This window comes from Dufourea novaeangliae, unplaced genomic scaffold (assembly GCF_001272555.1).
Source record: "Dufourea novaeangliae isolate 0120121106 unplaced genomic scaffold, ASM127255v1 scaffold205, whole genome shotgun sequence".
NCBI lineage: Eukaryota > Metazoa > Arthropoda > Insecta > Hymenoptera > Halictidae > Dufourea > Dufourea novaeangliae.
Window position 1 is genome coordinate 1 of NW_015374106.1, and position 126,432 is coordinate 126,432.

The 126,432-nt window shown below is 33.8% G+C and overlaps 9 protein-coding genes across 10 annotated transcripts; 5 read left to right on the forward strand and 4 right to left on the reverse strand.

Moving 5' to 3' along the window:
- Window positions 1-3,573: 3,573 nt before the first annotated feature.
- LOC107190844 (ATP-dependent RNA helicase dbp2-like) lies at window positions 3,574-8,697 on the reverse strand. The gene is made up of 6 exons (XM_015579730.1): window positions 8,577-8,697; window positions 6,877-8,081; window positions 6,709-6,768; window positions 4,715-4,945; window positions 4,458-4,628; window positions 3,574-4,372 (listed from the first exon to the last, which is right to left on the reverse strand). Coding segments are annotated over exons 1-6 (1,851 nt in total). The 5' UTR covers window positions 8,579-8,697; the 3' UTR covers window positions 3,574-4,190.
- Window positions 8,698-9,731: 1,034 nt separating this feature from the next.
- Window positions 9,732-14,260, reverse strand: LOC107190845 (ATP-dependent RNA helicase dbp2-like). The gene is made up of 7 exons (XM_015579731.1): window positions 14,214-14,260; window positions 13,650-13,907; window positions 13,343-13,580; window positions 12,891-13,171; window positions 12,336-12,829; window positions 10,122-10,364; window positions 9,732-10,051 (listed from the first exon to the last, which is right to left on the reverse strand). Exons 1-7 carry the CDS (start codon window positions 14,237-14,239, stop codon window positions 9,732-9,734), a joined length of 1,860 nt encoding a protein of 619 aa, XP_015435217.1. The 5' UTR covers window positions 14,240-14,260.
- Window positions 14,261-15,133: 873 nt separating this feature from the next.
- LOC107190837 (RNA-binding protein 40) lies at window positions 15,134-17,157 on the forward strand. Its single transcript, XM_015579722.1, has 6 exons — window positions 15,134-15,223; window positions 15,405-15,884; window positions 15,947-16,094; window positions 16,172-16,618; window positions 16,766-16,916; window positions 16,998-17,157. Exons 1-6 carry the CDS (start codon window positions 15,203-15,205, stop codon window positions 17,155-17,157), a joined length of 1,407 nt encoding a protein of 468 aa, XP_015435208.1. The 5' UTR covers window positions 15,134-15,202.
- Window positions 17,158-18,445: 1,288 nt separating this feature from the next.
- On the forward strand, window positions 18,446-20,750 carry LOC107190857 (DNA ligase 1-like). Its single transcript, XM_015579743.1, is given in 5 exon segments — window positions 18,446-18,849; window positions 19,291-19,566; window positions 19,568-19,873; window positions 19,964-20,207; window positions 20,292-20,750. Coding segments are annotated over 5 exon segments (1,077 nt in total). The 5' UTR covers window positions 18,446-18,660; the 3' UTR covers window positions 20,354-20,750.
- Window positions 20,751-23,708: 2,958 nt separating this feature from the next.
- On the reverse strand, window positions 23,709-27,183 carry LOC107190862. The gene is made up of 3 exons (XM_015579749.1): window positions 27,037-27,183; window positions 24,978-25,199; window positions 23,709-24,191 (listed from the first exon to the last, which is right to left on the reverse strand). The coding sequence occupies exons 1-3, from the start codon at window positions 27,181-27,183 to the stop codon at window positions 23,709-23,711; spliced, it is 852 nt and encodes a 283-aa protein (XP_015435235.1).
- Window positions 27,184-27,348: 165 nt separating this feature from the next.
- LOC107190838 lies at window positions 27,349-45,377 on the reverse strand. The gene is made up of 11 exons (XM_015579723.1): window positions 45,285-45,377; window positions 44,862-44,931; window positions 41,858-42,131; window positions 37,881-38,076; window positions 36,663-36,889; window positions 34,737-35,026; window positions 31,528-32,313; window positions 29,901-30,005; window positions 29,465-29,566; window positions 28,596-28,905; window positions 27,349-27,423 (listed from the first exon to the last, which is right to left on the reverse strand). Exons 1-11 carry the CDS (start codon window positions 45,340-45,342, stop codon window positions 27,349-27,351), a joined length of 2,493 nt encoding a protein of 830 aa, XP_015435209.1. The 5' UTR covers window positions 45,343-45,377.
- An 8,467-nt stretch (window positions 45,378-53,844) lies between these two features.
- LOC107190846 (UHRF1-binding protein 1) lies at window positions 53,845-76,786 on the forward strand. The gene is made up of 17 exons (XM_015579732.1): window positions 53,845-54,013; window positions 54,375-54,576; window positions 56,208-56,399; window positions 57,276-57,501; window positions 57,590-57,756; window positions 57,828-57,987; window positions 59,437-59,694; window positions 59,783-60,022; window positions 63,204-63,296; window positions 63,417-63,604; window positions 63,680-63,917; window positions 64,004-65,202; window positions 65,546-65,680; window positions 70,909-70,920; window positions 74,649-75,014; window positions 75,106-75,253; window positions 76,425-76,786. Exons 1-17 carry the CDS (start codon window positions 53,970-53,972, stop codon window positions 76,784-76,786), a joined length of 4,230 nt encoding a protein of 1,409 aa, XP_015435218.1. The 5' UTR covers window positions 53,845-53,969.
- Window positions 76,787-82,516: 5,730 nt separating this feature from the next.
- Window positions 82,517-95,671, forward strand: LOC107190865 (zinc finger CCCH domain-containing protein 11A-like). Of its 2 annotated transcripts, none has more exons than XM_015579753.1 (6): window positions 82,517-82,643; window positions 82,897-82,996; window positions 83,577-83,696; window positions 83,784-83,958; window positions 85,960-86,076; window positions 94,715-95,671. In XM_015579753.1, exons 2-6 carry the CDS (start codon window positions 82,937-82,939, stop codon window positions 95,650-95,652), a joined length of 1,410 nt encoding a protein of 469 aa, XP_015435239.1. In that variant the 5' UTR covers window positions 82,517-82,643; window positions 82,897-82,936; the 3' UTR covers window positions 95,653-95,671. The 2 variants fall into 2 exon arrangements, with proteins under 2 accessions (XP_015435239.1, XP_015435238.1); XM_015579752.1 differs by lacking the exon at window positions 82,517-82,643 and adding an exon at window positions 82,667-82,807.
- Window positions 95,672-105,149: 9,478 nt separating this feature from the next.
- On the forward strand, window positions 105,150-119,420 carry LOC107190843 (phenoloxidase 2-like). Its single transcript, XM_015579729.1, has 9 exons — window positions 105,150-105,260; window positions 106,888-107,080; window positions 109,323-109,546; window positions 111,892-112,094; window positions 112,717-113,134; window positions 114,502-114,630; window positions 115,801-116,125; window positions 118,197-118,429; window positions 119,175-119,420. The coding sequence occupies exons 1-9, from the start codon at window positions 105,150-105,152 to the stop codon at window positions 119,418-119,420; spliced, it is 2,082 nt and encodes a 693-aa protein (XP_015435215.1).
- The last annotated feature ends 7,012 nt before the right edge of the window (window positions 119,421-126,432 follow it).

A 126,432-nucleotide genomic window follows, 5' to 3' on the forward strand; every position in this document is an offset into this window, starting at 1 on the left:
ATAAAAAAAACATAGCATTCCATTAAAAAAAATAGAGATGACCTTGAAATCTTCTCTATGCCTTCATCCATGCAGAAAATGTTTGTGTCATAATAACATTACATCTGATTTAAGTATGGTAAGTTGCAGTACAATGTGTACAGATGAGACTGAAGACGTTTATGAAAAGAATATTAATATCAATAAATGTAAAGCTATAAGTAGTAATGAAATTAATTATTTTACAGCTGCACTCAGAACCTCTGCAATTTCTCTTATTATACTAAGGTTCTAAGAGTCCAGAAATGGTTTTTGACCACTTATAAGATGTAACATTGGCTACAGCCATAACAGTTTTACTATTAACTGTTGAATTTTTCCACCCATCAATTAGTAATACTTCAGCCTGTGTTTCATTTTACCTTGTAGAATTAACAAGCTCATCATATTGTGCATCCAAAATTCTTGTTGACAGTGCCTTCCTTGTAAAATAAAATGCTTTAAAATGTTCTGAATTAATTACACTAAAAGGGATATTACATAAAGAAAAAGAAATTTTCTAGTAACTTTTATTAACATAATTTTCAATCTATGTAAACAAATTATATTTACTATTCTATACTCATTTTTTGGAACCTTTCAATATCCGTTTTTCATCAATGTAACTGAATTTAGTTTAGTTGTTTTTAATCAGAATTATAATTGTTAATAAATTGACACTTCGTTATAAACTATTATACGAAAAATGTTTTATAAGTTAGAAACACATTATAGACAGTTTCATTCCAGATATACGATATTTACGACACATTTACGACATTTAAGACACGTGCCACGCATAAAGTAAAAAATTCTGCGTACTTACCCACCTCTGATCACCACAGACGAAATTCTCGCTGTGCTACCCACACATATGTACGTTCATACATATGTATCCTACATGTATGCTGCAGTGCGAAATAGTGCGAATGTGTTTCATACTCTTATGGTAAGATAGAGCAAACGGCGCTCGTTCTCGAGGCACAGATTCACGCCTGATTCATACTAGCGGTCAAAGGCTCGGTTAGATCACGATCGGTTTGAATTTACGCTATATTTCTCGCATTGGATTACGTGTGAATGATAAAGACGATAAAGACCGCTACCTGATTTGACGTGATCTGACCGTACCGTGACTGTAGTGTGAATCTGCTTCATAACCCCTTGACAACAATGGCATCCTTAGTCTTATTATATGTATCTGTAGTCACTGGTAATAGTTTCTAAAACTTCATAGAAGAAAATCAATCTTATACTTGAAAAAAACTCTTGCCGGCAAGATTTTTGAAAGAATTGTATCGAGTAAAGTTCGCATTCGTTACTAGCTTACGATACCAAAAATTTGATACAAACATCTGTAGTACTCAATGATATATGTTAGGATTAAAAAAAGGTACTAGAAGAAAATACCACGAACACGATTGGATTTGTATACTAATCAAACTTATCATTGTAACAATTGTATGCATTGATTTGTACATAGAAACGTGTCATACACCGACACTAATTATTTGCATTATATTGTCAAAAAATCACATAGTCATCCAATAATTTCGAAAAATAAGCATACGAAAATTAGAGTGTAGTATAATAAATAGAACTAATTTAATAGAAACTTACCATCCGTCACACCATACTCGTACTTCCTTGCGATTTTCTGTCATAATGAAGAAATCAGTGATATTTTACGACAGAAAAACGAACTTTTTCTTTTAGCAAATAATAACGGATAACCAATGAACACACTACACCTACCAGAGCTCGGAACGAACTGCGCGCGTCGTCGATTCGCGTGTCATATGATCATAATCAACCCATCCCCACTTTCACATCCTCACTTGCAAATACATATATGTAGTATATACAGTATACATACATACATATATACATGCATATATTATATATACATACTTGCTCTCAAACGATTTTTTAGAACATTCGAATGTTCTGTTTTAAAGTAATGTACAAAATTTATCACTCAATCTGCAAGGTCAAATAAACTGACGTGTAAATAAGAATTCCTTAACTTCCTATGATGTGTTTACTGTGATAGAATCTATGAGTTTCGTAATATCGCTTTTTAAGTAAGATGACAAACATAATAAAAGATGGAATATGGGGTATTTTTGTCACATATCGCAGCAAACGTGTTGCTTGCATTAATTGAATAATTCATTTGTATTTATCAAATGCAATTTTAATCGATTATACAATACACATTTATTTAATTTCACAAATGCATACTAATTACAAAACAATAATGCGTGATAGTACAATGTGATATTAGCACAATGAATATGGAATACTTCATGATTTATTGAACATTGTACAATATAAAAATATTCGGAGAATTTCAAATCTACAATGTTTACTGTATCAATGAGACATTAATATTTTGTTTCTATAATTTCTGTTTAATAATTTTGATTTATTCGACTGATATCGATAAATCTATTCACGCGATGTCATAGACACTGAAATATACATATACAGGGTATTCCACTTAAAACAGGCCACCTAAATATCTTCTCTATCTATGATCATACGAGAAATATTTTTTACGTAATTTAAATGGTTTCAAGAGACAAATTGGATGACGACAAAATCTTTTTATAAGTGTCATTTTTTAATGTTTCCTTCAAGGTCACCCATATTTTTTTACGTATATGCACATCATTTTTCCTGTTCTATGTCATAGCCAACATTATTATGCATTTATCCATGTATAATAGTATAACTTTGAAATGACCTTGAACTCTAAAAATTTATTTATTTATAAAAAATTTACTCTAAAATTTTTAAATTCACTTAAATAATTTCTTCCACCATATGATTTACCTCTTGAAACCATTTAAATTATGTAAAAAATATTTTTTGTATGATCACAGATAAAGAAGATATTTAGGTGGTCTGTTTTAAGCGGAACACCTTGTATATTAACATGTTACACATTGGACATCGTAATGAATGACAAATGACTTTATAATGGGAATTCAACTATCGAAAAAAACAACTGAACAGGCACACATGATTGGCAGTTATGAGAAGTCTAATAATATCGCAGAAATATAGCTATAAAGGAGGATGTTACATTGGAATGAATCAATAAACACTGACCTAATCGCACGATTTCTGATGAAAGCTACACAGAGAATGCATAAGATACTTTTGTGTGAGATACAATACTGATTATTTATATCAGTATGTGTATCAAATTATTTATGTTATTTATATATTATCGCATTACATCAGCGATATTAACAGAAGCGTAATGTTCAAACTAATTGCATGACAAAAATATTTTCTTAAGTTTCCTACTAGATATCTCCCATTCTTGCTTAAATATATTGCTTTTGACGAAAGTTAGATATAAAAAATTATTGGTTTTGTAAGTTATGTAATATTAAAGCATATCCCTAGATAAATGAGAAATTTAATAAATAAAGCATGTACTTTCCATAGAAGAAAAGTAAAATATGGTAATGAAATTTAATATAAAATTGTTTAGATTTCGTACTCATATTATTTTATTAAATTTCTAATACTACAGTGCGCTAAGATTTCACGCGCGTTTAAATTAAATACAGTGCAATGCATTGTACGCTTTCAAGTAATACAATTGATCCGTGCATTTACGACATAATTAATTCGAGAAGTGTAGTCATAAGGCAAGTTACTCTGAGTCATGTACTTATTTTTTTCATGGGTTCAATTTCCTCACTCCTATAAAATGTTGACATTCTGGAAATAAATACTACTGCATCTTGTACTTAGACTTTACGAATTCCTCTTTTGTTTCAATACACATTGAAATTCCTAGAGAACTGGTAAATATGAAGTTGTGTTAAAAAGGAGTAAGTGGTCGTAACTGCAGGAGTCACAAGTCAAAAGTTATCAAGTTTTTTACCTACTATTACACTTACATTTATTTTTACTAAAAAAGAGAATGCCTAGGTGTCCTTGACTCGACATAACCTGAACGATCTAATACCTTATGTCTTGTTTCAAACGGTGATAATACCGCGTGCGTTTTACTTTTCTTTCGTGTCCAGTCACAATAAGAAGCACGTTGTACGGAAAACATGTTCTATTTCAGATAGGACCATTCTCCCGTCTCTTTTTCCTTTTACTATATTACATAATATATTCTTTTAGAATTAATTATTCTGATATTAATAACCATTTTGTTGCCTATAATTACTTCCACCACCACCACCACCTCCACCACCACCTCCACCTCCATTTCCTCCGTATCCACCGCCGTTTTGATAACCGCCGGAGCCGCCACCAGAAGCTCCACCATAACTGTTTTGAGAGAATGTTTTACTACTGTAACTACCTCCTCCCATACCACCTAAAATAAGAACCAAAAATAATTAAAAAAACAAATTCTGAATAATTTGTAAAAAAAACATTACAATTCTTATTCGAAAACATACTGCTATTATTTCCATTCCATTTTCCTCTATCTCCTCCACCACTGGAACGATCAAATCTGCCACCCCTATTATCTCCTCCATCACGACCACCACGAGATCCTCGAGGGCCACCACCACGGCCTCCTGAACCACGGCCACTGCCACCTCCACTACGTCCTGCGTAACGACCTCCTGTGAAACGAGTATTACGTTATTAACAGTAACAATATTTAAATTAAAAAATTAATTGGTTAATTTGAATTAAATTAAGAATATACTTTTATAAATGCCTGGATTCCTTGACAACTCATAGAGTTTAGGGTTTACGACTTGCTTCGCTTCTTCTAAAACTTGAATTAAGTCACTAGCTTTGTGCGCGTTACCAGGTGTGAAAAATGCGTACGCGGTTCCCGTACGCTGCGACCGTCCTGTACGTCCAATACGGTGTACATAGTCTTCAGAATTGGATGGGTAGTCCAAATTTATCACAAACTTAACATCTTCCACATCTGTACAATATTAAAAGTTATAATCATCGAAAGTAGAAACTATTTGTGTCTTTGTGGTTCCAATAACTTACAAAGCGAATTAGTTAAAGCGTTAGTGATTATTCTAACATGTGTAATATAGATGGAATTAAAAGATATAATTTGTTTATAGCTAGAAAAAAATCAAACAAAATAATTTTAATATATAATACATCACGTGTTTGCTAAACTTTTGATTCCATCTATTGCGTTCACACAAAGTATGCAAACAAATTGACCACAAAGAGCAAGTTTTTATATTATTTACCTGTTGTTGTCAAAAGCTGGAAACGTAAATACATTTTTGGAAATGTAGAGGAATCAGAGCTCAGATGGTTCTCATGGAATTCTCGCATTATGTGTTAGCGAGCTGTATATTTACTCTTAGCAACTTCACACCCTTCTCTCCCGCACCAAAGTATGGATCTGTGCTGGTCTTTCAAAATTTGGTCCTTGCGTATTGTTTCAGTGAGGTTGGAACATTGGATGAGCACTATGTGCACTTTCCGATCAACCCCACATGCATTCCATTGCACGAGTAACATTAACGTTTGTTTTGCAATGTTGAGAGTTTACAAACTCATTTTTATATGAAATGGTTATGTTCAATTACTAAAAAAATGATCGTAAATGTTACTAAAATTAATACTAGAGGGCTTGTACAGCTGTATGTAGTTTCTTGTGTAAGACTGTTGCCGCACAATGTATTTTCACACCATTGCAAAACAATGTAATGTCATTCCCTATTCTTTTATTATAAGAAAGTGGTAAAATATCTATCCTGTTCTATAGTCCTTGTACGCTAGATACCCTAACACTATGACTTCCATACTTTGGACCGTCGCAGGTACAGAGTGAGAGTGTGTTTTTTCAAGTGGCACGGTGAGCCGAGGCACAGCGTTAGGTTAGCTTGTTGCGCGGGGACAGAGACCAGCAGTCACGCCCCATTCAATTATATATTCCAAAGCAAGCTCTCCAGAGTTCTTATCATTGATAAAACTCCGTCGCATGTGCCTCTGAAAACACATAGAACAGCACGTTAATACCAGACTGACAAGACTTTTTTTCAATCAGAGCAAAATTTAAAAAGATGAGTCCCTACTATCTTACCTGTTTACCTAATCTAATTACACTGCTGAAATATCTTGACTTACTTTTGACTTTCACATTAATACAAACTTAATAAGCTAGTCTTACTGGCAAAGTAGTAATCAACATCTCCTCAATTTACAAATGTGTATTTTAAATGAGTATAGTGTTAGATCACCACAATTAATGTTGCTTTATTGAGAAGATATTACATTACAAGTTTATGTAATCCTATTAAAACTCAAAAGTATGTCAAAATCCACCTAAACTATACTGGAATCGAACAACTGATAAGATAGCCTTTCAATATTAATGCGCTGAAAAGTTGAGAATAATAATATTAACTTCTTTGTATGCTTTGAACGGTATATTATTAAATTCCCTGAATAATGAACTAGTGAGATTAAAATGAGATAATATTATATACAATATATGAACTTAGTTTGGATTGCTGATTGTGTTAATTAATCGTTTTGAGACCTCTATATGTTTTTTCAAATAATTTCCATTCACACCAAGTGAAGACTAGTGTCAATCAGTCTGGCACATGCCGTTATCCGTTGCCACATCACTACAATACAACTCTCACAAACGTGAAATAACCATCGCAGCCTGACCCTTACATCGTACCCACTCATGTGTAAATAGATTCTTACCTAATCCTCTTGCTGCAACATCTGTAGCTACTAGTATGGCAGATCTGCTACTCCGGAATTCTGAAGTAAATTATTTAATGTTGGGCAAAGTATGTTTCTGAAGTAAATTATTTAATGTTGGGCAAAGTATGTTTCTGAAGATAAAAATATAGCTTAATTAGTACTTACGATTTAATACGTAATCTCTTTCTTGTTGACTTTTATCTCCATGTATGCCAATTGCTTGCCATCCATACCTATTAATTGCACGTGTTATATCGTCCACTTTCCTCTTAGTTTCAACAAAGATAATTGTTTTATTTTCTGGCTCGTTTGAAATTTCTTCTAACAGTTTCATAAGTTTACCCTCTTTTTCATATTCTTCACATACATCAACGATCTGAAGGATGTTGTGATTAGCTGCCAATTGCAGGGAACCAATATTAATTTGTATATAATCAGTCAGAAATTCTTCTGCGAGATTGCGAACCTCCTTTGGCCATGTTGCAGACCACATTAAGGTTTGTCGATCAGGTCGGATTTGTTCAACAATTTTTCTAATTTGTGGCTCAAAGCCCATATCAAGCATTCTGTCAGCTTCATCCAGTACTAAATATGTACATCTACGTAAATTTGTTGTACCACGTTCTAAGAAATCAATGAGGCGACCAGGAGTGGCTATACAAATTTCAACACCACGTTCAAGGTCACGAGCTTGAGGACCTTTTGGAGCTCCACCAAAAATACAAGTATTTCTTACTTGCGATGAGACTCCAAAATCTGATGCAACTTGTTGAATCTGCTGTGCAAGCTCCCTTGTTGGTGCTAGAATAAGGGCTATAGGTCCATCATTTCGGTTCAACCTAGGTTGATGATTAATATGTACAATTGCTGGTAAAATGTATGCTAATGTTTTTCCAGACCCTGTTTGCGCAATCCCAACCATATCACGTCCAGACAAAGCAATGGGCCAGCCCTGTGCTTGAATTGCTGTTGGTTCCCCAAATCCTTGTCTACGGATTTCATTTAAAACATAATCTGGGAATCCACCTTCTTCAAAAAATATGTTTGGTCCTGGTATATCTGTACCTTTTACAGTAATTTCTTTATCTGAACGATAAGCCTCAACTACATGTGGGTTTCTAGTTGTAACATTAGGATGAGGTTGATAAAAATCTTTTCTAAATGGTTGCAGTGTGCTCATGTCCCATCTTGGTTTACGAAGACGCTCGCCGGGTTGCCGATTTTTGAAGTTGTTGCCAAAATTACCACCATCTCTATTAGAACTGCTACCAAATCTGCTACCCCCACTACTTCCATCTCGACTACCAAAACGTCCCCCTCCACGTGCTCCACCTCCTCTTCTGTCACCACGATCACGATCACGATAAGCCCTGCAATACAATTTTTTATAATTAAACATTAAATTTAAATATCATTAACTGATTCTAAGTAACAGGTAAAATAATAATTAATTAAAAGAAAACATGTAATGATCAAATAAAGTGCTTTATGTACAACACAATTATTTTTCAATGTTTATTACCATTTAAAACTCAAATACTTTCAGTATTAGTTAAACTATACAAGTTAATTATATACTATATAAAAATATATATTAAACACATGTAAATTATTCTTAATGTTATACTTAAAGATAAAGTGATACTTATTTGAATAATCATAACAGTTTCATTGAATATAAAATATCTTCAACGAACGATTACTAATCATAAGATTTCTATGCATACTATAACTGTAGAAAATTTCGCTAATATGAAAGCAATATGGAGTATGGCATTCTTGATCACAGACATTAAATGTCAATAAGGATTTTACGGGAAACTGAAAATTTTACGTAGTGTTAGTAAAAATTGTATGTAACTTACATGTTGATGAAGGTATATACTATTTTTTACTTTGAAATACGATATATTTTCTGATTAAATCGACGCACTAATGACAAGAATGTATCACAAGTACGCTGCGGTCCTCACACGCTCTGAAGGGAATCTGTGAAACAAACGTCATGGCGTCGTAATGCACCAGAAAATAGTTCCTTTCATTGTAATTTATATTGTATTATATCGTATGCATTATTACTTTTTTCTTTGACGTATAATTTAATAGCATTTAAAAGATGTTTATTTCTTAAAGCCTCAGGATTTACAAACAGTAACTATAAATATTTTACTGAATTTTATAGCTGCGTGAATTGCCGGAAATAGAGCTGTGGAGTAGGGGTAAAACACGGAAATAAAGTATTGAACTTATGACAGAAGAATCAAATTCCATCTGCAAACTACAGATCTTTAAGTATCTACAGTTACATTGTCTTGCAGCAATTTATAAAGACAAAAGTTTATCTTATTTCTTGACAATTTTGAGCTGTTAAAGATGAAGTAAGAATATTATTCAATTTAATTATAACTTTACTGTATCTAACATATTTTTATAAATTACATACAATAAAATCTGCTGTCTATCACTGTATTCGTATTTCGTAATTATTACGCAAATAGGAAGAAAAAGTATACTAATTTCGAAAAAGGAAACAATAACTTTATTAATTTAATTTATAACACAAAAATATAACAAATACATTTAATTACAGCTCTTAATATCATTTTTATTGTTTATAAAATGAATTTTTCCTCGAAACTCCATTTAAAAGTTCATAATGTATCACTCATAAAACAAAATAACATTCAACAAAGAATAATAAATTATGCTACATAAATATTTTCATCTAATTAATTTTAAACATGTTTTAGTATTTTCAATTGTTTTAAATTTTATTTTGCAATTGCAGTTGCAGTTTTTTTTAAATGATACATATACATTTAACCATTTATATTTCGACTATTATTGTTGACTGGTATATCATATACATGAAATACATAACATCTTTTCTTTGGTATCTGATTCCCTTGTGCATTTTTAATTATTTCAGTATATTTTCTTGCTAACGAAAATTGAATTACACATGTTACTATCAACACTGTTTGATAAAAAATCATTTCTTCAATACTGTAAACGTCGTTTTAATATGTTATGCCTCTATTATATTGATAAGTATTTCCGTAATTATCTCCCCCTCCATAATTTTGTGCTAAATTATTTTGCCCATAAGATCTTTGTGTGCTGTATCCATAGCTTGCATTCTGAGTCATAGAATTACTTTGCTTCATATTATTATAGCTACCATAATCTGACCCAGAATAACTGCTTGAAACAGATTGATACGAATTTCCACCACGAGTACTACTACCACCTCTTCCTCTTGAAGAACATCCTCTTCCTCTATTATCGCTATGTCCTCTTCTACCATTACTTCTGTCATTGCCCACAAATCGTTTACCACCTTATACATTAAAAGCATAAACGTTATACAATTTTGTTAAATATTAAATAGACATAATATAAGTACATACTTCTGTTTCCATAATTTCCTGATTTTGCTAGTTCTGCCATTTCAGTGAGCCGTGGGTTTATATTTTGCCCTGCTTCTTTTAATACTTCTATTAAATCTCCTGCATGTTTCATATTATGACTTGTGAAAAATGCATAAGCAGTTCCAGTTTGCTTTCTTCGACCAGTACGACCAATCCTGTGTATGTAATCTTCTGATGATGATGGATAGTCAAAATTTATCACATATTTGACATCATCCACATCTGTGACAAAGTATTTACAAATATACAAACGATGTTAATATTGCAGTTACATATATTTAATCTAATTAACAGTTCATTTGTTTGTTTCATCGAACTCATAGAATGATCTTCAAACTTGTGAAACTATTTATATATATTATGTATATACATATGTCACATGTTCAACAATAAAAATACAAGGTGTTTGATTATTGATGATAAATTTTGAACATATTGAATGCTTACATTACATCAAGCTCTGAATAGTTTATATTGTTTATAACAATGCAAAGTAGAACCCTTAGGTTCTTACTTAAAAATAAAATTGATCTGTAAATCAGGTTTGAAAACCACCCACCTTTCGTTTAGAATTTCCATTGCAAAATCAGCAAGGACAGCCACATTAAGCATTTACTTTTAAAGTAGGGCTATTCGGTTGGTTTCATATGAAAATGTATTGATGGCCTAGAGATTAGACAGACACAGCGGTAGTGTCTGGTTTGGGATAAAGGCAGCATTTTAGGGTTTAAGCCTGAATGCATTAATCTTTTTAAGCATCAGATAATGATTTTAATAATTAGAGGCACTGAAACATATTTAAGACTTATGCTTGGAATAACTAAAAAATTATTTATTTATAAATGAATAAGTTGTAAATAAATGAGTAGTTGCTAGTTTAATACAGGGCATAATATTAAAATGCTAGAAGATAATATCGAACGACATAATTGCTTGAGCATGAACACTTTTGAAATGTAACAATTACTATGAAATTTTAGTTTCATATACAGGGTGTTTCAGCTAACTTGATCACTTCGAATAATGATTTAACGGTACACTTTACAAAAATTTTGAGGCGTGGAACTTAAATAGCATCAAGGGGCATATCTTATAAGGTACGTGTTTTTTTGTGGGTGGAGGCATTTCGGATATTTCAAGGTCACCTTGACTTTTTTTTAACGGAATGACGTATTTTTTGTACCGTAGACCGATAAAGTATCAAATTTTAAGTAAAAATGTGTTGACCTTCATATGTCTAATAATTTTAAATACGCATTTACTATCTGGAAGCTATAGGTGCTCAAACTCATGAGTTTGGGGGCATGCCCCTCAACTTTAATACAGCGATTATTTTGTAAATATCTCGTTAACTATAAGGTTTAGGACGTATGACAGTCAACACATTTTTATTCAGAATTTGATTCTCTATCGGTCTACGGTACAAAAAATAGGTCATTCCGTTAAAAAAAATCAAGGTGGCCTTGAAATCTTCGAAATGCTTCCTCCCACAAAAAAAGCACATACCTTATAAAATGTGCCCCTTGATGTTATTTAAGTTCCATGCCTCAAAATTTTCATAAAATGTACCATTAAGTCATTGTTCGAGGTGATCAAGTTAGCTGAAACACTCTGTATATAAGTATTTACTTTAAAGGTGTGTAGTATCATTTACATAAGAATACTATATTTTTTAATACTATATTAACATATATTTTAAAAAGTTTCGTATTAAAATTTGTATCCAGTTATTAATAAAATATAAGCAAAATAAAATAAAATATTCACTGTGTCTGCCCAATACTGGCAGTACACCGCATTCACTTAGGATACTCTGTGCCTCTGAAAAAGAAAAGCAGACAGTCTTACTGGTAGCTTGTGTGCATGTTTATAGAACCCTTTCTATAAATTTGATTATTCTAATTTATTACTTTAACTTATATATTTAATTAATAATACAAAATACAAACCTGTTACAGTATGTATTATAAAGAAATAATAAAAACAGATTTAAAAATCTTGTCTAATGAATGTATTTGAATTTTTAGGGCTCTACTACACAATATTTCCATTGTATTACACACTGCTACATACATTACTGTCCACTGGTCATACTAATAACGCATCACTGGCTAATCCAATAAGTGTTGCCAATTCCCAGATTCTTACAATTTTTAAATATCTAAATACTATACATAACAAAGGAATACGCACCTAAGCCTCTAGCAGCTACATCTGTTGCTATTAATATAGGAGTCCTCCCACTTTTAAATTCCTGTAGTACATGATCTCTTTCTTGTTGATTTTTATCACCATGGATACTTAATGCTTGCCATCCATCTCGTCTGATGTTTCTTGTAATATCATCCACTTTCCGTTTTGTTTCAACAAAAATTATTGTCTTGTTCTCCTTTTCATTTCCAATTTCTTGAAGCAATCTATATAATTTCACATCCTTTTCGAACTCTTGACAAACATCAATTATTTGAATAATGTTATGATTGGCTGATAAGGTCAGGGAACCAATATTAAGATGCGTATAATCAGTCAAAAAGTCTTCTGCTAGAGCTCGAACCTCTTTAGGCCATGTAGCTGACCACATTAAAACCTGTCTGTCAGGTCGTATTTGTTCAATTATTTTTCTAATTTGCGGTTCAAAACCCATGTCTAACATTCTATCAGCTTCATCCAATACCAAGTATGTACATCTAGAAAAATGTGTGTTCAATATCATAAATGTAGAATTGCTTAAGTTAAAAACTGTAATACCTGCATAAATTTGTTGTTCCTCTTTCCAAAAAATCGATAAGTCTACCTGGTGTAGCAATACATATTTCAACACCCCGCTCTAAATCATGTGCCTGTGGTCCTTTAGGTGCACCACCGAAGATGCATGTATTTCTTACACCTGCTGATTCACCAAAAGAATTAGCTACTTCTTGAATTTGTTGAGCTAATTCTCTTGTAGGAGCTAAGATCAAAGCAACTGGGCCATCACCATTACTAAGACGTGGCTGGTGTATAATATGCACAATTGCTGGTAATATGTACTGAAAAGAAGGTACAACTTAACACACTCAATATTTTGTATTTTTACATAGAAACATACCAGAAATTATTAAAATTGTTAAGTATAGCTACATATATATTCTAAAATTTCTACTAAAAGAACGTTTGCAGATTTTTACGAATCAAACATTAATATCGTTAATCTGGCTCACTCCAAGTGTTTTTCCAGAACCAGTCTGAGCAATAGCAACTAAATCTTTGCCACTGAGTGCAATAGGCCATCCTTGTGCTTGAATTGCTGTAGGCTGAGAATAACCCTGCTTTTGTATTACTTCTAATACATAAGGAGGGAAGTTTCCTTCTTCAAAATACTGAATAGGATTAGGAACATTGTCACCTTTTACAGTTATTTCAGCACTTTCTCTAAACTTGCACACTTCATCTTTTGATCTAATAGAGAACATTTCATTTGAGAGAATATCAATTTCTTTTAAAATAAGCAATTTCAAAAATTTGTACCTATTTCTAACTGCAGGGTGTTCAACATAAAAATCTTTGCGTAAGGGTTCCAAAGATCTTATATCCCAAGTGATTTTTCTAAGTGCTCCTCCAGGCTGTTTGCCCTTTATACTACCACGACCATTATTACTAATTCCTCTGCCACGTCCACCAAATCTATTCATATTACTTCCACGGGAGTTATCACCACCTCCTCTATTATTACCACGACCACTAACTCCTCTACGGCCTCTACCTTGTTCCCTATCTCGATTAAACCTAAAATATATCATATCACAGACATGTATAATATAAAAATAATATACAATTTTAAGGAATAATGTATATTAGTATAACATGCAAAAATGAAAAATGTGTAATAATAAATTTAATTTGTAGAACGTAGATATAAATTCTTTTAATAGTAAGACAATTTGTTTGCTTAAAAATAAGCAAACCATATTTAAATACAAGTACAAGAAACATTTAATAGAGAATCTTGTTGATTACAATATATATGTTTTGTTGTAATCAAACGTAATAATTGTTAATTTATGGAGAACATAGAATCATATAAGTATATACATTAATATGCTAGAACTTGTCACCATATTTTTCTATCACAAATTTCGATTATTGATTATTGATACCATGACCTGCTGTAAGTACGATTCGGCGCTGCATGGTAACTACAATAAACTGAGCATTTTGAAGAAAATATTTCTAGACTGAACTGTATACAAACAAAAAGTTATACTCGAACTATTATTATGTAACATTAAATTAAATTGTCATGTCATACTTACATTTAGAAGTTAAAATATCCTGAAACGCAACGAGCAACAGATTATTCCGTTTTGCGGTCAGTTCCACCAAGACCAATCAATAATTTAGATGCGAATAATAGAACAATCAGATATCTTATTCTAACACTATATTGAATATAGTGAAAAATATCAAATCCATACGTCTACAAAAACGTAAATTAAATAATGCAAACGAAAGACGGTGGTTGTATCTTTAAACTTGCCGGTAAATCCGACAGATCAAACTGACAAGTGAACTTCCGAAAATAGTTCCGTGTAAACTGTTTCCATGACAGCATCAGCGTAGTAATACATAAGTAACGAACAAAATGCATAAAATAGGAAGTTTATCATAGAGAGGAAAATATCTTTAAATAGAGAAAATGCTAAGAAATTTGAATGATAAAAGGGATAATGTTTTTCTGCAACTATGTTAAAAATAATTTTACACACTCCTGAATTATATTATACAAATTTCTATTTACCTTTGTAGAAATTATAATTTAACTTTATTATAGTGTTTTGTATTGTTCATTCTGTTCAATATATTTATTACAAAAACCTTGAAGCTACAAATACTTTCTTTATCCGTTATAAATCATAGACATGTATAATAGACTGCGTGGTTTTATGGTAGGGCGCAGCCAACTCTAGTACTAGCACAGTCACAGCCGACTCTAGTACTAGCGGTGTTACAAGCATTACAAGACTGTGATGTTCAGTGATGTTTGATGATGTTAAAATTATTATTTGAAATATTATTTTAGAATGTCAGCTAAAACGGCACACGTAACTTTCCATTTCTATGTAAACATAATTAAGAAATAATAAGAAATGAAAAATTATGTTTTTATTGTTAATTATCTTTTCAATGAGTAACCCCTAATGTTTTATTTACGTTTTGTTTCACTAAAGTACAGTTTGAAAACTCAGATGTTACACATATTAAATTTCTGATATTCTATTTTAGATATCTGATACACTTAGGATTCTCCATTTGCCACAAGAATTGTCTGATGATCGGCGAAATGAATTGTTTAAAAAATATGGTGCCATAAAAACACGAACACTAAGACCTTCCAAGAAGTATACTGTAACATTTGCAAAGTTTCCATCTCAACAAGCAGCTACAGAGGCATTATTACGTTTACACCAATTAAATGTAACAGGACAATATTTGACAGTAGAATATGCAAAAAAATCTATAACAGCAGAAAACACAGAAAATGAAATTCCAAAAGATGAAATTACAAAAGAAGAAAACAAGAAGGATTCAAAGAATAAATCTAATTTTCAAGTTTTTTTACAAAAATTAAATAGTTGGACTATGAATCATGTTTTGACACAACCACCTCCACCAAACATATATTATAAATATTCAGCACCAACAAAGAGTATATTAATAAGAATAGCTATACAATTATTTAAAGAACCAGCTTTTTACACACAGGTAAACTTAATAAAATAAATTTCAATGTAAATAATAAATATTTAATTAGAATAATATTATAGGTTTTACACTTAATGAACAAAATGAATTTGCCACCCCCTTTCGAAGAACTAGAAACAGAATTTCCAATGCTTAAGGAAGTTTATAACATGCAAAAATATACAGATATATTTGGCAATGACAGCTTATTTAATAAGAAAACTGAAGCTAGTAAGATTGTAGTGTGTTTTTATTTCGATTTTTAAAGAATTTTATTAGTATAATCATTTTTATGATTAATAATATAGGTTCTGATAAAGATGTGGAAGAAGAGGAATCTGAAATAGAGTCAAACGAGGAAGATAATGCAATGCAGTCTGCAGAAATTATTCCTGTAAAAAGAAAACGTCTGCAATCTACAAAGCGTTTAAAGATTCCAAAATTTGTTAACCCTGCTAAACAAATTGCACCTACAAGTTCTACACAAAAGATTGTAAAACCAGAAGATATGTTTGAACAAGTGCAACGAACAGAAACAAAAAATCTTAAAATTGAATTAAAAACAATAGATTCATTACTGGATACTTCAAATAAGGAAGATAATGCTGTTATGAAAAGTGACACAGATGGTGGTTTCGGCTTAATGTTTCCACTTCCTAAAGATTCTGAAATTATTGAAAAGGAAAACACTGAAGATATTCAACAAAATGTGATTACATCCAAAGAACTAACAGATAATAAAATTTCAGCGAATGGTAAGAATTATTTTTCCTTTCAATATATTTGTTTAATTAATTTGTATACCTGTCCATGTGTTAGTGTAAATTGTCAAAAAGAGTATACATATGAATTACAAAAAAAAATCAATTAGGCAAGTGTTGATCTTTTTGTCTATATTGCAGATCAAAGACTACTTCCAGTTTTTAAAAATTATCATCCTGGAAAGCCATCAAACCGTTTGTACATAAAAAATCTTGCGAAGCAAGTTGAAAAAAAGGATCTACATTTTATTTATCGAAAATTTGTGGTACCTGATTTAAAAACAGAGTTTGAGTAATAACTCTTATTGAACATTTAATATGTAATAATAGTTCAAGTCGTAAGATAATCTTCTAATAATATTTATAATTTTAGATACCATATTCGACTTATGCAAGAAGGCAGAATGAAGGGTCAAGCATTTATTACATTACAAAATATAGATCAAGCACAATTAGCTCTGGATCAAACAAATGGTTACATTTTAAAAGACAAACCGATGGTTGTGCAATTTGCTAAAGCAGTAAAAAGTTAGCTCAAATACTACATTCACATTTTATTTTTACAGTCTGTTTCACAAGCGCGTTGAAACGATATCTGGAAAAATAATTGATATTTTCTAAATACTCTAAAACAGGCTTATAGTACCTCTAAAACACTATGACGCGCTATTAAGAATCTGTCAGTTCGGCTTCATCTGTCATTGTAAACACTCGAACTTCAAAATGAGTGCAGCGTACGCTAAACGGTTTGAAGCAGTATTTCTTTACACACACCTTAAAGGACCAAAATTGATCTTCTCAGCGGCGGTGGCTCGTTACACGATAAAGTCAAACGAATTCGTAAGGAAGTGACTCAAACGGTATAGGGCTACAAAGAATATTGATAATTTTGAAAAAAAATAGAGGACTAAATCGTCTAAAAATTTTTTTAAATTTTGTAAAAGAAGAAGGTTTATTGAAGTCTACTAAAAAGTGGTTTGGTGAAGATAATTCAAGTCAATGATACAAAAAACTGGAGTCAACTGTACACTTCGTGAAATATGGAAAATGGTATCCAAACACTGAACCAGCCTTCAGAACACCAGACGCTAATACGATTGAAAATGTCTGGAGCATCATCGAACTTAAGCTTCGTGGAAGCCCTATACTTACTTTAAAGCAGTTATGCCGCCAAAATAAAACAAATATGGAAGGCATCCCTTAAGGGCTATGTGGAAAACTTGAGTAAAAGCATAGAGGCTCCACTTGAAAATGAAGTGGATTATGCATTATATTAGATAATTGCATTGTAGTTGTTCACATGTACTATAAGCCTGTTTTTGAAGAATATCAATTGTTTTCCCAGATATCGTTTCAATGCTCCTGTGAAACAGACTGTATTTATAAAACATGCGATTTAAATAATGATAGTTTTAATAAAGAAAGAAATTTTTTTATCTATTGTAACAACTTTATTTATACACTCCATTTTGAAAACTTGCTTCAAATTTGTTCAACCAGAGTAAAGTAAGATAATTTATTGTTAATTTACACTATTTTTATAACGATTAAGTAAAAAATTTGACCAGTCAGTATTTGTAACGTGAATCTTCAGATCGTTGTAGTGATGTGATTTGAGTTCTTTACTTTTAACATAGAAAACCAGAAAATACGTATCGCACAATATTTTTCTGTTCTAGAAAAATAATAACTCTTAGTCTAATAACATTCACACGTATCGGTGTCTAGGAATTTATTGTTTTTAATTGCTTATAATTTTTTATAAATGTATAAAATGGAATTTCGTTTGATTCATTCAGTCAGTGGCATGTCATAGCCGCGTCAGCGGAGATCGGCTGCCTGCCTGGCATCCAGTAATTCGTGGGTTATCCGCTAGAGCGCTATGTTTTGAGTTCCAAAGATCCGTATATTCCATACCGCGTCCGGTTCACCGATTGCTGTCGAGTTGTAATCGTGTGTGCTGTCGCCGTCACTCCATTGCCGTCCCTCATTTCCGTCGTCGGTCCCTCACACGTTGACACGTCTCTCGTATTGCCATGGACGTCAACCTGCTACTTCAGCACTCGCAATACGCGTTACCCGTGGGTGTCGTGCTTCTATGCGCGATCCTCGTCTTCGTCTTTGGTTTCAAAAAGGCTGATCAACCACCTTTCGCACAGCTCTCGGTGGGCTCCGACGTGGACCGGAAATTTGCCAGCAAGAAACGCAGCAAGATCAAAGAAAAGGTTAGCACGACACAACAAGTGTCCAGTTTAAACAGTAAATCTTCGTTCTTTTTCGAACAACTGACAATGTGGATGCGACACTATATCTATCGTTCACCCTCCATATGGTTGCTTAATCGTAATGAGTAGATGTACACGCACACATTATTAGTTGATAATCAGCTGGCTTCTCTAGTTAAATGTAGTGTCTTGTCTCGGCGCATGAGACATAAATTAATCGCGTATTCATGGTTTAAAGCGGATAATATTGGTTCCCTTGCACTTTCTTGTCAATTTTTCAATTTCCTTCGTCGCGACACATTTGGTCCCAGGTACTTAATGGCTCCATACAACTGATTATAGTCTGCTTTGTTTCTGTATTTGATTATTAAAAAGAAGGATCAGAAGAAAAGTGTAGTTGTTGTGAATTTATAACAAAATATATAATTATTTATATTTTAGAGATCTGCTAATGGCCAAGCTTCAACTGAAAAGGCAAGTCCTGTTAAAAAAACTGTACCGTCAAAAACTGAGAATACAAAGAAAACTACTCCCAAAGTAGATGATGTTGAAGGAAAACTGAAAGAACAAAAACAAGAAGATAATAAGGTTATAGCAAGTAAGAAGGATAAGGATCAAGGTGCAGTAAAGGCTGGAAAAGAAAACAAAGTTGAACAAACAAAAAATAAAAAAAATTTGAAGAACTTGTTCTTAGAAAAGCCAGTGGACTTTGATGAAGGTAATCGTTAGAAATGTAGGGGATTGGGAACAAGCTTATTCTAGGAAAGATAAAAAAAATAAGAAGAAAGAAGAAGAATCTCCTTCAAAGAAGAACAAGAAAAATGTAAAGAAAACTGACTTGATTAATGAAGTTGTAGCTAAACAAAAAGACTCTGAGAAAATTGAAGTTGAAGATAAAGATGTCAAGGAAACAGAGAATAAAGAAATAAAAGAAAAGGAGGAGAAAGACATAGTTCTTATTCCAATTTCTAATGAAGAAATAACTAAGGAAATAGTGAATCAACAGGAAGAAGAACAGCCCAAGGTATTATAAAATATACAAAATGATTTAGAACTTATAAGTCTTTCATATGATATGCATGCCGTATTCAATTAATATAAATTACCATTTAAGACTGAAAAAGGGGAGAAAGAAGAAAAGAAAAATGGAAAATCTAAGAAGGGTAAAAAAGTTCCTGAGAGTGACAGCACATCTGCAGCTATTCCATCTACACCAAAGGTAGATAATAAACTTCAAGAACAGAAAGCACAAAAGAATGAAGAAAATATAGAACAAGTTTCTGATGATGTTGAACAAAAAAGTTCTACTGTTATGCAAGCACAGGAAAAAGGTGGTGTTGTATTTGATGAACTATCAGGTAATTATGTGTGTGTATCGTAGATATTGCTATAATTTGAATTTTTATATAAAACTTTCTACAAATTTTCTAAACTAATTGTAGACCTCTGGACAGAAGCTAAACCACAAAAGAAGAGTAAAAAGAAAGCTCGTAAGGATAACTGAGAGTATTTGAATATAATGAAAATGATACTCTTTGTGAAGAGGAGCACCATGAAAATCCTGCTTAGTCCAAACGACACTTGTCATTTTGGACTTATCAGGTGCGTTTTAAGTGACTTACAAATCAACCACCTGACCAAATTGTTCCTTTCCTATGTATATAATGCCAATTGGACTGGGTTGTTCGATGGATTATGTTTTATAGATTTCATGACTGCAGGTGCATAAATGAACGTATGAAGAAAAAATCTTTTGTTATTGATTTTTTCGGCATACTGATGGTCTGCTTTAACAAAGCTGCCTTGCATTTAACGAAAGAGGCATAAGTCATAGTTTTCACAAGAAAATAATAATTGTACACATGTTACTCTTTCAAAAATCTTCAGACATGTCCATAATGATGCACTAGTATTGTATAATTTACAGCTATATCTATAGGACATATTATAAGATCTTCTTATTAAACTTAAATTGTTAACGAAATGGTACTTATGTCTTTTACGTTTTATCCATAAATCTTAAACTGAATGTTTTGTTAGGTTAGTTTTGATTTTCTATCCTAACATATTGCACACTGTCTTTAATGAGATATATCCCAAAATAGTAAAATGCAGGACAATCTCTAAAAGAGGAAAAGATTGCATTACTGGTGTACGTGTCCTTTTCGATGTATGAAGAAAAATATTTTCTTATATCCGGTAGAGAGTAATTTACTTCAGCATATATGTAGATCCGGAATAATATGGTTTGTAACCATAAACCATAGGTCATATTTTATTATGGTAAGTACATCAGTAATGAGTTTTATGGGTCGATATAATGTATTTATACGCAAATCAATGATCACAAATCCTGTGACAAAATTTGTGCCAAGTTGCGAAAGAGAATAAAACAAGGTGCGACGAAAGTCATTATTATACAACATGGATTATATTATATTCGATCCAAAGAATATATTAATATAATTTACAAAACATTGAAGTTTTTAATTTTTTACTTACATACTAGCAGATCAACAATTATAAATATTTAATTAGTTGTGAGGAATGTTGAAATTGTAAATTGACTTTCGAAGTACCTAGTTCCATACAGGGTAAGGTACTTGAAATTACCATTTCGATTCTTATCAATATTATTTTTAAGACATTGTGATAGATAAAGTTTATGTTTTTCAAAGAAGTACAAATGTCTTGTTAAGCATTGAAATTTAAGAGATATACATATATGTTTTTATTTTTATCTAATCCTATTCTTAAGGGATAAAATACCTCCTTGGAGATTGAGAATTGTTATTTCATAAATAATGAGTTCTACCTATATAAAGTATATTTTAAAAGAAGTATAAATATGTGAACCAATTATAATTAATTTTACACATTAGGCAGGAGAAGGGATTAATAATATTTTATATTATTTCAAAAACGAGTCACTGATATAGTGTAGTAGTTGCACATTATCCTGCAATTGTCCATTGAAACATTTTTTTTAAAAAACACAAATTTTCGAAATTCATACAATACTCTTTAATCGCTTAAGAGACTATTCCACAAAGAATTATTTTTCAATACTATAGGTCAACTTTTAGATTTTGAGACTGTTGGATTAATTAAATTTTTGTTGTATTTCTAATTCAGTGTAAATATAATAATTTCCACGATAATAAATTTGTGGCTACATTATGTATGAATGAGTAATTGATGCAGTCCAGAGAGTATGGTCTACTTTTTTACTCCTTAGTTAAATAATGATTACCAGGTGGAATTTCTAGATCACCCCATTCTGTTCTAAATACTAAGCTGCTACTGGACTATGTCTGTAATTCTGTTTAAAAGAATTAAGTAATTCCTTCTTAATATTCATTTAAAAAAAATTAATGAATTTTAAAAAATGTAATTTATTGTGCAAGAAAACTTCTATCTTAAAGGTACCGATAGACCATTTGAACTTGATACTTATATGTTTCCTTTGAATTTCCTTATTGGTATTGAAGATACTTTGAAAGTTTCAAATTCTCTAGTTCAGATACTGATAATACAGTGTTTTGATATGTTATGCATCTTGGTAGAGGATATACTGTATATTTAACAAAGAAACTACTTCTATGGAATAAATTGTAATTATTTTTATATTATCCAATGAACTTTTTGAAACATTCTATTTGGTTTTTAGTTTACATATAGGATATGTTTTTATATGTTCATTGAAAATTCTGAATCTAGATTTAATAGTTTGATAAAATGTATATTGTATATAAAATTATATACAATACTAGGGGTATTTTTCAATGGTTATCTGAGTCATTTTATATTTTTTAATTGTGATCTTCTTACTAATGTCAACATTTCTTCAATATTCAACAGTTTGTTCTTTGCAAGAATCGATAATATCTTTAATTTATGTTCATGTTTAATTGCTTAAACACGTTTTAATTACATTAAAACTACACAATTAATACAGATCCAATTCCGGACGTTCGGTACATTCGGAGGATGTCCCGAAAAGGTCCACATGTCCCCTCTACGTCGTTAAGATCTTTAAATGTTCTAAGGTCAGGTCCTATGTACAAAGTGGAACGTCTTACGGACGTCCTGTGTCAACATTGTCAGAATTTGTCCGAATGTGTACAACTAACGTTCTCTGAACATTTTGAGAACATTTTATGAGTTTTTAAATTCTTATAGTTTTGTTTTAAAAGGCGTATAAGGAACGTTTCATAAATGTTTAAAATTACGGCTAGTTTTCATTTTTTGCAAAGTGATAGAAGTTAGGTTAGGTTGGTTTGTGTTTAATAAATAAAAGATGTATGTATATATGTATGTATATAATACTGATTCGGTGTTGGCTAGAGACAGTTAAAGAAAAAAAGTCACTGATTCAGAACAAAATACTGATTCTGTGGTGGTTAATGTAAGAAGAATTGTCGTTAAACACGTAAATCAATATTTCGAGGGATTTGAATGTATTAGACCAGCGCTGGGCAGCGTAGGGTCACCTCACGCGCCTGTTTCCCCTTCCAACGGACATATTACTTTATTTTTTTCGTAAATGAAATTTCCACTAAAATCAATCATTTCCAAATTTTCATTTAAATTTGCATGACGAATCACCATGTTCTCGCTTGTAGTACGAATTTTATCTTAGAAGATTTTACCCATTAACAGCTTTGTTTCGCAGTAACAACCTGTATTACACATACGATAACTACACTTTATTTCAACAGTTGTCTTAATATATCTATTTAAACATTTGTTCTCTATAATAATACGCTTAACTTAACTTTATAAAATAAGTATCTGATATTTCATAAATATTATATTCCTATTAAGATATCTATGAAATTTTCATTCATGCTTTATCATCACTTTCGCAATCCTTTTTTAGTATACTTGCTACACTTTCTTTTAAACGGTTTGATCGTCTTTGAATCGCGTCCATTTCTTTCAATCATATCGGTGCTGGTCCTCCTCTCGAAATCGTTGCTCATCGATTTCTTTCCTTTGCTTCGAATCAGCAATCTGGCTGTCTTCCTCGGCGCTCTACTTTTACTTTTAATTCTCTTCTTCTTCTTACGCTTCTTCTTGCGATCCATGTTGGCTATTATCGCCTCAGTATCGGCGGACACTTTCACTTTCGGCTGTTGGGTCGTGACAGTGACCCTTATAAACGAGTCATAAAGAACATCGCCGCAGAACTCGCCGAAACAGAACTCCTCTCCGCATTCTGAGCAAATTTTTACGCTACTTTCAATCACACCCGCACGATTTTTGCTACGTCTTATGGGACTTGTAGACGATCGACATTCTCTAGCGATAGTCTTTGCCTCTAGTTTTCCCATTTCCACCTGTGCCACGGAAAAACAGTTCAAAGAACCTTATTTGTACGACGGAATTCATTCATTTTATTTGACCTATTTCGTTAACAAAACAATTTGCTTGAATGTTTTGTCATCTGTCTTGCCTTTGATCGAATATTATGACGCATGTACTTGCTATAAAAAAATTGCGATAGAAGAGGTAATGTTGGTATAATTTGAACATTACGAAATAGAAATATTCTAAGAGATATGAGAATGTAAATGATATTTTGTTGATAATACAGATACTTATGAAATTCACAGGTTTAAAAATTACAGTAGACTCTAACTACATTGCCACTGAACACATTGCCACATGAGGCACTTTCCCTTCACACGTACTTTCGTGCACACAAATTCGTTCTCCCACCACATTGCGTACGCTGGCGCAGCAACACTATGACGATAGAACTTAGCATGGAGAGGGCTCTGAACTCATTGTCATTTTACTCTCCTACAGCCCCGAACATGGCCATATAGTTATAGTCTACTGTACTACAAATGAAAAGATTTTATTCCATATTTTCGACTTTTTTTTCACATGGAATGATCCCCTATCCGGTTGTGCCATCGTTACATGACATCTTGTATACCATATTTACAATTAAATTTAAAAAAATCCTTACGTATGGGATCAAAAGTGAGATTGCCATTGTCTTCAGTAATTCGAGATCAACTAAATAAAGCCAGTTTCACTTCATCATTTTAGAGTTTTCAGAATTTTTTTTGAACAGTGTAATCGCTGGCTAGCAAAATCACATTTACGTGACGTACCAATCTTGAAAACATTTCTTCGTCCTGGCGGTACTTTGGCCTGATAGGCGTCAACATTCTCCAGTCAATGGCAACCTGCTGCAATTCTCGAAGATTCAGACCCCTCATATCCGGTGGCACTGGATTTCCATAGTTCCATTCCTTCCCGAGCGCTTTCAACTCTTTTCTCGTTGGCTTCCAGGAACATTCCTTGTCGCGCACCTTCGTATCATCCTTCTTCACCTGTGTTTAAGAGTTTTATTCACTAGCAAGATATTACCTATATATTTTTTTAAAGCAGTTGTATAGGGTGTCTGAAAATTCAGCATCATGACTAACATAGCGTTATTCTACACCTCTGGATCGGTGGAGATTTGCAACAGAAACCGACCGTAAAATTAACCTTGTCCCCGAAATTCACGGTCAAACTTTTTTATTATTGCATCATATTCTACTCGTCATGGGGGTACAAAGTCTCAAAGGGACCATGGGTCGCAATTCAACCCTTCTCTTGGAAAATTGTGTTACAGTTGGATTAGCATTCGGACTCGCTTTATTTGCAGTTTACCTACAGTAGACATTCGATTCCTGCACGAGTCGAGGCTGTAGAGGACCAGAATTCCAGGAACCGTACAGGAATCGGTGACCAGTTATCCGAGCGCTTTCCCCACCACTCAGCCGTTTAGTTGTGCGACGCAGATATATATAGGATGGGCTGGTTATACGCACTTTACGGTTATGTTAATTATCTCCGTTGTTTTTAGAGATATCAAAAAAGTTTATTCACAGAAGTTGTTTACTATGGAGAGGGCTGTTACTTAGCAGTAACAATTTTTTCGTAGGTGAAGGATCTTCTGAGTTTACAAAGTTAATTATGTTTTGTTATTAATGGTATTGAAATATTATGGAATAAAAATACTCTTTTTTTGATAAAGCAATTCTACTAAACATTCTGCGTCATAAAGTATTAAGGTATTATGTGAAAAAGTTAATAATTCCTGACATATTTTAGTGGCAAATGTCTACCTTGTTTAGCATTTTTTACTCCTTACTACCAAGCCGGTAGTTTACGTGTTCGTAAAAGTGAAAGCCGAAAACGAGTAACGAACGAAGAAAATGAAATCGGTCTGCTCGCAAGTGTGGATACAAATCCTTGTATCATGTTTGAAATATTCAAAGTACCTCCACCTGAAAAAAAACTATTGGCGCCATCGGATGGCTCTCTTCGTACTATACATATTCCTGTGAACCTTATATGTAGTTTCGAAGATATCTGAGATGGTAATACTTATTGCCCCACCCTGTATATTTCAAGGTCAAATTCAATTTTGCGGTGACTTTATTTTATAGATCCCCACCGATTCAGAGGTGTAGAATAAGACTATGGTAGTCGAGACATATACTTTTCAAGGTGAAACTGTAGAAAAGCTACCTACCCTCCGATTTGTATAATTTTTGGATATGTTGTAAAACTCGATATTTTGAACAACTTTTTTCTATACATATAACGAGGGGAGATGCTTTTCCCATAGTATACTCGTTAAAAGAAAAATGAAATTGTGGCTAGAATTCTTAATAATTTTAATGTTTCGTTACGAGTTTTATTTTAACGCAGATATGATGTATTCGTATGATAAGAAAATATAATTTATAATTATTTTGAGCATTGCACATCTAATATTATGAGTGTGCATTCATAAACGGGTTTTAAAATTATACATTTCTAAAAGACTTTCTCTTCAATCCTTTCGTCATTAGAATACTGTTTGTGGAATAAATACACTACTGAACCAATGAGTAACTTTTCTGCTGAAATGTCAAGTGCTACAACAAAAATACTGGGTATTCCATTAAAAAAGGCGAAGTGATAAAACTCAGTCACATGCGCAGAAAAAAATAATTATTTTGACATACATTTCTCCCGAAAGCATGCAGTAATTGTCTATAAAACTGTTATATTATAACGAATAGTTTCAAAGTTGTTTCATTGGGCATATGACCCATATAACGGTAATTTGTAATTAATGAGCCTTAGTACGCTATTCTGTGGAGGAAGTTGCTGAAACTACGTCATTCAAACCTTTTCCGGTTTAATTTTAAATTCAGGACAGTTCTCGCGTAGTCGACGGAATTCCTCTTGCGAGTTACAGGTCGCTTTACTGAGATCAGGCAATAAATTAGCATCCTTCTTGTCTTCTTTCAGGAGATCCTCCAGCTCGAAGACCATTATTTACATCTGCAATCCAAGAAAAATGCACAGCTCTCATTCCTCGAATTACAAACCTCCATTCCGGCTTCATCATACTCTCCGCGCAATCTCATTTTCTACAGAAACGAAACGAAACAAAACAAAATGAAAAGTGTGCAGAATGACGCGGTCTTATGGTTTTCATTAAAAGATTTCAGACGCAGCGGGGGAGACCAAGCATCTCTCGGAATCCCATTCCATTTGTTTCATCAGCAGTCCCTGAAATATATTTTCGTTTCATGTAAGAGAGTAACTAAATTTTTCTTTTTATTTCTTCGACGCATAAATAACTTCGTTTTTCATCGTTTATACTGTTTATTAACATTTGAAAGCGATAAATTATTGCTGTGTGGTCAACCTGCTTTAATTCCCTTACAAACCGATATGATTACGCAGTGTTTGTCGAACTATACATGGAAATCGTTCACTTGCATTTCCTGAGGTTTATTCTTAACGTCGAAATTAATTTTGAATACTTTAAATCGATTTTGACGAACTTTTTCAAATAAAACTTTTTGCACCAATAAAAGTTCTTATCATGGATCTCCCAAATATAGTACCCTTATTAGACATGACATACGTTCCGTGTTATCGAATCACATAGTGTATACATACAGAATATTTCCGAAATGGTGATACAACCCGAAAGAACCTGAATGTACATGCAAAAGTAAGTTGAAAATGTAGAATAATATTTTTTTGTACGATACTTCGTTTCGAAATTGATCAATTTTCAAAATTCATCTAATGCTGCGTTTAAACCAAACGAAGTAATGCTCGTTTGCCCGCCACAAACTTTATTTTTATACGGTCAATTTTAAAGTGTCCATATTTTTAAAGATATGCCCATAAAGAGGACAAATAGGGCTATATTTTCATTTTTTTCAAATTTTTAAATAGTTCGGCACTATAGAAACAGGGTATTTATTTAACAGAATTGCAAAATAAATGGTTAAAAAATGTCTTTTTTAACCATTAAGAACAGACGCGTTAGCCAGTCCCATTCAATTGCGCGCATGCCCAGCAGATTTTCAAATTACATTTTCTCGAAAACGAAGCATCGTACGAAAAAAATATTATTCTATATTTTCGATTTATTTTTACATGTAGAATTACATCCTTTCGGATTGTACCACCATTTCGGATACACCCTGTATATAAATTATGCATATTTAAAACATTTTAATAATGTTTATATAAAGTTTATTATAAATCAATTATTATAAAAAATGTAAACTGAATATTAAAAATATATTTCATATGATAGCTTAAATTAAATGACATGATATAATATAAAATAAAAAACGACTTTTTCTGTGTCCAACAAACTTTGAAATTTTTAAACAACTGAAATTATTTATGCACCGAGGTAGGTGTTACATAACACATACATTTTTCAACGTGGACAACTTGGACAGAATCTCTTGTCCGCACCAAACATTGGAATTCTCGTTTTCTGATTGTCTGACGTTATCAGCATCGTCAACGCGACCATTCATAGATCGAGCCTTGTCCATTTGTTCCAGTCTATTGTCCTCGATAGCTATCCGTCCATTTTTATCAATTCGCAGAGGTATAATGGAATTTAAGCTGTCCATTGACAGATCTGCGTCGTAACTGTCCACTTTTACTTTTCGTCTATTTGTGGTTCGTATTTTTGATTTGACGTTTATGAGTTTCCTTCTGTCGGGTGACGGTGATCTATGAAAAAAATATGTTTTATTTACCAACGACAGTTATAGTAGTAGTTATTTGTCAGGGACGTTCGACAAAACAAAAGTTACCACATAATTTAACTGATTAATTGTAAAATTCATTTACTATGATTAGAAATGTTACCAAAAGGAGCTATTTTTGCATTAGTGTAAGGTGTTGTGCATAAAAGAAAGTTTCTGGTACTATCATTCTCATTTTAAAAAAATATGTATATTGTAAAAATATACAGAAACGTTAGTCATATCATGCTGGTCTAGAAAAGCATTAGAGAAAATGTATTAAGTTGAAAGTAGGATACATTGAAAAATAAATTTCATTTAGTACAACACAATACAATATATCTCTAATATAAATTAAATAGAACTCTTATATGTATGTTTGAATTTGTCGGACGACGATGTCTCTCTCCTTGCTTGTCAGACAATTGACTTCCTACGATCGATAACTACCAACGGTCGGTAACGACCGACCGTCATCTTCGTTTCATTGTAAGATATCCGTGACTAAGCGACACCCGGACGCAACAATATTAAGGTATACCTACCTCGATCTTTCATCGCTGGATTCAACTTGGCGTCTCCTCATTCGTAACCGTCGCTGATAATGAGGATCTTTTTCGCTCTGCGTACGATATCGAGTTCCAGGTCTAGAAAACAAATAAATTATTATACGCAATGTAGTCAATATTCGGAATATTACTCATTGTACAATTATTATATAATTATCTACAGTGGACTCTAACTATATCACCACTTCCTCTTCACACGTACTTTCGAGTATACAAATTCGTTTTTCCACCACGTTGTGTACGCCGGCGCACCAATATGATCCAGCTTTTGCGCAGGCGCTGAGGCCGAGGCTATGACGATAGAACCTAGCATGGAGGGGGCTCTGAACTCATTGCCATTTTACACCCCTACAGCCCCGACCATGGCAATATAGTTGGAGTCCACTGTCTTTACAATTGTTTAGAAAATTACCGATTAGCGTTCCATTGCGGCCTCGAATTAATACTTGTCCTAGGTTGTGATTTTGATCGAAGAAAAGTTTTTACAGGAACTTCTGACGAACCGACGTTTGTCGAACTTTAAAATTCATAAATAACCATCATATGCGACAACGTTAAAAAAATATTGATAGAATACGGAGTATTAACGGTAGACGATAAAATAAGACTATTTTTGACAATAACAGTAGCGTGCAGATATTGTGTTTATAAATAATAACAAGATATTTTGAACAGAATACCACAGGGCAGTAGTTAAAAATATGTATGTTAATATGTCAATTTTTCATAAAAAGCTTACTAAAGTCTTATTTTATTATCTCGCAGATAATATACGCAAAGCGTTTATCACAGATACTGATAAAATTTTCCGAGACCATGTATCTGCCAAAAGTAAAAAAAATGTATCTTTTTGATGCTATATTAAAAGCAATTATTATTGAAACAAGAATACCTTTTAAACAAATCTTATATATTCGACAAAAAATGACACACTGTATCTTCTATATTCTAGTAAAAGAAATTGTATAATCATTTTTACACAGAAAATTTCAGTCCTCAAATTGGAGTCATCGTAACTATTAAGATGCAAACGTGTCCTTTATATCTGTTTTACGAAATAACAAAATCTCATCAGTTTCTAGAAAGTTCTTCATCGGAGTGTATAAAAGCTTACAATCATTAAGAATCATGGGTGCATGCACGTGCAAAGAAATACGTAATTATAAAAAAAAAAGAAAGCCATAACACAACCGTAAAGTAAGTATCTTGCTCACAAGGGAACTTCGATAACTCGAAAATTCGTATTCCATTTAAAAAAATCAGAGTGACCTCGACATTTCATCCACCACTACACATACAAAAACTGTGCACATTGTGTACTGTGCCCTCTATGTAGCAACAAATTTTTGTATGAATAATTTTTTCATATCTTTATTCGCTTACGAAATATTTAATCCCTCTCAGTTTAACCGTACATATTGTATACTCCCGCCACAATCGTTGCTCTCCACTTGTTAATGATAGTCGACGTTACATAGTGGTCCTTTTTCCCGAAACGCTGGCCAAAATTCATAACTGCGGTGGATTTTCATAAAATCGGTATTCTCGTGTTTTTGGGGTTGCTCAATTCAAATGACTTGTCAAAAATGTAAAATTCATAAAATTTTATGTTTTCTTTATTTTCAGGAACAATTCAGCAATGCTACGAAAATAATAATAGTAAAGAAGGTAAGAATTATAAATGTTTGAAATAAAAACAGTGCTATTTTACTTATTCCATGCATAAGACCAGTACTATTTGAGGATCGATGTTGCGTATATGCAATATTTATTATGATTAAACCCGTTTAACCAAAATGTAGTAACAAGAAAAAATTGCTTCGTAGTTCCATAGACATTCCATATAAACCTGCAAAGGTTCAAGAAATCGCAATTCTAGGATACCGAAGTTCCCTTGTCAGTAAACGTGTAATGAGAAATCGAAATCGAAAGAACGAAATGAAACAATAATTACCACTTCTATTCGCAAGACAGAAGAATAATATCCCCTACGAATCCTTAAGTTTTGAAGCGATTCAATGCATCATATTACGACTCACTTTTCAATGTCCCTTTTACTAGCATTCGTCGCGTCCTTGCGGTCCTTCATAGAGACGTTCTTCAGCGTCATGTCCTGCAAATCTTCGCGGGAATCATGGAAATCGTTCTCTACGTCGGTCTGTGTGCCGAAATCACGGCCGTTCGTCAATCTGTATTTACTAGGCGTGAGTAATCTGTTCTCCACAATTGTCGATGGAATCCGCGATTGGGTCGACGTGAAATTTATACTTCCCATATTGTGCACGAAACTGTTCAACCCTACAGCTAGATTGCTCGAGTTGTTCTCCAATTTTCGTGGTGTTGGCGTCAGTACCAGGTTTACCAACTGCAGATTCGCATTATTCAACAACTCCGAATCTTCGAGCCTGCCGCTCAACACGATAGCCACGTCTTTGCTAATAGGAACTTGAATGGCTGTCGTCTCGTTCGTGTCCGCTAACGTTTTTTCCGAAACGTTCAAGATTTTCTTTTCGTCGTTACTCTCTCTTTCGCTTGAAATCTCCTTTTCCTTTTCAGTGTGTTGAGTGTTGGCATTGAAAGTTAGATTCTGTCGAGTTCTCTCGCTTGGACAGTTCTGATTTGACTGGCTCGCGTTCGAAATTATAGATTCGCAGTTTCTGGAAGAAGTAACAGCAGTTTCTTCGTCTGTCTCCTCGCGTTTGCGACATTTCCTCTTTTGCTCTTTGGCCAAACGCTCTGCAGCTTCTATAACCTCGCGCATCGTTTCCGCTTGACGAAATTTCGCGGCTTCCCTCTCCTTCAGCCTTTGTTGTTCTTCCTCGAGTCTAATATAAACGCAATTTCGGTCTGATTAGTAGACTGTCCATATTTTGCATGAAACACAATGAAGAAGAAGTATTGGTGGAACTTAATAACATTTCTATATTATTTTTACCTTAATAAAGATTTTAATTCCCACATTTGTAAAATAATCTCTAGAAATATAAATTTACGTAAAGATTTAGATTGTAATTGTTTATAGTCTGTATATTCTTGTAAATATATGGAATTTTGAGAATATTTTCATAAAGTCTTCTGTTAAATAAACGTTACTTCAAGCATGACGTCAAAACACAAAATAGTACATAAAAGTGTATGAAGTTACTAAGAAAATTTTTTTATCAATATTACATCAGGTGAACACTGGGTGTAATAGAAGTGTTGTAAGTCCCTGAAATGGGTCACTCGTGAGGTGATTTGGAACAGCTTTTCCCTTAGCAAAAATGTTATCTCAGGCTTTGTTAACGAGATATTAACGAAAAATCCCGACCAATTAGAGCGCGTCTGTCGGTCGAACTCCCACTGTAGCGTTGGCTACGCGCTGCGATTGGTAGATAACGTTACCGCTGGAGTTCGGCCGGTAGACTCGCGCTCTGATTGGTCGGGGTTTTTCGTTAATATCTCGATAACAAAGCCTCGGATAACATTTTTGCTAAGGAAAAATCTGTTCCAAATCACCCCACGAGTGACCCATTTCAGGGACCTACAACACTTTTGTTACACTCTATATAAGACAGTATTCCCTGTTACGCGCTGCGTGCCATAAACATCTACAGTTAGAATCTTATACGCACGGAAGACCTTCAGAAATAACTTCCCTAATTTTATATTTTTTCTGCCCGGTCACAAGGGCTGTTGCCATAGAACAAAACTTCCTTTTATCCATTATACACATTTATTTCCCTTTTTAATCTCCCTGTCAAAAGGATCAACATTTGGTCGACAGCCGTTGTCGTCCACGCGGCACTAGCATAAGTCGGAACAAAAGGATCATAAAACTGTACCCTTCCAATACGCGCACAAATTCCGCCAGGTCAAGTCAAACCTTGAGCGACCAACTTAATGGTTTGCACGTGTACATGTCACCCTGAAGGAGAGGTTTTCTTCTCCTACGACTTCCTGAAAAATCCAACGGATTTCTCCTCCTTCAGGGTAACCAATCAGTGAATAGCATTTTTAGCAACTGCCTTCATACTTCAGCCAATCCGGAAAAACGTTTATTTTCATGGCTTTTTCATTTACATTTCACAGTCAGTCTACCAGCAACAGCTAAAGAGTCAACAACAACTTGTACTCTGTATACACTTATATATAAGACTCCGGAGTAACCGCACCACCTATATCGCGTATTATACTTCGTCATTTTATTCATTATTCAATAGTTGTATCATTAGTTTGTTTTGTTATTTGTTATCATTAAATCTACATATACTGTTTTCATTTTTACTTCATACAAAACTACTATCCTGATCACGTTAATTCGTATTAGGAAACGCCGAACATCGGTGTCGATATCAATCGTGTCGGAGATTTACGACCTTCGTTGACTATCACAGTCTCGTCGTGAGTTCGCGCGTAAACATTCCCTCTGTATCACATCGCTGGGACTTTGTGATGCTATTTATTTTACCGAGCAGTGGATACGATCTACAGATCATTTGAATGAGATAACAGATAAGTAAATAGACATAGTGAAAATGGCGATACTATTATAAAGAACCCAATGAAATATACTTTTACAAGGTGTCCCAGCTAACTTAACCACTTCGAATAATGATTTACCCGTACATTTTATGAAAATTTTGAGATGTGGAACTTAAATGGCATCAAAGGACACATATTATGAGGTACGTGCGTTTTTGTGGGTGGAGGCATTTTAGAGATTTCAAGGTCACTGTGATTTTTTTTAACGGAATGACCTATTTTTGTGCCATAGATGGATGGAGTATCAAATTCTGAGTAAAAATGGGTTGACCTTCATACGTCCTGTACCTACTAGTTAACGGGACATTTACAAAATAAACACTGTATTGAAATCGCTGTATTGGAGTTGAGGGGCATGAGTTCGAGTACCTATAGCTTCCAGATAGTAAGTGCGTATTAAACATTATTTTGTAAATATCTCGTCAACTATGAGGTTTAGGACTTATGAAGGTCAACCCATTTTTACTCAGAATTTGATATTCTATCGATCTATGGTATAAAAAATAGATCATTCTGTTAAAAAAGTCTGTGATTTGATCTGTGTAATAATGGTTGATAAACAATTTAATTAACATATAAATTAAAAATATTTTATGCGTATCCTTTAAGGCGTCCGCCTTTTAGCTAGCTATCGATAATTTTAATGTAATGTAAATTACTTTTACTTGAACAACTACTTATAAAAAAAAGGCAAAGTACTTGATCAAAAATGGCACAGTTATACCTTTCTTTTTCTTTTTCCCTTTCGCGTTCAATTCGTTCTTCCTCCAAGCGTTCTTCTCTCAATTTTCTCTCTTTTTCTTCTTTCCTCTGGCGACCTTTCTCTTCGAGTTGCTTCTTAATCGCATCTTGAAGCACCAGAGCTTTTTGTCTTCTCGCTTCTCGTTCTTGAAGAATATCTGCATCGACGTGAATGTTCTGACCACGAAGATATGTTTTGGTGTTGTCAGACCCAATTGTGCCTACCGTCGAACTGTCCGAACTGCTTGCACTTTCGTGATTAATGACTAATACCTTAATGGACATTAACGAGAAATTAAAAACTTCAATGTAGATAATTGTTGTTGTTAGTATTAAGTGTATTAACATTATAACGACCGATGACGTCACAGTGACGTAATGTGAGTGACAATTGTTAGTGGCTAATGGCGCGGAATTAGCGTCATATGAATATCAATTTTTACTTTTCAAATGTTCAAAATTATGGATTTTTTTATACACATGGCAGAAACAGTTTCATGGTTCTTATTCTTGACAAAAATAGCTGGCCACTAGTGAAAGTTACTCGCGAAACTAGTCGGTTGTCATAGCGTTAATGAACAATCTACCATTTTATGACTAAGACGACAAGTAATAAGGCTTGTCACGACACACATTTTTTCTATTTACAGTTTTTCATCCAATCACTATTACTCGAGATAAAAAGTATAAACGAAAAATTTGTCTTGGTCCAAAGTCAATATTTTTTTAAACATAAACTGCAATAGTATTTCTTCGTAGAAACGGTAATTCTGTATCAGTTCTATAAATATCGGAAATAAATGATTACGATAGAAGAAATTGGAACAACAGGGTATCTAGGACAAAACTGAAGTGAAATCAATATTAGATAAAAATACAGACGACCTTATGGATAGATCCGATAAATGATTAATGTTCGAAATTAAATTACAAATAGGGTTTCCGGCCGTCCTACTTTCTTTAAGAAACACAGCTACTAGCCCTAGAATCACAACTCTATATTCTGCATATGTACTACATTTATGACTGTCCGACGTTATGACATTGCAGTTTCAATAACTATGCATACACTTCATACAGTAAAATGGTAATTTAAATTTTTTACAAGCAGTCACTCAACGTATAGTGGAAAACAATTAAGGATAAAAGATTACTTTAAAAAATTTACGTTTTAAAAATATTAATATATAAATTTTAATGCAATTATGTGTAAGGCATAATGAGGCAAGACAATTAGTAAAAGTCATTAGTGTTTTACTTTTATTTTTAACTGAAACCCCTTAGTTGATTAAATAATACATATTCAGAAATGCATATATTCCATAACTACAAAATTATCTAAAATAAGGAAATAAACATTTTAGGAAGCTTTTTGAATTGAAATAAGCAATTGTAATAAAAATTGTTCACATTTCTCGAAACATAAAGCGATAAGAAGTGTAAATATAAATCAATATTTATACAAATTCACCGTTGACCAAAATTATAAATTTTTATATTTATCAATTTAGAAATTTAAAACTGTAATTGTGAGTGCTCATGAAGAAGTTGATCAAAATTTATATCGTAAAAACAAGAATTGTTCAATTGATTTAGCATAACGCAGCCTCAGCTAATTATTATAAATAATTCTTCTTCCAATCTGTTATGAGGTATATTTTCGATACGTGAGCTTATACTTTAGTCTAATTGGAAAACCATTTGTAAATAAAACATCATACTTAATTATGCATGGAAACCATACTATGGTGCTACAAACAAAGAATAAGTAGTTCTAATCGTAGACAAGAGAATGCAAAAAATTTAACTTGCAGTTGTTGAATACCTATTGCCTGAATTCTAAGGAAAATAAATTTTGTTATTTTCATGCGACAATCCAGATTATGAAGAATACTTGTATGTTTCGTACCTGACTCGAATGGCCTAATCTCGAAAGCCAAGAAGGCGCAGGTGGATCTCCTCGTGTCATCTCCTGACCCCAGACACTGCCCCACCTTGGCCTAAGCTCGCCTATCCTGCCATCCGATAATCTCCTCGACGGTGGTAACGAACTTTCGGGTGTTGTGTTGTAGTATGGATTCTGCCAAGTCTTCTCAATCATATTTCCTCCTGGCGGCTTACAACCGGGTAACAATGCTGACGTGAAATTAAAAAATGCATATAGGTCCTCCTGTGTTACTGAATATAATGTTAGTAATTACAAAATTTCTTTCTATCGCCTGAATCTGAGTAAAGTAGGGTAATCACACCTAATATAACCTACCCACATTTAAATCGTTCTCAATTGAAAGGTAATTAATATTTTTATATTTAATGAGTTTCGGATAAAAAAGAAATTATTTGTGTTTCATATACGGCGGGTTAGAACTGCTAAAATCTGTTGGTTTTCAATCGCGAATGGAAAAAAACAAGACAACTAGAAATCAGGATCGTCAAAAAGCGCACGTAATATCGCCTACATGAAAAATATTAATTATTTCATGTATTTATGAACTTAAAGTTAATATACATGCTTATTATTTTTAACCATACGATGATTTTTAAGGCGTTTTGTGAAACTTTTTAATTGGATTGTGTTTAAAAAATCTCTTTATTATAAAAATAAAAAAAGACAATTTCAAAATACTTATATTATTGGGACGCGATGAAAAGTCCCCCTAAAGATTGTTAAATCATAATAACTTGAATAAAACTCATATTACATTCTTAATATAACTTAATCTTTTAGTGAAATAGATTTTACAGATAAACAATATTGCTGTGATTACGATAAACTCAAAGATATATAAATTCTGTTTTGTTAATCTTGTTTTATTATGCTAATTGAACTTAGGTCAATGCTATTACGTTCCATAATGTTACAAGTTCAAATTTTAATTACTAAATAGAGGCTAGAAATAAGAATACGTATATTTTGAAGGCTATGTGGAAAAAATTGGTTAACTAGATATAACGCGACAACTAACCGGACATGTAGAAGTCAAGATAAATTTGTAATTACTAATACTCTATCCAAAGACATATTCTAAGTATAGATTTACCAGTAAATATTATTATTATTATAACTTAATCTTTTATTTCTATTGAAATAATTTAACAATATTCTTAAAGAAATCCATTCTCTTACTTCCTGTAGATAATACGGGAACGTCTACAGAATCGCTCGCGTAACCGGACGTCTCTCCCTCGCGTTCTTCGCTTTGCGAACCGTAATGATTTTTTTCGGAGTTTTCGTCACGATCGTACGATCGATGATCATGTTTCCGTTGAAGCTTCTCCGACTGGTAACACAATCCGTCGACGCCGTAGTCTCGTTGTTGACTCTGAAAAAAACGCGAATAGACGATTTATTCTCGGTGGCAAGGTAAAAAGAGTCTCGCGTGACCTAACAGTCGCTTTATGCTTTTCATCAATCTACGAATCCTGCTTTCTTCGTCATGAAAGTGTATACTGTGCACGATTACTGTGCCAGTTCGAGACAGGGGCGACAAACCGTGACAGGGTTCCTGTCGACTTTCAAGATTTACGATTTCGCCTTCTAATCTTGGTACATATAACGTTCATTGGGAAATGTGATTTCCATAAAATAATTATGTTTTTAATTTTTTTCCGTTAATACAGAAATGATAATTTTTAATACCTATAACAAGGACTTTGAATAATTATAATTATTTCAATTACGATTAGATCTGTTAAAGGGTATTAAAATATTCAAACATGATGAAAGTCCTTGTTGTATACGTAATATAATTAAAATCTTTACAGGAAAATCAATTTCTGTTTAATTTGTTACTGTACATTTTTTTATTAAAATTTCTACTATGAACGCACATAAATATTTACATTTTAATTGCGGTGTCGAGAACTGCTAAGATGATTGGCAAGGATTTAGGTTTAGCTTGAAATGTTTTAATTAAATAGTATAAAATTGTACTAGTGAATTCTTATGTAACACTATGCAAAAGTAATCATACTATTCCAATAGTTTTGCAACAGTTAATATTAAGAAACGATTTTAAATTTATTCTATTTATTATACCTACTTTAATCGTGCGATTCTTGCGTCCGATAAAATTAGATATTTCGTATCATGTTGCTTTGTTTATTTATATTAAAGGTGAAAAAATTTGCTTCAGAAAAGTTACAACATTAAAATAACAACAATTTAGAAAATACTTATTTTGTTATTAATAAAATATACATATATGATGTATATTTAATATGAAAATATTGGGCTGTCCCATAAGTCCTTACCAGGTTCGTTGTTTTTCGAACGTTTTTGTCTTTAAATCAAAGCAGGCCCGAGAAGTTTCCAGAATGTGCGAGTACGGTCACGAACCTTCCGCGTAATAAGTATAGATTGACGCGGGCATAACAGAGAGATTAATAGAGAACGAAAATTAACATTTATCCCGAGCTTTTAAACGACATCTGATGAGTAAGAAGTTTGACAATTATACCACCCTCAAAAAATATATTGGTGACTTTTTTTGCATCCCAGCCCCAATTTTTCTGGCAAAAAGGCATTCAAAACTTGCCGAGCAGATAACTGAATATTATTGGTAATGACGGTGATTATATCATAGAATAGAAATTAAGGTTTTATAAATACAAAATAAAAATAAAACTGGTTGAAAATGGCAAGGACTTGTGGGACACCCCAATATATATTTTTTTTTTTGGAATTAGAAAAGCCAAGAATGATCGAGAATTTTACATTTCGTGTTACTGCAGTTCGTATCACATAATTTGTCGAGCGTTATACAATATTCGAGTTCGGTCTGAAAATTGGTACAAACTAAAAGCACATAATTTTTCGGAGAAAATGGTCACTAAAACTTTCGCATGAGTATATGTACTAGGGGTGAATGAACTCGACGATAAGAATCGATTTGTCAGACTGCCTTACTTTTGCTTTCCCCCTTAGGAATAAAGACTTACAAGTCACGTACAGCTTTCAGCATAGCATTTATACGGTAATTAAAAACACATTTTCATTTATTATTCACCAAATGGAATAATGTGCCGGCAAGTTATAAACTCGTAATATACATACATGTTAATTTATCTGTAATATAAAAAATCAGGTCGACTATCCCATGTAACATACGAAGTCAGTACTGTTTCTGGTCATTCAAAGTATAATTCTTTGTTTTAATACACTAGATACGTTAAATGTTTTAAGAAAATGGAAAAGAAATACATCGGGGGTTCGGTTTCCACCAAAAGAAAGCAAAAGCAAAATGGATTGTTGTGTATATACAGTGAGTGTCAAAAGTATTCGTACACCCTTTACAACGGAACAACTCTTTTAAAATTGGTCCAAATGACTTAAGTCTTTTTGTGAAGTTAGAGACATTAATTTACTAAATGATGTGGAAAAAAAATTTGAAAAAGTTGCAATTGGTCCGAATCGCGAAGAAAATATTAAAGGTCCTGTTTTACAACTTTTTAATCTGAGGCTATAATGAAAATTTAATAAATACGCATCGAAGATTTATGTTAGTTATGTACATACTGAAACTTTCATTGAAATCGGTTAATACAGAAACGAGCGACAGGCATCAAAAGATGTGAGAATTGTTAGATTTACTACAGTTGTAGATCGAAAGTCGGGAAAAACTGCGATGTTCAACATTTTTAATCGTTTGTATCTCGTAGCAACGTTAACCGATTTCGATGAAATTTTCAACATGTATATAACTAACATAAATCTTCGATATGTATTTATTAAATTTTCATTATAGCCTCAGATTAAAAAGTTGTAAAACACGACCTTTAATATTTTCTTCGCGATTCGGACCAATTACAACTTTTTCAAATTTTTTTTTCACATCATTTAGTAAATTAATGTCTAACTTCACAAAAAAACTCAAGTCATTTGGACCAATTTTAAAAGAGGTGTTCCGTTTTAAAGGGTGTACGAATACTTTTTACACCCACTGTAGGTATAACACAGGAAAGCTTGTATCGACACTGTGGCTGCGGTTCTGAAAAGGTTCACCTTTCAATTTTTATGAAACCTGGTAAAATCGGCTCAAATACTCCCAAATGAACATGTGTAAAAGCCAGTAAAAGGTTTTTTAACTTATTTGAAAATTAATACACACACACACACTATAATATTTCAATTTCGCATAAAATTTCATTTTCATTTTCTATACAACAATTGTTCCCATCGTAGATAAATCTTTTAATAATTACACTTCCTTCCATTTTACTGTATATGTATAAAATAGAAACCTAAAAATAAAATATGTATAATATATGAGTATAATATGTATAAACTTTCTTTTTCCACTTTACATTAACTTTGATATTTTTTTCTCTATTCTTGTACACTATCTGTATATTTTAACCTCGCTGGTTTTAGTATCGACTCACTGTAACTCACTCAGGATCACAGGATCGATTCAAATCAATTGCACGATTTCAGTGCAGTTTGACCCCTGTTTCGTCCCAGTACTGCCCCACTTCAGTGCTGCACTGAGATAGCTCGCATGTTATGCGTGCTACTCTGACAAAATACTGCACGAGCACCGTTCTAAGGCAACGCTAGCATAGAGCTGCACAGAGTCACCGAGCCAATGCGTATTTGCTAAATTCGCTATAAAGTAGCTCACGCGTTTACTGTCGTACCATCGTCTCATGTAGCTGAGTCTCCGTATGGTGCTTTGTACTTTTAATTTTACCAATTTAATTTGAATGATTAATATTTTAAACTAATTCAAAATAATATTTCAAATAACTGGAAAAAAAATTTGTTTTCCTACTTGTAAAAAAAGTTTAATTCTTTTTAAATTTTAACCCCTTCGCCTACAATATCGTGTGAGAGCCGTGGTACGTCGATCGGGCCAAACATAAGAATCACGTGTCTGCCCCTATATGGGGGAGGGGGTTGACTTGTGAAGAGAAAAAAGCTTATTATATGGCCTAAAAGTTTCATTAAAATCGGCAACCTGAAATTGGGGCCCTCTCTTAATCCCCCCCCCCGCAACAGGTACTCAAACCTTATTGAATTCAAAGTTAATAAACTTTAAGTTCAATGGGGGTAAAAAATGTTCCCGTAAGTCAGTCTAGCGTTGAATGTTCGTGCAAACAGACCTGAGAGAGATATTGTTGCTGATCCTTGCTGTAAATCGGCGGCAGGCTCGGACTTCTGTGCCTGATTTGCGACACATCCGGTTGTTCGTGTAGATTTATCAAGCTACCACCATTGCAGTCGAGACACTTTAGACTCGTGACACTGTTTCCGGAACTCTCGGCCGCGAGACTCTTCAGGCTGACGGTACTTCCGTAATGGCCGCTGGCACGGAAAGGTTTCGAGGACTTGTCCTTCGTTTCCGCCAAGGGCATTCTTGCGTCGACTGGATAGCTGCTGCGTTATGCGTTCCATTATGTATTGCACAGAGGGTAGGGGTGTCTGATTCATCTAAGGGGTCGATAAGCCGCGCGGGGCTATCTTTAAATACGTTTATTAAACGTTTCTAGCCCACCAAATCGCACGAAAATAAAGTACCTTTCACAAATGTTCGAACAGTAATATTCTTTGTTTTCATTTCAATTTTCTAGACGTTTGGTAGAGTTGACGGGATAAGAATAATTGAAGAGTTCTTGTAAAACACGCTGCAAGTGACCAAATTGAAGAATATTGTTTTCTTATCGAAAAATATTCTACATGCCAAAGGGAATACTGTAACATACAATGTAAGTGGAATTTCCATTTGTAAATAGTTACCAGTAGTGCTAAAAAAATGACATCACTACTACATCCAACGTCGCCTATGTAAAGAACACTGTAAGTGCCAATTCCAACCGGCCACTGGCAAAGTTACTCGGGAAACTAACTAATCGTAATAGTGCTTAACATAATGATTGCTGTTCGATTTAAATATTTCTCTTATAGTTACTTAATTATTCTATATTTGTTGTTCATTTTCTGTGGCGAAAATTACTTATAACTCGACTCAATAATTCGTTGCATTAAAGGTATAACTTTTCGAGTATAGAAGCGATATAGTATTTTTATGAAAAAAATATTAATTGAAAACTATATTTTATCATTGGATCATTCCACGCGAAATTGGACACCTTTTGGAGTACCATTTCGGATTTTGTTCCAAATTGGATATGTTGTAGTCTTTATCGATATATAAATGTATCTCGAAGGATTTTTGAAAATTTAATAAATTATATAAATAATAAATTGTAGATTTTACAGCTGTTTGAAATTTAAGGTCAACCTTTTCCAAAAATCATAATTATTGAACTAACAAATTGATGAAAATGAGCTTTGCGGATACTTACAGTGGAGACATAAGAGTACCAAATAAAAATTATTTCAGTTAAAAAAAGATATTTTTTAACCATTTATTTTGCAATTGTTTTAAATAAATGCCCTGTTTTTATACTGCCGAACTATTTAAAAATTTGAAAAAATGAGGATATAGCCCTATTTGTCCTCTTTATGGGCATATCTTCAAAAATATGGACACTAAAATCTATGAGTTCTTTCATCCAACGTAATCGTAATTACCGCTATCCAAAGAATCATTCCAAAATGGTTTGATTGAATAAGGATAGTGCATTATTCACTATGGACTTTCTAATCCGGCTATTACTTATTATTTATTATACAAATTATAATTATGAATGCTTAACAACATACATATAAGACATGTTACAACAACAAATAGAATAACAAACAAAGTATAAAATTTATTTTATGAGACATCAATTGTAAAAAATTCTATTCGGAAAATTTATGGAGTATCCGTACGATTGAGTAAAGTCTGTTCAACACATCACACATAAAGGTGTCCGTGTCCTATTATTTGTTATCTTTATTTATATTAACTATTGTGACCTATTGCAACAATTTTATATCTGCTTTCAGTAACAACTTGCCCCAAATTGATAGTTCGAAAATAGTGAAAGCGATGGAAAGTGGGGAAAGTCAAGCAACGTCGCCTAATACCAATGTTTGCCGCAAGTAGAATTAGCTAGTAATGATCAGACACGATAGCCAAACCGTACATATTCAATACTTTCTAGTTTTCTCAAAACCAAAGATTTAGATTAAAAAAATTATAATTCTGCATTCATTTAATCACTGTATTTGTGGTTATACATACTACATAAATAGTAACAAGAAATATATAAAAGAGATAAATAAAAACAAAAACATAATATCTTTTCATTTCACCATTTTTTATTTAAGTTGAGATTAATCACTACAATGCAAATTTTCTGCACATATAACAGATGCAATTGTAAGAATAAGACACATTAATGTGCGAAATTCAATAAAATTCAACGCAAACTTTACTTTCTGTTGCACCTTATAAAACCGTTACTAGAAGATATAAAAAAAAGTTTCTATTGACTTCTTGGTGTTATAAATTAGTCTACAAAACTTGGAATTTGCATACACATCCGGAACATATTAATGACATTGCTATTATTCCTATTAAAAATATAATAATGATATTATATTAATAATTCAAACTAAACCAGATATTATGATGTTACAGATTTCATTAGAAATACAATTATAAAAGAATTTAACCAGTTACCGCTATTCCCTTAGGAAACACTTTGTCAAACATCGAACGCTAAATGTTACCATGACACAAATAGTCGCTTGAACAATTGTAAAAGGTACTGTAGATTATCAGACATACAAGGTGAGACGCTTAATGCGGCCATTTCAAATAACTGCTAAAAATGAGTCATAAACACATCGTACGAAGTCTTCAAATAGTTCGAACCAAAGTTTATTATAAACGTCTATACATATAGATTTAGAAAATACACAAGCATTGCTCCGTGGTTCTGAATAGTTAACAATTATACAAAACACGTGATTTTATACAGTATTATAATCAGTTCGTTCAACAAAATCTATGAATTCATAATCATCGATAATACTTAAGTGATTAATTATTTAATTATTAATAAAAATGATGATTTATTAATTACTATCTACTGACTGTCAAGGTATGTTTCTATCGAATAAAATGACATTACATTTCCGAGAACGATCTACAAAGGGCAATTGCAAGATTAAAATGAATAGACTACGATATGTCTTCTAGTTGATACTCACCGGATATGGGTGCGGATATTGACGTTATTTTTCAAAAGTCCCCAACTTCCGCCGAGACGCGCCATTTCTTCTACAGTAGTCGCATAAATTATTAATATACCCGCGACAGTATCAGACTCACTCTAAATTCTAATATCTTCCCCGTGTACAATCCAACACGAACGAACAAAAGCACATTATTTTAGTTCTTATCGATTGCCTATTTACGTTCCGTACATAATATGTTTTACACGATCTCGTATACAAAAGCAGTTAAGATACCACGTTTATGTAATCCGACAATAAATAACACAAGTTACAATTTGTACGTACACCTAATCACAATGTAGTATGCTTCGTGGAATTCAACAGATCGCAACAGCTACCGTTCCAGGAAACACATAAACCCATTCGTCGATGTGTGTAGTCAATTCCGGTACTCACCTTTCTCCCTCGCCCATTGGATCCTCTTTTGTTCCACTAACGACGTTCGTCCGATCATTCTTGGCGTGCGAACGGGACTTTCGCGAAAACGAAATACCCGCGGTCGATAATAATGGTGGAATAAAAGACACGGGGGGGGGGGAGGGAGGGAGAATAAGAAAAGAAAGAAATACCCTACACCATCCAGCCTCCGCGTAAACGACCAACACCGTCGTGTTTTACCTACATGCCTCGAGCAGCGGTGAGCGTTCGATGTTCCGGACCGTCTACGACTTTCGGCGCGAACTTTCGGTTTAGGCTCGAGACCGTTGGATGTCAGAAGACGATGCCCGGGTTCATCGTAGGTCGTGTCAATATTTGAGACTGCGGTAGACCCGCGAGACTGTAGAAGGTTTACCCGGTACCTACACACATTCAGGTAGGTACCCCGTATTAAGGGATAGGTATGGTACGCGCGGACGCGATTCGATCGCGAGTATACGTTTCTATGGGAACAATCGTGAATCAACTACGGAACTCTTGCACACTGGCTGTCAGGGTCGATAATATTGACCAGACGGTGAAGATAAGGGATAATGACCTCCAGCCATCCGTCTGACGGTCAGAGATCGAATCTTTCACGATTCAAATGCGAATGCGTGTGTGTGTGTGTGTATAGTTACTGAGAGAATATTATCATTGTGTTGCAGTTCACAAGATTTTTGTATGCTAGTAAACGTACGAAACTTCTAAATCAATTCGAATTCGTCTTAATGCGAAATATTATGGGAGTGAAAGTGAGGTCGTGCTTATTCATTATTTGATCAATCAGATATTATATATCCGTATTGTTATTCGTCAAAGAAAATTAGTACACGTACTGAAAATTATCTGATAGAATTTCTGTTAAAACTGTGTTCTTACAAGTATCACCTCTAGCAGCTTGAAGTGTTACCTTATTGTTATTGCATTTGTTATTAATCCCATTTGTTGTTCGGAGTTAAAATAAAATTATTTTAATGTTTAACAACAAACGGTAGTGTGAAAAATGTGTTAATGACTTCAGTGCGGGAAGATTAGCAGAGGTAGAGAGGCTAGTAGAAGGTAACAATTTGTTTAACTGTTAGTTTTGTCTGCTTGTTGTTATTGTCAGTAGTGGATCTTTGTATTGTGTTTCTTATGTGTTATGTTGAGGGCTGGTGTGGAATTGAACACGTGCTTGGTTACTCCCTTTTATATGGGTTAATAAGTTAATAGAACAAAAGCTATTGCATACATATTATTACATAAAACATAAACTATACTATATATAGAAAAACACACCAATAAACTAATATATTAAAACAATCTAACAGACAAAACTTGCTTCTCTGTGTTTACCGTTTTTACTCGTCATAGACCATTTTTATGCAACAACGCACCATGCAAGAAGAAGGAACCACTCACTCACGCATACAATCTTGCCAACCTCATAACATTACTTTCCCTTCTTTTCGTAACATGTTATACATATATAGATAGTTTTTATGCATTTTCCAATTTTCATATTGAATATTGTTAGAATTCGTACAGCAGGGAACATCAGATCAGTAAAACACATATTAAAAAGTATTCATATCCTAATTACAGTTTAATAAACCGTAATGTAACGGATGGCACTTTATTTCATTCTTTCCCGACTAATGACAATGATCGATGTATTACATGGCTGGTAAACTGTGGTCTCGATGATTGGGTAGAATTGCCTGATAGTACGTTAAAACAAAAATACATATGCAGTTGGCATTTTTCAAACGATAGCTATTTCGCGTTGGATCGACTAAAAAAAAATGCAATACTGCGACTTTATGAAACTAGCACTACTGATTCAAATAATAATGAAAATGACATAAGTTCTGAATTTAATATCAGTTCAGCAAAAAGCGAATACAATCGACTGGAAAAACGATTGATGGTAGAGATGGCGTGAACTGCGACTTGTGAATCACTCGTGATTCGATCACGTTCGTTCCCAATCACGGTGATTTTTCACAGTGATTCGTGATTTCTCGTGATCGTTTCTGATTGGTGGAGAAACCTAACAGTTCTTTACACGCGACACATAATCTGTTTATTTTATATTAACAATATCCAAACAAAAATTCGAGTTATATCGTATAAATAAAGTGAAGGAATAATTAGAAACAATGAAGAATAATGAATAAATTAATGATTACAAATTATAATCTACATGTTACCTAGCAAATCATTCTTTTAGAATTTTTTGTTTTTTCTACTGATTTTTACAAACACAAATAGTAATGTAATTCATCAAAAAATTACCGTGAGGTGAGTACGTGGGGTCACAGAACCCCCGCAGGAAGCGCCAGATACATCGCAGAATAGTTGGCGCCGAATGTTAACGTATCTTAACGATTTATATCTCAAAAAATTGCGCCCAATTTGTTCCTTCCGAATCTCAAATTATTCCTGACGACTTAATGTGTAGACCCAATACTGCAGAACACCAGAATTAGTATAATTATTTATGCTACTATTAACGTTGACCCCTTACGGAGTGGCAACCCTAATAACAAGGTTTGGATTATATTTACACGGCTGAACGGGCATCATTTTTCTTCGTCACGCATTAGATTCAAAGTTTAAAGAACTTAGATTAGTACTCTCTAGCAGCTCGGAACCAGTAATTACAAGAATATTGTTAAATTCACAACTGTTTGCTACGATTGACAGTGTATCCCGTCATAAATACCCCGTTTAGTTCACTTTGGACAACTCTTACAACGTTATACTGACAGCTTTCAGCTTGACCAAGCACTCGATTTGTAGCTTAAAAAACATAGATTAATCCTCTCTTATTAACAATAACAATAAACGACCAAAACACTGTCAAAATCGCATTTAATCGCGGAATACCACTATTTTTTTCGACCGGTGGCGCCACCCGTGGCAATTTGCTCAAACTACTAGCCAAATCATACCGACAGGTGAGTGAAAATTTCTAGTGATGGAAAAATGCGAATATCTCAATAATTAAGTACTTAAAATGAACGTCATTAGTCTCAAATTGTTCCTCGGGGCTTAATGCATGGACCAATAGTGCAGAACCCCTGAATTAGTAAAATTAGTTATGCCCGTATTATCGTAGCCCCTTATGGGGCGGCAACCCTAATTGCAAAAGATTTCGATCGCATTTACACTGCTGAACGGGCATCATTTTTCCTCGTCATGCATTAAATTCGAAGTTTGAACAACGTAGATTAGTACTTTCTAGCGACTGGAAACCAGTAATTACAAGACCATTGTTAAAATCACATTTGTTTGCAACGGTTGACGCTGTATCTCGTCATGCGTACCACGGTCAGTTCACTTTGGACTACTCTTCCAACGTTATGTTGACAGCTTGCGTCTTGACCAAGCATTCAGTTTGAAGCTGAAAGAATGTAGATTAATCCCCTGCCATTGAAAATAATAATAAATGACCAGAACATTGTTAAAATCGCATTTAATCGCAGAATACCACTATTTTTTCGACCAGTGACGCCACCCGTGGCAATTCGCTGAAACTGCTAACCAAATCATATCGACAGGTGAGTGAAAATTCCTAATGATGGAAAAATGCGAATATCTCAGTAAATAGGCGCTTAAAATGAACGCAGTTAGTCTCAAATTACTCCTGATGTTCCAGTGCATCGACTCAATACCACAGCACCCCATAATTGGAAGAATTATTTCTGTCAACAATGCATATGTACTATCAACACTGATAGAAATAATTGCTCTAATTATGGGGTTCTGCTCCATTCGGTGGACGCATTGAATAGTGGGAAATAACTTAAGACTAGCAACATTATCTTTGAGCGTCTAATCACTGAGATATTTGCATTTTTCCATCATTAGGAATTTTCACTCACCTGTCGAAATGATTTTGCTAGCAGTTTCAGCGAATTGCCACGGGTGGCGCCACCGGTCGAAAAAATAGTGGTATTCCGCGATTAAATGCAATTTTAACAGTGTTCTAGTCGTTTATTATTATTTTCAATGGCAGGGGATTAATCTACATTCTTTCAGCTTCAAACTGAATGCTTGATCAAGATGTAACTTGTCCATATAACGTTGGAACAGCTATTCAAAATGAACTAACCGGGGTACGCATGACGAGATACAGTGTCAACCATTGTAAACAAATGCGATTTTAACAATGTTCTTGTAATTACTGTTCCCAGCCGTTAGAGAGTATTATTCTACGTTCTTTAATCTTCGAATTTAATGCGTGACGAAGAAAAATGATGCCCGTTCTCACAAGTACTAGTTTCTAACTTCGTTTATGAAAATACAAATTCCAAAATCATCTCGCGCCACACTTCTAGGGCAGTTCTGTCCTGAACTTACGCACAGAACGTAATTAGAATCATTTAAATAAAATAATTCATATTTCATATTTCTCATAAATACTAAGACGGGGTTGTTGTTTAATAATTTATGATCAAATACAAATTATTCATTTATAAAGCTTCATTACAAGATCCACATCCTAAATGTTACTCTGTATCTCGATTTCTATTAGTTGTGATTATTAACAATTTGCATTATAAAACAACTGGCGAAATATTTAACAACATATGCACCCTGGAGGTATGTAATTATTATGAATATGACATTGTTGAAAATATTTAACTTATTATGAAATAATTTCACGCGAATTTAGTAATGAAGAAACTCGCAGCCAATTAGCTCATACTATTTGTTATATAACTCGTCAACTCATAGGTGATAATGACTGTCAATTATGATTGCATAAGTCTCACCACGTACAGTAGTTAGTTTCTATAATAACCTGTTGAACCAGACAACTATAATTAGTATAGGATTGTACAATATTTATGCAGTTATATTTAAGGCAATTCGATAAAATGAAGCTTATATTTCCTGACGTATGTTTATTCGAATATACATATATACATATAAATTATGATATAAAAGTTTGAAATAAAATACGATGCGCTACGGTACAATACGTCTATTCGATTCAATTGCTCCCTTGCGACTACAACATCATGCTATCCGCATTCGGCGCAGTGCGCTAATACGGAGGCGAACGAAATTTCACTGTAACACTTAAAAAAGTGTTAAAGTTCCATTTATATTATTGATCAGTGAAAATGTTCATCCTTCCAGCAACATTCATGTTCCAATCAAAGAATTTACAGAATAAGAAAAAGGAATCTAAAGTAATTTTCAGTAGTTCCATACATCTTTATCTCGAATAATTTTCTAAAACATTCAAAGTACTAGACATTTTTACACTTTGAATCTCATATCGATTTCTAAAATAATCCTAGTTCGATGTAATATAGAACGTGGTTTTATGAGATAGATTCGAAGTTCGCAGCCATTAGCTCGATATTGTCTTCAGTTTACAGTACTTTACCGATGACAATACCGATTGCCCAGGCCTCACCACGAGGAGGTTGCTGCGAGTGGAGGCCCAAGGCAAGTAGATGGAATCACAAGTTCTACATCTACCCACCTTTCACAATAAACCTTATAAATTACTTAAATCTTAACTATATAATACTACCGATACTAAAATCCCTCGGCGGATGACTTCTTTCTTGAGCCTAAACCTATAAAAAACTAAGTTCCCTCGTCGGTTGTCTTCGTTCTTCAGCTTAGAACTAATATTATCTTAATATTCTAATTAATACGAATTAATGCTAGTAATACGAAATAACAAATTTAACGCAATGTAGTCGCTAATACTCAAACGAAAGAGATAGACGGAATGGAAAAAGTTCCATCGATCATTTCGTTTACGCACCTAATATACCAAGCCAAAAATTAATTCTACGATGAACCACGTTAAACTACAGTATGAACAAGTATCGCGATCAAAGTGTTGCCAGAACCTGGTTTAAGAAAATAGGAAAGACGGGCGCAACCTCGCAAACCCGAATCCATCTCTCACTTTCCAGGCAACTTTGGGCTGGTCACCTACGTACCAGACCCGAACCAAGTAGTGGACAAGCATGGTAGTGCAAGCGAGATCCCCTGTAAAACAGAGTCCTTTTACGGAGCAGACTCCCGACTACTCCGTAGGCGGGTACGTTGTACCCAGGCGCGCACGAGTCTTTACTCCAAATCCTACTTACCAGGCAAAGAGTAAACACGTCCGATATCTGGCTTCTCAATAGAAACCAGAGGGATCGGCAAACAGTCTTAGTGCACAGGCCCACTGCCCGTACCATAATAGGTACAGACCCACTGCCCATACCCCAAGTCTGTGTAGAGAAATCAACGAGCAAAATGAATTAATAATAACTTGGTATGCACAATGGATGGTCACAATTTAAGTCTATTAATAGATAGACTAAAATTAATAATAAACGATGTGCTGATGAATATGAATATAACAATGAATATCGAATTATGATTTAAGTTTAACTTACAGTAACTTAACGCAGTGGTAGACGCACGCTTTGAAGATGTAGACGTTGATCGATGTCTTCTTTCGATGGAATAACTGTTTGGAAAAATATTTTTCATTATACAATACACATAGAATACATAATATGCACAGTAAATAAATCACAGTATAGAAATCAGAGTAAATAAATCAGAGTAAATGAATCACAGTACACAAGAAAATAAATATCGAAGCCAATGGTTCTCGAACATCTGTAACATACAAGGGATTAGTAACAAGAGAGGGGACACAAGAATATGCACAGTAAATAAATTAATAATATGCACAGTAAATAAATTGATGGTTGTCGAATGCCTGCAACAAACAATGGATTAGTAACAAGAGAAAGGACGAGTACGAGACGCGCGACCACCCTTCGCGACGGCTCACGAGAAAGTGAGGAAGCTAACGCTGTGATGTATGGGCGTATGCAGGTTTGTTCCTGTCGCGTACACGCTAGGTCAAGGAACTGTGTGACGTGACGTCACTAGCGTGTTGGTCCGACGAAGAGCACCGATACCGCGGCACGCTCTACCGCTCTCGCTCGCACGCCGTGACGTCACCCGATTCCCGGAATCCCATTACGGTAAGGCATTCTCGCAAGGGAAATTGTAAGCCGCCGGTGAAAAGGTAGATTTGATACACTATTTATGAAAATATACAAATGTAAGGCAAGATATAAAAACGAATAAATCAAGAACATGTAAAAAGCAACATTAGTAAAATGTCCATTAATGATGCATTTAGAATAAATTGTCTTGTAGTTAAGTGAAAAAATGTATACTTTTCCGTTTCATGACTGTCATATTTATCCCTTAACCTTAAACTGAAGCATCGGATATTTTTATTCCCGTGAAATCGTATAGATCACGTAATATGAATGGAATATATAACACTTCATTTGTGCTAATAATACTCAGAATTCATGCTTTATCGGTAACGTCGGGTATTGACACTAAAATGGTAACAGGGTTACGTAGCCCTATGAACGTGGGACAGAAAAAAACATTGGATGATAGGTGTATTCTATACCTAGTCGGTGGTTATATCGTATACAGTGAAGGAATAATTAGAAACAATGAAGAATAATGAATAAATTAATGATTATAAATTATAATCTACATGTTACTTAGCAAATCATTCTTTTAGAATTTCTTGTTTTTTCTACTGATTTTTCCATCACGAATAGTAATGTAATTCATCGTAAAATCATATTGAATACGTTTTTCTGTTTAAAGATCAAAGACTTACGATCGCAGTGAGCAAATTCACTCAGGATAAAAAAATCGCAATCACGGTCGTGATATATGACTATAAAAGTCAGTGAAACTTATGCCACCCTTACATGAAAGAACTACTTTCCACTAGTGATGGGCACCACGACTAAAAACTATCGATTAAGTCGATAGTAACCAATGACTACTTTCAGTCGACTAAATTTAGTCGCTTGAAGCGACTTCAGTCTTAGCATATATAGACGGAACATTAACTGAGCGGGGGAGTAAGATTCGCACTAAGGGGGTGGATAGTAGTAAATCGGGTAACTTCGTTCCTTTTCGGTGCTATTCAGGTATACAATCACGTTACATACATGTATGCTATGAGAGATGAAAAGAATATACCTATTATACGTTAAAAATTCCGTGTGTCATGTAGTTTGTATAGATATATGTATTTAACAAAATTAATAAATAGTATAAAGCATTAAATAATAGTACGGCATACATCCCACCATCCATTAACAACGAGCCGAATCGAACCGAATGCATCCGAAGCTAACCGACGTAGCTCTAACAACCGCTACCTTTTCCCCTCCAATCCTACGGTCACCTCGCGCAAAGTGTAGCTTATGCTCCGTCTGTATAATATGTTCTTTGTCACTACTATCAGATTATATATATACCTATGGGTAACCATAGACATACAATGGTACTAGACCATGAGCATTTCTGTGTTTTTGTCGCAAAGCGCCGCATGTGATGCCTACCTGAAGCTTATCTCTGATCATCCTATTTCTAAAGAGTGGCAGATCCACAGTAATCCGTGATGCTTTGAGTCGAAAGCAGTCGAAACCGTCGAAAGCCAGTCGAAAGCAGTCGAAAGTCGTGGCAATAGTGGCGTGTATGAACGAATTTAGTTCATTCAAGTTCATTGCAATTCATTGCTAAATGTGGAATGTCAAACTAACCATGTCGGAGTGCATGTTAGATGTTAGAGAAACTAATTGAAATTAGTCAAAAATGGTGTCAATAATAAAGAAACAATTATTGAAACATCTGTCAAGGTATTTTCGTGACTTAGTGAACGCATTTTTCTTATTTTTAATCTACAAACAATTAAAAGTTGCAACACCTTTTGTAATTTTAAAGTCACATAAGTATGTATAATTGTATTTGTCTTTTATGCAACGTACAGATTTATTAATACCATTTTGATCAGATTATCGATAATTTTTTTTATCCTTGTTTTCGTGTCGAATAATGACTTCAAATGAATTTTAAAGTCTTGCTTAAGTAAAAGTTGTTTGCTATGTCTGTATTCTACAAATTGCAATATGTTCCTTATGTTTTGTACTCTCATGCAGAATTTAAGTACTATAACAGATATTATATTATTCTATTACATTAATTTACATAAATTTATAGGTTTACCAAGAATCTTTCAGCTGATAAAATAAATTTAAGTACATTTAAAGGGGAGGGTGAACTATCTAATTTAGAACTTGATGAAACAGTTTTAACGGATTTGTTAGAGTTACCATCGTGGCTCAGATTAACAAATGCATGGTGCAATAAGGTTTCATTTCGTATACAATGGACCAAGCTGAGAAGTGTTCCTATATTTTTGGTAAATAATATTTATAAATGCATATGGAAATATAAGATGTCTCAAGTATACCTGTCAATATTTTGAAGGGTGGTAGAGGAGCTCAATTCAAATAAAAACTGTTGTATAACACTATGTCTGATTTGCTATTATTTTTAATAATCAAGCATTGAAGTTTTAAATCATTATCATCTGTTTACACAGTAATGACAATTGTGAAGTTTTTTCATTTCACAGGTTGATAAGTGAGCAGAAGTAGAAGAAAAATGTCTTAATACATTTTGTTATATCTCCTATAGTTTAGCTGTTATAAAACTTGACACACATTAGATGTTTGTACAAATGAGTTTAGCTTATGCACACAAACACAAGAATCAAGCTACTTCGTTGTAATCAGCTGTTCCAAATAGGGCTGTTAATTTTACTTGGGTATCCCAAATACCTAGTGAAGAAAAATTACCTGGGTACTGGTGAAATACCCAGATACCTGGGTATCCATGAGATATCCCAATAATGAGACAATCGAGAATCTCAATTCGGGAGTCGATCGTATGACGGCAATTTTCGATCGATATCGACACTGACCGGAATAAATTGAGAAAAACTGAAAATTATATTACAATAATAAAAATAATAATTATAATCATATAATAACAGATGTTATTATATTATTATAATTATTCGATTGCAGCCGCGTATACTGCGTTACTTAGCACTGTATACTAATAATACATATTATTATATTATAAGAATGAGTAAATCTTGTTTTTGCAGTGTAACGCGAGTGCTAAGTAGCGCAGTATGCCTACGTGGCTGCAATCGACTACCGAATCGAAATTCTCAATTGTCTCATATATTCGGATATCTCATGGATACCAGGGTACCTGAGTAATTTTTGTTTACCCAGTTATCTCATGGGTACCCGGGTATCTTATAAAGTCACAGCTCTAGTTGCAAATGATCCAGTAATTGTTCCTTGCCTAGAAGAACACATAGATTACAACAAAACCCTATTGAATTTTGGCCCAGACATAAATGTTCTGAATAGGAAAAGCATTGACCTGTCTGCCTTTACAGAAGCATGTTTCGCACTGCAGGATAAGCCACTTGTCATTGGCCAATTCTTTAATGCTGCTCAATAAAAAATCCTGACTCAATAGTAACCTTGTCTGTGTATTACATTGCAGATGCACTACCTATGATAATCTTAGGGTAGCCCATAGCATACACCACTTCTTCGAACAACTGAAATATCTAGGTCAAGAACGTACTTGAATGTGTTACTCTGACCAATATGTGTAAACTAGATACTGTTCTAAAAGCATGTTTCAACTTTAAGGCTTTATTACTGTAAAATAGAAGCAAATTGGACATGGTATAATAGGACATTTTCTATTCCATTCGAACTCTCCTGTTACCCATTTAAATATTTAAACATGTACATGGGATACCCTGTATATGGATTATATGAATTTTTATATACTACTTTTGTAATTATTATGTAACCTCTTGTGCTAGAACAACATATTATGCACATCTATGCTACCAATTGTTTTGGACGAGTTTGTCATAGATATCATTCAATTAATTTCTAGCACAAGAGGTTAACATATTTAATGCTTAGTAAAATAAAGAAATTTTACTTGTTATAGAGTTTGGATGAAGTACTTATAGAAATAGAAACATGCGAGGACTTAAGAGATTTATCTGCCTCGCAAGGATTGTCTTCGTACACAGGTCCTACAAAATATTCTTTCATACATAAAGTAATCGATGGAATAACAGTAGCTGTTAATACTGTATCAGTTACGTTTAAAAGTCCTGCATTTATTGCTTCAGTTCAGGTACTGTATTGCCTTTATGTCTATATACTTACAAGTTTAAAGTAGGGGTAAGTTGGAATCTAATTTTTCAATTTTCGAAAGTAGAATCCAAAACTTTGTAAGATTTCTAAACTCGAAACTCTTGAAATTTGAAGTGCTAATTTTGTTTTGGAAGAGGAATATTTTGTTTTAAGAACTGAGATCTCAACATATTTTTTGCATAACTCTTCATTGACCATAGTTACACAAAACAACAGTATAGTCACTTATCCTTTTTTTAGCACTAACACTAGATAGTTTAGCAGTCCCTACTTTTTACTACTACTAAACAATACTATAATAAGAAAAAGCTGCGTCACGCTCTCACGAATCACATGCTTTCGACCTGGACTTTTACAATCACGGTGGATCGCCAATCTGTTCATATATTATATTCTTAAAAACAAAAATCGATCACCGAGCATTCACGAAGCATATTGCACCGAATATTGGAATTATAAGGAAAGAGATATCCTTATAATTTAAGTCTTTTCATTCCCAGTAAAATTTCTTTTTTTTCTCTAACGTTTCGCGATGCACCGTGAAAGTTTTGAAACGGTCCCGATTTTTAAACTCTGATGGATCCTTTACTGTACTTTGAATTGTTGGTTCATTTCATTTTAGAATATTATCATTGTTTTCTTTTATTTCTATACTTTCTACTACATATTTTTCTTCTCTTTTTACTATCTTGGTTTTCTTTGTCTATTTTTCATTTATATTCTATGTTGGTGATATCAACCCATGAAATCTTTTATTTTAAATATTAATATTAATTGAATATAATAGATGAAATGTTTAGAAAAAAATAGTTGTTAAGCACTTATCATAGATGAATAAAATGATATTTTATCACAGATGAATCGTATTATTGTGGAATCAAAGTCTGCACAATGGCAACGTTGTGATTTGAGAACTACTAGGTTAAAAGATCCTGATCGTGGACAGTTACTTATTTTTAAAGAACTCGAATGGCAGACAGTTAGAATAGAAGCACAAAGTACTAAAGATAAGAATCTTACACCACTGCGTTTACTTACAAATCAAGCAAGATGTCGAATTACTATCAAGAAAAGAATATCAGGTTAAAAATATTTTAATTCTCAATGTACATAATATATACAATCCTTGACTGATAAAGACAATAGAAATAAGTAACATATACATTTCAGATTGCTTTATTATGGGATCTAGACTAATTCTTATATTAGATGACCTTCTATGGGTTTTAACAGATTCACAATTGAAAGCGGCACTTCATTTTATTGACTCCTTAGGAGGTCTAATAGAGAAAGCTACAATTTTAGAACGTAAAACAAAAGCTGCTAGAAAATTAGAGGTTTGTAAATATGAAGTCAAAACTATACATATATGTTACTTTAATTACATTCATAATTGTAACAATTTAAGGTACTGCCAGAATATCAAGCACAGATATCACAGCAAACCAGAACGAAAAATCAATACACTTCCGCTATTTCAAAAATATTTACCAGATATGATGTTGTGGAAACATCGTACCATTTTCTATGTCAAAGAATTGATTTGCATTTATGTGACGATGCCGGTAGTAAGTAAATGTGAACTTTCTAGCATTTATTAGTAGACTGTGGATGTTTATGCAAGTTTATATTTTCACGAACAAATATTGGAAAATGAGTATTAAATAGGAATTTATTTCTAATAAGTTTATTAAAGTTAAAGTGAAGTAAAAAGTTCACAAAATTGTAGTACAATTTTTTTAAAAACTTGTCTCAATGGGCACGTCTACAGCATAATCGTATCGGGAAACCCTCCGCTTTAAAATAACCTGAAGGGGGTAGCTCCTTAGTGTGTTTTCGCTAACGACCGTTTGTTTACATCGGCGCTTCGATCAATTCGGAGTTGGCCCCGAAGGAGTCGGCGCCCTTGAGATTATGATGTTGTGTTCACCCGTTGTCGACAGAGATGGCTAAATCGCTAACGGTGATTTATCACAGTGATCGCTGAATCACGATCACGGTCGTGATTTAACTTTATTTACGACCGTGATTGCGATTTTTTTATCCTGAGTACATTTGCTCACTACAATCGTACGTACTTGATCTTTAAACAAAAAAACATATTCAATATGATTTTACGATGAATTACATTACTACATACTTGTGTTTTTAAGAATCAGTAGAAAAAACAAGAAATTCTAAAACGATGATTTGTTAGATAACATATAGATTATAATTTATAATCATTAATTTATTCATTATTCTTTATTGTTTCTAATTATTCCTTCACTTTATACGACATAATTCTAATGTTTGTTTTGATGTCGTTAATATAAAATATACTGGCTATATCTCGCGTGTAAAGAACTATTAAGTTTCTCCACCAATCAGAAGCGATCACGAAAAATGACAAATCACTGTGAAAAATCACCGTGATTGGGAACGAATGTGATCTAATCACTCGTGATTCACAAGTACCAGTTCACGCCATCTCTAGTTGTCGAGATAGAAAGCGGTAAAGAAAAAAACAAAATGGAATTTGTACAGTTTTGAAGCCTTTTTTCGAAAAGATTTGGTTCATCCAAGTGGTAATCAAATCGAAAAATGCAACAGGTAGATCTTTAAGAAGAAAGGTTCAACTTTCTACTGCTTTTTTGTTGAACGTTCTACAGTGATTCCTCCGATTCCTAGAAGCAATTAAACTTAAAAAGTCAATTTTTGCTTGAAAGTTGAATAATTCGGCAAAAAAATTCGCATAACAATCGACGAACATTTATTTTACACAGGAAAATGTTATTCACCCCATGTAACATTGTTCTTTATATCACTATAACTTTACTAAGAAGCAACGCAACTAAAATCTTGAAAAGAGCATCTGAAAGTAGAGTTCACTTACGAACGATTTCTTGACGATATTTATACGACTATCTTTGCCAGAGTTACGACCATTTGAACTTGACCCCATTTTTCGGATTCGTAGAGGTGATCAATCAATTTTTTTGCGGAGTGTATTATAACATTAATCGTTTCAAAATTAGATGGAAGATCCTCCTATCCTGATTTGAAAGATGGCGGTGCACTACAAATTTCATTAGTTAAATTTCAAATTGATTATTATCCATATCATTTGGCAATGGCTGATAGAAAACATTGGGCTAGCTACAAGGAGAATGCCACCCCACACAGTCAGTGGTTACAACAATCGTTAAGTTCATTTCGAAGTCAGTTTATGGATCTCATTGATTCAGGTAGAACACAGCACATTCCTCTAACAAGAAGTCAAGGAAATGTTACAGGTTTGTATTGGAGAGATTAGTAAATACAAATAAGAAAATATATAAATTTGTAATTTTAGCATTTTAAAAGTATTTCTTTTATATTTAGTTAATAATACAAAAGGCTCTGGAGAAAATTTGGAAAAACATAACGACGCTCAAAATGTAAATGTATCTTCTCATGAACAAAAAAAATCACAGCACCCGAGTGGTAATCCAGTAAAAAATTATATTCTAGAACAGCTTGCCAAATTAATGACAACATGTATTATAATAAGAATTGATGACTTTACATTGTATAAAGTAACAACCACATCTCGGAATCCTATACCAAAAGAATTTGTTACAGGTATGTACAAATTTGACTAATATTGTATTAATTAGAAAGTCTATTTTATAAAAAGTAATTTCCCTATAAAATTTCCAATAATTCTTTCATTTAAAAATTGCACAGCTCAAGCAAGGAAGAAACATGCAGCAGGTATAAATTAATAATAGCTGTAGTACACCAACATAACACTGTCTTACAAATACTTGCTAAAAGTAGCTTTATGTTTGAAACTTCTGTTGCTTCCTACATTGCATTATTATTATACATATAATATGTGTTATGTGAACTAGCATTGATTTATAATTCAGTAGTGCTAATACATTTTAAACAACTATAATAAAAATATCACTTATTACTATAATTAATCAAAAGTACAATATAATTCAAGTGTACTCAAAATATAATATGCTTTTTAAAATATGTATTTTGAACAAAATTTGTTATTGTATGTCTTTTAAAAGATATGAAGAATGTTTAAATTATTTACAGTCATATTCTATATTATTGCTCAAAGTTATTACAAATTAGTTATTTTTATTAAAATTTTGTTCAACAATTATAGAAATTTTTAGTCAAAATTAGATATTTAAGTCAATGTTCTATTTTTTTGTAGTCTCGTTTTACTTTTATATTAAATTTTAAAAGAAAAAGAACGAAGTAAAACGAAGTTTACATAAGTATCCATTTTGCCAATTATATTGTCAAATATAAGCATAGGAGCATATGTTCTGTAATTGGTGGTACAACCGGCAAGGTGGTGATTCTGCATAAAAAAAATAAGACGAAAAAATCGAATAAAATATTTTCGTAACGCGCTTAATGATGGGTAGTAAAACTGTTCAAACGTGTTTCGACTCCCGATGAGATGTTCAAGCAGTACATACACAATTTGGTTGTGGCTTAGCGACTATACACCGATCAAATATTTTAAAAGGTCCAAAGGTCTTTAAAAGCCAATCGGCCGCTGGCAACCGACCCTTAGACGGCAATGCAAACACACACAATGAAGTATGCAACAATAAACATTAAAACTCTTTTTAATGCACTTTCATGACAGTGTCATAAATAAATTTAGGAAATTCTTCTAATGAAAAAAAAGTCCAAACACGACATTTCAACAATACATAATTCGAATCGCAAGATTACGTATCAGTAAAAATTGTTCGATTACGTTTGTGTTTGGACTGATTTTCATTGAGAGAATCTCCTCAATTATTCATAACGCTTTCATAAAAATACATTGAAAAGAGTTACATAGTTAGTTCAAAATTGTTATTCATGCGTGATTCACTCTGTGTATCTATACTGTAGGATACACGAAAGGTCAGCCTTTGCAACTGTGGGGCATGAAGGGTACCGATAACCGGACACGACCGCTTTAAAACGTTCGAATTGTTTTAAACGTTTGCGCGGTGCTTAGTCGCTTCGGTATGACAAATCTCAGTTTGGGCAGTTTGAACATCTTGTGCTTGAAAAGTCCAAACATGTTTGGACTGTTTGTACACGAACCCATCACTATGCTTTACACACTTTGTTTTTGAGTTATGGAATTGAGTTTAAATTTTGATCAATCATTGTAGGAAGAGAAAAGCAAGGAAATTCATTTTCCTTCCGGTGGATTTAGATTTGTACAGAGTATTGTTGAAGAGGTACATTGCCACGTAAACGACGCTAATGAATATACAGGGTTGGGGCAATAACTATTATCATTTCAGATATCATCTCACATAACTATAAGGTTCACAGATATATTTGTTTATCCAAAATTGCACAGTACGAAGAGAGCCACCCGATAGCGCTAGTAGCAGTTTTTTTGCAGGTGGAGGTACTTTGGATATTTCAAGGTCACTTCCATTTTTTTTAATGGATCGGTATGTTTTTGTTTCCGTAGAGTGATAGAGGAGCTTTAAACGAGTTTAACGACCTATTACATAAGGTCATTGAAGGGCATAGGAAGTAGAAAAAAGCGATAACGCTTACGGTTTAAAATTAATTTTGAAAGTCGATTTTCTCGAAAACAAAGTCACAAATGAAAACACTTTGTTTTATATTTTCGACTTATTCATTCTCGTAAAATCACCCCCCACCCGGTTGTATCACCAGTTACATGACACCCTGTATAATCACTCGTACTAGTGTACCCTCACGAGCAAACTTGGCTTCCTTCAGGGGAAAAAGCACTGTAGGGGTAAGCGACGTAGGCAGGTAATGATAGGGGGTTAAAATAGTTACGATGACGAATCCCCCTATTTGTACAGACTCGGTCTGTGGGTGAAGACAAGAGTGAGCTGGTACTCACCTCTCAGAGACGAAGGATCGGTTGCCCCGACGTCCAACTCCATAGATACTATTTCAGTAGGGATGGGACGATCCTAATGACTCTCCACCTCTCGGCACGAGTACTTTCGTACCTTCATGTGACCCGGGCCTTAAACAGTTGGATCTGGTTGGAAAGTCAGGGGTAATAAGCCTCCACGGATAATGTTGATCCTAGCTTTACGGGCTTTGAGAAAGCTAGTCGCTCAAAACATGTCTTCGACCTCGGACGTTGATACCGGCATCCCCCTCTCTCGGGCGATATGTGCCTAACTAACTAACTAACTAAGGGCCCCGTACCGCTTGATAAATTTATTTGAAATACTGAAATAAATGTTGAACCGAATGTTGATTTGGCATACATTTCAGTAACTCTAAGACCAAGTGATAGAAGGTCTTTCTCTTACATCACTTTTTCTCCTAGAGGAAGCTGAGTTTGCTCGTCAGTGTACAAAAAAGTATAGTTTGCAGTAGTCCCTGCTTAACTGACGCAAGCTCAGATGCAAGTTGTGACAGTTATTCGAGAAGGTAGGCGTTCTAAGAATTGTCGGCTGTTATGTCTTTCTTGTTCGCTCGCTTCTTGAGTGCATCGAAGGCAAGAGTGAGAAACATTGAATCTGTGGACGCTTACTGCGTGGACCAGTTTCAGAAATTCGTAGGGATAACTCCGTGTCAATTAAGCGGGGAAAAATGTCTATGAAATGGGGACTAATGTATTTCATGTAATGTTTATAGTCTCTCATCATAATATTTAATTATCTCATCTGTTCATAATATTTAATTTTATATGAATTTTTGCTGCTATATAGATTGTCATCATAATGCATGCATGTTATTAAAGAATAACTATGTATCTTTATTGAAGCATATTTATTTTTCATAGGCGAAAGGGATAGGTTTTGTCTCCCAGAGGATGTGACAATTCTTCATGCTGAATTTACATACTATTACTATCCTGGAGATATTACATTTCCATGTAGGTGAACATATAACTATTATTTCTTAGGAACATTTATTTTTTTGCCGAAGTTATTTTATAATTATTATAAATCATTTACAAAAAAAACGTAATTGAAAATACTTTGTCATTGTTTAGTGCCACCACCAAAGTTTTATGTACAACTGAATCCTATTCAAGTAAACTTTGATGTTTGTTCCTGTTTATGGTTTAATTCTTTTGCATTGAACTTACATCACTCTCTAATGAGTAAAGATAAACACACCACACATACTTCCACTAACTTAATGTACTTTGATGTAAAAATCGAAGCTATACTTCCAAGAGTAAGTGATAATGTGTAGAATGCATAGTTAAATAGTTGCAGCATTGTATATACAGTATATAATTATCATTTTCAGATAGTATTTGAAAGTCAACAAGATTATCCAAGTCAGAAGGATCGTCCAAAGTCTTTGCACATGCAGACTTCAAGGGCATCAATAACAAATGTCCGGTCAACTGAAAGATCTTCGAGAGCAGATTTAGCTCAATGTTTGAATGCTTTCCAAATGGGTCAGATGTTTTTTAGTAGTGAATTTCCAAATAAAATGGACGATTTTCATGTTATAACAGACAAATTTTTAGCACATTGTGCATGTAGGTGTCTCATACTTATGGTATACAGGTGGTTTTTACTGTATGTTGTGTAATTTATTATATTTAAGAGATATCATTTATTTCAGCCACTGATAATATTCGCTATCCACCAGCTAACTTTAGTAGCAATTCTGTAAATGAATTGATTCGGCAATTGCATCGAGAACTTTTATGGACAGAAGCTAAAGATGTATGGTGCTGTAATTTAGAACCTGTTTGGGGAGATTTCTTTGGTGCTCGTGCAGTAGGACAAAATCGTCCCGTACCATTTCTTGATGCATTCCCCCTAACACTATGGTGTTACATGTCAATGAATCCAGCAAATTCGGAAAAATCTTCAACCGCTGACATTCATGGTCTTGCATATATAAGCAATTTAGTTAGCATACAAATAAATCATTATCAATATTTGTTTTTATTAAGATTATCCGAAGTTTTATCAGAGATGACAACGTATCTAACTATTGATTCGAATAAAATATTAAAAGTTGATTTCGGCAGTTCACTTGTTATCGGTGCACTAATACCACAAGTGGAAGTAACTTTTGTCATGCCATCTCATACACCTGGTAAAGAAAATTCTGGAGGAGATGTGGAATCCGTTGTGCCAGATTCGTCTAGTATAGCAGATGATATTGTAAGTTCGTCTACTCCATGGCAAAATAACACAGAACGGGTTGACTTCAGCAGTAAAAAAATTAATATAAGCAATGACATACCTACACCACAAAGTGATGCATCCTCAATGATGTCTATGGATTTTATACATTCCATTAACCAGACTCCAACTGTTGTCACATTTAAACAGAATGGTCCAACTAAACACGATCAACAAATGTTAACAAATACAACACATGAAAAACAATGTGTTGGTATAGAAGAAGAGAAAGCATTGCCTACTATGCGACCCATAACCATATCTACGATCAAACATAGTAAAGGAGATGCATCTTTGAATGCACCATTTATTCCAAATAATTTTAATGTTGGCTTTACTTCTATGAAGAAAGGACTGAGTAATTTGATGACATCAATTGATTCAGCTTTAAAAGCTTCTCCAGAGGATGGTAGCAGTGACACAGTATCTATAAGAAGTGATGTTAGTTCTGATAGTGAGAACTATGTATTAATTAGTCTTCAAGATCAAGAAAAATTAGATGCAATGTTCTGCGTTGATAATACAATAAATATAACACCGGTAGAAGAAGCTAGCGAAGTTGTTGAAGAAACTCCTGATACACAAAGCGAAAAATCCTTAGATAGTGTGTGCAAACGTAAAGATATTGTAAGTCCACATTCTATGATGTATTTTGTTGGTGCATATGAAATTAAATGTTTATCAATCAGGCTATTAAGGTACAGAGCTCTTCTTCATATTTTTTTTATATACGTATAATTGCAGTAATTTCTATGTGATCTTTTCTTCGTTCTCAACAACTAACTTCTCACCAAGTTCACGAAACTAAAAAGTTTAAAAGCTAGAGTTGAAAAGTAAACATTTGGAAACTCTTGTTAAAGCTTCATAAAGTAAAAATACGAATATTACTAAAACCACATTTCCTGTGCACCCACTGAATATAACATAATATACTTACGTAAGTATCTTAATCTTTCGAATGCTTTTGTAGGTATCCATGACAACATTTAAATTGTCTAAAGTTGAATTCATTCAACAGTCTTGTGGGTATACATCTTCAATCAAAGTTCAAGTGTCAAATGTCGGTAATGATGAATGTTCGTCTATTCCATGGGATGAATTTCAGGTAAGATAAACATGTATCAATTTAAATATAAACGTGTTCATTAATTATATATGATTAGGCTGTCTTTAATCTAATTGATAGATATAAATATTAAGATTTTAAATATAGCCGCAATAAAAATTACACTATTTCATTTTTCGTTCCGTGTAAATTTAATTAGGAAATTGTTATTTATTTATTTATTTACAATATAATGAAACGGCAGACGAAAGTATTTTTGTCACGTGTGCGCACGTCAAAGTGTTAAGATATGGGTTTGTCAGCCGCGAATCCGAAGAAACTGCATTTATATTTATCTATTCAGACGCGGACTGGCACCGCCACCGACCGGTTCCGACAGATTTTCTTTTGGGTATTCTTATGAGGCTGTTATAGTATCTGTTCCGATACGTACCGGCACCGACACGGGCCGTCCGACATCGTCTGACGCTCTCCGATATTTTCACAGGGAAAGGGCGTAGAACATAATTTTTTCTGGGATGAGTTCAGATTTAAAATATAAATGTATAGACAACTAAAAACACTCGTATAACAAATTATATATTATTGAAATACTCTGAATAACGTCAAGTTTGGATTCATTTTTATCAGGAGAATCTTCTCAATTTATTCCTGATACTTTCATGAAAATACCTATATTGAAAAATGTAAAAGTTAAAAGTATAAATACAGTTAGAAAGTTTATCGGAATCGGTCGGCGTTGGTGTCGATGCCGGTCCGTGTCTGAACGGATAATATAAATGTACCTGAACGCGGGTTCTCGCTGGCCCCTATCATCCGGTCTCCCTTTTTCCTAGGTTACTACAATATTAAATTGCTTTCTACAATGCAAAAAGTTACATTTGTTTGAACCAGTGACTGAACAATAACTAAGCCATGGGCGTAGCTAAGGGGTGCAGAGGCAGAGGGGCACTTGCAAGTGCCCCCCACCCCCCTGAACGGAAAAAAGTGGCTTTTGCCGTATTCCAAAAGAAAAAAAAATTGAATTTTAATAGCCGACTTATAATCTGGCTACGCTCATGAACTAATCTATAACCTGATTCATAATTAACAGAAGTTTATTTCTGTGTAGAAAAGTTGTATCCTGCAATTTTCATTTTAACTTATTTACATGGTAGAAGTTTAAAATTTAAAGATAAACAGAGGTGGTGGTATAATATAGTGTTTCTATACTTATATAATTCATTTTATATGATTATTCTTGGAATGTGTGTCTAATATTTTAGTGACTACATAATATTTTTATTCCTAGTTACATATGCGCATATCTTCAAAGAAACTTTTAAATTTTATTTCCAGCTTTATATTATACAGGGTGGCCCGTTTATCCGTTGTACCTAAAAGGTCTCTGTTGCTATTAGTAGTAGGGTAAATTTTTTTTGGTGGAATTATACCTATTCGATTCAAAAGGGTGTAGGTACATAATGATAGATACAACACATTTTCCAATGTATCTTATTTCAGGATCTCAAGGTCATGTGCACTTCTTTTGTTACATAAGACCTAATTTTTCCTGAAGTGAGACACCCGCGAGACAATTTGGAACAACTTTTTCCTTACCAAAAATGTAATCAGTGGCTTTGTTAACGACATATTAACGAAAAACTCCGACCAATCAGCGCGCGGGTTTGCCGGCGGAGCTCCCACGGCAGCGTTGGCTACGCGCCACGTTTGTACTACGAAGCTCCGAACAAGCAAGTCGGCATGCATCGCAGGAAACTGCGTATAAAAGCAAAAAAACAGATGTAACAAATAAAATCATGCTTTTTATCATCTTTCATTTATTGTTTAAAGAGATTAATGAATGAAGCATAAATGTAGGAAAGTTGTGTGTAACGTAAGAAGACGAATGCACAGTTACTTTTTTAAACAGAATGGAAACTAATAATTATTTGAAGAGAGAGGCTACGGAATTTGTAAATTTCCTTTTCAAATAATGTATTAACGAAAGGGTAATGTAACAGAAAATGAACGAGAAGTGATCGTAGTTCGTTATTGACATAAAAATCTGTAGTTCAATAACGGGCGCCAATGTTACTGATAATGAATAAGTTTCTTCAAAAAGCCCGAAGAAAAATTTAAATACAGAAACTTGCAAAATTATCACCGGAAATAAGTCATAGCTTGCGTTAAATTAAAAAAAGAATAATCAGGATTAAATTGATTAGAACTCACCCTTTCGGAAATTCACCTGCAGTTTACAAACCTGTGTCACTAGGTCACTGGACCGATCCTGGTCATCGACGGACGGAACGGTTTATGGTAGGGTAGCGCGGAGGTCAGCAGGTGATCGCAGGTGTACGGCACTAGCAGAAGTATCCTGGTACCGCAGAAAGTATCCTGGCAAGAAATTAACGAACCCCGCACTTCGGTGAAACTGCACGACGATTCGTTCGTTGCACTTCTGCAAAGCACGTTTTTCTAGAACGCCGGTTTCTTCTTACCTAAATTTTGTCGTCGCGGTGGGAATAAACTTACAATGTAACGATAGGAAACTACTTGGGGGTAGTGAAAGCCCTTTCAGAAAAATTCACGGGACTATTACACAATGTTCTGGTGGTACGCACAGAATAACAGATATGCGGCTGCTGCTGTGCAAGCGTTTGACTACGTAAAACATCTGATAAATTGAAAACAATCGGCCCTTTTCGGGACCACCAATTTTCCTAACGTAGAAACAACACATTCGATTAAAAATGCATTAAGTGATCGTGTTGGCTGATCCAGTGTTAGTGGTCGTGAAGTGAAGTGAATACGTATTCGGTGGAATAACCTGGACGCACTTGACGTTAGAACCCTTAACTTCGGCTGGTGCCGTACACCTGCGATCACCTGCGGACTGGGCGCTACCCTACCATAAACCGTTCCGTCCGTCGATGACCAGAATCGGCCCAGTGACCTAGTGACACAGGTTTGCAAACTGCAGGTGAATTTCCGAAAGGGTGAGTTCTAATCAATTTAATCCTGATTATTAGTTTTTTAATTTAACGCAAGCCATGACCTATTTCCGGCGATAAGTCTGCAAGTTTCCGTACCTAAGTTTTTCTTCGGGCTTCCTAAAGATTCTGTTTAAAAAAATAATTATGGATTCGTCTTTTTACGTTACACATGATTTTCTTACATTTATGTTTCATTCATTCATCACTTTAAATGACAAACGAAAGATGATAAAAAGTTCGATTTGTTATGTTTTTTTTATTTGCTATTATACGCGGGTTCTTCGGATGCATGCCGACTTGCTTGTTCGAAGTTTCATAGTCCAAGCGTAGCGCGTAGCCACCGCTAGCGCGGGAACTCGGCTGGCAAACTAGCGCTCTGATTGGTCGGGGTTTTTCGGTAATATCTCGTTAACAAAGCCGCAGATAACATTTTCGCTAAGGAAAAAGTGGTTTCAAATCATCCCAGCAACCCCTCATTTCTCGGAAGAGAGACATTTTTGAGACACCCTGTATGTATCTAGTATTAATTTTCACTGAACTATTTCAGTTTAGTTTAGAATTATCCATGAAAGTGCCGTTCTTTCAAAACCGAATATCCTACAATAGTACGTACAACTTTCAAGCAATGAAATATCATTTATATGCGAGAAAAGGTTATAATTGTTAGGTATAGCAGTACATGTGTGCAGTGAAGAGGCAAGACTACCATGTAAAAAAAGAAAACGGTCTCAAAGCATTGCCTGACTGGGAGTAATACAGATCCATGTAGGATTTGGTCTTTATGTCCGAGGAACATAGGAAATTTCTATACAATATTAAGAAAATTTTCCTGAAAAAGACGATTTCTTTCGGAATTCATTTCGATTTGTACGCATTTTTATCCCGATACAAGTTCGTTATGTTTATATAACTCCACCTGGGGAGATGTTATCTGTCCTCAAGGCCACTTCTGGGTCTCCTACCTCCGGCGGATTTCGTTGGGACTGCTTTGTTTATATCATCTGTCTTTACCCTCACACTCGAAACCGATACTATCCGTTTGTTGGTAATTACCGCAGGAGAAATGAAGTAGCGGAATGAATTCTTTGCACTATAAAGAGGGAAAGTTTATCTTCAGGCGAATTCATATATGGGTATACAATTCCACGCCACGCAGACCACTTTTGTACACGATGTTTGGGATTTTGGTCAAATAGAAAGATAATCGATGTAAAAATATAAGGGGTTTAAGTTATAATTTCGTTGATTTTAACATTGTTTAAAAGATAGCGACCCTCAAATTTTGTAATTATCACTGATTTTTACGAAAACTAGCTTTACAAAAGAATATTTATCTGTGCAGTTATTAAGGATACGAACTTGATCTTTATTTCATTTTAATTGTAAAGGATTATTCTTTTTAAGTAATGTATAATGGTATTGTAAGATGATTGCTCGCAAAATGACAGAGTCGAAAATGAAAGAAAAGCCAGAGAGTATATTGGTCGCCAAGATGTTGTCGTTATAATGATTAACTTCTATCTATCATTTAAAAACCTTTCGCATCACCCGCTTAGGGCAGTCCTCAGGCACCGGGACTGTTTATGAGTGGTTTCGTAATGGGATCGTTTTCCGATGGAAAAAGAAGTCTTACAGGATGGATAAAATTATTCCAAACAATAAGAGTATGTGAATGTTATGAGATCACATTGACGACTGTTCTATTTACGTAACTTGAACAGATTTTTGCGGAAAATTCAATGTTAGAACTTCTGTTTTACAATTGTTTTTAATCGATTAACGATTAATTTCATCAATTGACTGAATTAATCGCGAATTATTCGACGCTTAATTTTTTTTAGTCAGCGATTGACGATTAACTCCATCAATTGATTGAATTAATCGAGAATTATTTGACGACTAATTTTTTAACCGTAAGAATCAGTCAATCAATCAAACTAAAAATTTTCAATCATTGATCCCCAACTCTGTTAATAGGTATATATTTTCTTATTATTTTTCAATATAGTCCCCTTAACTTTCTACATAGTTGATTCATCGATGCAGAAGCTTTGTCACCTACACCTCTTTAAATTGAATCGGTGAAATTCCACCAAAGATAATTTACTGTACTCATAAAAGCAGCAGAGAAAAGATAAACGGACTAAACGGACCACCTTGTATATACATATTACGACTATTTCATACTATATATGTATATTTATACAATCTTTGTCTTTTAACTTGTTTGCATGCCTCTCCTGCGTCTCTCCTTCTCTTGTGAATGTTTTTATGTGGCACTTGTGGCAGGTCAAAAGGAAGGTATTGGCAAAATACTTATATATTTATTTACATTACGTGACTTGTATTGCATGTAGTCTACTGCATGGTTTACCTTTAAGTAAATTATATTACTGCTATACAAATTTAATATAAATATATTTTATTAATCATTTTGATTTTTGAGTCTTCTAAAAACACAGTCTTGAATGTAGTAGTATTCGCTAAGGTTACGTTCAAGGAATAACTAGAAATCTTTAAATCATTAATACACGTGCAATATGCTTTTACAACTTAGTTATTAAGTTATTGAGTTGCATAGTCAAAGGTATTCACATTATCAAAATAATCGTTTTATTATGTTTCTCTTGCAAATTGTGATTTTTTAAAGCTATTTCATGGTTCACTTTTTATTTTACAATGTAGAAATAAATTGATGTCGCATGGTATGAAATGATGCGTAGCTGACATTTTAAGAAGCTTTTGGATGCCATTATTAAAATATGTACCAGTAAATATTTGTACAAAAATTATGGTAATTTCAAGTGTCGTATAAATTATCGAATATTGAAAAGAATTTTTGTACTTTATCCTGTGTATGAATTTGCAGCTTCATTACATATATAGACAATACGTAAAACGTTAATAATAATGCACAGAGTACTCTTATCTAACAAAAAATCTTCCCAAGGTGATAGTTACCAACTTTGATGAAATTTAACGGAGATTTATACAAAGCTTAGACCGATTTGGACTTGCGATACATATGTATATGTCAGCCAGTCGGTAAATGTAACCTCGCAACACGTAATAGTGCCGGACCGTATCGAAAGTTTTGTGACGCTGTTGCCACATGTCTCTTATTACCATTTTGCCCATCAGGAGAACAATGGAATACCTACGGCTCGTAGCGAGATTTCGATTCTAGCCGAACGCAGGAAAAGAACGGCGCGAGGGAAAGACATCCGAGAATTAAACAATACGTACTAATGTGTGCAAGGATGAACCTTTTTTATTCGTACTTGCAATGATGCTTATTTTGTTTAATTAATGAAATTACATACGAAATATTGGAAGTGGTATTCCCGAGAAACAAATTGTAAAAATGACATAATATATATTCCGGGTATTCCATGTACAAAAAACATGGAATACTATACAAATCTGCTCTTTGAAATAATATTTATTTATCTTTTATTGACATAATTGATACGGGTTAAAAATAAATGCGTACACATATATTTCGTAAAAGGGACGCAGAAAGAACATTGAATGAATAAATTTATTTGATAAGAATTTATTCAACGAATAAAGATACTTTTTTTATTAGAATCGCGTTTCATCCGTCGTGTTGAATAAAATTTTCATCTTTTATCTGTATCTTTATTTGAAGACTTTGAAGAAAACTTCGAATACCTTTTGCCAGCTTGAATAATAGTCCAGTCGAATTAGACAGCCGGTATTCACCGGCTGCAGCCCCTGAGGGGCTGTTAATCGGGTTTGAGTTAGAGTTCGGGGGCGGTTCGAATCCCTGAAAAACCGTTCAAAAGATCTCAATTTATATGTGCCGAAATAGTGAAGTCTATGTTACACACAGCCGTTGACAAATATCATTCTTATGAGTGTCAATTTTCTTGTCAAAGGTAATTCTTTAAATTACAGATAATTGTTAAAAAAAATATATAGTTTATTAGTGTGTCAATTTTTCTCTAACAATTATTCATTATTCATTGAAATAACACATTTATAAATTTATAATTTTGAAAACGTGAGTAAAAAATACTGAGCTTATCGAGGGGGGGTTCGAACTTACAAACCGTCGATTTGTAGCTTAACACGCTAGACGCGCAATTATTAAAACATTCGATATTTCATTAATTTTTCTTTATACTTATGGTGAACCCAGTGGCGTCTCTAGGGGAGTGTGGAAGGTACGGTACGGCCCGCATCGAGTGACATCATGTAAAAAAATGTATGTTAAAAAATTACATTTTTGCCAACTTTTTAGCTGTAAATTCTTTTCTACAATAAGTGATATTCCCTATCAATTCTTAAATCCACGCTTTCTAACGTTCAAACATTTATATAACATTGAAAGAGACGGGATGACACCATGAATTACCACATGGGGTGACACCAATAGTAGGAATGCCATTGGGTGAACCTTCAGTTTGACGAAACTTTTAACATAAATATTTTTATATACAATGCATATGTGAACAGACGCTCGGATACACATGTTTGCCCACTTTTGCTTTAGATACATCAGAAAAAGTTTGTTTAAAATCGGCGACCCGATTACTGTACTTTCTCCTTGTTAGTCGCACAACCAACGACACTCTTGGAAGTACGGCAATACTTTAATATATATATGTATAACGAATACAGTACATTTTTACTTAAATTAATTGAATTTTCTAATTTGTATACTGTTTTACTAGATATGGAAGTAATGGACTAATATTGTCAACCACAAAATCTCAAAAAATTCTCTTAATACATCCTCCGGTAACTACTATCTATCAGATTTTTTACAAAACTTTTGCATGCGTTTAAATTGGAGAAATGGAGGAAAAACCGCGTAATTCGATGTTTCCCCATTACTATCCTTCTGGTCGAGGTAGAAGATTGAAAATTGATATACATATAGTTTTCTCTTGGTAAACTATCAAATGGTATATCACAAGTCCAAATCGGTCTAAGGGCATTTTTGACCCCCTTATGCGGGGATACCCTTCACGCAAAACTCGATCAGCACTAAGTCATCAGCACCTTTCTAGGGAAAATAAAAAAATGTAATAATTTGTAATATGATTATTAAATGAATGAATTTTGTAGAAATTTATTTATGTGAAGCTATTCATTGTTTAAAGACACAATTTTGCAATTAAAATTGTTTATCTGACTCTAATAGCTTCCGCGATTTCAGCTACAATAGGAATAGGATAACATAGAAAATGGAATAGGATTTCCATTACCAACTGTAAGAGGTGTTTTCCGCCTTCCTATATGAATGATAGACGATAAAAAAATATGTGTCATTTTTTCGATGTTCTTCTTTTACCAAACTTAATAAGAATTGGCGATTGTCACTTTGTTGGTGATCTCTTGTAAGATTGCAAACGTGAATAAAATAAAATCAAATAAAATAAAACAGATTATTATGTTTCCTTTATTAAAAGTTATAAAAATTGTATTAGTAGCTTATAAATTATTGTTTGATATAAAGAAAATGTAGTATATTTATTTGTTAAAAGTATGTGATTATTCAAATTATTATTATGCTCCGCGAGCATAATATTACTGTAAACATCACTTATTGGCCTAATTCATCAAATAATATTTTCTACTTATAGTGAAAATAATTTCTAAAATAAATAGAATTTTCAGCATGTATACTATTATTTATAATGGTTTCTTATTCATAAAATGATGTTTTTGTGCTTATCGTACCATTTTCATATTTTAAAATGTTCTAAATCATTTTTCATCGCGTAGATAAGGATTACATTACTTTATACATTGGAATCTATTTTGTCAGTTATCTTCAATCCTTATAAATTTATATCTTCCTTATTTATTAATTGTAGAACTTTGATACCTTTGGCTACAAATGTAATTTTTGTATTTAAAATTTCATTTTGATTCGGTGATGTGCATTTAAGAATTATAACTTAAAATAACAAACAATATAAACCATCCATGACAAATTTCTAACATATGCATTTATTCTTACATAAATTTATTTCTTTAACATTTCTGTTTCCTAGACAAAATTTAGTGCACGATCTAGAGGTTGGGTTGAATTGTCTTCAGATTCGAACTGCAGATCATGTATCAAACTTCGTTTGGATCATGATTTAAAGTGCAAATCAGATGCTTACAAATTGTCTCGAGCAAGCCAAACTCCATATAGCAAGAATACACATTCATTTAAAAATGAAAGTAACAGTACTAAAGAAGAAGTTGATATTGGAATCATTGATATACACAATAGGCAAAGTGTTTTGGACTTATTTGAAGACAAATTAGATGTTAAAGGTAACGATATATCAATGGCCTTGTCAATGAGTTCAATAACCGGACTTGCAGACTTAATTGAAGATGAAATTATACCTAAGCCAATACCAATGCAGGTATATAAAAAATTACTACTCACTTTTGTTCGAATATGCATATATTCTTGCATTTGTAATCAATCTTAAAGTATAATAACATTTATTGCAGGTATACCTAGAAAGCATATCACTGCGTTTAAATGAAGATCGTCCTCCAAATAATATAACTTCGCCTGGACCGGTTCCTATAGATTTAAATATTTCAAAGCTTAGAATAGTACGTGATACAAATGGCGTCTTTCATATTGAACCAATCGGTAAGTAATAATATATATTGGTAATGATATTGTTTTCCGCCACTTGTAATTTGTATTCGTTTTTCTTTTATTCATTGTGACCAGTATTATAATGCTAACAGATGCATAATATAAACGCAAATACGTATGTAGTAATTTAATTATAGCTGCTAGTACTACAGTAGGATATAGCTTTTAGTGATTTTTTGAAATACATGCAAGTGGCAGATATGTATATATTTCCTTACTTTTTGTAATTAATATTCTGTACTTGTTGTAATTGTTCTGTGCATTCAGATGGCCTTTCCAATGTGAGCATTGATATAATAAAAGTAGATGATTAGTGTTAGAATTTATTGCTTAACATTTTGTCAAATAGATTATTTACGAATCAATCCTAAGATGTGCACACAACACTGTCCAACAAATTTTAACCTTAGTTCTGTTTTGCAATATTTACTGGGTGATCCTTATAGAATTACTCGCCCTGAACACGAATCCGCAAGCAGAATTGCTCTATCACCGTCAGCTTTTGAAAAACACGAATTTTTGTAAAAATACACGATTTCGTAAAAATTCACAATTTTTTTAAAAATTGACGTCTATTCATAACAATTAAAAATTACAAAATTTAATAACTGTATACACTAGTATAATTAGGAAACTCTCCTGTATCTGTTAAGACTAAAATAAACTTTCTCGCATTTTTAGTTTTCACGTAATACACCATTTTTCCTCGAAATCGTGTTTTTACAAAAATTCGTGTTTTTCAAAAGCTGACGGTGATAGAGCAATTCTGCTTGCGGATTCGTGTTCAGGGTGAAAAATTCTACAAGGATCACCTAGTAGATATTGCAAAACAGAACTAAGATTAAAATTTATTGGACAGTGTAATTAGGTATGATTTTTTTTTAATTTGATGACAGTAATTTTTGTAAACGAACACACATGCTCACTGCAGTTCTTATAGATTATGCAATTTATAAATCAGCATGAATGAACAACATATAGTGGTAACATATATGTTATACATATACAATAAATTGTTTATTAATGAAACAATAATTTAACTTTTTTTATTTAGTATAGTTGACATAAATGTATGGTTTATTCATTACCAAATTGAATCACATTAAAAAATGTGGTTTTTTAAACTTATTTGTTATCTAATGAAAATATTCTGTTTTTTTAGTACACACATTGAATACAAATGATTTTACCACAACATTATTAAACAATGATAATCAAACAGATGAAAATATAGATCATGAAATCGAACTGAACATTTTGAGAAAGTCCAGCAAACAATTGAAATCTGATAATGAGGAACTTCGTCGACGTCTTGATACTTTGGAAAAATTATCAGAGGAAAATTCAAAACTAATGCACATAAAGGAGGAATTTGATACAGTAAAGTCTCATTTGAATGCAGCGCAAGAAGATATACAAATGCTTCTACGAGAGAAGAAAGCCTTGCAAGAAACAATAACAGAGCTACAAAATCAAATAATTGGAACTGGTGGTACCCGAACATCTTGGTCAACTAAAAGATAGCATACCAGTTGTTTTGATTGTTCAAAGTGTTGTAGTTCAAATAAGTCATAATAATAATAATAATAATAATAATAATAATAATAATAATAATAATAATAATAATAATTTTAATCACTTACAAGTGATTTTCGTAATTACGAAATACGTGAACCCACGTTGAAGTTATTAAACTGGTGTGTTAATTCTTAAGTTCATTTATATTCAATTATTGTAAGTGTTGGAGCGCAGCTACCATACGATGTTTATGTTTGTATGTTAAAAGAAGAATTTGCTGACGACCTGGAAAGCTTAATGGTGGAAATAGTCGCTCAGCAGGCGAAAGATTTCGGGTTCGATTTTTGATTTGGTACACCGGATCGACTTATTGATTTCTTTTTCTTTTACATTTTAGAGTACATGACATTGACAAGTTTGAATCTGTTTTAATACTTCTATTTAACATACCCAATTTTTTATTAACTTTATGAAAGAAAAGAAAACATCAGTGATATGCGTATTATAGTTTCTTAAAAGTGATAATTTTTCTTTTATAGTTTAACTTGTCTACCATAATTGTTTAGTAGCTACGATATCAAGACTTATACAATTAAACAAATACAAAGAAAACTTTCTTACTATGATGAAGTACAAGGCGATAAGTATAATGGCAATATTAGTAAATATTTAATATATACATAAATACACGGAAACTAATTGTATGAATAGTATTATGAGTAAATATGTAAATGCGCATTTGCTGTATACTATGACATGTACGTTTAAAACTAATGTATATACGGGTATGTTAGTGTTTGCTATATCGTTCGTTGCACATGTACACAACATAATTATAAGGTACTAGTCAAAAGTTGCAGTATATATTTAGCTTCATAGCGATGGGTGTTATCTAATATATGAACAGAGAATTGAATATACATTTTTTTACTAATGCTTCCCTTGTCTTCGTCATAAATATTTTTACGATTTTCATGAGTAACGTTTAACTGAATGTAAGAGTGATATAAGGAATATGAAACTTAATTGGATATTGAACAATATGTTGTTTGAGCCTATGGATAGACTTTCTAGTTTGGTAATGATACTGTAAAATTGTTTATATTTATACATATACTGACTGTGCAACTAATATTATTGTTTGATAAAGAAGAACAGATAAGAAAATGACTGTTATATGATATACAGTAATAATGTGAAATGTTTTGATAAGACTGTAACATTAACATTGTGTTATTTCTTGTATTACTGTTGAACTAAAAGTATATACTAATATTGACGTTTATAATCTTACTTACACAATCTTTGAAAATGAACATTATTCAATTGCATTAATCAGAATCACAATCTGATAATGTCTTATAATGAATTAATAATGATGTCATAATTTGTCATTGTAATATATTAATATTTACCATTGTTTGCCACTAAATTTAGTTACCACAATGGGTTGCTGGTCAATCCTTTTGTCATAAAATGTGAGGTATTTTTCTAATACTTGTTAATAATGGTCGTCACGCAGATGTCTCCTCAGTTTTAGACTTCCGTTTTTAAGTTTTTTTCACTATGACGTATTCGATCATTCTTTACGTTATTTGTTTTATTACAATTCGTTTAGAAGATGAAATATCACCATTTATGCACTCTAACACTAAAAGAATTTGTAACAAGAAATGTTGTTAATATCAAGTTATTATATCAAACAGAATATTTATCAGGATTATTGGTTGGAAAAGAAAGGAATATAAGACTTTTAAAAATATTGTGTATTTTTATTTATACACACAGCCAGATTCAGAAATGACTACATCTCATAAACGTAATAATTTGTGATATGAATAATTCTAAATATATACAGTTTTATATGTGCATTATTTAAATGATTCAATTATATAAATATTCGTTTTATCAAATAAAAAGCAGGTTGACATTTAGAAAGCATGTTGAACCTAAGAGCATGCAACAATCTTCTATGTGAATCATTCCACGCGAAATTGGACACCTTTTGGAGCACCATTACGGATTTTGTTCCAATTTGAATATGTTGTAGTTTTTATCGATATATAAACGTATATTAAAGAATTTTTGAAAATTTAACAAATTGTAGATTTTACAGCTGTTTGAAATTTAAAGTCAACCTTTTCCAAAAATCATAACTATCGAACTAACAAACTGATCAAAATGAGCTTTGCGGGTACTTACAGTGGAGACATAAGAGTACCAAATAAAAATTATTTCAGTTAAAAAAATATATTTTTTAACCATTTATTTTGCAATTGTTTTAAATAAATGCCCTGTTTTTATACTGCCGAACTATTTAAAAAATTGAAAAAAAATGACGATATAGCCCTATTTGTCCTCTTTATGGGCATATCTTCAAAAATATGGACACTTTAAAATTGGCGGTATAAAAATTAATTGAAGTGAACGCTGCATCGAATTACACCGGCTTTACCGGCCAAGCCGTGTGGTACTAGGCTAGCCGGTACGGCTCGCCCGTTCGAGTCGATGGGCTTCAACGCAGCGTTAAATTCAATCAATTTTCATATCGCCAATTTTAAAGTCTCTACATTTTTTAAAATTTGTCCATAAAGAAGACAAATAGGACCACATCCTCAATTTTTTTCAAATTTTTCAATTGGGCCCTACTATTATGAAATTACATTTCTGTAAAACAATTACAAAATACATGGTTATAAAATATTTTCTTCTAACTGAAATAATTTTTATTTGGTACTTTTATGTCTCCACTGTAAGTACCCGCAAAGCTCATTTTGATCAACTTGTTAGTTCGATAGGTATGATTTTTAGAAAAGGTTGACCTTAAATTTCAAGCAGCTGTAAAATCTACAATTTGTTAAATTTTCAAAAATTCTTTAATATCCGTTTATATATCGATGAAGACTACAACATATTCAAATTGGAACAAAATCCGTAATGGTGCTCCAAAAGGTGCCCGATTTCGCATGGAGTGACCCATGTATTATACCTATAGAAAATATATAGAAATACATATCTACCGAAATCACTACACTCCGGGTGGTCCAACATGCCTTTTAGAAATATTATAAACATGAAGTATACTTGGCTGTCATTGTATATTCTCAGTCAGCCAAACTGCAAAGCCAAATTTTATCTAATGCCTGTTATAAAGTTATGGCTACAAGTTTGATGCAAGATCTGCTATAAACAACTTGCGCGTACATTGACAACAACATAGGCAGCAAATTGACAGCAACATATGCAGCAAATTGGCTTGCGCAAACCTTCTTCCCGTTTTGCCCTCAATCTGATATAGGTCATGTAAATGTTGCAAGACTTCTGCCAATTTGCTTTGCCACTTTGTTAGTTGGCGTTGACTGCAAAACCCAAGTCAAATGCGGAAACAGATGGCCATGGTTTTTAGGCAACTTTTGTCATTTATTGCTGGCAATTTGATCGAAACTTGTACATAATTGACTATCAGGGATTATATACATCTGTTCCTGTAATCTGCAAGTGAGACAGATCTTTTTGTTGATAATATCATAATGAAATGCTTCCTTTTAGTTACGTATCTTAAATCGATCTTATTGATTATTAATAATGTTTAACTATTAAACACAATATGTATAGTATAAATTAACATATACTGAGATGATTTGAAACAACTTTTTCTTAGCAAAAATGTTATCCGAGGCTTTGTTAACGAGATATTAACAAAAAACGTCAACCCATCAGAGCGCGAGTCTGCCGGGCGAGTTCCCGCAGTAGCATTCGCTATGAATCGCAACGCGTTCGTAAAACTACTAACAACTTAATTTTGAGAACTATATTGAGTTACATTTGTAATATAAAATTTGTAAAATTATCATCATATGATTCTTAAAGTATTTATATATAAATCTTAAATATTAGCAAATTGTTTCATATTCAAATATGTTAAAAATTGATTTCAATAGTATGTAATAATATAGGTATTTATTTAAAATTTTACTGTATTAGTGACTTTATGATTTAATAATTTTTATTGTAATGCAGAAAAAGAAAATTCTAGACTACTTTATAATAGTTATGAAGATACCCATTATGTGAATATTAACATTTATGTATAGGGTATTACTTTCTACAGTGAATTTTAGCAAAAAATTTGTAAGATAAGTTTTTCATGTAGACACAATCAGCAAATGCATTTTTTAAATTCTACATTTGATATTTATGTATAATAGAATCATGATTATCACAACAGAAGATGAGTTGAAATACTCTTCTTAAAACAGATCCTGCAGCATCAATTAAGCCAAAAGAATGTCATAGGTTTGATAAATTAACAATATTTCTATACAATATTAACACCTAGTTTTGTTTGCATGAAAAACTTTCCAGGAATCATAAGCCATATTGATGAACACAGCGGTTGTAATATTTAATCCTCTAATTATTTTGAGCAGTGTAGTATTTATTTAATAGCAAAGTACTACTAAATAATAGTTTCAATGTGAATGTGTACAGTTATTTGATGGTTAATAGATAAAAATGTAATGAAAATAGGATGTTACACAATTTATAAAGGATAAATACATGTATGCAATCACTAAATTACATGAAAAATTGATTATATGAACATTAATCTACATAGTTCTGATTACTGTACAGTATTAAAAGTTTTGACAGTATGCTACTGATACGTTGATAATATTTTTTAGAAAACATGATTAATCATCAAGTCTTCATACTGTTAGTACATTCATATCCATTGATTTACAGATATACTTTAATTACCTGGTTGGGTGTGGTTTCAAGGAATTATTTTTTTATGCTTCCTCAAGTAAATATTTTGTATTCATTTTTCTCAGTGTATTTCTTGTAACTGATGTATTGTAATTTATGAAAACCATTATAAAGATAAGAGTTTAAATAAACTAATGAAAATGGAATATTTAGCTTTTTCTAAGTCTTTTAATAAGAGGTACAATTTTACACAGTTGCTCATACAGTTAATTTGTATATGGTAATATGTTTGTACTTAAATCATTGTGTCATTTATATTGAACCTAATCTTTGCTTGTATCATTTGTATGTATATGTATGTGCATAACATTTTTAGCAAATTTTCATTCAAATACTTTATTACTTGTGTTAAAATAAAATGGAAATGTTTGAATTATATGTTCATGCGAGAAATGTACAATAAAGTATGTTGCCTAGAATGTTGTAGCATTGTTGAATTTCATACAGAAATAATGTATATATAAATGTATGTATTTATTATACTAGTAACCAAATTTGGATGTCATCATAAGTTTCAAATATTAAATAGTAAATAATAAAACATTTCATTATCTTTGAATTTCTAAAATGAAATTTGTACATATAATTTTAAATTACAAATATAAAAAAAAACATGCACATAAAACATCTAATATAAGAGTTTCAAAAATTTTTAAAACAATATTATGTATGTAAGTACATACATAAAAAATATTTTATTTTTTGACTATACAAACGAAATTACATACCATGTTTGGTTTTCGTATTATATTTAAAACGTCATTATATACATTTGTAGTAAATTGAAAGTTCATTATTTAGAGTAGAGTATTTGAATTATTTCTATTAGGAATTAAAACTAACCTTAGAATGAACAATAACGGATTAGAAAAACGCGCGCAAACGTTCGCGAAACTTCGCGTTTCCTCGGAAGTTTACGCTGCGTCGTATCTCGTATCTATTACTGAATAGCATTTACAACGAACGAAAGGAGCGACAAGCTACGGTCGGTCGAACTATTTACTTACTTGAATTTGTGTGCGAGTCGGTTCAGTGTGTAGGTCAAAGCGAAGAGGCAAAAAAGAAGTCACCTAAGGAATCGTTGCTATCACATGTAAGTAATGAATATACAAGCAATACACATCGAGAAAAGGTCATTTTCATCAATAGAATACTCGTGATCATGATAGTTCTGAATTCAAATTAATTTCAAATACAATTGAATCTAACGCTCAACTAAGGTTCAACATTACTTGTAATCATGTTTCGTACAAAATGGTAAAGTTTTATGTTTCATTTTGTTTTGTTTCTATTTGCATTTTATTGTATTCGATTGCATCGATGAATTTAAACATGTTCTGTTACAGCAAGGAACACGATCATTCATCATTCTATCAATTCTTGCAAATGGAGCACAATTATAAGAATACCGACTGTTATTTTTTCTATTATTCTACATGCAAAAAGGTAAGTTTCTATCATTCACAATTTGAACGGAATATTTGTTACATTTACACACCACAATCAAATTTGAAGTGTTTGATAAATTTGTTTCCATATTGTTTCTGATCCATTTAATCTCGAGGTTAGATCGGCCATGTTGAAGCCATGTTTCACGATACCTTGCTTTTCCAAATAATTAATAAATTAATTATTTACCGGCATAATCTTTTTTCCATTTCACTACCACTTTCTAATTATGAGTATTTTAAAAACCTTAACTTTATCTTTCTTTACTTGTATAATGTTCTAGATTTTTTGATGATATTAACAGTACCTACATTTATAAATGTCTGTTATTAGTTTCACAAAATTCTATGTTAATTGTTTAGGGACAATGTGACAACCATGTTATGTTGATAATAAAATTAATTTTATTGCATGTAAAGGATCTTCAGATTAAAGTCATTACCTTGCAGTATTGACAGAATAAATGAGCACTGCAATTATTTATGATGACGATGGCACACTTTGCTTGCAATATTTGTTATTTTATTTCAAATCTACTTATATTTTAATTAATTATTCTTTTTAATAATGTTCGAAGGGTGATGAGTGTCCTTTTAGACATGAACCATCTGCCTTGGGTTGTGAAACTATGTGCATATATTGGCAGCAGGGTAAATGCCTTGATGAACATTGTAATTTTAGGCATATGGAATTAAAAGTAAGTACATTTTGAGTTTAAAAGTAATGAACTTTTCAAGTGAATATTTATCAAGTTATTAATATTGAATCTGTAATATTTGAACAGAAAAATCGTAAGTCAATTCCATGTTATTGGGAAACACAGCCTGGAGGTTGTAGGAAACCTCATTGTTCATTTATGCATAAAAATGCTCGAACAATTACTAGTAATCCCATTAATCCAGTGAAGAATTCTGATCTAACGTCAAAGTCATTAAATCAAGAATGGTTAAATCGTCAAGGTAAGTCATTTTTGTCTCTACCTATAAAATATTGCATAAGTTCCAAAGTTTTTTTGTACATCGGATAGTAACATCATTTAATTGATCAAGTATAAAAAATACATTATATAGTAGTAGCACCTTGGTGTTTTTAATATTTTTAATATGACAACAATAGACTTTATACTGCCACAATTAAACATAAAGGAATTAGGAAAGTAGTCTGCTATACCAGTTATGTTTTGTTAACATTCTGTTAGTCAATTTTCATCTGCTTAAATCATTGTAGAATTTTTTACATGGATAATAAAAACATATGAACAGAAAACAATTAAAATAGGCTATTAATGGTTTCATACACTCTAAAGATCATCAGATATTCTGTTAGATGAGGCAGACAGTTGAGAGAGCCTGAAAAATTAACTGGAGAATATAAAGGTCATTTTAATGTATTATTATAAAATTTGTTGCTTAACACGTTAAGCGCACGTCAGTCACCGGTGACTGACGATATATAATTTAAAAAATTATACTTTTATATTAAATTGTTTGAGCATTTCTAAAAGAATCTACAAAAATACGCATAATAGTATACAGATTTCGATACGATACATACAAAGAATATATATGAAGATATACATGTCATATTATGGCGACCTTACGTATCTTTCCTGGCTGCTGGCATATCGTGGCGTGAACGGAAAGGACAACAAAGTAGGCTCGGCGCTTAACGTGTTAACCCAGTTTTAATACATTACAGATGGATAACGAGATATCTTGCATTTTCTATTAATCAGTCGAGATCAATTATTATCTCATAATATAGTCATTGCCACTGACAAGTGGTATCAGACGTCTCTTTGTGACTTATTATATAAATTAATTTTTGCTCAAACATTGCTAATAAGAGAACTCTGTAAAGATCATCAACAAAGGTTTTCAGGTGATATAGAGCAACACATTCCTGTATAAAGCTCCCATTAGAAAAAGGAATTTCCTTACAGAACACTGCAATAGTGTGCATTGCAAACAGGAAAAGAAGTGAAATACATTTATAAACTCTGTCATGTTACATCAGTTTCATTTACTGGGACGTCTTACTAAGTGTCATACTTGAAAATACTTTTAGTACGTAAAATTTGTAAAAAAAATGTATTAGAAAATAAACATGTAATTTTTATATATTTGTTGAAATTAAATATTTAATATGGCAGTAATTATTAATTACGAACAAATCATAACTGTGGTAACTTAAAAATATGTGATGCAAAAGTGTTTACATTATTGAGGGCAGAACAGCATTCACTAGAGGGTTAAGTCTGAATTATACTTGACTGTATAAAATTGATATAGAGTGTATGAGGCCATCTATTTACACACACACACACACACACACACACAGGGTGGTCCATGCAACTTGTTCACTCTGAATAACTTCTAAAGTATGCATTGTATGAAGAAACTTTTTATAAAAAAGTTGTATATTAGGAATACATTATGTAATGTATATATTTTTTTTTTAAGTGGAGGCGCTTCGGAGATTTGAAGGACAACGTCGTTTTTTAAAATGGAATGTTATGTTTTTTATGCTAAAATATCGAAGAGCGTTAAGTTTTGAGTAAAAGAATACGGACCTTTATTAGCCGTAAACCTAACAGTTAACGAATAATTTCACTTTGTTTCTTGAAAATGGTCTACGCGTAATATCAAGTTGCATATATATATATATAGTATTTAACTACATGACACTGACTTTGACATAATATTTCAAAGTAAAAAATGATTATATTTCATGAAACAAACGGTTTGGTTCTGTTGGAATTTCTTAGTTTTGAGGTGTAGAATATGAAAATTTTGTACAAATCATTGTGATTAGGTACATAAGTATTACACAAAATTATTAAAAAAAGTTTGTCTTGTTACTCATAACCGATAAAACAGTCACACTCATCTAATAGTATTCTATTTATTTATTTTTTATATATTGCTATATGTATATAAATTTGTTAATTTTGTTGACAGATGATATAAAATATGATGGTAACAGCACAGAATCAGATCAAGGTAGAGGAAGTAGTGAAGCAGGCAGTTTTATTGGCAGTCCAGCTGTTGATCCTCTTATCGTCAAATTTGAAGAAGGTATGAGGCTTTACTAGCCCCCCCGTCCATCTTTCAGCGTACATTATCTTACATCGGCTACTCTTTCCCTTCCGCCCAATTTACAAACGAGTATAAGGATTCCAAATCCACTCAGTATACCCAGCAATCTGACAATCCCCAATAACGTTTCTAACAGTCTTAACTTACTAAATAATATCAACGTCACGAACAATTTGAACATACCACAACCCAATGTACAAAATTCACAGGCTTCTCCTTGTCATCATACATTATCATTTCCCCATCCGCAAAATCTACATTCACATTCTCCCGGTCAGTCATTATCGCCAATGCAAAATCAACAGAATTCTCCACTTCTCCAGCAACCACCATATTCACCTATACATACACGTCAAAATTCTCAGTCTCAAACATCAAGATTTCCCTTCCCATACTTCGAAATGAACTCCTATAAACGATTTTGAAGTTTATAAAATATTCTGGTTATGACCATGAATATCTCCATCGCCAGTGAACTATAATTGGCATAGTTACACTACACTAAAGAAATAGTGATAAAACGAGAAAACAGATATATAACTACGTTAAATGACTATTGCTCTTTAAACAATGTAAAGTATTGTATACATATAAGCGTATATGATATTTTTTACGCGAAACGTTGTACTTCCTACTTTGAAAAATTGGTTTAATTACAGATTATTTTAATTGATTGAGTACTAGGGACATTAGTACATTTCCGATACTTAATCGATCTTCGCTTGACTCATTTCTCAGAAAGTGAATTAATAGGAACCAATAATTAAGAAAAGGATAAACCATTTATAAAAACAAAATAGCTAAAGCTGCATCAGTGTGATTAAGAAGATATATCATATTTGCAGATAATACTGGCTTTTAATAGTATTAGAAGCATCAATGTATTCTAAATTCATCAAATACTCTATATTGCCTTTACAATAATAAAGACTGCACCACTTAGCATTATCGATATTTATATACAGTTACTTAGTTTTATTTAACATGAAGAGATGATGAAAGAAGATAGATGGGAATATTGTTTCCTTAACCAGGAAAAACTGTAGAGATAAGCAATAGGTGATCAGTCTATATCGTTGTCTTTATTATTGGATAGAATAAGATCATAAAACCATATTGATACGTGAATGATTTCATGGAACGGTGGTTTCAAACATTTGTGCTCATTACACTTTTAAACTATAGTCACAACTATATACTATTTCAATAGGATTGATTATAAAAATATAAGTTTATATACACAATGGTTACCATTGGGAAGAGGGATAACATGCAACATTTAGATTGATTTGAAAAAGCTGTGTTCAGAGTGAAATTGTTTTAAACTTCTTGAATAGTAATTAATATTTACATTTACCAGAACACAGTAATTATAATGCAATACTTTATCAATTAGAAAAGTCTGGAATAATTGTCATCCTAAAAGAATATGACATTCTTATAAACAAACAAAAATGATCAAAAGTAAGCAAAAAAAAAAGGTAGATTTGAATATCAATTTTTCCAGGGGCTGCTATATCTAAACTTTGCCTGTAGCCCTCTAACTGCCTATGGCTATCTTTCTCCAGCGACAATGCGATGAGCCTCGAATTTTCCTGAATGCCACATAGAAAACAAGAATGAAGTACCCACGTCCTTTCAATGTGCTATATGATACCGAAATGAAAACTGTACTGGATAAATAAGAAGATAGCTATGGGTCGTCGCTTTGCCACACACACACAATCTGAATTTGTACAGGTACTTGATGCCGATTCAACATCATAACAGTAGGGTGAAGAGTTTGTCTAAATATAGGCATTGAGTATTTCAAAATAGGTGAAAACCTCGTACTTCGAGCTCGAGACATAACGCTTTAAAAAAGTCATTTTATAGAATCGAAAACAAATGTATCGAAAATAACTTAAGGCGGAATACATTTCGTATTTCAGGTTATGCGTCGAGCTTCTTGAAATATAGTCAAGAAATTATATTACTCAAATCGAATAATGCCTCAGATACACGCGCACACGTGCTTTCGTTTTTCTGCAGTATTGCATATACTATAACACGCGATTGATTGTAACAACTTTCTTTATTTAAAATGAAAATTTAAGAGATATGAGTAGAGATAACCGTGAACACGCAAAAATAAGTTTACATTTAGGGCAAGTAGTATCCGATCGAATCGTATCCTAGCCTTGATATAATGCGTACACACAAATAATATAATGCTTTCATATGTTTTGGCTTTTATTAAGAATTAGTGTCTATGTAGTCTAAGCGGGCTGAGATAACACAGCGTAACAGCGATGTCTTGTATTTAAACAAACAAATTTGTTACAATAGTGTGCAGACTGTTCTACTGGTACGTCGCGTCTTTTGCATGAAGAGAATGAACAAGAGAAAAATATATGGAAAGTTGTATGTTTAAGAAGAAGTGAACGTTGCCACGAATAGTAACTGCACGGTACTAAGCAGATATTCAAACGCTTTAAACGGAACTCTAACGAATTTCCTTCTTCTTCTTATTCTTTTTTTTTTTTAAATTAATATGTATATCAGATTATGTATCTTGTGTAGCATGAAACTATGAGTTATAACTGCTAAAAACAGGAAAGGTGAATGAGAGAGAAATCACGAGGATGCTGGGGTACCGAGTGAAATAAAATACGAAAAATTAATTGATAAATATAAAACGCATTTTCGAGCAAGCGGATAAACGAGTCTTTCATTTAGTGTCCGATCGACGGAAGCTTACAAGATATACAGACACGTTCCGTTTTCTTTTACCGAAGTTGTCCTTTTTGATTAATTGAACGATAAACGTATCGATTAAATATGAAAAGGCTAACAATAGAGAAGGGATGACTTTGACTATCGAAAACGACGTAAATCGTACGCGAGAAAGAGATGAAGAAGTTAGAATAATGAAATATAAAATTATATAATACACTTAACTATAATATAAATATATAAATAGATGTGTATTTATATATTTATGTACGTATAAATTGGCAAATGCCAATAAGCGGAGGAATTTCTAAAGAAGAGAAATGCCACTTAATACACTATTGCATGCACTCAGACATATTTACATGTACGTAGATTTTAACGTGAAGCAAACAGCGGAACTCGGTATATAAAATAGTACTTTGAATTTCGTTCAGTCGCGTGTCGCTTCACTTATGTGTTAGTCGAAAAAAGTTGGTAAAACAGTTAATGAAAAAACCAAACGTTTCTGGTACGAAGGTGTCCTAGACCTCGGTGATGGCAAATTGCAATATTTATTATTTTTTATTAATATACATATTTTTATTAATATACATATATACATTATATATGTGTGTGTGTGTTCGTGTGTGTGCGCGCGTGCGAGCGTCTGTGGTGTGTGTATGGGGTGCGTGTGTGGGTGTGTGGGTGGTGTGTACACAAACACATATGCACGAGAAATGTAAAGAAAAACTAATGTAATCCTCATTACGAGAATTTGATGGCATCACGAGATGTATATAATATATCGAGTTGTCAATGATATATTAATAATCGAGGGATTGAGTAAATCGAGCGCGTAGAACATTGATCGTGAAAAAAGGATTCGAAATATTTTCGTCTCTAATTTTATACGGGTAGAATCTGAACGTTCTAGTCCTTGCTAGAATTTAATCTCACTTTTTAGTAAGTTTTTTTCTTGTATCAATTAAAATAATGTTTTCTTAGCAAATCATGCAAACCATACATGGGACAGACAAGCGCAGCTTTAAGTCTCGTGATAATAGAGACAGAGATTTCTTATTTTATACGTAATTTTATATGACATCTTGAAAAGAACAGGGATGTCATATAACTGTATTTAGATTGAGCAGTTGTTGATGGAAAGAAATAGAAGGAAAAACGAAAATGTGTATGTACAAGGACGAAACGAAGAGAGATTGTGTATTATAAGGAGGAATAGTGTAAAATTAATAGAGTATGAACTTCGTCTATAATTTTTTCTTTCTCATTTTTACTGTATAGAACTTGTGAGAAAACTAACTTACACTTAATACATACGATTGTGTCAACAGCTAATCTCAGTGGATTTAATCGTGAATTTTTTGATTGTGATGTAGCACACTCATGAAATTAGGAAGTATACTAAATCACTTCTTTAGAGTTATAGGCTTTTGTATATTCTGAAATATTCGATATCGTTGGCTCGATGCTGTTCGAAATTTGTTCAAGGATGCTTCTGTTTTCGTATAGAAGCAAAACAAAAGTTTTCTGACAAATATAATGAAATTTTGTTTTAAATTAAGGAATCACGAACATAAAAAAACATTTTCGGTCATAAAGTTTCAGTGATCAACCTGTTACAAAAGCAGTGTATAAATGAAACTTAATGTAAACGATATTTTTAGCTTTCCAAATCCGATGAATCCCCTTTGATGCGCATCACTGTACCAATTGTAATTACCGCTTATAATTTAAAACAAAAAAAAGAACATAACGGGCTGTAATCTATGTAACTTCCTCACGAGTGCGTGTGTGCGTGAATATAAGAGACAAAATAGTGCACGAGCACTGACCTGTAACAATACTTTACAAAGAAGGAAAAAGATCAGCAGCTGGACTTGTGTCGCCGGCGACGACCTTGATAGATCTTGTTAGATTCTGTTAACCCTTTCACTGTTCGGGATACTTCGAAGCGAGTGTTCGAACCGCGGAATTCCGCACACGATGTGCTTTGTGCTTGAGTCTCGGCGCTGGAAGAGTTAATTATAAATTACATCGATGTATAGTCGATAAATCATGCATTTAGCAATATGTTGTAATCATGTTTTTTAGGACTTTTAATTGTTTGCGATCGTCGGAAAGCGACGATCAGTTTGTTTGTTGTAATGATGCGAGGTTCGTCGGCGATTCACATAATTGTAATCGCAAACGGCATAAACGTGCTTTAATTAAGCAACTTGCACCTTCGTTTCCTCTTACATTTTATAAAGAGTATTAGAGCTTATATATCTTTTTTTTTTGTTAACAATAGAATATAATTGTTCTTTAAAAGTTTCTTCGTTTTTCTATTGTTTTCTCTCTTTATCGATTTCGTTCAAGTTACGTGTCTATTTTCTTTTATAAACGATATTTAAGGCCTGTTTTCTCTTTCTTTTTTGCTTTCTTTCCACTACCACCATTAAACATTATTTCGTAATCGATACCCATCGTGTGCGTCCAGCTGCAATCATTGTTCTTGCATCCTCGATGCAGAGGATGGTCCTCTATTTGAATTATATTACTTCGTCGATCGATTATCTTCCGTCTTGTTCTTCTTTTTTTTCTTTATTTATTGTTACTACAGCTGCCAGTAGTTCGAATAACTATATTGTCATTGCTACCGCTGTTATTGTTATTATAATTTTCGGAAATTTATCGATTTTGTTTACAATTGTAAAACGATTGTTTTCCGCGGTGTTACGCCGTGAAAATTGGTTCTGCGAGACCACTCGAGCAACGACAATTTCGGTTCTTGTTTTAGTTGTTCCATACACATTTCTCTGAATGGAAGCAAATCACCGTAACAGTTCAATAAATTTTTCTTGATCTCCAAGTCATTGTTCAAGCTTATGGCCAGTGTCGTTTCGGTAGAAGTTAGAATTTGAACTACTGACTGGTACAACAAGCAAGAGATATTGCCGTTGCGTCGATTGAACGACATGTGAACACTTTGGCGTTTAATAGCGAAACAAAGGCGAGAGTTAGTCCTTTCTAAATTCTCGTGAGAGGAAGGACTTTGTTTAACAGAGAATATATGCTGATTATACGCGACACGTAATTCCTTGCTATATGAATTGATGTAAACGAATGGAAATTATTAATTTTTATTGAGATGATACTTGGATTTCAATAAACTTGATACCATGAAAAGAAAGATATAATAACACCGGGCAACAGCGACGATTTTCCTGCGTAGACTGAAGTTATTCCCTGCATTCGAAGACTATAATTGGAGCAATTCCAGTTGATCGCTCAAAAACACTTGCTTAGTTTTCTTTACTCGTCAGCTCTTTTCATTCAGGAGCACAGACGATGCATTGAATAGATAGTATGATAGCGGGACCAGATTCCCGGTGACTTTGGGCGACAATATGATTTTGTTCTGATTATAACTGTTTCTATGCACCGGTTCGATGCTTCTTGATATTTATTAGTAAAATTTGTTTGTTGTTCATCGGATGCATTGCTTCTTGTTGCATCTGTGACACATCTTGTACATTAAAGATGGGTTACTGCCTCTCGCCACTTAAGATACCTATAGTGAATCACAACCAAAGTATTATTCATACCCCCTCCATGTTTGACTTTAACCGACTGATATTTTTTAGATCACAGGTTTTAAAATCCCTATCGATGAGAATATATATTGTATAGAAGTTCATTGAAAAATAACAGTTCAGGGCAAGAGAAATAGAAACTTTAATATAATGTTGAAATTTTGTACGTACGGAATTAAAATACTTATTCACAAATCTAGTCTGTCTTGTAGTTCAGTCTTATTTGATGTTTGGAAATATGTAGTTTAAATACTTATGGAATTCGAAGGTATGAAGCTTTGTCGCGTAAATTCTGCGATAGTTTACTTAAATTTCAGTAAAATTCGTGATTAAGTCAGTCGCAAGTTTAAATAATGTAGTATACAATTTCACTGATAACGATTTACAAATGTATAGGAAGTATCGTTTGAAGTGAACGACTGAAAAGTTGAAGCTGCAGAGTTTTATAATATAATGTCACCATAATAATTTAGTGGATATTGGACAAATGGTGAAGATTTCAAGGTTGATTGTATCATTTAAGTAGTTTGGTTAATTATTATGGCAATCTACGATAGAACAGTGAATTCTGAGAAAAAGAGCTTGGGTCGTACACACAGGGTGCTCTGAAAAAATAATACGAATCTAATTATAAACTCGCTTCATTTTCGAGATAATTGAGTTTAAATTATGACTACTGAGTACATCTGCACTGATGTCCATTATTAGTATATGCAGAATCGCGTTTCTTCAATACAAGAGGTGCAATACTCAAGCATTTTTCATAGGTCGCAGGTTTTAATCTATTCGTTGAATAAAAAAGTGTTACTCTTTTCTCATTATAACGCAAGGGTGCCGACAAATGCTTCAGTGCAGGTGTACTCGACTTAAATTCAAACTCAATTATGTCGAAAACGAAGTGAGCTACGAAGAAATTTTACTGTATATTTTTAACTTATTTTTTTGTTTTAAGTCATCACATTTCTATTTGCTCAACCAGTTACGAGAGATACCCCGGGTATTTGAATACCAACATATGCCAAGTTTCAAACTACATGTAATAAAGTTACTTATTGTATCTTAGAAATTGAATATCTCGAAACCTGTTGATTTTAGTGCACATGTATTTTAATTTTGTTTCTTAGAATTCATTGACCTGTCGATTATTGTTGTAAAAAGACAGAAAAATACATGTGAAAAGGAATGTTTACTTTAAGATCTTCTTGACATTACCATTTGGAACAAATATACTGTTACCAAGTTTTTAATTCTACAAAAGTTTTCTGGCAGCACGCCCAGGACCGATTCAATTTGTTATCAATTTACGGTAACTGTTTCTAATTAGAGACTTTACGGTGGTTATAAGATAGGTTTGAAATGTACTGGTTGATTTTTACGAATTTTATTCTCGTTCGTGTTATTTAGCTAAGAAAATTCTTCAATTACAGTAGTTCTGTCGTTCATGGTATCTTTCTTCGAAAGAGAAGGAAAGGGAGGGTTTGCTGCTGGTCAAGATTTATAGAATAGATGATTCGTAGAATGTTTTTCGATCTCGCATGCTTCGAAATCGCAACTAACACGAGACTAATCAAGTTTTCAAAGAAAGTTTCTAAAGAGACTTAGACATGAAATAAATGCAAAGCTCACCAATTGGAGATTGAACATAATTTGTGATAATTTGTGATGCAATTTTGGCTGCTCAAATATTGGGAATTCCCAGGATATCATTTACTCATAAATTTTACCAACGACGTGCTAGTTTCACTTGTAAGGATTAAATATCAAAATTGAAAATACACCAAGCAGAAATGAAAAAGAGAGAGCGAGAAAACGAATGAACGAAAAAGGCGAAGGAGGTTGATTTCAAGGAGATGCGGAGATGGATCGACCGAGGAATATCGGTCAAAGTATTGGAATTGTACTAAACATTCTCCTTTTCCAGTATAAAATCCATTTATTCAAGCATTCCCTATTTTAGAACCAAAATTCTTTGTTCGACGATCGAACCGCTTAAGCTACCTTATGTAAGCTACCGTCACGAAAAATTAAAAGAAAAAAACATTGAAGTTAATGACACGAGTAGAGAATAGTTGTTGCTCCCCAGAGATATGAGTTAATAATTAACAGTTAATACGATCTAAAATAGAAAAAGCGCTCGAAAGGCAGAATCGATCTTTTTCCACGAGTCGAACTTTAGACTATAATGAATGTATACTGCAGAATATGTAAAGTGAGAGAAATATACTGGGAGAGCCGAAGATTAAGGCAGTGCCGCCGAGAAGTGTAAAAAATCACCAACGCCATTCTCGAGTAACATATTCTTGCATTTCGTCCTGTGTTTCTTCCAGAGTCGGACAATGAAAGTGTACCGTCACCGGTAAAGCCGCAGCCGAGGGTTCCTCACTGCAAGACCTACGAAGAGATCAGATTGGAAGAGATCCAGGCTGAGAGCGCGGCGTATTATTCGTACCAGCCGGAAGATTATCAGAGTGACGTGAGTGAAGGCAAGGCCAAGACACGGAAGATTAGAAAAGTCAGTCTGTACCTACAAATCGATAAAGAGGAGAGCGGTGACAAGAGTTTGGACTTCAAAGTCCTCTCGTTGGAAGAAATTCGACGCAGAAAGAGGCACAAGGCTATGCAGGAAAAACAGTTGAAGTCCCTTACCAAGACGACAGTCTCTGAAAGTGAAGGGGAGTCGATTGAGGATATGTTGGAGGGCACTATGAAAACGTTAACAGAACTTCGAGGAACGACCATTGTTAGGGGTGTGAAGAGAAAGCTCGAGGATTCTAATGATAATACGAACAGGCACAAAGTCAGGTGTAGCAGTACAAAGACTGGCTGTTCTGTGACCAATGTGCCACCTGTTAAGCTCAGGAGGTCACCCAGGAGATTTGCCCCTGTTGGCGAGACAGAGGAATGGCGAAACACTGATGAAGTATCTAGTAAAGGTGCACAGGATAGCGTGAAAGATGATAGGGGTCCTGAAAATTCTAGGTCAGAAAAACTGAACAGTTCCAAGCCGATGGAATCGAGTAAAAGAAACGAGGTGGAGATCAGGTTATGCGACAGCAGTACGGATGAGGATCAGATGCAGGTGGAGAAAAATGAAGAGAGAAAGTCCATTGGCACGCGTGTCATGGATGATTCCAAGGAAACAGCCATGGCATCCTGCGATAGTCTGTTAAATATGAACGAGGAAGATTTTTTGACTCTAGACATGGCGTCAGACGATATTCTCAAGGACATCGACGCCTTGCTAAAAGAAAAGAACTCGGTTTGAGGAAATGTGCAACGATGAAGGGACATGTTTGCAGAAAAATGACTGGCAAAGCGTTCGTTTCTTTCAGTTTGATCGAGTTTATCGACTTTCTCGGAGGTTTCGGTGTTCAAAATCTTTCTACATCCTGCCGAGTGACAACAGCTACAGGGTGTTGTGTTCTCTATCTAGTTCTTTGGTCGTTTTTATCGTCTTGGTATTCAGTACGGTTGAGTCTTAGGAAGTTTAAACGATTGTCATTCTTATTATTCAGTGGTCTGACTTTGATGTCCACAGACACGTTTATATTAGAACGAGATTGCCCCAAGGACATTTGTGTCCGATGTAGAGGCTATAGAGCAGTATACGGCTATAGAGTGTATACGGCCTGCCACAAATTTTGATGAAATTTTAAGATATGGGTCTCACTAGTGCTCGTTCTTTTTTATAAACAACACACAGTTTTTATTCGGAAAGTATATATAAAATTCAAGTAGTACATGTAATAAAAAGAAGCAAAAATAACAGACGCAAGCGAAAGAAGTTGTATCCAAATTTTTTAGAATTAAAATTTCTATTAGTTGAATATTTACTTATAAATATGAAAATAACACCCATAGGTAGTAAATAATGTGTTGATACTTATTACGTGAATTTACAGAATTTCTTCATATTAAAGAAATATATCTATAATTCAACTACTGTACATGTATACAGTATACTAATTATTATACTTACTATGTTTATGAAATAAAATCGCAGAATATTTATTTATTTGATAGAAAAATTGAAAAAAGAAAATTTCCTAGGTTTACAAGGTTCAGGTTAAAGTTCTTTACTTAGGAACTGTGCATCTTATTTAGTATCCATTTTTTTCTTGTTATGCTGTTTGAACTTCCACGCTTATCTCTTTAAAATTTTGTAATTGTTTATAAACAACGGATATTGGTGGGCAATATTCTCTTCACCTGTAAAAATTTGACCAAAATCTGAGGCGAACAAGCTGTAAGATCTCTGCGTTAGCACGCGGAGTTATGTTGCGTACAGACATCATATCTGTTTTAACGAAATGTGCGGTTTAACAATATTCTCTTGGACTTTAGGATATTTTCTTTTAATATGGGTGTACAGGAAACAATCATGATTACGCAAGTGCACAAAGTTATTACCGTCTCGGTAGAGATAATTTCGATAAGGCGCTTGTAAATCGGATTCCTTCTTTTTTAAATGTATATTCTCCTTACGTTCAGTAATATTTATTTTGATTTCCGCGTTTTTAAACTTGTTTTATCCTACGATTGACGAGTAATACTGTGTTGCAGCGGCAACTATACTTTTTAATAAAAATTAATGCATTTCCTTTTCTCTTCGCGTTTTCATGTTTTTTCTACAACACTCGTCGCTTGACTTACAGTCTCTGAATACAATATTCAATTACTTAACATCACATACATATGTAAAATATATTTAAAATATATTTCTTTTGTCCTAAAATATCTGTAATTGTTAATAAGCTTATTAGGTGATTTAAATGACACTGTAATTGAAGGTGGCGATAACTGATCTCTAATACGTTCTCTTTCACAGTTTTTTCGTTCTTTGACGCTCATTTAATGTAAATAATACATTTTACAATAGGTACAATACCATAATAATATAATAAAATAAAAGAAGCGCTATCGCGCCGCTTGGGTCTTCTCGTACTCATTTAGAGAAGCGCGGTTACGCTGTTCGGGATTCTTCGACAGTGTTTTTTCAATATCCCCTGGGACTCAAACGGTTAAAGACCTCACAGACGCATCACACATTCTTACTACGAATCACCCATTCTTACTACGCATCACCATTCCGACCATGTGCTCAAAAACTCCGCATGCATTCTCAAAACCTCGAAACCGATAGCAGACACTAAATATGCACTCGAGCCATTTCTGCACCTTTTCAAACACTGTGTCGATCTATCACGGTCCACGCGTAAGAACTGTGAAAGCGTTGAATCCGTAGACGTAGAACGTTCCGAAAGTTACGATTACCGACTTTACACCGTTGCACAGATATACCGTTTGGGGGAGGAATTATATGCAAAGACACAACTTTTGAATAAGATATTTAATACAAGGTAGATGGTTTGTTGGTTGTACAGAGACTGTCCTAAAATGCTAGCGTACACTCTTATATAACTTACGATCTTAGGTCTTAACTAAGGGTAGGGGTTAGTAACTAAGGGTACAGCGCAGAGGTTTGAAGGTTATGTGACTAATAGAAGAGAAAGTTGTGAAAAACAAAAAGTGAGTCAGAGGGTTGAGTTATAGATGCGATTGGTCATCACACCTCTTTTCCTATTGAAAAACTTTTTAGCTATGCGACCAAATTTTCATTATGATGAAATTTTTTAAGATAGATTTTTAACAAATTTTTTAAAGTAACTTGTTTAGACTGTGCTTTAGAAGTTGATGTATCTTGCATATTATCATTGTTTATACTTATGTTTTCCGAAGAGACTTGATATTGTACGTCGTGCTCTGGCTGCTGTCTATTATTTACATTATTACGTATATTAATACAAATATTAGAGGTGCGCATGACTTAAATACCTTAAAGAAGCCGCATTTTCGCAGTACAAGAATTACAACAATGAATGTAGCAAAATATCCTATGTATATTTCGTGTACTACATATTTTCGATAATTTTTTCCATGCTTTTGTCTGTGTTTTCTGGGTAAATTTAAATATCCTAGCTTCAAGTTTGTCTATTGTAATGTCTGTTTCTTTCAACATTTCAGATGTGAGATGTCGTTTGCTTCCTGTTGTGTTCATATGAATGTCGGAAATATTAACGTTGCTTGATGCCAATATACAGTACCGGACTAATGTTTTCGAACGAAACCCGTTTCCTATAGTATTTGAATTAAGGATACTACGGACGTTACATTAAATAATCAACGTATGTTTTGTGTAATTGTTGTTTTCTCAGGTCGCCCACACTCGATATATTTTCTAAATGTTCTCCTCGAACAAATTGTTTAGTTTCTTGAATATACCGTCTATTTGGGAATGTCCACACATCGAAGAAACAATAGCCGATTGCGCTCCATTTGAGCCGTCTGTGATGTTTTGTTTTAAAATTTTTCCGGAATTTTTACCTTGTACCATCCGACAATGGATAAAATAAAGGTATAGTTGTGATGTTCTCGTGAAGTTCTTGTTTCAGATTACATATTGTGGTTGTGAATGAAACGTCCGAATACTTTTGTCTAGCTATATACAGATAAAACTTATTTTATATTTTGCGATACGTAGGTTGCTCCGTGTAACTTGTATGAAAGCATGCGTCGGAATAATCGTAAACACTCCGCAGGGCAGAACTTCAGTAATATCACTATAACAACAAATACTTCGAAAAATGTCGTTGTCTGAATTTATTTGTCCGGTACTGTATCTTCCAGTTCTTGGAAATTAACAGTTTTATTTATTATAATTGAAATTTGTTGCTCATATTTAGAGGGTTTTCCGGTCGTAGTGTAATAGATCGGTTTTGGCCATACTTGAGTGTTGGTAGAGTAATAGTTTGTGATGTAGAATTGTCGCATAAAATATCTATACTTTCGGGATTAGGTGAAGTAAATTTCCAACTGTTTCCTGATTTTAGTTGTATCCAGATACTTTATAAGACTTTAATTGTTTTTATGGTACATATTTTGTCTGTGATTTCATTAAAGCCCGTTTTAGTTATACATGATTTGCAATTGTTCGTTGTACTAATTAGGTAGTCGGGATATTGACGCTTGCATAATTTCTTTTGATATAATTTAGTGCATGATTCGAAATGTTCTATAGTAGTGGGTGTGTACATAGTTTTGTCATTTTTTTTATAATTATATAGTCTCCTTGTGGCTGTACAAACTGATATGTGTGTTCTGAAATTTCTTTGAGCACTGGGGCTACTTGGTACGTTGAAATTAGTGTTACTTCTGGAACAGGAGTTTTGACTATATGTATAAACGAATCTGTTCTTTAATATCGCAACAGTAACTTCAGAGATTTTTATTATTTCGGCAAAATTAGATATTTCAAGGTTTAGGGATATCGGTTTCATTGATGTGTCTTGCATTTTGCGTAATCCTTTCATAAATTCTATTGGGTCTAATAATTGTGGGTGTATTATGCCAGTTTTTCCGTCATTAATAGCATTATTCAAGTTATTAACGTCTTCACTGAGTTCTGAGGTTATCATAGAAATTATGATCAAACTATTTCAGATGGTAAGATCATTTTGTTGTCTACCTAACTTGTTCTGTTGTTCGGAGAACATACTAAATAACGTATGAATATCTTGACTAGCTGCGTTAATCGTGGCTTTTGTGATCTTGGTAAATTCTTTTATAGTGTCTATGGATTCACTCGACTGCTGATAAAGCTTATTGATTTCATTGTTATAATATTGCGCATTGTTATTAAATAGAGTTCCAAAAACAATTTTCGCAAAGTCGCCAACGAAGTTGATGATTCCCCGTTTACCACGAGTTATTCCAGTAGTATAAAAGGATTTGTTAATTTGCTTGTTTCGCCTTTTTAATCTTCGATTAACAACAACTATTTCTAGGTTTTCGGAACAATTACCTTTACAAGTTTCTACAATATCATTGAAATATTGTCGCAAACTATAAGGTCGCTTTCCGATGATGCTAACGTCCAGGCAGAGCTGGGAAAAATTTGTATCCAAATAAAAATTTCGAATAATGAATAAAGGATAAAAACGTTTCATTCGTTATTTGAAGCTCGAATAAAAAAATATCTTTATTCGACGAACGTCGAATGAATAAATTTATTCGAGCGAGAATTATCCGACGAATCAAAGATACTTTTTCTATTCGAAGCGTTTTATTCGTAGCGTCGAATAAAATTTTTATCAATAATAAATTGTATTTGTTGACATTTATCAAGAGGTGTAATATTCTCGATAAAGCCCACCCGCTATCACGTTCTTGAAATTCTTTCATTGAAGCTACAATTTACTGCATCACATTCTCTGAGTATGGAGATGATTGGAACAGTTCGCAATTACGCGTGTTGAAACTTTTGACGTCAATTATACCTCGTAATATAAATTCCGCTTCCAACACCACATTCACTTTTACGGATACATGCTCGTCGATAGCGGCAGTAACACGGCTGAGTACGATTCGTCGCGTGTGTTGTAGAAATTGACGAAGATCGATATGCTCCACGTTGATAACCGCATCGGTAAAAATGCGACTCTTAAACGCAGACCCAATGTTCTCCCAAACGAGAGACGATGCTTTAAATTTAGCTCTACGAGTTCCATCGAACAAACGACTACCGACGAGCGAGTGTCTCTTACGCATAAAAACTCAAGTTCTTTATTCGACACATAACGATTATTATACGACGTTTTGCACTGATCGGTAAATCATTTTTCACCAGGTAGTCGATGACATGTTCCAAACTTTTATCTCACTCACTGCTCCATACACGATACTCGCTGACGGTTGACAGGTAAACATTTAACTATTATACGGGGAACTATTCGTCGCCAACTGTTCCCACCGTTCGAAGAGCGAAATTCGAAGCATGCACAAGATTACGTTCTCAAAACACTCTACCTGCACGCTGTATCTTAAGGTTAGGTAATACGCGATGTGGATTATGTGAATATTGATATAATCAGCGTGCGTTCAATTCTTTGAAACTGTGTCACGTTTTGGTTATATCGTGTGTTTTCAAGATAACTCCATGATTGGGCAACGTGTACTTAAGTGCAGCAGCTTATTTTGTGAAACGCACCCGAACAGGGGTTTAGTTAGGTTACGTTAGGTTAGGTGTACCACTGTTTCCGTAGTGTTCATCAACAGTGTATTAAACAATGGAGTCCGCAATCATGGATATTTTCGGCTTGTGGGCGGACAACTTGTGAAGGAGATTGCCATGCTAATTAATTGTAATCGCGTGGGACATTGGGTATTCATACCCCCATATGCCATGTAATTTATTGGATTTGGACGAATTGACGAATTGTATATGAGCAACCCGGAAGGTTCACGGATTCGCCTGGCGTGATGGGTATGTTTTCTAAAGTAGTAATATTCGCTCCACATCCGCGTTGTTTTCAACACTTACCCGAACTGTTAACTTAAACATTCTTTTAATCCTAACAGGTTCATCCCGTATCACCACGTGCATGACGTGATTCAGGATGCCATCGCTCGCAACAGAATCGTGCAGATTGTTGTACCGGGGGTGCAAAAACGGCGTGAAATTGCACTTTTGGTTGGACCCGACGACCGACGTCATTGTTGAGAATACTGAAGATGCTATAGATTGTACAACGACGAGGGAGCTGATGTGTGCCGACATGTGTGCTCCATGGCGCATCATGGCGTATGTGCCATGGAGAATGTGTATAAACTACAACATTTTTTAACTAAGACTCATTATAGAATTTTATAGTTTTTTCGTTTTTCTTTTATATTCATTTTTATAGTTTGTTTTTTCTTCTTTTTTCGTTCTTTTTTGTTTAAGATTTTCTTTGTCATTTTAATAAACATTTTATAGTTTAAGTTTATTCTGTTTCTTTTTAATATATATATTTTATAGTTCGTTTTTTTTTCTTTTTTTTTTCTTTTAGTAAACATTTTTCAATTTCACAAAATTGTCTCGTTTATTATTTCCCCTTCTTCCTTCTTACTTCGTTTAAGTTTTTCGTTTTTCTTTTTAATAAACATTTTCAATTTCATAAACTATTGTTTCGTTTATTATTTCCCCCTCCTTCCTTCTCCATTCGTACTGAAATATCTTGTTATCAACCTGGCACGCGGCTGCAGTGCTGTATGAGGAATGGTGGGGATAAACCACTATACCATAAACACCAGGTTAGAGTGACCGTGAAAAAATATTTTGTAAGTGACGTAAATAGGAATAAAAAATTGGTATTTGCAAATAACAACACAAACAATGGAGTACTGGAATGGAGTGATTCTCACAGACGAGAATATGTTCCACATATCAGGCTGGGATTGATATTGTAGTGTCTGGAGAAGAAGTTGAAGAACAGAAACCAGAAAACTTACTGCCTACAGTGAAACACGCTGATGTTTCTTTTACTGTTTGGGGCAGTACGAGTGCAGCTGATACATTACATTTTATTGACGCTACAAGAACCACCGACTTTATATTGACATTTCAAAATGGAATCTTCTTTCTTCTGTAGAAAAAATGAGCACTAACGATGAATTAATAAAACGAATGGAGCAAGATTCCATTGCGCATAATATCGCATAGTTAATTTCATGCCTAGAAGAGTTGCGGCCATTATAAAATCAAAAGAACATAAAAACATTCTATTTTGCTGTTGAAATTTCAAAGTAGATTTTATCATTTACATATTGTATGAATACTTAGTATTCTCTATCTCTTCTGATTTTGAAAATTTTGTTGTGATTTTCGCAAACTATGCAAGTCTCTGAGTTCTTTTTACACGATATCTACACAAAGCTTCCGAAAGTATGTAGAAACTTGTTGTTTTACGAAAATTTAGTGACAACCGCAATTATACGAAATATTTTTAATTGATGAAGTACGAATACTTTTTAAATCGACTGTATATGTTTATCGTATGCGGATAATAAAACATTCGAATAAAAGAGTATGCTGATGTAATACGTGGATAAGAGAAGCTCAAAACCATTTGCTGGTAATGTACAAGGTGGGGCAAAAGTAACTGACTGGTTTGAAAATATTATGACTTGTTTATTTATTAACACTCGCTTGTCATATTGAATGCGGCCTACCCAGGCTATTCCTATAACTTTTCGTACTTTAAAACAGTGAAGGGGCGACTGTAGGGCGGAAAAAAGCTTGCAGTTTCTACTAAGAATTCTTAACCACAGCAACCTTATTCTGGTTGAAGCAGTCAAGATATATGTAAATATTGCAAATTTATGTTTGGGTATGCCATACCGAGTGCGGCAAGCACGATGGAAAAAGTAATTTCCGTGGAACACAAAATCAAGGTAAGTATTTGCAAATGTATTGTTTAATGAATTATCGAAAGTAAAATGAGAAAAAATATTCAAATGTAGTTGTTTTACTTTATAGTATAGCAAGTACTGTAGTATTTACTAGAAGTACTACAAGTACGTCTACGTATTTGTAGAAAAAGTACATTTGTTAAGGAGTTAATTAGATATTAGGGATAATATAAGGGATAATATAGAGGAAATTAAGTATTAAAAATTATTTAATTTTTCTCAACGAAAAATACATTGTTCCGGCCATTTGTAAATGACAAATTTCACACATTTTCACTTTGTTAAATAATTATAGTTTTTGAGACTAATTGTTAAACCACCTACATATTTCTTCTCAAAATACAACTCAAGCAATGTCGATTGATGTGCTGTTGAACCCTCGTAATCTGTTTTAACCTAGAACTACAGCACTTTGAAAGAAAATAAATTTTTGCTAACTATTCAAAATTTGATATTCTTTATTTTCAGAATATTCTTCATACTAACATATTCACGATATTCTAAGTTATATAGTTTCATTCTTTGATGCTTGAAAAATCGATATAAGCAAAAAACATTTAAAATGATGCACCTGATTCCGAGATATATACGATTGAAGAACACACGGATATGCCATACCCAGTGTGACAAGAACGCGACTCTGAGATAGTCAGATAAGTGAGGGTTAATATCTCTTTAACTTTTTCAATTTTTCAGAGGAAACTTAGGAGATTTAATTATGGAGAGATACACTATAGCTGAACGAACCAGAATTTACTTTTATAATGAAACTCTCGAGGCAACACTTGCCAAACCGCATAAACTCAAAAAACGGTCAATTGAAGTGTCCACCGCGACAGTCCGATTTGACCGCACCAGATTTTTTCCTGTGGGGTTATCTAAAGGAAAAAATTAGTTAATACGCCGCAAAATTTACAAGCTCTAAAAACAACATTCGAGAAGAAATTGCCTTAACACATGCAACACTTGAAAAAGTAATGGAAAACAGCATGAAAAGATTCTATTCTTGCTTCCAACATCATGATGCACACTTGACGGATTTAATTTTTCATATTTAATGTAAAAAGGAGCAACCAATAAACTTTACTTCTAACTTCAATTTTTCATTTACTTCACTTAGTTCAAATGTTATTGCAAAACTAAGTCCATCAATTACTTTTGCCTGAACCTGTATTTTCTTCGAAAACAAGTTTTGATTATTTTGGACAGCGGTGACGGATTTTGCGGTTTATAACAAGACCACTATTTCCTGAAAAATTCTCCTATAAAGCTAGGATTAAATTCATTTGTCCAACAACTGCCTTTCATCGCGAAAGCGTAAACGTCGTTCTTTCTCGGAACCCTGCAACGGTGAATTATACTTACAGTTGATTTTATAAAACCATACTATTGAGTAAACTTATATTACAAGTGTGATTAGATAAGTCTAGGTTATTTTTCTCTTTTCGTCTGCGCGTAAAAGCTTATATCAACATGGCAAACAATAAAACAGATATTTTATATCTCTTTGATCGACCTTGTGAGCCAGCCTATGTACCTAAGGGAGAGAAGAAAGTTGCCTTCAATATACCATCTGATTATTTGGTACGTTAGTTTCATTTAGTTTGCTTGATTCTTTATTGATTTTATTTTTTTTGTACTCACTATAAACAAGGGAAATCAGCTGACCATAACGTAAGAGGAAGGAATTTTGTTCGTAAATTGACGCTTTGAGTGGGGACATCGCTTACTGTCGCCGCACTTAGGGTGTAATGCAGCTTGTAGCTGTAGGGTTCCATACAATAAAACGTACAAAAATAGTAACACTGTCCAACAAATTTTAACGTTAGTTCTGTGATGTAATATCCACTACGCGATCCTTGCAGAAATTCTCGTCCTAAACACGAATCCGTAAGCAGACTTGCTCTATCACCCTCAGTTTTTGAAAAACATGAATTTTTGTAAGAACGAACGATTTCGGGCAAAAATGGAGTATTATGTAAAAACTAAAAACGGTACAAAGTTCAGTTTAGTTTTAAAAGATAGAGGAGACTTTCCCGATTACATTAGCGTATGCAGTTATTAAATTTTGTAATTTTGGCAAGGACTTTAGGGACAGCCCAGTAACTAAGCACTGAAAAGTATGTATCAATTTCAAAAGTTATTGTTTTTATAAAAGGTCTAACAAGCAATTAAGATAGAACAAAAATAACTTCAAAAACCGAAGGTGCTTTAACATAGCGACAAAATTATACAGCAAACTTAAAGATAGATTTAAAGATATTGAGTATAATTGGATAGCAAGAACAACATTCCTGGATCCATGATTTAAGCAGTACAGTTTCTATAACAATGCTGCACTTCATAAAGTGAAAAATTCACTACCTAATGAAATAAGTAGAGTAATTTGGACAAAACAGACAATGTAACAAAATTCAGTACAGGATAGACAAGAAAATATTTCCTTGAATTTGGAAAAATTTGGAATATTATTCCTGTTCTTCGGATCATGCAGTGTCGAGCGTTTGTAGTTCTTAAACCTTGTTGGGTGTAATAAAAGTGAAATAGCTCAAGACTATCTGATTTACAATATGTTTAATACGTATTGACATATAACTTAAAATAAGATTGTGTTTGAGCTCATTTTTATTAAGAAAATATTACCAATTTGTTAGATATAATCTCAATAATGTAAAATAAAAATGATAGAAAATCTATTTTATAAATACTGGTTTGACAACTTTGTTGCCCTTAGCCAACCAGCGATGAAAGGTAAGTCGGTCCGGCCAGTGAGCCCGGCTACTGCGGCATACTACAAAAGAGTGGAGGGGGGAAACGGCAGCTTATTCGTGGATCAAACAGTAGCCTATTTGCGGACATGCATGAATTTTCTTTTTTATGCATTTAAATTTATCTTCTGGAACAATATCCCCGCTATTGCATAACTTTATATCTTGTAACACGGTTTCGATATAACGCAAAACGCAATTTCACTGATTTGCATTAATTCTAATTGTAAGTTTCGCTTAAAATGGTTTCGATACAACACGGAACGAATTAACCGTGTTATACGAGGGTTGAGTGTAATTACATTTTGGCGTAACGAGGGCATTGATCAAGTGAAATTTTTCTAAAATCAGATAATTTGAAGATTTTAACTTCAACAAAATTATAACATAACATTTTACTTGTTATTTAATAATATATTCTTGTATCTTGTTACTCTGTTTAGGCTGATAGGTACCGCCCCGTAGCAACCCAAGTATTCAACCGTTTTGCTGATGATACGAATTCAAAGATTTCAGTAAAACAAATTACGCTTCCGGATATTAGTATTCCTATGCAATTGGATCGACGTGAGCCATTTTCGTTATTTCTTCCAGCACATCGAAAACTAGCTGCGCGGCTTACCAACATTTTCATGGGTTTGTAGTAGTTTACACATAATATACCTACGTTTATTTCATACAGTATAAGTATAGAAAGTAATATTACCATTAGATTTGAATTTTTCTCCCTCTGAAAATGGCATAGAAAAATGCAGTAGAAACTCAAAATAATTTGGAATCGTTATAAACAAAAAGATCTCTCAAAAAGGTCTGCTAGCATTTTCCGACTATTCCGCGACCAGAGATTTTGTAGAATACACAATTAAAGATGAAAGGCTGAAAATCAGGAGTGTGCAGGGCCTACCAAAACTCGAGAGCCCCAGCTTCAAGATTGGACGGAAAAATTCGAGAGAAATCTCGATATTCTCGTCTCGCTCGGGGTCTCGAAAGTTTTGGGATCCGAAACTCGATTCGGTCTTTAGGGGGTTGTTAGACTCTCGAATCGATCACGTTCAATTTTTGCCGAGTCGACCCAAAGTCGGACTGCCCTTTAATGTTTAGAGATCGGAATGAGTTTCGGGCTCCGAAACTTTTGGGATCTCGAGCGTAGCGAAAGTATCTAGATTTCGCTCGATATCGCCCGAACTTCTTCGTCTTGTCATGAGACCGAAATGTCGGGATCCCGCACAATCCACCTAAAAATATTTAATGATCACTTAAAACAAGGGACATGCGAAATTGGTGAAGTTAAAAACATTTTTCCTCTTTGGAAAATGTGCTTCGTAAAGACAAGAGAAGCTGATCGAACGTTTGTCTGTAATCCTCAGGACCCCAATCCAACACACAATTTAGACATAATGAATATGCCCGTGGAAATCATCAAAGATTATAATAACGACCTTAATGAAACCAATTAATTTGTTAATGATATAGAGATTTGCATCGGGCGGGTTTATCCCGCCCATCACTCGGCCGTTTCTTCAATCATCCGGGCCGGCCAATCGATACCTGCCCCGCGCTTACCCAGCGATGCCCGCTACCAACCCGTCCGTACCCGCCTGCAACCGCGCTACACCTCCTTTTTTTTTCTTCTTTTAACGTGGGGAAAACGTTAAAAAGGTGCAACGCCTTCGCTGTGGGCGGAGACGACCAATGCGGGATTTCACCCGCTAACAAACTCCCGGTGATCCTCTCGGGCGTGAGGGCTGGTCACGGGATCGTTCGACCACTCACCGCGATCAGCTCCGCCCTTGCTCTCCCTCGAGCCTTGGAGGGAGGGCTCTTCTCTGGGGGGGAATTCAGCTCCTACCTATAGCGTCGATGAGTCATCTCTCGACGCTGTCTTCTCGTGGGCCGACCGCGAAAGGAGGTGGTACCCCCAGTACCACCTCCTCGGCCCTCGTTGCCCTGCGAGCGGCGCGAGGGGTCATCGCAGTTATGACCCCTATCAGTCGCGCCCCCCGCGGGGCAACCCTTTTTCCGCTTGTGCCCGTGGGCTCCCCGTGCCGGTCCCACCTCCTGGAAGGGGGACGGCCACGGAGGCAGCAGCTTGTGGCCTCCGCGCCAGCCTCATTCCTCTTCTTTCGCTTCGAACGGGATCGGATCTTTCCCGATTCCGCTCGGCGCCCTCCTTCCATGTGAGAACCTCCTGACAGAAGGAGGCCACAGCGCCCCAAGAGTCCGCGCTATACCTGCTCAACACGTTGAATCCGCGTTAAACCTGCTTAACCTATCAAATCCAAGTTATACCCGCGGAAAAAACTTTAATTGGTCAGCTGAACAATTAAAATTTCTTCTGATTGTGCAGCAATGCACTGGAACATGAGCAGGCTCCAGTATATTAGAGAAGCACCACATAGCACACACCAAAATGAGTGTGTCTTTCGACCCCCTGATGAAGCTAGCAGCAATGTTTGCGAAACGTCGGGAATACAATTCCACAAGGACACGGCTTATACCCGAAAGCCTGAACAGTAAGAACGTTATTTGAGTTCGGAGCAGTTAGTAGAGTTTAGAGCAGAACACAGAATGTTATTAAATTCGATATTGACTTGAGTAGTTTTGAATATCTAATCTCTATATTAAGAAGGAAAATGTTATTTAAGATGAGACGTGCTGATACTAAATAATGATACAATAATATAATGCTGATCACTAGTGTTACAACTATTGTTATCACAAACTTTCAATTTCTTTGTTTACAATATTCGGTATCTTTAGAAGCAGTGGAAGTATTCACATAGGCGTTCTATTGCACTTCGTACATTTTGTGTAGGACATACATGTATATGTATGTTCGTAAGTCGTAGCTAATCATTTTTAATGCTTTATTTTTTAGGCATGCGGACGTACGAGGATTTCTTATCAGTAGCTGTGTATTGCCGCGATCGTGTAAATTCCCAAATGTTTATTTATGCTCTTTCAGTAGCTATATTACATCGTCCCGATACAAAAGATTTGCCGATACCACCTTTGACTGAAGTATTTCCAGACAAATATGTTGATGGTGCAATTTTTAATAGAGCTCGGGAGGAAGCCAATCTTGTACCTTCAGGATCAAGGGTATGTACATAACCCTTTTGATCATTTTGTTTCTTTGTAGGTTATACAAAGTGTGTCTAAAAACATTCACAGTCTCTTGCTCTCACGCCTTATTTTTATAACTGACGCTGCTCGTTCAAAAGCACCTCCATGAATTTGAGTTTACATTGAACTACACGGTCGCACAATTGGTACAAAACGACGATTTAGGAGTTCAGAAACTTAATTTGGGTGTAAGAAAGGGAATTTCAACTTTATGAAAAAATACAAACTTAATAAGTAACGTTTTTTAATAATAATTGTTTTATACATAAAATAAAAAATTATTTTTTGCGACGGAGGTCTCATTCTCAATGACAAGTTTTCTTATATCATTCTCGAAAATTAATGGACATCTATCAAAATTGTTCTCCTGGCTAACGAAATTGTGAATATTAAACAATCGGAGAATGCAATTAATGTATGGAAAGAATCAGTCATTGTTTCAGTTCACGAAAATTTTTTTATAAATTTGATTTTCTGAAAAAAATAATTTTTTATGTTTATAAAACAATGATTATTAAAAAACGTTACTTATTAAGTTTGTATTTTTTTAATAATTATGAACGATGAACATATGCTTAGCAAATTTGGTTTTGAAATTCCCTATTTTACATGTAAATTAAGTTTCTGAACTCCTAAATCAGCGTTCTGTATCACTGTAGGTCACTCCGAACGGGCAGGTTTGGACAACCCATTTTCTGCGAAAAGACTAATTATAACTTTATCAATATGTTTTTGAATTGTGTGTTTGTGAATGTGGAATCCAATCATGTAAATATTTTTTTTTTAAAAATTATTTGTTTAAGAAATATATTTTATAATTTGATTCTTTGTTTAATTTTTCATGTGAAACAATTCAAGCCGAGGTTTTCATTGATCTCCAATATGCGATAGCTCTAGAAAGAGTTGATTTTGTTGTACAGACATGGCGCCTCTAATGGCGGATCTAGAGGGTAACATTTCTAAAATCAAAAGACTAATACACAAAATAAAAATTCATCTGAATCCATATAATGTTTACAACAACGAAAATTCAACCCGTTACTTCCTATCTCTATTTATTTAAGCAAGATTTATGTACGGGGATGCAGGTGGTTGTAGAATATTTTTACAGTGTTTTAATCTTTGGGGATTAACGTGGCAAAGATGGTTTTTCGGAACTTTTGGACTTCTAACTATACCAACAAAAACGTAAAAATTTTTTAAAGGGTAAAATTTCCAGAACTAATTGTCCAATTCTAAATTTCTTAATGAAATTCCGTAGCCAAATATATGTACAATAGTGTAACGCGCCAGCCGTAATTATTGTATTATAACGCGTCAATTATTATTTTAATTTGTTTCGTACAATAAATAATTTACAAGCTATTTGAAATCGTCAAGTTACGAGACTCACCCTGTATATCTAACGCCTAGAATTCTTACTCGCGCTCCAGAACTACTTCTGGAAGCGATTTGAACTCTGTACAGGAGGCTTGGATATTCTTTTAATCAGCTTAGGCTTTCTGTAACTAAATTAGAGGCTCCTATTTAGCGCTGGTTTTGTAATACGAAATTAGCATTAGTAAAGAACGAACAGTATGCATAATTTAAAACAGAACTGAGATACTGTACTCCTGTGTTTCTTATAATAAATTAGTTGTAAAGAGAAAATCTTATACCTGTGAATTTTAATTTTTAACTGCCTTCACCGAACCTCACATAAATCGTCCATAGGAAACCGCTTTTTCATTGAACGTCGCAACTTCCGTAACCATGGCATTACAATAGCATGGTATAAATAAACAAAATTTTGTTGGATTCAAATATTAGATATTTGAAAAAAATTTTTACGTGCGATTGCTTGTTGCTTAATGTCCAAGGATTATATTGACTTATTAGTTAACACTTTGACTGCCACGTCACCCAAATATGGGTGACACGTACATTGCAAAGAAGCTGGATTATTTAAATGTCGTTATAAAATTTTTACGTAAAATTAAGATCGTAATATAATTTAAAACAAGACCAACAGCCTCTATCAACTACACGCATATATTTTCGACGATTTATGACTAAAAAAACGAGATAAAGTGTGTCTGGCTACGTATGGTCATTTTCACTGTGGCAGTCAATGTGTTAAATAAGTCAATATCCAAAATTGAAATTTCCAGTTAAACCGGCTTCATATATTTTTTGACGAATACTTTGCACTTTTTATGAATATTATAGGGCATAGTTTTCAACATGACAAATTATAAACGCCGGATGCAATACTCAACTATGTAGTACAATGATACGAAGCAGACAACGTTTTTAACGTTAAGTTTTTTCATTGCATGCAGATTCCAATCGATATTCCTAGAGATTACACTGCCTCAGATCTTGACGAAGAACATCGTATTGCTTACTGGAGAGAAGATATTGGGATTAATCTTCATCATTGGCATTGGCATTTGGTCTATCCATTTGAAGGAGATATTAAAATTGTCAACAAAGATCGTCGTGGAGAACTATTCTACTACATGCATCAACAAATCTTGGCCAGGTATGTCTTTTGTATGAAACATTGTTAAGCGTAACTTTTTAAGCATTTAGTCCATACTATACTTACGGAAGTCTGCTGGTATTGAATCTTCAACTTGATATTACGCACAGACCATTTTCAAGAAACAAAGTGAAATTATTCGTTAATTATTAGGTTCACGGCTAATAAAGGTCAGTACTTTTTTACTCAAAATTTAAAGCTCTTCGATATTTTGGCATAAAAAATATAGCATTCCATTTAAGAAAAACGAAGTTGACCTTCAAATCTCTGTAACACCTCCACTTACAAAAAAAAAATATATGCATTACATAATGTATCCCTCCAAACCATACAACTTTTCTAATAAAAATTTGTTCATGCAATGCATGCTTTAGAAGTTATTTAGGGTGAACAAGTTGCGTGGACCAAACAGCTTATAACTAAAAAATAATAACTTTCATTTTATTTTATCATATAGTATGACTACGTAAATTCCTTCCCACCTGTTGATAAAAATCCTATGTACAGATACGTATGTTGAAAGTGTATCTTAAATAATAGAAATCAAATATGTCTATTTTAAAATCTTCTTAACGAGAATTACTGATGGATATCAAACAAAACTCAGTTGTTATACTTTCAGGTATAATTGTGAACGTTTGAGCAACCGGCTTGGGCGTGTAAAACGATTTATTAATTGGCGTGAGCCAATCCCCGAAGCTTATTTCCCAAAGTTGGATTCTATTGTTGCTGGTCGTACATGGCCCGCACGTCCTAGTGGCGCCGTTCTTCGGGATATCAACCGACCAGCGGATCAATTAAATTTCGACATACAAGATTTAGAAAGATGGCGCGATCGTATATACGAAGCTATTCATACCGGCTCGGTGATTAGTACAAAAGGTGAACGAATACAATTGACCGAAAAAAATGGTATTGACATATTAGGAAATATAATGGAAGCTAGTATCCTGTCCCCGAATCAAAACATCTATGGAGATCTTCACAATTTTGGTCACATTGCTTTCGCTTATTGCCATGATCCGGACCATCGTTATTTGGTAAGTACATTGCAATAAATTTGTATACCATAAGGATTATTTGAATACTGAGCACTTAATTCATAATACTACGCGCTGCGATTTGTAGCCAACGCTACCGCGGGAACTCGGCTGGTAAACTCACGCTCTGATTGGTCGGGGTTTTTCGAATAATATCTCGGTAACAAAGCCTCGGATAACATTTTTGCTAAGAAAAAGTTGTTTCAAATCATCTCAGTATATGTTAATTTATACTATACATATTATGTTTAATAGTTAAACATTATTAATAATCAATAAGATCGACTTAAGATACGATTTAATAACGAACTACGATCACTTCTCGTTCATTTTCTGTTACATTACCTTTTCGTTAATACGTTATTTGAAAAAGGAATTTGCAAATTCCTGAGCCTCCGTCTTCAAATAATTATTAATTTCCATTCTGTTTAAAAAAGTAACTGTGCATTCGTCTTTTTACGTTACACATAATTTTTCTACATTGATGCTTCATTCAGTAATCTTTTTAAATAACAAACGACAGATGATAAAAAGTATGATTTTATTTGTTACGTCTTTTTTATTTGCTATTATGCGCAGTTTCCTGCGTTGCATGCTGGCCTACTTGTTCGAAGCTTCGTAGTACAAGAGCAGCGCGTAGCCACCGCTAGCGCGGGAACTCGGCTGGCAAACTCGCGCTCTGATTGGTCGGGGTTTTTTGTTAATATCTCGGTAACGAAGCCTTAGATTACATTGTTGTTAAGGAAAAACTTGTTCCCATTCACCCCCTCGAGTGCCCCATTTCCGGGTCGGACAACATTTTTGTTACATCCTGTATATACATCACCGAGGGAAATAATAGCGAACAAAAGTATTAATGATTACCGGTAGCCACCTTACCTGTGGTCTAACCGGGAACTATCCTCTTAGAAGGATAATATCCGCTTCAGAAAGATAACACTTCGGAAAGATTTTTACGTTTTAAGTTTATAAGATTTCGTAATGCGACATACCTAACTAAATTTAAATGAAACCAACTCGTAAAATAATTGCAGAGTGCGCCTGTCAAGTAGGACACAATTTCGTCATTTATGATTTTCGTATCAATTAACTTGGCATGTAAAATCCATCCTGTGAATTTGTCCCGCGTTTTTATTAACACCCTGTCCTCCATTTTTACGCTTTCCTTATTAAAACGTATGCCCGAATTCTTAGCCAGTAGTAGGCTATGAATTTATGAAGAACTTCGTCTGCTTTCGTTACATGTATTCCAGTGATTTTTAAATGAAAAATAGATATCTATGTTTTCGTAAAAAGGTATCTACTGATCCTATTTTATTTGTATTCTATTAATTTTTAACTGTAAAATTTCATTTTATGTTACACAGGAGAGATTTGGTATAATGGGCGATACTGCCACTGATATGAGGGATCCAATATTCTATCGATGGCATGCTTTTGTCGATGATGTTTTCCAAGAATATAAAAATACTCTACCAGAGTATACTGTACAGCAGGTTTGTACACGTATATTTTACTGTGATTGGAAACTACAAATTATATGCTTGGACCCCAGGGCCAGAGTATATTAAGTCACACTTAACAAACCTTAGAGCAGAGCAAATCAAAGTTATAGAAACCTTGTAACTTTGGAACCCTTCGGTAAGGATTCAACGAAAAACAATCGGTACCTTCGAACTATTGAATGTATATAAGACAAGTCTGGATATGTAGAAATGGTAAACCTTGCATTAAATCCCCTATGTGATGGACTTTACATTGCTCGGCTTGGAACAAAATATGGACTGAATATCATTTTTACACTATTATATTAAAAACAAAACGACTAAGAACGAAATAATTTTTACCATGGGAAGGAGAGAAAACTTTAATACTAGACACACATAAAATGTCATTTTTCACAAAAAGTGGACTTAATACAGTCTGGTTCTGGAGTCCAGATGTGTACTCATTATTGTAACGGTATAGTACTTAGTTTTAGAAAAGAAGATGGAAAGTATTTTTTGTATGACCGTTAGTGACATTTTAGGACTTGATTTTGTACTATTTATAACCGCGTTATAGCAATATAATAATTATAAAAGTAGTAGAAAAAATTTAATAGTAATATTCGAAAGTAAATAGTAATATTTAATACGTGGTTTCTCTCAAAAGTAATAAGAATGGTATTTTTAGTATACTTCTTATGAGATATCACTTCTTCAAGAGTTTTTGTATAACTTTTATAAATGTAAAAAGATGCATGCAATGCAGTCATGAGCAGATTTAGATTGTTTTAATTGGGTTATGCAGATATGTACAAAATTAACCTTATGCCATATCTAAGGTCGTTGAATGTTAAGGTCTTTGGCCCAGAAAAAATTTCATGTGCTTATTACAGACTAAATTTATTCACGCGTAACTTTTTCTGAACATTAAAAAATCAGTTAAAATCATCAGTCAGTATCGAAAGGATGTAGAATACGACATAAGTTATATTTTTATGTACAATGATACGCTTTTAGAAACAGAAATGTCCAAAAAGTGTATTTTACACAACATAAAATATAATGATAATTCAATGAAAATATTAAAAACATACCAATTTCAGTACCGTCAAAATAGATCACGTGTACAGTAAATAAATATGCACTACAGTTAATTATTTTTTATATTAACATTTGTAGTTGGATTATCCAGGCGTCGAAATATTAGATCTTCGATTGACAACTAATCAGCGGCGCAACGTTTTAAATACCTTCTGGACTCAAAGTGTCGTAGATTTGTCTCGTGGATTAGATTTCACACCGCGGGGGCCAGTACTCGCTAGATTTACTCATTTGAATCATTCCGATTTTAAATATACGATTATTGTTAATAATCGCAACAATACGCCACGAAGAGGAACAGTACGGATTTTCATTGCTCCTAAGGAAGATGAACGTGGGCTACCTTTTACTTTCCGACAGCAGAAGAATTTAATGATTGAAATGGACAAATTTTCTATAATACGTATGTTACTTTCGTGATACATATTTACCTAATCTTGCATAACACGAATAATATCTTAATTATATATTGTATGAAAAATTGTGTGTACGAATATGGCGTTGTTTCGAAAGCATTTATTTCATAGGGTGTGTAGTTTTTTTATAAATGGACCTATTTTGTAGAGTTGTAGGACAAATTCATATATGGATACTCTGCTATAGGTGTCACAAAGTTCAAGGGGTTAAAAAATAACAAAATTATGTTATTGATACCGAGTTATTGATTGTTGAAAATACGAATTAAAAATGCCTGATGCGAGACACTGAGACGACTGCGCGGGCAATATGTATGCGTTATGCAGAGTTGGAAAGAAGTCCAGTGGGACGGCATAGAGGCAAGACGGGTACTTTACTCGCTCTAAGGAAGTCTATGTGCGACGTCCCCTATTAACGCTCTGCGTTATGTGTTAATGACTGTGTTAGGGAAGACGGGTCTATGAGGATTTATTCAATGGAATGTGCATGCCTTTTTCATTCCTGTCGCTCGACTTCTTTCAGATCTGCTTATGCAAATTATGGTATTATTAGCATAACCATTGAGACAGACCTACATAGTTATAGACCTCGCATAGCGTCGTTGCAAAATCAGTCCAGTACTCAACATCTCAATTTAAAAATAGAGGGCGAGATAAGGAGCTCGAGCTTTGTTTAATAATGTGCAATTTTCATTCAGTTCTAAGATGCTTCTGACTTGTTTTTATTGTTCACACCAGCCTGCGAAAAGTTAAAGTTCCTTCAAATGTGGCAAATACTAAACAGAGTTTACAGTTAATCTGGTAGTAAATGAACTACAGCCAGTTCACATTCTTTTCCGTTAAAGCCACGTGCGGGTCTGAGTACCGCGGTATCAACTGCTGCCGCCACTCCATACGTTAATTTATGACCACGCTATATCTTAGCGAGAACTATACCTCGTAGCCAAAATGATAAAATATGGTGACACATGATAGTTTTTGACATCATAGTTTTTTATAATCTACTTAATCTGTCCTTTATCAATTCTTGTTACATTTACAAGTCTAACAACTCCTCTACAACATTGGGCAGCAAGTCATTTATCAACGATTTTGCTTGGGATCTAACAAAATCTCAAATTGAACACAGATACACTATAGAAAGCCTTCCTGCTACAATTCGAAGTCGTGTAAAACTACTATTGCAAATACCAGAACCAAACCTTTACTAGTTGCTCAGCATCACAACACTAATTATGTTGGAAGATGTTATGTATGTCCACGGGAGGACAAAATTTATTAAGGAACAAAATTAAAGTTACAAGAAAAGCGTGTAAAAACTGCGACGGATACGCCTGGCAAGGACCACATGAAAAATGTTTGTGTTAATTGATTTACATTAGAAGAGTTGTTTTTTATATTCTTAGCAATAAAATTTATCAAGTTCAAGTATTATTCTAATGTTATCCACTTAATATGTTGTTGCAATAGGTTTTTTCATTACTTTGCTACAAAATGAATGTTGTTTATTGAATAAGGTACAAGTGTAATCTAAGACAAATAAAAAGTCTTTACATAGTTAAAAATAACATAGTTTTACTTATGTACTGTGAACAAAAGGTTCTGAAATTTTATATGTGCTAGAAAGTATGTTCTACAATGGTAAACAACGCACTACAATCCGTAATAAACACCTACGCGCCTACTGGAAGGTTAAGTGCCGCTTATCCGAAGTTTTCTGATTGGTCTCGTTATTTTACAATTTGGTTTGGTAAAAAACTGGTTACTGCTGCCGTAGTTTTACGACCTTTTAAAGTCTGTAACTGATTACCGCTGACATAGTTTTACGTCATTTTAAAATGTATAACTGGTTATCATATTATGTTTACGGGAAGGCAGATTAATTTTTTTTCATACTTATAATTATAGCAGCTATCACCCCTTAAAGTTTCTATTATTTAATTATCTGTTTCACTACTTTAGACCGTATTTATGTTACACTTTGCTTTATATATATTATAGTTTGCAATGTTTTCATCTAGAAATTTAAGTACGAATTTTATGCTTATTACGTTACAGTTCGGCCAGGACAAAATACAATTGAGCATAACTCAACGGACTCATCGATAACAATACCTTTTGAAAGAACTTTCCGGAATTTGGACGAGAATAGACCGATTAGTGGAGATAATTTGGAGCTTTTCAATTTTTGTGGATGTGGATGGCCACAACATATGTTGGTTCCTAAAGGAAACCGAGTAGGCTACCCGATGGATCTTTTTGTTATGATATCAAATTATAGCGATGATGCTGTAAGTATATTTATGATTTCTGTCTACTTTTACACTACATACAGAGTGTTCAACAACAGGTGCCGGTAACTTTAATCGTTTGAGTGCTACCTAGGCCATCGGCCGACCGTAATCGCCGAGCGTGTAGCTCGCTGATCTAAAACGGGCTGCACCTCTGTCTTTTACTGATCATTGCCGAGTTAATTTCAATATCATCATTTTCAAATGCACCTTATCTTGTAGGTAGGATTTCCAAGAATACCTGTCATATTTTTCAAATTTATCGACACTAACGTCTGGGAAAAAATTGCCATGTTATAGAAATGATTTTTCAATTTAAAATAATATTATTCAAATAGGCCGAAGCTTCTATATTAAAATAAAGGGAGTATGAACTCAATACGATGAATAGTTTTCCAAATAGAAATTTATAAGTACACTCTGGATTCACGAAATATGTAAAAATTGTGAACTTTGACATCTATTTTGTAAACAAGTGCTTGACAGCCCCCCCCCCCCAATTTCATGTGCACTATATCACATTTCATTTTGGACAAAATCCCTGACATCAAGTGCACAGAGCGATCGATTTGACGTGGAATGATCCAACTATACAGACACGTTCTTTTATTATTTTTATTGACGAAAGTTTGTTTATCTAAATGAATCTTTAGTTTGCCATTATATCCGTTTATTTTATCACGTATTTGTATAAAAAATTACGAAACGTACAATAAATAGCTTACGTGAATTTTGCAATGTTTAGGTCGAACAGGAAGAATCATCAGGTTGTAATGATGCAGTGAGTTTCTGTGGGTTAAAAGATAGGAAATATCCCGATGCTCGTCAGATGGGGTACCCCTTCGATCGCCAGCCTCGACAAGGAGTTGAAACACTACCACAATTTCTCACTGGAAACATGGCAATCACAGAAATAATTGTTAAGTTTACAGATACCGTTGTGCCCAGATCTAGATCTGAAAGTACGGAAAATACATTGACCTTTGTCTAACAACACTATTCTGTGAATTATGCGCATTAATATGCTGTTAACGAAAACAAATGTTTTCATCGATATTTTAAATACTATTTTCTAAATATATACTTGTGCAAAACTTAAAAACAATTTCAAATGGTTGTAATAGATAAATCTGCAATGCAGAAAAATACTTAAAGTTTTATGCTTTACTTTCTATCTAAATTCTCGTACAAGTTGAAATTATTTTCAAAATTGACCCTGGAGGACACGAACGGCGTTCGCCGCGCCAACAGTATGGAGAAGTCTATTTTTTCAAATTTTTCTTACTCTTTTTTTTTATTCTAATTATGTACTATTAAAAATAAAACTGTTAAATTAAAAGATAACCGAAAAGCATATCACTGCCTTTTTTTAAATTTATGAAAAAGGGAACGTAGTATGCAGTACGCCGTCCGTGTTTTCAGTGTAACTATTCACGGTCCGTTATAAAATATTTTGTTTCCAATATTAAATGAATATTTCTTCTATATTTAGAAAAACATATTTTCTTTATAATATTAAATTATTATTTATTTTATATTGAGAAGAAATATTTTGTTTCCAATATTAAATAAATATTTATTTCATATTGGGAAAAAAATATTTTTTTCGTAATATGAAATAAACATCGTATGTATATTTAAATATTAAAAAGAGATTGAATCTACTAGGGACCTTATATAATCCGAACAATTCGTTTCCAAGCTAACAGTAGCAATAAAGAGGAATTGTGCTAATAATTACTGACCTAGGTGGATTCCGCGCGGCGGAAAACCGGAAGTTCAAACAAAAATTCCGTCCCGTGTATCTCAGAGCGGATAATGATCAACACGGAGTCGCCATTAAGTCGCGATTATAACTGTGAGTTTTGGAGACCACTTCCGGACAGGTTAGCGGGGGCTGATAAATGTTTTTGCTGTACCTGCCGAGATAGCTGAATGATTTATCTCGCCCTTAAATTAATCCGCCTCGGGGCTTGACGCGGTGCTACGCCAGTGGACTTGGTCACCCGATTTTCTACCGCTGACCAGTTTACTTGCTTTCATTTGTTCTCGCGCTTTCCATGTCATCAAATCGTATTTACGGAGAAATTCATACGTGGAGCCTTTCTGTATCAGGATCGCCGTGTACACGCCGAAATTTAATTACTCGAGAATAGAATTAAAATGTAGATGTAAATGTTACGATCAAAATGATCACCGCTCGCTACGGGCTTACACCAGGCTGTAAGCTACAAAAAAAAAGTAAATTTGAAATTTTTATATTTAACTATTGAGTAAAATATTGAAATATTTTGAATCGATACTAGACAACATTTTCTCTTATTTTCATATATTGGTTACTATTTCAAATTACAAAATGGCGGAGTTATGCAACATTGTTTACCGTTATGCCTGGAAGGATCTTGTCAGCTGGCACCCAGCAGAACTCCGAAACTATTCATCCGATAACCTTCATATTTGGACACAATATTTCTCATAAAATTGTCTACAACTACTAATGTGTTGAATTTATATGAATTTTGCAGAGTTGATACTTGTTAGTGAAAAGAACTTTTTGTCTTTATAAGCTGTTATTTCTTTATTTCCTAAAATTATTCCAAAATCGTACACTAAATTTGGACAGGATCAAGTAATCTAATCTTTTTCTTAAAAAATACAAAATTCAATAATTGGTAGTCACTCCTAATATTTAACTTCAAAATATAAAAAAACACCATATTACTTACTCATAAGGGTGAATACATTAACAGGGTGCCATGTTAAAAAATACAAAAATTGTTTTTACAATTAACAATCGGCGCAACGAAAACTTTATTGTGGAATAATATATTCAATGAACGATCAACGCAGTGATCGAACAATCTTGGTTGTTCCAGAAGAATTTATGTCATTGAAGTATTCACAGCCAGTCGAAAAAAATGGAGGAGAATCAAAGAGGAAGTATTGCTCACAGCCAACGTAAATACAAATCGTTAGATTGGACCCCCTGGCGAACCCTTCTTCGTCTCTATCAGACCATCCTCCGCTTCCACCCCGACGACGTCTTTTTTGCTCATTGTGTCGAGCCACGCTTGAATAATTTTCCGTTTTCTGCTTTCTCATGACTTTCGCCGGCGACAGCAAATAATAACTGGTATCCTGACTGAGACTGGGCCCGAAGCACTCTGGGGTTCCATCAAGAGAGGAAATTCTATTTCTCTCGTTCCCCACCCAGTAATCTGTCTCAGGAGCTACGAAATGAATCGATGTTCAGTTTCTAGTGATTCTTAACATCGTTTAATATATAGTGCTCCATTAGTACTAATTAAAGGGAGCATCTATAGGAATTAAGAATCAGGGATAGGTATGTAAACATTTAATCCTGTAATGGAAATAGTATCTAACAGTTTCGTCCCAATGTTTGAACAACTGATTTATATAAATCATCAATATTGATCACTGATTATACAAAGCAAAGTATACTATCACTAGAGAATGATTAAACAGTTATTTGATACGTGTCATTCCACTAAAAAAATACAGGGTGAGTCTCGTAACATGACGATTTCAAATAACTCGTAAGTTATTTGTTATACGAAAAAATTTTTCAAACAAATGTTGCATAGTTTCCAGGGGGACACACAATGTTGTAATCTGTTTTTTTGTTACTTTGCTTTTTTATCGAGATACGAGGGTCATCTTCTATTTCCTAAATGGAATGCCTAATATTTTTTCTCGAATTTGGGTAAAGCGTCAAATTCTTCGTAAACAGGTATTACACCAAATATGGTTTAAAATGAATGATTCGTAAAATTATTTGTAAAACAAATTATATTTCAAGCGGTGTTCGAAGTGTTGTCCATTCTTCATATCTCCTTGATGCCTTCACCTATCAAAAAATTAGTAACATTAGATTATGAGCCCCTCGATACCAAATAAGTTTAGTCTGATGCATTTTCTTCTATCTCCAAAAACAAGCGAGTTATTCAGGTGCCCTGTTTTAAATTCCCCACCCTGTATTTGTACACGTCAAATATATTACATCTGTTCTCTAATATGTCACATCTCAGACTCTTTTTTTAAATACTCTCGGTGTGCAACGAAACGACCGCACGATCTACACATCAATCCTCGAAGTCGAAAGCATCTTCAGTTGTAACGTGTAGCCAGCTTCGCAGCTTCAAACGTTACAACAGTATTATATAAACCTCTGATCGCAGATGTGAGTTTTGTGTCGAAATGGAAGGAAAACACGTGGAACATTTTTAACGAATGTGAAAATACAATTTTGTATATTTTATCAGAAGGATTGATTTTAGGCCCTATATTAATAAAACACTGTAGTCTTACTCGGTGAGTACTATAAGCACCTAAAGTATTAGAACCTTTTTTTAAACACCCTGTATATTCCCCGTAATGGACGCTTAATCTTCCGCTCGAAACTCCATTCGGGAAGATTACCCACGTGGTGTTCCGTCTCATTCCGCATAGATCCATACATTACGCGAAACACTATACGCGAGACCGCGCAGAGTAGACACGTCCAATCGAATAATTCAAAATCTTCCGGTGTTCCCTGCAGTGATAGACAGAAATCCTAAATATATTCAAATAGAGAAAGACAGGGATGGTTAGGGATCGGAATACTGACCGCGGTACAGGAATCCGCATAGAGCATTACCAGGAAAAGATGTTCATAGATTGTGCCCCGGAGCAGGACGTATTCAGGTCACTAGTACGTTCTCCACTCGCACCCTCGGGCTTCTCATTCCACACCTCTTACCCTCTAGCCGGCTCCTGCAGACGCGTAGGAGGATAAATCAGCCTCTTCCCTCCTCCAATTCCACTACTCTTTCACCTAAATCGAGCTGAAACGTCAGGCACACGAAACGAGCTTGGAGAATCGCCGCGTGCAAAACCAGGGACGTCCGCGCCTCTTATTCGCCGGGCATGATAGCCGGGAGTCGGAAATAACTCGGTGAAAACGAACGTCGGACACTTCAGGTGATCGTGACGGCCGCCGTCCGCCGGACCAACCCGGGCTCTCATTGGTCGAACGGGTGTAAACTAGGAGCTTGCGTTTTATCGGTTTCGCTCGAAGATTGCCGGAGATTCCGGCCGATTTTTAGGGTGGTTAGACGGTTATGATTCTTGTGGCGCTCCAGAGCTCGTGATACGGGGGTGGGTTTTACTTCTGCCAGTGGACGCGAATGGTACTACTTTATGCCGCATGGTTTAATATCGAGAATGGGACGCCCCGCTGTTCACTTAAGGGGGTAGGACACCTTGGATAGCCCTAAAACAGGCCTATCTTTAAACGCAAATTGTGAAGTGCAAAATAACGGTGAAACATATTTCTAACCGCTTTTCAGTGAGATTTAATACAGAAACGGAGAAGTTTAAATATTTATAGATATATACAAATTTTGAATAGAAAAGTTTCAGGCGGCTCGAAAAATTCGGGAAGCTCCAATGTTTTCGGTCGGCTCGAATCGTTCCGGATGGCTCGTTTCTTTCGGGCGCCTCGAAAGAACCGAGCGGCTTGAAAGATACAAGCAACGTAATTATATTTCAGGAAGATCGAAATTTTTTAGCTGCCTCGATACATCCAGTATGAATGCATGCTTCGAATACCAGAACCAGTATAAAGAGAAGGTATATATATAATATATATTTATTTATTAACAAGTAACACTCTTTATTAACAATAACACAGAAAAGGGAAAGGAAAAGAAGGTACAATATTTAGTAAACACAAAATTTTAGTAAACTAATGTTCCTAACTTCACTGAAGAAAAGTCATTTGGACCAATTTTAAAAAAGTTGTTCCGCTTTAAAGGGTGTACGAATACTTTTGTCCCCCATTGTACGACACGAGGCACATCGTAAACGATATTGTATATTCAAACTACAATGGACAATGGGGTTACAGTTTCCACTTTTGTCGTGGTTTAGCTTCCAACACAATTGGTTGCGCATGGCCAATCCCGCGTGTAATCAATTGAACTGAAAAAGCATTGAACACATCCAGCCGTTTTCCGCGCAGCGTATGTACATATCGACCTTGCCACTTCAGGTCTTATTATGAACCGACTCCTCACCATACAATTCCCCTATTGTTTACAGCAATTTCTTCTCAAAAACACCAAACCATACAGTTACGTTACTTCAACGTCACTCTGTACACCTGTCGGAATTCTATTGCCATATTAGAAACGAGCCTAAGGTCTGTGACAACCATTCCGCGGTGCCCTGAAATTTGGATGTGGGCCAGCATCGGAGTTTTTAAGATATTGCTCGATGTGGCTTGTACCTTCGGAGGTATATCGAGGAAAAGAAAAAAAAACGAAGAAGGGAAGTGGGGTTGAGAGGGTGGTAAAGGAAAGTCGAAGAAGAAGTCGAGAAGATGTTTTACTAGGAGGGTACTAGGGGGGTGGATGGAGAACGTCGAAAGATACATCGCTTTCAAATATTTCAACCGCAACAAAAGCACCTCCCGTACTACCTTAATCCTCGGCCGAGCCGTGTAACACATCGTCTATTCTCCGTCTTCTCCTTGCATTTTGAGCTGTATATATACACACACATATATCCAGACGGGTTCAAGTAACAAGAATTCTTCATGATGCAATGCTCTTCCGCGAGATGCTCCTCTTCCCTGTCAGTGTGATGAGGCTGCCATGGTTTTTCTATGGGAGAAAATATCAGACAGATCCAACGCGCTTTACCAGTAGACAAATGCGGGGGGAATACACGTATCAATGCGGCGGAGATTTTAGAAAACGCTCAGTGAAGATGCATTTTTATGATGAGGTAACGGTTAAAGCTGCGGTTATAGTGGATGCGAGACAATGATTCCCCCAACTCGGCACGAGCGTTCGAGCGAGCTCGAGCTGCTCGAGCTCGATTACCCATCACTAGCTGTACACGGACGACGGACTATTCGTCCGAATACGCATCCACTATAACCGTAGCGTAACGGATTACACCGTTCAATCGCTCTCGTTTGTTTGCTTCTTAGTTTTGCGGCACCGCGGAAGAGAAATGAACTCTAAGGCGGAAAGAAATAAATCGCGAATTCGATGGAAAATCATGCCTTCGTTAATTCTTCTTCGCAAGGTCAAACATCTTGATCCAAAACAAGCTAGAGTTAAACCATTGTTGAAAAGATTTGTTTTTGTCCAGTTTTTTCCTTCATATGAAACAAAATTATGGATCGTAGATTTAAATAGTGAAAACAAGGAAAAACGTGTAATGTTTTAGTGACATTTTTTAAAATAATGAAATTATTTATTTATCAACATAGTAATGATTTTCAACCCTCTGACAAGGAACATCACTCAAGTGTAATTCCGCGGATTTTTATGCCGTTTCGTACACACGTAGTATTTTGAAAAATATTTGATAGGTATTTTGTTGTAGCTGCTGACATTCGCATCTAAAGGGTGAAAATAGCGCTCTCGTCGTCGTACAAAGAAAAATGCGTCGAGCTCGCACCCTCTGCACGAAAGACACACATACAACACATAGTTCCTTAAAACTAAACGGTCCAATGCTGTATCTTAACCTAAACTTTCGAACTTCGCTTTCGTTTTAACGCGGTCCGCTATCTAAGGCACTACAATCTCGAGGAAAATAAAAGGAAAAAAAAATATAATATTGTCTAATCATGATTAGATATATTACTACATATAAGTGAGTAATACGTATCAAAAACGTAATCGAAACACAGATTTTTATTACACCCCAACATCGCATAAAAAATATTTCGTTATATTGATATTTGTAATAATTATGGATGTTGCGCGGAAATCAATATTATTGACATTACGGAACATATAACGGAATATTACTGTAACACTTAAAAAAGTTTTAAAGTTCCATTTATATCATTGTCCTGTGAAAATGTTCATACTTCCAGCAGCATTCATATTCCAATCAAAGAATTTACAGAATAAGGAAAAGGAATCTAAAGTAATTTTCAGTAGTTCCATACATCTTTATCTCGAATAATTTTCTAAAAC

What these genes read in the sequence shown, in the direction of transcription:
- LOC107190865 (XM_015579752.1), top strand. An exon ending in TTAGGCATATGGAATTAAAA is followed by an intron (nt 83,697 to 83,783) that starts GTAAGTACATTT and finishes ATATTTGAACAG; the next exon opens with AAAAATCGTAAGTCAATTCC. An exon ending in TATCGTCAAATTTGAAGAAG is followed by an intron (nt 86,077 to 94,714) that starts GTATGAGGCTTT and finishes TGTTTCTTCCAG; the next exon opens with AGTCGGACAATGAAAGTGTA.
- LOC107190838 (XM_015579723.1), bottom strand. Translation starts at nt 45,342, where the DNA reads ATGATCGGACGAACGTCGTTAGTGGAACAAAAGAGGATCCAATGGGCG. An exon ending in CCAATGGGCGAGGGAGAAAG is followed by an intron (nt 44,932 to 45,284) that starts GTGAGTACCGGA and finishes CGACTACTGTAG; the next exon opens with AAGAAATGGCGCGTCTCGGC. An exon ending in TCCCGTATTATCTACAGGAA is followed by an intron (nt 36,890 to 37,880) that starts GTAAGAGAATGG and finishes ATTTCACGTCAG; the next exon opens with CATTGTTACCCGGTTGTAAG.
- LOC107190844 (XM_015579730.1), bottom strand. An exon ending in AAGAGATTACGTATTAAATC is followed by an intron (nt 6,769 to 6,876) that starts GTAAGTACTAAT and finishes AATTTACTTCAG; the next exon opens with AATTCCGGAGTAGCAGATCT. An exon ending in ATGGAATGGAAATAATAGCA is followed by an intron (nt 4,373 to 4,457) that starts GTATGTTTTCGA and finishes TTCTTATTTTAG; the next exon opens with GTGGTATGGGAGGAGGTAGT.
- LOC107190837 (XM_015579722.1), top strand. Translation starts at nt 15,203, where the DNA reads ATGTCAGCTAAAACGGCACAC. An exon ending in TAATAAAATTTCAGCGAATG is followed by an intron (nt 16,619 to 16,765) that starts GTAAGAATTATT and finishes TCTATATTGCAG; the next exon opens with ATCAAAGACTACTTCCAGTT. An exon ending in GATTTAAAAACAGAGTTTGA is followed by an intron (nt 16,917 to 16,997) that starts GTAATAACTCTT and finishes TTATAATTTTAG; the next exon opens with ATACCATATTCGACTTATGC.
- LOC107190862 (XM_015579749.1), bottom strand. Translation starts at nt 27,183, where the DNA reads ATGGTCTTCGAGCTGGAGGATCTCCTGAAAGAAGACAAGAAGGATGCT. An exon ending in TTAAAATTAAACCGGAAAAG is followed by an intron (nt 25,200 to 27,036) that starts GTTTGAATGACG and finishes TCTTAAACACAG; the next exon opens with GTGAAGAAGGATGATACGAA. An exon ending in AAGAAATGTTTTCAAGATTG is followed by an intron (nt 24,192 to 24,977) that starts GTACGTCACGTA and finishes TCCGTGGCACAG; the next exon opens with GTGGAAATGGGAAAACTAGA.
- LOC107190843 (XM_015579729.1), top strand. Translation starts at nt 105,150, where the DNA reads ATGGCAAACAATAAAACAGATATTTTATATCTCTTTGATCGACCTTGT. An exon ending in ATATACCATCTGATTATTTG is followed by an intron (nt 105,261 to 106,887) that starts GTACGTTAGTTT and finishes TACTCTGTTTAG; the next exon opens with GCTGATAGGTACCGCCCCGT. An exon ending in CATCAACAAATCTTGGCCAG is followed by an intron (nt 112,095 to 112,716) that starts GTATGTCTTTTG and finishes TTATACTTTCAG; the next exon opens with GTATAATTGTGAACGTTTGA.
- LOC107190845 (XM_015579731.1), bottom strand. Translation starts at nt 14,239, where the DNA reads ATGGTGACAAGTTCTAGCATATTAAT. An exon ending in CACCCTGCAGTTAGAAATAG is followed by an intron (nt 13,581 to 13,649) that starts GTACAAATTTTT and finishes GTTCTCTATTAG; the next exon opens with ATCAAAAGATGAAGTGTGCA. An exon ending in AGGAAATTATGGAAACAGAA is followed by an intron (nt 10,052 to 10,121) that starts GTATGTACTTAT and finishes TTAATGTATAAG; the next exon opens with GTGGTAAACGATTTGTGGGC.
- LOC107190846 (XM_015579732.1), top strand. Translation starts at nt 53,970, where the DNA reads ATGGTGTCAATAATAAAGAAACAATTATTGAAACATCTGTCAAG. An exon ending in ACCAAAAGAATTTGTTACAG is followed by an intron (nt 60,023 to 63,203) that starts GTATGTACAAAT and finishes TATTTTTCATAG; the next exon opens with GCGAAAGGGATAGGTTTTGT. An exon ending in TCGAAGCTATACTTCCAAGA is followed by an intron (nt 63,605 to 63,679) that starts GTAAGTGATAAT and finishes TATCATTTTCAG; the next exon opens with ATAGTATTTGAAAGTCAACA.